The following is a 144179-nucleotide window of genomic DNA, read 5'->3' on the forward strand; positions in this document are numbered from 1 at the left end:
GTACACGGGTAAAGTGACAGTGAGAAAAATAGAAACGGGAGACGGGGTGTGGGATAGGTCCGGGGATGGACGGCTTAAAGGGGTTTGGTGTTACTAGATTCAGTATAGAGGCAATCATTGTGGTGCGTGTGTATGACATGGAGCTTAAGTGGTCTGTGTAAGGGATTGTCTGTAGTGCAACCAACAGGCCCACGTAGTAGTGAACTTGGAAGGGTTATCGTTGGATTGGCATATTAGACTTTCCGTATCGGCTATTTTATCAACCCTCTTGATCCAATCCTGCACCGTGGGGGGTGTCGTGTCCCTCCAGAGTGCAGGGATGCATAGATTGGCCGCGTTTATGAGGTGCATGGTAAGTGATTTTTTGTATGACCTAGGAGAGCCAGGAGTGTGGTGGAGTAAGTACCGTTCCGGGGTGAAGGCTGAAGAGTATGTGGATATTTGCGTAATAAGCCGGTGGATGTCCTCCCAAAAAGGTTGTATGAGTTTGCAATTCCACCAGATGTGCAAGAGAGTGCCTTTAGATGTGCCACACCTCCAACAGGTTGGGGGAATGGTCGGGTGAAAGTGGTGTACCTTATCTGGCATCCTGTACCATTTAGAGAACAATTTGTACCTATTTTCCTGTGTCGAGACGTTTATGGATCCTTTATGCATGAGGGTGAATATTGAGTCCCATTCCTGTGGGGAGAGGTCCAGTGCCAGTTCAGATTCCCATTGTTTTACTAATTTGTCACTTTTGACCATGTGTCGGGAGAACAGAAGTGCATAGGTGGTGGATATTAGATGTCCCTGGGGTTCCTCGTTGGAACATATAAGTTCCAGCGGGGAAAGGTCTCTGCTACAACTCGAGTTTGTTAGATGGGCCTGAAGGAAATGTTTCAGTTGCAAGTATTTAAAGAAGGGTATGTGATAGTTAGGTAGTTGTATGGCGAGGTCTGGGTGGGAGCGGATTATACCATTGTGGAAGCAACTATGTGCCCTGGCGTGTTTGGTAGTCGTGTCTGGTGAAGACTCTTTTAACTGTAGACCCGTAGGAAAGTCCGGGTTGCTATCTAATGGTGTCATGAGGCCCGGTGAGGGTAACATGTCAAGTGACTTGCTAGCCCTTTTAAAGATCGAGAGCGTGGTGCTGATGGATGGATGAGAGGTGAAGTCCTTTGGTACATGGCTAGTAGTAATCCAGGGAGAGTGGACGATAGGGACGTTAGCGAAGGAGTCCCCCAATTTTACCCAGTCTTTGTGAGGATGATGTATGTGCCAGTCAACCAATCTGGTTAAGTGACAAGCCCAGTGGTATTTCAGGAGATCTGGAAGCCCTACTCCCCCTAATCGTTTGGGTAGGGTCAGTCTGTCCCAACTAAGCCTTGGTTGTTTGGATGCCCATATGAAGGACCTGCAAATGCGTTTGTAGGATGCAAAGAATGATAACGGCAATTTAATGGGTATAGCTTGGAGGAGGTATAGGAGCCTGGGTAAAACATTCATCTTCAATATCGCGATCCTGCCTAACCAGGAGAAGGGTCCCAGGTGCCATTTTTGGAGGTCCCTCTGGATGGACAATATCAAGGGGGTAAAATTACTGGTGTAAAGATCTTTCAGGTCAGTGGTGAGCTTAATGCCAAGATATGATATGGCCGTTCTTTCCCAGCCGAAAGGAAAGTTGAGTTTACAGAGATCAACTGTGTCTGTCGGCAGGGTGATATTGAGGGCTTTTGACTTTTCAAAATTTATTTGTAGTTTAGAAAGGGTTTTAAAAAGTTTGAAGTCAGAGAGGAGGTTAGGGATGGATGTAATGGGATCTGTCAGGAAGAGTAGGATGTCGTCGGCGTAGGCCGCTAATTTGTACTGTTTGTTGCGGATAGTAATTCCTTTAATGGTGGGGTTGTCTCTCAGTCTGCGGAGTATGGGTTCCAGGGTCAGTATAAATATAAGCGGTGATAGAGGGCATCCCTGACGGGTTCCGTTAGACACAGAGAAGGCATCCGACAGCCCACCATTGATCCTCAATCTAGCCGTTGGTGATGAGTATAGAGCCATTATCATTTGGAGCATACGGGGTGGTAGGCCTATTGCTTGTAGAGTGGCCGTCATGTAATCCCATGCCACCCTGTCGAACGCCTTCTCTGCGTCCAGGGATAGAAAGAGACCTTGTGTGGACGTTCTAGTGAGCCAGTGGTGTATATTCAGGGCTTTCGTGGTGTTGTCCCTTGCCTCCCGACCTGGGACAAAACCAACTTGGTCGAGTGAGATTAAAGAGGGTAGAAAAGGAAGGAGTCGGTTAGCCAGAGCTTTTGCGTAGAGTTTGAGGCCTACATTTAGCAGGGATATGGGGCGGTAATTTGTCACTAATGTAGGATCTTTGTCGTGTTTAGGAATAAGTGTGATGTGTGCTGCGAGCATTTCATTATGGATATCTGAGGATGATGTCAGGTTATTGAGAGTTTTCACTAGGTGAGGAAGGAGGATGGTGGGGAAAGATTTATAATAGCTGGCCGAGAGGCCATCAGGGCCGGGGCTCTTACCAGTCTTCATTTGTTTTAAGGCTGTAAGGAGCTCGTCGACTGAAAGAGGGGTGTCTATCGATTGTGCATCTTCCTGAGAGATGGGGGTAGGCCCGTGTTGCGCTAAAAAATCTGTGATAGCTGTTTTCCGATCCAATGAGTTGTCAGTGTTGGGAGTTGGGGTCAAGTTGTATAGTTTGGTAAAGTATCGGACAAATTGTGCTGAGATCTCATCATTAGTAACGTGCGATTTCCCCGCTGGGTCGGAGATTTTGTGAATAGTATGTGATGCTTTTTTAGTTTGGAGAGCTCTAGCCAGCAATTTGCTCGACTTGTTACCAAATTCATAGTACAATTTTTGCGTCAGCATGAACTTGCGTTTTAGTGTTTTGTGGAGGAGTTCCAGGAGTTCCTCCCTAGCCTGTGTCAGTTCGGTCATTGATGCCGTTGCAACAGAAGCTTCGTGTATCTGTTCTAGCGCATGGATACGTGCGGTTAGTTCAGTGATGCGCGCATGTTTAAGTTTATTGCGATGAGCCGACATGGACATCAGTTCACCCCTGATGACGCACTTGTGAGCATTCCATGTGGTCACAGGAGAGACATCAGGAGCTGAGTTGTTGGCAAAGTAGTCAGTAAGGCATTTGGTCAGTCTGTTTGTGTTGATTTCGTCTGTCAGTAAGGAGCTGTCAAAGCGCCAGATGTGCGTCTTCGTGCGTGTCCTTGGTAGTCTTAAGATGATAGAAATGGGATTGTGGTCCAAGAGAAGGGATGGTTCTATGGTGGCCTTGGAGAGGTTTGATGGGTCGTTTTGAGAGAGAAAAAAGTGGTCCAGTCTGGAGTACTTATTGTGGGGCGGCGAGAAGCAAGTGAAGTCCCTTTCCTTTGGATGCATTGTACGCCAAGTGTCATGAAGGAGTAAATTACTTAATTGCAATTTGATGGCCTTCAAGGCCCTGTAGGTGAGGAAGGATGAACCATTTGAAGTGTCAATGGACGGGTTCAGGGGGACATTAAAGTCACCGCCGACAATAAGTGTCCCAGACTGGAAGCCAGAGAGTAATTGCAGAGTTGTGCGAAAAAACCAAATAGCGCCCAAACCCTTACTCTGATAAAACCTGGAGTAGTGCAGAGTGCAGAGTAGTGCGCATGATATAATTGCCTAAATGGTACTGAAATATGCGGTATATTATTTAAAGATAATCTGCTTTTAAACTGTGTGAAAAAGTGATTTCTACACTGAAATATCTTTAAAAGTCTGAGAAGTGAAAAATTCCCCGTTTTGGACAACTAAGTGTCAACACAACTGAGCATGCTCAGACCTGAAAATAACTCTCATTTTAACTCAAGTGTCTTTTTTACCCGGCGCTATAGTAAATACTAGGGTTGTCCCGATACCGATACTAGTATCGGTATCGGCACCGATACCGAGCATTTGCCCAAGTACTTGTACTCGGGCAAATGCTCCCAATTCTTCCCCCGATACCTGGACAGTCAGCAGTGATCGGCGCATGGGGGATTTACAAGCTTCTACCCCCCGGCTTTCAGCTGCTTTAGTGACATACAGCGGTGATCGATGCTTGTAACTCCCCCACACACGATCACCGCTGACTGTCACTGCATCCTCCTCCATGCCCCCTCCGTTCCTCTGTCCCCCTGTGCTGTCCCCCTCCATTGCACTGTCCCCCTCTGTTGCTCTGTCCCCCTCCATTGCTCTGTCCCCCTCTGCTGTCCCCCTCTGTTCTGCTGTCCCCCTCCATTCCTCTGTCCCCCTCCGCTGTCCCCCTCCATTGCTCTGTCCTCCTCCGCTGTCCCCCTCCGTTGCTCTGTCCTCCTCCGCTTTCCCCCTCTATTGCTCTGTCCTCCTCTGCTGTCCCCCTCCGTTGCTCTGTCCTCCTCCGCTGTCCCCCTCCGTTGCTCTGTCCTCCTCTGCTGTCCCCCTCCGTTGCTCTGTCCTCCTCCGCTGTCCCCCTCCGTTGCTCTGTCCTCCTCTGCTGTCCCCCTCCGTTGCTCTGTCCTCTGCTGTCCCCCTCCGTTGCTCTGTCCTCCTCCGCTGTCCCCCTCCTTTGCTCTGTCCTCCTCCGCTGTCCCCCTCCGTTGCTCTGTCCTCCTCCGCTGTCCCCCTCCTTTGCTCTGTCCCCCTCTGCTGTCCCCCTCTATTCCTCTGTCCCCCTCCATTGCTCTGTCCTCCTCTGCTGTCCCCCTCCGTTGCTCTGTCCTCCTCCGCTGTCCCCCTCCGTTGCTCTGTCCTCCTCCTCTGTCCCCCTCCGTTGCTCTGTCCTCCTCCACTGTCCCCCTCCGTTGCTCTGTCCTCCTCCGCTGTCCCCCTCCGTTGCTCTGTCCCCCTCTGCTGTCCCCATCTGTTCCAGCGTTCCGCTGTCCCCCTCTCCTTCTCTGTCCCTCTGCGTTCTGCTGTCCCTCTCCGCTGTGTGAATGGACAGAGTCAGCTGACTCTGTCCATTCACATAACTGAAACATTGTAATCTCCTGTGATTACGATGTCTCAATTTATGAATGGAGAGGAGCCGCTGTCTTCTCTCCATTTATTCTCAGTGCAGCTGAGGCTGCAGAGAAAGGAACTGGGGAATCTCTATCCTCTGTCTCTTTCTCTGTCTCAAAGGGGAGATATCAGAGGTCTGTTAAGACCCCTGATATCTCACCAAAGCCCCCCAACAGGGCTGATTAAAAAAAAAAAAACACACATATTGCAATAAAGAATTTAAAAAAAATATTATTGTAAAAAATAATAAATGTAAATAATAAAAAAAAACACACAGACTCCGTTCACCCCCCCCTAAAAAAAATAAATTAAAAAAAAAAACACTGTCACATGACATTAACCACTTCCCGCCTGACCTATAGCGGATTGACGTCCGGGAAGTGGTTCCATTATCCTGACTGGGCATCATATGACGTCCATCAGGATAACATGCCGCTGCGCGCCCCCAGGGGCACGCATCGCGGCGATCGGTGGAGCGGTGTGTCAGCCTGACACACCGCTCCACCGATCTTGGTAAAGAGCCTCTGGCAGAGGCTCTTTACCACATGATCAGCCGTGTCCAATCACGGCTGATCACGCTGTCAATGGGAAGAGCCGTGGATCGGCTTTTTCTCACTCGCATCTGACAGACGCGAGTAGAGGAGAGCCGATCGGTGGTTCTCCTGACAGGGGGGTCTGCGCTGGTTGTTTATCAGCACAGCCCCCCCCTCAGATCACCACACTGGACCACCAGGGATCGTCACTAGGACCACCAGGGAAGGGGCAACATGTGGATGGCCAGGTATGTACCCCATGGCCATCCACATGTGCCCAATGTGCCCAATTTGTGCCAATCAGTGCCCAAAAATGGGCACTGATTGGCACCATTATGTTATAGATCTGCCCAGCAATGCCCCCAATATGTTTTATCAGTGCCACCTGTCATTGCCCATCGGTGCCACCAGTCAGTGCCCATCTGTGCCCATCAGTGCCCACCTATCAGTGCCCATCAGTGCCACACATCAGCGCCACTCAATGCCACCTACGAGTGCCCATCAGTGCCGCCTATGAGTGCTCATCGGTGCCACCTATGAGTGCCCATCAGTGCCACATACCAGTGCCACCTATCAGTGCCCATCAGTGCCGCCTATCAGTGCCCATCATCAGTGCCCGTCAGTGCCACCTCATCAGTGCCACCTCATTGGTGCCACCTCATCGGTGCCCATCAGTACCGCCGTATCAGTGCCCGTCAGTGCGCCATATCAGTGCCCTTCATTGAAGGAGAAAACTTACTTATTTACAAACAATTTTAACAGAAACAAAGAAAAACTTGTTTTTTTTTTCAAAATTTTCTATCTTTTTTTATTTGTTGCGCAAAAAATAAAAACCGCAGAGGTGATCAAATACCACCAAAAGAAAGCTCTTTGTAGGAACAAAATGATAAAAAATTTGTTTGGGTACAGTGTAGCATGACCTCGCAAGTGTCATTCAAATTGCGACAGCGCTGAAAGCTGAAAATTGGCCTGGGCGGGAAGGTGTCTAAGTGCCTGGTATTGGAGTGGTTAAAAAAACGTATCAGTAATCGGTATCGGCGAGTACTTGAAAAAAAGTATCGGTACTTGTACTCGGTCCTAAAAAAGTGGTATCGGGACAACCCGAGTAAATACCAAAATGAGAGCTAACTAGAGAGCATTTTTTTGAAGTGAAAATCTGCTCTATTCTAGTCCAAATCAAGTTTCAGCCATTGATTCTAATGGAACAATTCTAACTTTCACAAAAAAAACCTTTTAATGTTGAGATGAAATGTATCTTTCTCCGAAATAAATTTTCCTTTGCAACATTGTTGCTTCTACTTAAAATATTTTGTTTTTAAGAATACTAGAATGTGGAATGTTTTGATTTTTGAATGTTTTGGTAAAATATATTTTTCTCTGTCACTTTTACTTGTTACTCTCCATCTCACAACAATCTTTACCCAAACTCACACAGGTGTCTTTATAATCCACAAACAATACCATTGCTGATACAAATTTAAAATGAATCACAATTATTTGTGCTTTTTATTATTTCCAAATATTCATAATTTGAGCCCAAAAAATGTGATATGTGTACCAACATCAGAAAGCAAAATGTAATTCCCAAAAATTTGAGGGTAATATTCTACTCTCACCCACAAAAAAACAACAAATATCACAGAATAAATCAAGAAGAATAACTCTTGAGTAATGTAATTCCATCACCTGTATGTCCAAATAAATGCAGTATTTATGTGGATGTGTAGTTATGTGTAGGAGGCTCTCACATGTGGCAGCTCTGTGGCTTAGAGGTTAGAACATCTGCCTAGTGTGTCTGGGTTCAAATCCCCACCATGTTGCTTCACGTAGAGAAATTGTCTCATTTCCCAGGTCCTATAACTATGTCTAAATGTAGTATTTATGTGTAGGAGGGTTCCACCACCATTGAGTCTTTTCCAGATACACTATTTAGCCAAAAGTATTGGGACGCCTGCCTTTACACACACATGAAGTTTAATGGCAGCCCAGTCTTAGTCCGTAGGGTTAATATTTGATTTGGTCCACCCTTTGCAACTAGAACAGCTTCTGGGAAGGTTGTCCACAAGGTTTAGTGTGTCTATGGGAATGTTTGATCATTCTTCCAGAAGTGCATTTGTGAGGCCAGGCACTGATGTTGGATGAGAAGGCCTGGCTCACAGTCTCTACTCTAATTCAGCCAAAGGGTGTTCTATCGGGTTGAGGCCAGGACTCTGTGCAGACCAGTCAAGTTTCTCCACCCTAAACTTGCTCATCCATGTCTTTATGGACCTTGCTTTGTGCACTAGTGTGCAGTCATGTTGGAACAGGAAGGGGCTTTCCCCAAACTGTTCCCACAAAGTTGGGAGCATGAAATTGTCCAAAATGTCTTGGTATGCTGACGACTTAAGAGTTCCCTTCACTGGAACTAAGAGGCCAAGCCCAACCCCTGAAAAACAACCCCATCATAATCCCCCCTCCACCAAATCATTTGGACCAGTGCACAAAGCAAGGTCCATAAAGACATGGATTAGTGATTTTGGGGTGGAGGAACTTGATTGGCCTGGACAGAGTCCTGACCTCAACACAACAGAACACCTTGGGGATGAATTAGAGAGGAGACTGTAGGTCAGGCCTTCTCGTCCAACATCAGTGCCTGACCTCACAAATGCACTTGGAAGAATGGTCAAATATTCCCATAGATACACTCCTAAACCTTGTGGACAGCCTTCCCAGAAGAGTTGAAGCTGTTATAGCTGCAAAGGGTGGGCCAAATGAGTTTTGAACCCAATACTAATACTGGGATGCCATTACAGTTCATGTGCGTTTAAATGCAGGTGTCCCAATACTTAGGCCAATATATTGTATATTGCTTGTGACACTGAGCATGGCTATGGACTTAAGGCTGGTTCACACACAGAGATGCAGAGAATGCATGTGGGGCTGCCTGGTGGCTAAGTGGGTAGCAGTTCTGTCTAGCAGCATCTGGGATGTTGGTTCAATTCCCCAACATGCTAATCCTTGTGTTGAAGTTTATATGTTCTCCCTGTGTCAGTTTCTCAACACAATCCAAAGACATGCTGGCACCTTCATTGTCTCCTGTCGAAATAGGTTTTAATGTAAGAAAGTTAATTTTGGACTTTATATTGGAAGCTCATTGCAGGCAGGGACTGATGTTAATGTTTATTAGCACTAATCATGCCCAGGGACTTGGACATTTCAAATTTTAGGGTTTACACTGCACAGGTACATATGCTTATAAAACTGTTGCTTTGTTTATGTGGATGCAAATGAACTTTGATCTTTGTCCTGTAGTTGAAGATTTGATGCACATAGCCAAGGCTAACACAGTTGCGAATAGTATTATGTGTTCCTGCTCATCAGGTGCAATCACTTTAGACATACATGAAGAGATAGATTGAAAGATACTGGTGGGTGTGTACTTCTATTGGGTGTGTCAGTGTGCTAACAATACAAACTCTCTTATATAAAGACCTGCAGTAGGGGGATTTGTTTGGCCTGAGAAGGTCTGCTTTTTGCTGTGATTTGTGGGGGAGAAGGAATGATAGTGTGCATATTGACAAATGCCCAACTAGTGATATTTGATGAAATTCTTGTGCATTTTTTCAATCAAAAGTGGGTTTATGTGGCCATGCTGTCAATGTTGCGCGTGTATTGTTCCTGTCTGATCATGCAAACATTGTTTGGAAGCATCTGCTGACTTTCTACCTTTTTTGATCTCATTTAATCGTGTACACCGTAATGCAGCTTCCAGCAGAACATGGTCACCAATGTATGTGTGGATTGTGGGCTGGTGGTGGGTGTTTTGAATAAGTCTTTTGTAATATTATGTTGGAACGCTTTGTAAGAATGACTTAGTATGTTCTATAATCTTGCAGATTAAAATGTGATGTGTTGCCTGTTATACACTGAAATTAAAGCGGTGTCCACTCTAAGGTTTTGACAAATTTTAGATTGTAAGCTCTTATGAGCAGGGCCCTTAAAATCCCATTGCTAAATGTAGCACCGTATATCCTGTCCAAATTTTTTTTAAAGCTAGTAAATTAATGTAATTTTTTTTCTGCTGGTAAACTAAAGGTACATTTTTGAGCTTTGTTGTGGTGTTTTTTTCTTCTACTTTTCTTTCTCTTTAGTTTTTGTGGGTGGTGGTGGTTTTGGGAAAGTGCAAAATCTCTTATTGCAATGCAATATATGTATTTGTGCACTAATCTCTTTGCTCTAGTTCACATTGATGCTACTTTGAAATCGCGCTACTTCACTTGAAGTAGCACGATTTCAAAGTAGCAAGGTCCGCGTGATTTCAGGTGCTACTTGATAGACATCCGTGTGGCTTTATTCACAAATGTCTATTAAAGTCGCACCTGAAATCGGCAAAAGTAGTGCAGGAACTACTTTAGCAAATTGGTGCGGTGCCACAAAATTGATGTTGCATTGATTGGAACAGTGCCATTGCTGCCAGTAGTCATGCGATTTGATCTCTCAAATTGCATGACAAATCGCTCCTATGTAAACCTAGGCTTCTACACACCTGCAAGTAAATGATAAAGGTGGAATATTTATATATAGCAGCTGTGGAGAATTGCAGGTAATTAATTCAGCTGATGGATAGGCAGTGTTGTATGTGTCAGCTTTAGTTCACATTGGTGCGATTTGACATGTCAAAGTGGTGGCAATTGCACTGTTTTAATTGGTGCGACTTTAGCGTGCAATTTGTATTGATATCACTGCAGAAACCTGCACAGATGTCTCTGAAATTCCCTCTGCAGTTGGGACTGACATGCAGGAACGAAATTGTGTGATTTCAGCTGAACGATTTCCTCCCTCTGTCAGTGTGAACCAGGGATCAAACTGGGCCTTTTATTTTTGTCATTCACCTGCTGCTAACCCAGGGACACCATTTCTTATTGACCGCCTTTAAATATCATAAGTAGAAATACAAATTTGCATAACTGCAAATAAACAAAAATAATAAAATTCTAATTGTGGTTGCGATCAAATATTCGCAGCAGGGATCAAAAGAGTGTGATTTTGCCTTCTGACCCAGAAATAAGTCATTGTAATCACCCGGAAGTTCCTGTGCTGGTCAGAATCTCCATCTAGGTGGACATGGCGAGGTCCCTTTTTAGCAAAGAGGAGGTGCTGCTCATTTTCCGGATAAGGGTATGATATGTACTTGTGCTTAATCAATGTGGGGTGGATGTGGTAGTTAGATTTGGTGTGGGCGGGGTTCATTGATTTGTTTGGCATCCCCACACATTTGCTTCTGGCCCATGTGCAGCAGGGATGAGCCGAACACCCCCCCAGTTTGGTTTGCACCAGAACATGTGAACAGGCAAAAAATTTGTTCGAACACGCGAACACCGTTAAAGTCTATGGGACTCCAACATGAATAATCAAAAGTGCTAATTTTAAAGGCTTATATGCAAGTTATTGTCATAAAGTCATTTAAAAGTACTCGCGGCTATATGAATTGTCGGTCCGACAATACACATAAAAGTTCATTGATAAAAACGGCATGGGATTTCCCCACAGGGGAACCCTGAAAATTAAGAAGATGGCATGGGGTCCCCCCAAAAATCCATACCAAACCCTTATCCGAGCACGCAACCTGGCAGGCTGCAGGAAAAGAGGGGGGATGAGAGAGCGCCCCCCTCCTGAACTGTACCAGGCCACATGCCCTCAACATTGGGAGGGTGCTTTGGGGGGTGCCCCCAAAGCACCTTGTCCCCATGTTGATGAGGACAAGGGCCTCATCCCCACAACCCTTGCCCGGTGGTTGTGGGGGTCTGTGGGCGGGGGGCTTATCAGAATCCTTTTAATGAGGTGACCCCCAGATCCCAGCCCACCTGTGTGAAATGGTAAGGGGGTACAAAAGTACCCCTACCATTTCACAAAAAAAGTGTGAAAATGGTAAAAATTACATGACATGGCTTGGGGACAAGTCCTTTATTAAAAAATAAAAATGTCCCACAAAGTCTTCTTCTTCTTCTTCTTCTCTTGCTCCGCCAATGGACTGAAAAAGAAAAAAAACGCACTCTGCCACGATCCACCTTCATGGGAGGCACCCACCGTAATGACCATCCTCTCAAGTGACAGTTCTTTTATAACTGAGTGTCAAAGTGTTAAAAATGAAAAGAGACAGTTTTTGACAATTCCTTTATTTAAATACTTCTTTCTTCTATCTTCCTTCGGTTTCTTCCTCCAACTTCTTCTTCTTCCTCTGATCCTCTGCTTCTTGCTCTGGTGTTCTCGTCCGGCATCTTCCTCCGCAGCGTCTCCTTCCCTTCTTCATGCTCGGGCCACTCCGCATCAATGATGGGAGGCTCCAGCTGTGTGATGCTTCTCGTCTTCTGACTAGGGATGAGCCGAACACCCCCCCGGTTCGGTTCGCACCAGAACCTGCGAACGGACCGAAAATTTGCACAAACGTTAGAACCCCATTGACGTCTATGGGACTCGAATGTTCGAAATCAAAAGTGCTCATTTTAAAGGCTAATTTGCATGGTATTGTCCTAAAAAGGGTTTGGGGACCCGGGTCCTACCCCAGGGGACTTGTATCGATGCAAAAAAAACTTTTAAAAACAGCCGTTTTTTCGGGAGCAGTGATTTTAATGATGCTTAAAGTAAAAAAAAAAAAAAAGTGAAATATTCCTTTAAATTTCGTACCTGGGGGGCGTCTATAGTATGCCTGTAAAGTGGCGCATGTTTCCCGTGCTTAGAACAGTTCCCTGCACAAAATGTCATTTTTAAAGGAAAAAATCTCATTTAAAACTGCTTGCGGGTTTAATGTAATGTCGGGTCCTGGCAATATGGATGAAAATCAGTGAGACAAACGGCATGGGTACCCCCCAGACCATTACCAGGCCCTTTGGGTCTTGTATGGATATTAAGGGGAACCCCGCACCCAAATTAAAATAAGGAAAGGTGTGGGGCCACCAGGCCCTATATACTCTGAACAGCAGTATACAGGCGGTGCAAACAAGACAGGGACTGTAAGTTTGTTGTTAAGTAGAATCTGTTTGTAATTTTTAATGGGTACATTTTTAACATGTTTAGCTCCAGCCAAAAAATCTTTTTTAAGCTTTTTGGAAAACATAGGGAAGGGTTATCACCCCTGTGACATTTGTTTTGCTGTCTTTCCTCCTCTTCAGAAGATTTCACCTCACTTTTTGTCCCAATGACAAATGTTTTTTGAAAATTTGGGTTTTTTTGTGGAACAAGGATTGGAAAGCATCAGTGGAAAGGAGAAATGTTTTCCCATATTAACTCTTACAGGAGAGAATTTCCCTTCCTAGGGGTAGATTTCATCTCACTTCCTGTTGTCTCCTTCCGTTTGCAAGTAGGAGTCGTTTGTAAGTTAGATGTTTGAAAGTAGGGGCCTGCCCTATATACTCAGCAGAAATTTGGGCCTTAGGTGTTGTTGTGGCCACAACACTGTAAGCCGTCACAGGGTCCTGCTGTGAAATATTAGATCAAGAATTGTAATTACATGCCCCTGTTGAACAAGGGCAGAAAAATTGGGCCTTTGGTGGTGGTGGTGCCACAACACTGTAAGTCCTCACTCGCTCTTGGTGGGTGCAGAAATGGGCCCTGCTGTGAAATATTAGATCAAGAATTGTAATTACATGCCCCTGTTGAACAGGGGCTGAAAAATTAGGCCTTAGGCACTGGTGCTGGTGCCACAACACTGCAACCCCTCACAGGTACTCTAGTTGGAACGCAGAAATGAGCCCTGCTGCAAAGTATTGCATCAAAAATTGTAATAACACGCCCCTGTTAAATAGGGGCTGAAAAATTGAGCCTTAGGCACTGGTGCTGGTGCCACAACACTGCAACCCCTCACAGATACTCTAGTTGGAACGCAGAAATGAGCCCTGCTGCAAAGTATTGCATCAAAAATTGTAATTACATGCCCCTGTTAAACAGGGGCTGAAAAATTGAGCCTTAGGCACTGGTGGTGGTGCCCAGAACCAAAAATGTTCTTACAAGCTATCAGCATGATGATTGAGGAGGAAGAGGATAATTACTCAGGGATAGTCACTCAGCATCAGCATAGGCAGTCTTTGAAGGGATCTGATATTTAAAAAAAAATTATTCGGTTACATCAGCATCAGGTGCTTGGTAGCTGGTGGTGATCCAAGACTGATTCATTTTTATGAAGGTCAGTCGATCGACCGAGTCGGTGGACAGATGCACCCTGTGATCGGTTACAAAGCCCCCAGCAGCACTGAATGTGCGTTCCGAAAGAACGCTGGATGCAGAACAGGCCAGTAGCTCAATTGCATACTGTGCAAGCTCTGGCCAGTGATCCATCCTCAAGACCCAGTAACCCAGAGGATTTTCGGTGGGAAAGGTGTCCAAGTCAGATCTTGCCCCTAGGTATTCCTGCACCATGTAAAACAGACGCTGGCGATGGTTGCTGGAACCGATCATACCTTGGGGCTGCGGACCAAAAAATTGTCTGAACGCATCGGTCAGACGGCCACCTTCTCCACCGCTCCTTCTTTGACTGACTGAAGCCTCAGCAACACATTGTCCAGAAACAGGAGTTTGTAACCTCCCAGTCTCTGGGAACGCGTTGCACAGACCTTTCTGCAAGGCCTCCCGAAGATGTTTCATCCTCTGCTCCCTCTGCGATGGCAAGATAAGGTCCGCAACCTTACCCTTGTAACGTGGATCAAGAAGGGTTGCCAGCCAGTATTGGTCCTTCTCCTTGATACCACGAATACGAGGATCCTTACGCAGGCTTTGCAGGATCAGGGAGGCCATGCAGCGTAGGTTTGCTGAGGCATTCGGTCCGGAGTCCTCTGGGTCACTAAGGACGACATGGTCCGCAGCCACCTCCTCCCAGCCACGTACAAGTCCATGTGTTTCTTGGGACTGATCCCATAAAGACTGCTGCTGATGCTGAGTGCCAGGCTCCACCTCCATACTGACACAATCTTCCTCCTCCTCCTCCTCCTCCTCCTCTTCCTGTGTGATCGGCGGGCACGCAGGAACACTGTCTGGATAAAGGGGGCCTTGAGAGCTAAGGAAGTCCTCCTCTTCCTGCCTCTGTTCTGCCTCAAGTGCCCTGTCCATTATTCCACGCAGCGTGTGCTCCAACAGGTGGACAAGGGGGACAGTGTCACTGATGCATGCACTGTCACTGCTCACCATCCTCGTGGCCTCCTCAAATGGTGACAGGACAGTGCATGCATCCCTGATCATGGCCCACTGGCGTGGGGAAAAAAACCAAGCTCCCCTGACCCTGTCCTGGTGCCATAGTCACACAGGTACTCATTTATGGCCCTCTGCTGCGTGTGCAGCCGCTGCAGCATGGCCAACGTTGAGTTCCACCTGGTGGGCATGTCACAGATTAAGCGGTTCTTTGGCATGTTAAACTCCTTTTGGAGGTCCGTCAGCCGAGCACTGGCATTATATGACTGGCGGAAATGCACGCAGACTTTCCTGGCCTGCCTCAGGACATCCTGTAAGCCCGGGTACCTGCCCAAGAACTGCTGCACCACCAAGTTAAGGATGTGAGCCAAACAGGGCACATGGGTCATTTGTCCCTGTCGGAGGGCAGAGAGGAGGTTGGTGCCATTGTCACAAACCACCATTCCTGCCTTAAGTTGGCGTGGCGTCAACCACCTCTGAACCTGCCCCTGCAGAGCTGACAGAACCTCTGCCCCAGTGTGGCTCCTGTCCCCCAAGCACACCAGCTCAAGCACCGCATGACATCTTTTGGCCTGCGTACTTGCGTAGCCCCTTGAACGGCTATGGAGCACCGCTGGTTCCGAGGACAAAGCACAGGAAGAGGCCATGGAGGAAGAAGAAGAGGAGGGGGTGGAGGAGAGAGGTGTGTCACAATCATTAGCATTTTGGAGGCGTGGTGGCGGAACAACCTCCAACACTACTGTACCTTGTCCTGCATCCTTCCCAGCTGCCAGCAGAGTCACCCAATGCGCCGTGAAACTTAGGTAACGTCCCTGTCCATGCCTGCTGGACCATGAGTCAGCGGTAATATGCACCTTACCGCTGACCGCCCTGTCCAGCGAGCCATGGACATTGCCTTCCACATGCCGGTAGAGAGCTGGAATCGCCTTCCGTGAGAAAAAGTGGCGTTTGGTTACCTGCCACTGAGGAACCGCACATTCCACAAACTCACGGAAGGGGGCAGAGTCTACCAACTGAAAAGGCAGCAGTTGAAGTGCTAGCAATTTTGCCAAGCTAGCATTCAACCGCTGGGCATGTGGATGGCTGGGAGCAAACTTCTTTCGGCGGTGCAGCAGCTGGGGCAGGGAAATTTGCCTGGTGCAATCTGACGTCGGTGTACCAAAAGCAGATTGCCCACAAGTACTTGGCTGTGACACACCTAATTCTACACCTTCATTCCTCTCAGTGCAGGTCTCAGAGAGGACTGAAGGTATAGTGGGGTTGGAGATCTCAGCTGATGAGGAGCAAGGAGAGGTCCTCTTTGTTCTTTGGTGTGGGTCTTTTAGATACAGAAAAATAAATAAACCGCGCTAAGTAAAAATTAGTATACAGTTGGTAAGGTGGGGGTTTTTACTGCCACACACAAATATTATATGAACAACAAAAAAATATATAAAAATTCAATATTTAGACACAAAGGAAAAAGAAAAAGTCCAGATATTTCTTGAAATGGGATCAATCTTCAAAATAGCAGAACGTTCCACTTAATATGGGTAACGGTCCCAAAAATATGAGCTATGATTGCCCTTACCAGAACATCAGTGACAATGAGCAGATGGCATTAAACCCAGCCAGGGCCTTTGGGGTGAAAACCAATCTGCACCGTCCGTTTTCAAAATGTAGTTCCCTCAATGGATACAGGAGAAAAACAACACAAAAAACTGGCCATAGTGTAGTATAATCAGATGTTTACCATGGACATGCAGACATACCAACACCCTGGTGAGCACACAAAAACAAAAAGAAAAAAAAAAGAAAAAAGGGGGGGGGTGAAAACCCACCACCGTGGCTGTAGATTGCGCTTACCGACTCACGGTGGTAACCAGGCTCTATATCAAACTAGGAACTGATCGATGGTTGACAGGGAACACTTGATTCATCCACATTAGCCAGGAATCCATACCATCAGTACATAACCCAGAATATAAATAATAAACTCTCCATGGTGAAATATGTTTAAAACCAGATTTAATGAATAAAGTAATGCACTTACAGAATAAAAGAACTTGTATCGCATAGAATACGAATCGCCGGCCGGCATAAAAACATGGGAGCGGAGCTCGTCCTACTTCCTGGTCACGTGGTGGCATCACTGCATGCGTACCCAGACGCTTTTCGTCATCAAATGGATGTTCTCAATGGGGACGAGCAGCACAGTGAGCCACCACCATTATATAGGCACCCAAGCCTCGTTCTGAGGTGCAAGCATGAGGACGCCATCTTAGATGTGGTCAAAATGCCCTAACTTCCACTGGAATGTGTGCATAATTGAAAATTGCATAGCTCCAGCGGAACAACTAACCCACCATGATGGATATGGGCAGTTGCCCAAACTTCAACGGGACATACAAACAGCGCGCCCCTACATTAAGACGCACAGAAAGCAATTGATGAAGCAAAAATGAATATTTCTGATTACAATATAATGTGTTATGTGTCAAAATAATTACTGTAAACCTCCACATTAAATAAATGAACTGTACCAGACAGACCAAAAATTGTGTAGTGATACAAAATTAAATTAATGTTGTATATGAAATATGTAGGCATAGTGTCCTCTAGCAAGCATCTCAGAACAAGTACACATCTCATATAAAAATACAATCAGACAATAAAAAAGTATAATCAAAGAGTAAAATTTTAAGAGTTGTCTATAAAAGCATTAACATCCATATCAATGTTCAACCCATGGGGGGCATATGTCCTCAACCCATGGATCCAGCTCATCTCTAGTTGGGATATGCCCCTGATTAATGCACTACCCCTCCAATGGGGCTTGAATCTATCTATCCCCATAAAGATAGTTTTGGAGGGATTCCTATCATGTACCAATAAATAGTGTTTAGACACCGAATTATTCCTAAAACCTGTTAAAATGTTTGTGATGTGTTCATTAAGTCGCACCTGGAGAGGTCGCTTTGTCCTGCCCACATATTGTAGGCCACATGGGCACTGCAACAAATAAATGACTCTCTCAGTGGTGCAAGTAATGAACGGTTTGATAATATGTGTTTCTTGTGTACTGGTGGAGGTAAAGGTAGTGGTCCGTCTATGAGAACATGCATTTAGAGTACAGACCCTACATTTCCTACATTGGTAGAAACCAGTTAATTGGTCAAAAAAGGTTGGTCTTATAATTGGAGGATTCAGAATATTGGGGGCCAACTGATTCCGTACAGAGGACGATCCCCTTTTAGATACGCTTGCCAACTAACTGCATGGCAGGTCAACATATGTCTGGTCAAGCATGTGGTACCCAAGCGGGAGATGTTTTGGCCACGCGAGATACGCTTGAGACATATGTTGCAAATAGCAGCGGTGCGATCTGATGCACTCGTCTCAAAAAAGGCCCACACCAAAGAACTTTTTGAATAACGCGCAGAGACTGCAGCGCCCTGCACATGTGGAGCTTTGGGGTGTGATGCAGTCAAGGTGCTGCCCTTAGGCTGACCCCTGGAGGGCATCCTGCCTCGTTGGTGATGTGCCGCCTCCTCCTCTCTCCTATCAGGCACCCACGTTGAATCAATGACCTCATCATCCCCTCCCTCCTCATCACTGGAGCAAACCTTGCAGTATGCTGCAGCAGGGGGAGCATGACTGCCAGATTGCTGTCCTTCTTGGACACCCCCTCTGTCCGTGCTCACGTTACTGCCTTCATCGAGCTCAGTATCATCATCAGAGCCTTCCAAACGCTGGGCATCCTCCTGGAGCATGTACCCAACACTGTGGTCAAACAGTTCGAGGGACTCCTCAGGAGGACATGGTGGGGCTAGGGAAGGAGTCACTGATGATATTGAGCCAAGGGAAGAGGCCGCTGCTTTGCCAGACAAAGTACCCTGGGCATAGGTGAGAGAGGATGAGGAGGATGAGGACGGCTTGGTCATCCACTCGACCAAGTCTTCCGCATGTTGCGGCTCAACACGGCCAGCTGCCAAAAAAAAGGCCAAGCGTGTCCCACGGCCACATGCTGATGAGGATGCGCCGTCTCCACGACCAGCACTAGACACAGAGCCTGCTTGCCCTCTCTTATTGGCTTGTGACTGTCTGCCTCTCCTTCTTGGCCTTCCAGACATACTAATGGCCTGTAGCTGCACTAAGCTGGGATATATATGTATATATATATATATATATATATATATATATATATATATATATATATATACTGATGCTGCAGCTAGCAAAATCAACTGCCTGCCTGTAGTATGAGAACACCACCAACCTTCTACAGGTAGCTTTAGCTGAACACTGTGCAGAGCTCGCAAAAAACTAACTTGTAGCTTTTTTAGCTGCCTGCGGTAGTGATAGGATCAGGAAAACACCACCAACCTTCTACAGGTAGCTTTAGCTGAACACTGTGCAGAGCTCGCAAAAAAATAACTTGTAGCTTTTTTAGCTGCCTGCGGTAGTGATAGGATCAGGAAAACACCACCAACCTTCTACAGGTAGCTTTAGCTGAACACTGTGCAGAGCTTGCAAAAAAATAACTTGTAGGTTTAGCTGAACACTGTAAGGTGGACGCACCACACTAACTTGTAGGTTTAGCTGAACACTGTGAGCAGGACACACCCCACTAACTTTTAGTTTTAGCTGAACACTGTGAGCAGGACGCACCCCACTAACTTGTAGTTTTAGCTGAACACTGTGAGCAGGACGTACTGCACTAACTGTAAATAGTCTAGCTGCCTGACTGTGGTACTAATAGGATCAAAAGAACACCAGCAATTTTCTTCAGGTAGCTGTAAATACTGTAACAAGACAAGCCTGCCTGTCAATAAGAAGATAACAGGAACGGATCTAGGTGAACACTGTGAGCAGGACGCACTGCACTAACTTGTAGCTTTAGATGAACACTGTGCAGAGGTCTCACTACACTAACTTGTAGGTTTAGCTGAACACTGTGAGCAGGACGCACAGCACTAACTTGTAGTTTTAGCTGAACACTGTGAGCAGAACGCACCCCACTAACTTCTAGGTTTAGCTGAACACTGTGAGGTGGACGTACCCCACTAACTTGTAGTTTTAGCTGAACACTGTGAGCAGGATGCACTGCACTAACTGTAATTAGTCTAGCTGCCTGACTGTGGTACTAATAGGATCAAAAGAACACCAGCAATTTTCTTCAGGTAGCTGTAAATACTGTAACAAGACAAGCCTGCCTGTCAGTAAGAAGATAACAGGAACGGATCTAGCTGAACACTGTGAGCAGGACGCACCGCACTAACTTGTAGGTTTAGCTGAACACTGTGAGGTGGACGCACCACACTAACTTGTAGTTTTAGCTGAACACTGTGAGCAGGACGCACTGCACTAACTGTAAATAGTCTAGCTGCCTGACTGTGGTACTAATAGGATCAAAAGAACACCAGCAATTTTCTTCAGGTAGCTGTAAATACTGTAACAAGACAAGCCTGCCTGTCAGTAAGAAGATAACAGGAACGGATCTAGCTGAACACTGTGAGCAGGACACACTGCACTAACTTGTAGCTTTAGATGAACACTGTGCAGAGGTCTCACTACACTAACTTGTAGGTTTAGCTGAACATTGTGAGGAGGACGCACAGCACTAACTTGTAGTTTTAGCTGAACACTGTGAGCAGGACGCACCACACTAACTTCTAGGTTTAGCTGAACACTGTGAGGTGGACGCACCGCACTAACTTGTAGTTTTAGCTGAACACTGTGAGCAGGACGCACCGCACTAACTTGTAGGTTTAGCTGAACACTGTGAGGTGGACGCACCACACTAACTTGTAGGTTTAGCTGAACACTGTGAGCAGGACGCACCCCACTAACTTGTAGGTTTAGCTGAACACTGTGAGCAGGACGCACCCCACTAACTTGTAGTTTTAGCTGAACACTGTGAGCAGGACGCACTGCACTAACTGTAAATAGTCTAGCTGCCTGACTGTGGTACTAATAGGATCAAAAGAACACCAGCAATTTTCTTCAGGTAGCTGTAAATACTGTAACAAGACAAGCCTGCCTGTCAGTAAGAAGATAACAGGAGCGGATCTAGCTAAACTGAATACAGTGTATATATATATATATATATATATATATGCAACACCTGGGATGTGTGTCCAGTGTGTATCTTGATAAATGTATCATTTGTATTTGTTAGTGCAATTAATTATGTAGTGATCATAATAGGTTATTTTATTTGAAGTCACCTTTTATATAATTACTATTTGATTTTTTACCATTGATTAGAATATGCTATCTTAGATGTATTATTATGCAGCCGTTCATTCGGATCAGATCACATTTTTTATAATTTTTAAGGATTTTTTATAATCATGTCATTTTCCTTTATTTTATTTAATATACTTTTTAGCTCATTGCCCGCTGTGCTATAGGTACACGTGTGCCATGCTATGACAGCTATACATGTTGGACATTTGGTTACAGCTAAAAAAGTTGGCCAGTATAGCCTTGTTGATTGGACGATTGGCCACACCCAGTCTCTGTACTGATTGGGTGTTTTTTGTTTTATTCTGTCCTCACGGTATACATTTTCCCCTCTAGAGGAGGGCGGGTTTGCAGGAAGGAGGCGACACCTCGGAAATTCATTGTGGCCCACCCCATCCTGATCTGTTCTCTTGCTAGCTCTGTGAGAGCAGGTGTGAGAGCTGGAGACACTGCTGGTTATACACCTCCATGTGCCAGGTCTGAGCTTCTCCCCACAGTGGTCTTCTCATCCCTTGTGAAGGCTGACTGCTTGATTGGTGATCCACATTGCAGCTTGCAAAATACTTGTATGTAAGTGTATCTGAATAAAGTGTTACTTGCTTTTACTATCACACTGACCCAGGTGCCCTCTTTCTGCTATTTTTGTCCTCCAACTACTCCAGTCAGTTTCTGCTTATCTGGAAGTTTTGCCACAGCTTTAAAATAATGCATGAGCCAGATGTATGCATATCATGCTAGTATAGTAAGGATCTGGCTAGGCTGTACCATATGGATGGACCGAAAGAGTGGTATAATAGATGTATCTTACACAATTATCATGAGAAAAGGGTAACGGATTCCTCAGCTGGTGACTTGAGGGAACTAGCATAATTAGAGAGCATTCCAATGGGGATCTAAAGTAGGCATGATGTTCCCCAAAATGCGTAGATTGTTCGATCAGAATGCTTTTAGGAGAATAGAAGACAGGGGTATATATAATTTAAGACTATTGGTAAACAGCAGGTCCCCAGGGGATCAGTTTTGGTCCATTGGTAACAATCATTATGGTGGAACATCTGCTAATATTGATAACTTATATTTGATCCCCAGTAGAACGTGTAACCTCAGAGAAGGTTGTATTGTTGCTTTAAGAGACAAACTTTTGACTTATGCTTTTCTAAGGTAGTTCAGGTGTAAGAGGGTTACAAATATAGTGAATGTGTTATGGTAATTTCTCAGATTTAGCCCAGAGGCTGGCCTGAGGGGGTAATGAAACAGTCATCCTGTACAAACAGCAGGAGCAGATGGAGGACTGTAAGTGCTGAATTGCGTGGGACGTAGCACAGGGAATTTGTTTTAGCATTAGAATGAGGAGGACTGACCTTATAGTCAAACTGTATGATGGATGGTGGATACCATTAAAGGGATACTTCATAGTGTATGTATAGGTATCCTCACAGTAGCCATGAGAGATATGGGAAGGAGAAAGGTGCCTCGTGGCACATCCTCTGAGCTTATCCCTTTTATGTAAACTGAAAAAAAAAAGGTAGAGGCCCCATTAGGGTTAAGAGGAGGACAGTCTTTGTTTGAGGAGTCTGTATAGCAATGTCCTGGGATCTCAAAGCCTTCTGGAGAGTGGGTCCAGGGCATTATAGGGAATGGTTTAAACAGCAGAATCATGAGGGGGTGGAGCTGGCAGCCAGAGCGGATGGTAGTGTGAGGAGAGCGCTCTGCCACAACGGCCTCTATATAGCGACTCACAGCTAACCTACACGGACCCAAATTACACCCACAGCAAGGGGAGATCAGGAGGAACACAGCAGTCACAATGAATAAAAGGAAATCGAGAGAGGGACCGAGAAAACTGACCGATTTCTACCCCCTCACGGCCGGCCGAGATTTCCAAGATGGCGCCCGCTCTGAAGATAGAAAACCAGCATCCCCTGCACACTCCTGCAGCCATCCGTCGCCATCCTTGGGTGAGTCTGATCCCAAATGTTATCCACTGCCATCCTCACCCTCTGACAGCCCTGTGAAACAGAAAAGGAGGATTGGGGTGGAGGAAGAGAATCAGGATGAGGCAGGGACGGAGGGAGACATAATGGAGGAATCCTCCCCTTATGGCCAGCAGCTAGATGTTTTCCCCACTTCAGGGCAGCTCATCCTGGACACCACAATGAAGGAAATGTTACTGACTCTCAGGGGGGCCCTTCAGCAGGACATGTTTGCATTTATGCATACTACCAAAACTGAACTGTCAGCGTTCAGCAGCAGAGTCACTTATGTGGAAAAAAAAATGGAGGAATTCACACTAGCACACAATGAGCTGGTGGATGCTCACTTTGATGTAGAAGATGAGATCAAATCCATGCGCCTAAAAATGCCGGACATCGAAGACAGAGCACGCAGGAACAATATTAAATTCAGAGGGATCTCTGAATCGATCAAACCAGCAGAACTCACAGCGTACCTCCAAAAGCTCATGACCACGGTTTTCCCGTCTCTGGGGCCTAACGACATAATCATAGACAGAGCCCATAGACTGCCAAAGCCCTCATTCCTGCCTGACCAAATCCCGAGGGATGTCATCGCTAGGATCCACTTTTACCACATAAAGGATCAGCTGATGCGTTTTGCCAGACAGCACCCCACGCTCCCTGATCCATTCACTGGAATCGCATTGTATGCAGATTTATCGCAAGCGACACTAACGGCAAGGCACAATTTAGTCCCCATTACAAAAATCTTACGCAACCATAAGATTCTCTATAAGTGGGGATTCCCTGCTAAACTGATGCTAGAAATGCATAACGAATCACACACAATCAATTCACTTGAAAAAGGGATGGAGCTCCTCAAAAGATGGCGTCTTCTACCTCCGGATGGAGAAGCTGCAGACCCTTATCCCTTACATGACAAACGAAACAATCACCGTCAAAACAGAAGAGGCAGATAGGCAAAGCTCTGATACACAATTACCTCGACTGATGGCTCTTATAATAGTACCAATCTCAGAACCATTAACCCCTGATATCTTCTAAACTTCTCCTGCATTCAAGTGTAGGTTCAAGAAGCAGCCGTTGTTCGGCTAAAGTGAACCCTAGTTATCCCCCTACTTCAATTACAGGATGACTCCTGTGACCTGTTCTACACAAACTTTATTGTTTGACTGTTCCATATTGCTGCATAACTCAGCTTGGTTTTTTGTTCATGTTTTTTCTTTTCTTCTTGATATTCTGAAAATTACCTCAGGATCTTTACCTCAAATACTACACATACCCTTCAACATCTCAGGAGCATATTGTTTATTGGTTCCTACCACTAGATGGCAGCAGCTTGCACTCATTGAATGTAATGAACATTAAAATCGTATCTCACAATGTGAGAGGTTTAAATAGCCCCTATAAACGCAGGGCCATGTGGAAGTCAGCTCTGGACTTGAAGTGTGATATCCCGTGTGCACAAGAAACATACTTCGCTAGCAGCAAACCTCCAAACTGCACGCACAAGAAATTCCCCAAAGTGTTCACCGCCAATGACATTTAAAAAAAAAATGGGGTATTGATCACTATCAAGGACACACTAACCTTTTCTTTATTACAGATTCATAATGACCCCCATGGATGCTTTATTATTTTGGTTGCAGAAATAGACCGGGTCATCTACACACTGGTAAACCTATACGCCCCGACTGTTAAGCCGCTGAAGTTTATACGTAAAGTTGTCACACTTGCCAAATCCTTACAAAAGGGCAATCTTATAACATGTGGGGATTTCAATATGGTTATGAATGAAGTGCTAGATTCTTCCTCGGTGGCTCTGAGGAAGAGGCCCTCTCTAGGATCCTGGAGTCATAAAGAAAGACTCTTTGATCCATGGCGCTGCCTTAGATCCACCGAGAGGGACTACTCATACTACTCCACAGTGCACAATAGCTACTCTAGGATTGATTTCTTTCTAACAGATATGTATACCCTGCAGAAGGTGAAAAAGGCTGATATACTCAATATTACTTGGTCTGACCATGCACCCGTAGCCATTGAGGTGGAGGCGGATGACAAAACATCCCATAAACCACTATGGCGCAACAATACCTATCTTCTGTCATGCCCCCACATCAAAGTTGAGATAGAGGAGAAACTTAAAGAATATTTTAGACTCAATGCCAATGGGGAATGCTCTCCAACAACGATATGGTGTGCTCACAAAGCTTTTGCTAGGGGAATTCTTATTCAGATTGCCTCTAGGGAAAGAAAAAAGAAGTCACAACATTTAGCGCAGCTTCACAAGTCCATTGCAGAACTAGAGGCCCAACACAAGGATCCCCGCACCACATCCCCCAGCATTTTGAAACGCCTTAATTCCTGTCGTGAAGAATTGCGACAGGAACTCAGGGCAGACTATGACCTTTATTTCAAAAGGCTGAAACTATCCTTTTATTCCCAAAATAATAGGGCTAGCAAACTTCTGGCCGCACAACTCAAAAAAAGACATGCTAAATCCAACATCACTCGCATTCAACAACATAACTCCTACACCACATTCTACAATCCTAAAGACATAGCTAATGCCTTTGGGGACTATTACAAATCCCTTTACAACCTCAACAAAGACCCATCCACCTACCAACCTACAGATAGAGAAATAGAAGATTTCCTTCAAGGAATTCAACTGCCCTTAGTAGATTCAACAACACTACAAGCCCTTAATGCACCAATCACTAGTGCAGAAATCAAAACCGTTATCAAATCTCTCCCCATGCACAAATCACCAGGAGCGGACGGTTTTTCCGCTGAGTACTATAAAGCTTTTAGCTCCCTCCTAGCACCAAACCTGGTAGATGTCTTCAACATAGCAGCCACTGCAGGATCCTTCCCGAGGGAAATGTTCCAAGCAATAAAAGTTACCTTACCCAAACCCGGCAAAGACGACTCACACCCCCAAAACTATAGGCCAATATCATTGCTTAACTCTGACCTAAAGATATATGCAAAGATATTGGCAAATAGATTACTGGAAATTACCCCTTCTCTTATAGGACTGGATCAGGTAGGATTTGTAAAAGGCAGGCAAGCACCAGACGGAACTAGAAGGATGCTAGACCTCCTGCGATTCGCAGAAGTTCATCAAGTACCGAGTATTTTTCTAGCCTTAGATGCCGAAAAGGCGTTTGATAGGGTGCACTGGGGTTACCTATCAAAAACCTTACTCAAATTTGGAATATCGGGAATGATACACTCAGCAATTATGTCCCTATACTCCAACCCCACAGCCCAAGTCTATACCTCTAGTCTCCTATCTGATCCTTTCCCATTATCTAATGGTACGCGACAAGGATGCCCTCTTTCCCCAATAATTTTCTCACTCATTATAGAACCTCTGGCACAAAGTATCAGGTCCAATGAAGCTATCAAAGGCATTAGAATAGGTAATGAAAACCATAAGATTGGACTCTTTGCTGACGATATAATACTGACTTTATCTAAACCAGCAGACTCTATACTAGAACTTAAAAAGCTAATGCACAATTTTAGTCAAGTCTCCTTTTATAAAATCAACACAAATAAATGCTTTTCTTTAACACTACACTTACCCACAGAAGAACAGAATACTATCAAACATATGTTTCCCTGTAATTGGGATCCCCCATCACTTACCTATCTTGGTGTGCAACTCACATCCTCTTCTGCTAAGCTATACTCTAGCAATTACCCTCCTCTACTTGCGAATAATAGAAGAAGAGATGGTCCAAATTAGCAAACTGCACATATCATGGATGGGGAGAATAGCTGCATATCAAATGCAAATATTACCCAAACTTCTATACCATTTTAGAACACTACCCATACCTATCCCCCAATCATTCTTCACACAATTGGCGAAAATTCTAAATAAGTTTATTTGGGCAGGTAAAAAACCCAGAATTGCACTGAATCATCTGTACAAACCCAAACACTTAGGTGGGGTAGGACTTCCCAACGCCTACACTTATTATCAAGCAGCTATATTAGAACAAACTCGATATTGGTTCTCATGTCAAACCGACAATAGATGGTCTGAAATAGAACAAGAAATGACCCCCGGCCATAACCTCCCAGAACTGGCATTAGCCGCCGGTATACATCATAGACCTACTACACCACAGTACCCCACTATACAAGCTTCTTTAACAGCGTGGTCTTCTATGCTACGACAACCCTTTACGGATACAACAATGCAAGAAATATATATCCCATTAGCAACGTATGAATACTTGATCCCAAACATCTCGACCCAAACTTTTAAAAGGAACGGGGAACATTTCCTTACACCTGACCTACAGGGACAGGAAGCACTGGAAAGATACCAATTGTTTCAAATTAAGCACTACATTAAATCTAATACTCATAGACCACTAAAATTTCCCCAAATACTTTGGCACTATCTATCAAGCAAAAACCCGGGGAAACACAAGGGAATATCTCTATTCTACAAATTCGCTACCCCCCCTATACATGCAGACTAAGGTACCCAATATGAGAAAGTGGGAACGGGAACTAAACAAAGAATTCCCATTGCACCAATGGCATCTAGCTGTAAAATGCAATGGTAAATCTTCAGCTTGCATAGATCACTGGGAAAACGCACAGAAGATACTGCATAGGTGGTATCTTACACCTCTACTCATCAATAAAATGAATCCGAACATTCCACCATTCTGCAGGCATAACTGTTCCAACACAGGTACATTGCTACACATTTTGTGGAGCTGTAAGATAATAAAACACTTCTGGCAGGAAGTAGCTTCCATTATTCATACAATCACAAATACTATGGTCACACTTAACCCTGAACTTGCCCTCCTCAGCCTGGGCATAGAAAACTTTCCTCACCTGACGAGAAAGGTTGTTATTAATATACTATTTGCAGCACGAATATCACTAGCAAGAGAATGGCGCTCTTAAACACCCCCAAAAATTAAGGAAGTAATTTCCAGAGTGAATGCCCACTACACTATGGAAAAAATGCTTGCGTATAAGGAAAGAAGAACCCAGGCCTTCCATAAAAACTGGGATGTCTGGAAATCTTCTCAGTTTGCTCCCTCTCACTTGTGAAATGTGAATTGTTTTTTTTTTCTTTTCATGATATGTAGTTCAAACAACCAGGCAGATAGTGGTTTAAGAATTTCAATAAGTAGAGAAATTGATAAGTAAACCAATAAACAATTAACAACCCAAGGAGTAGTCACATCAGAAGAACCTAGACAGATTTTAATAACTTGTGACTACACTAAAAAGTATGGGGGTCATTTACTATAGCGCCACGGCGCTAATTCACGCAAATTGCTAATAGCGCTAATTCGCGCTAAAACGGTATTCACTATAGCGCTGGTGAGAAAATTCTCCCAAAATCGAATTTACTATAACTCCCTGAAACTAAATAGTGCCCAAACCCTTACTCTGCTAAAACCTAGAGAATTGCACATGGAAATAATGTTTAGAGCATGATATAATTGCCTAAATGGTACTGAAATATGCGTTATATTATTTAAAGATAATCTGCTTTTAAACTGTGTGAAAAGGTGATTTCTACGCTGAAATATCTTTAAAAGTCTGAAAAGTGAAAAATTCCCCGTTTTGGACAACTAGGTGCCAGCACAACTGAGCATGCTCAGACCTGAATATAACTCTCATTTTAACTCAAGTGTCTTTTTTACCCGGATCTATAGTAAATACCAAAATGAGAGCTAATTAGAGAACACTTTTTGGGAGTTAAAATCTGCTCTATTTTAGTCCAAATGAAGTTTCAGTCATTGATTCTAATGGAACAATTCTAACTTTCACAAAAAAAACCTTTTAATGTTGAGATTAAATGTATCTTTCTGTGAAATACATTTTCCTTTGCAACATTGTCGCTTCTACTTAAAATATTTTGATTTTAAGAATGCTACAATGTGGAATGTTTTGATGTTTTGGTCAAATATATTTTTCTCTGTCACTTTCACTTGTTACTCTTCATCTCACAACAATCTTTACCCCAAATTTACACAGGTGTCTTTATAATCCACAAACAATACCATTGCTGATGCAAATTTAAAATGAATCACAATTTTTTGTGCTTTTTATTATTTCCAAATATTCATAATTTGAGGCCAAAAAATGTGATATGTGTACCAACATCAGAAATCAAAATGTAATTCCCAAAAATTTGAGGGTAATATTCTTCTCTCACCCACAAAAAAAACACCAAATATCACAGAATAAATCAAGAATAACTCTTGAGTAATGTAATTCCATCACCTGTATGTCCATAGAAATGCAGTATTTATGTGTTTTTATGTGTATTTATGTGTAGGAGGGTCTCACATGTGGCAGCTCTGTGGCTTAGAGGTTAGAACTTCTGCTTAGTATCATGTTACTTCATGTAGAGAAGTTGTCTCATCTCCCAGGTCCTATAACTATGTCTAAATGTAGTAGTTATGCGTAGGAGGGTTCCACCACCATTGTTAGTCTTTTCCAGATGCACAATTTAGCCAAAAGTATTGGGACGCCTGCCTTTACACACACATGAACTTTAATGGCAGCCCAGTTTTAGTCTGTAGGGTTAAAATTTGATTTGTCCCGAGGGGCAGGAGGCGGAGCCTAGCGGAGCAGACATGCATTGTTAGAGCTCCACACCGCTGAGGAGAGAAGAGAAGGACAAAGCGGAGCCTGCAGGCTCAAAAGGTATCCATTTGAACCTTTTTGCCCCAGGGAACAAACTGTGAAAGTTTGGGCAGGAAATATGGTACTGGGAGGAAACCGTGGCAGAAATAAAAATCACCTCACAAAGAGCTCACAGGCACTCACTGCAGCTGAAGCAGCTCCAGTCACCTCACAAGATACAGCATCAGGGCGCTCTCACAGACAGAAAATGTCACAGCAAGACTCTCCATTTGAGTCAGATACAGAACAAATCCTCTCACAAACTTCTCCACAAGCCTCCTCAGCATCCTCAGTAATATTATTACAATTTGAAAAGATGCTTCATAAGGCTTTAAAACAAACCTCAGACCAAATAACAAAAAGCCTAACCAAAGAAATAAGAGAGCTGGGAAACCGCACCGCAGCCTTAGAAATAAAAATGGATGAAATTGAAATTACAACCCAAGAAAATATAACAGAATTGGAACAATTAAAAAAAGAGAATTTAATACTTCAAACTAAGCTCGAAGATTACGAAAATAGAGCCAGACGTTCAAACTTGCGCATAAGGGGAATACCTGAAACTGTGACAGACCTGCAATCTACTATTACTGCTCTATTACAAGAACTAAAGCCAGATATCCCTATTGAACGTTTAGAACTGGACAGAGTACACAGAGCCCTCACAGCCAAAAAGAAAGATGGACCCCCACGTGATATAATCACAAAATTTCATTATTACAGAACGAAAGAACAAATACTAATTGCTGCAAGAGAAAAAAAGGAACTTAATTTTCAAGGACACAATTATCAAATTTTTGCTGACCTATCCCAACTTACTATTACTAAAAGACGATCCATGAAACCCCAACTAATGGAACTGCAACGCCACAACATTATGTATCAATGGGGCTTCCCCTTTTCAGTCAGATTTAACTACCAAGGTACAATTTACAGAAGCAGATCAGCAGATGAACTACAACAAACCCTTTTAAAATTAAATCTGACAGAACCCACAAGCAGCAACACTCCCACACGCAGAAGAATGGCATCATCTTCACCTTCAGGCAGCACCCAGAAAATTTCAGAACAAAATGGGAATCATCATTCTCACAAAAGAGGCCGTTATGCCACATCATCCATGGACCAAGAAGATTCAATGGACTGACATCCTAATTCCTGATATCTCTTCATTTATTATACTAAGAGATGGTTCTCTATAAAAAACCTATATTTATAACTGAATGTAACTGCATTCTGATAGTCACACACTGTGTGGGATCATGTTACATCCCAGTTATATTTCTTATTACTTCTGATTCATATAGCCTTAGAATATATAAGTGAAATAAGGAAATTCTTGTTCAGTTATATATTATCAGGTAATAACAATAGATTTATTACTTTTAGGACAAATATGTTCAATAACCCAGAAGTAATGGAAGCTTTTTCTTTCTTTTCTTAAAACAAATATATTATTACCTAACTAGTTCCTAGAATTATGTTTTTGATTATTCTAACCTGAAGCAATACAACCTCAATTTTATGAGTTAACATATCTAAACAGTTACATATGAATAAAATATGTAATTGTTTACTCTAAAAGGGTTAAAATCCCAAAATAATTTAAACTATCTTCATCAATACCAAAGTTATTAACAGTACCTTTCTAACTGAATTATTTAGCCTAGGGCAAGACTAACCATATACAACCACCCTGGAATAAATAATTTCAACTAAAACTATATTCTGCACTCCAATTAATGAAACATCATTTTGATGTCTTTTGACATAGCACTTCTCTCCTGTAAGCGGAAGATCATTGTACCCCCATTAGCCCTCCTCATTCTCCCAACCATATTATGTGGGAGTGTGACGAAGGCACTTATTCCCCTGAGAGAGATATTTATTCTCTTTCACGGGTAAATTGTGATTACTTGCAAAAAATAATTTATACAATGTATCATCTAATCTCATATGTTTTTTGTTTACTCTTTACTCCAGAATTCACTGGTTTCTTTTCTATCTATTCATCTCTTCAGTCCACACAGGTTGATCTGCGCAGTCAGCTCTGCATAACAAAAAGTAAGTCAAAACTATTTTATCTATTGCCATGGCACCACTGAATATACTTTCCCTGAATGTTCAGGGAATAAATGTCCCTCAAAAAAGGACCAAAGCCTTCCTTACTTTCCATAACAAGAAGGCTCACATAGTATGCCTCCAAGAAACACACTTCACCAAACATTCTACTCCAAAATATATTTCTCCTTTTTATCAACAAATTTACACGGCTTCTGCCTGTACCAAGCAAAGGGGAACTCTAATTGCATTTCACCGATCCACACCATTCACCTTATCATCAGAAATTAAAGACCCAGAAGGTAGATACCTGATACTCATGGGTTATATAATGGATACAGCAATCACGGTGATTTCCTACTACGCTCCTAACAAACAACCTACACCATTCCTCTCACATATATTACAAGTGATTAATACACACAAAATAGGAACAGTGATAATGTGTGGGGATTCGAACCAGGTCCTCCTCCCATTTCTAGATAAATCACCTTTTACACCATCCAAAATAACCTCTAGATTACCTTTTTCTCAACTTCTTTCCAAATACAATCTGGTAGATTCGTGGAGAGAAAGTAACCCAATGAAAAAGAAATTCACTTATTTCTCGCACCCTCATCAAACCTTCACCAGAATAGATCATATTTTTCTAACAATAGGAATGATACCAGAAATTATTGCATCAGATATAATTCCGATTCCGTGGTCTGACCATAATGCAGTATACACTACTATAGCCTCAGCCATACCAAAAGGGCATGACCCAACGTGGTACTTACCGGACATAATGCTCAAACACCCACTACATCAGATGGCCATTGAACAAGCTTTAAAGGAATACATATCAATTAATAATACATCAGACATCTCCCCAATAACACTGTGGGAAGCTCATAAGCCTGTCTTGCGTGGTACAATACAAAGACAAATGGCACTATTTAAACGGGAACGCAAAAATCTAGCAAAAAAACTAGAACTCAATTTTAATGCAGCCTACATATCATTTCAAGATAATCCATCTCAGAGTACAAAATCTCATCTGGAAAAATCTAGATTGGAATACGATCTATTTCTCACTGAGTCAGTTGATAAATCCCTCAAACGCTCCAAACACAATTTCTACATGAATACAAACAAACCAGGTACATATTTGGCTCGGGCATTAAATTCAACTAACAAATCTTTCAAACAAATACGTTTGAAATTATCAAAAAATGTTTACCCTTGTAATCCAGTTAAAATAGTCCATAAATTTCACTCACTTCGCAACTTTATACAAGACAAACAATGAATTTAATCCTACAGAGGCTGAATCCTTCTTCTCAAAAATAACCTTACCTGAGTTATCTCAGAATCAAAAAACCAGTTTGGATGAGCCTATAACTATAGATTAAGTTGCTAACGCCATAAAAGACCTAAAACTTAACAAAAGACCAGGCCCAGACGGCTACTCGGCTTTATACTATAAAACATTCTCAGAAATACTCTCTCCCATTCTCACTGAAACTTTTAACAAACTTCTAGATGGACATTCTTTTCGGCAAGAAACACTAATGGCAATTGTTTGTATGATCCCAAAACCCCTTTCTGATGATACTTCCTGTGTGAATTATCGGCCTATCTCTCTGTTAAACCTTGATATTAAATTATTAGCAAAAATAATAGCAAAACGCCTCAATAGCATTATAGGAAAATTAATACATAGAGATCAAGTAGGTTTCATGCCAAATAGACAGGCAGGCGATAATATACGCAGGGCAGTGTTATTGGCACATATTGCTAAAAAACGGAAAATCCCTTTATGTTTTCTATCTCTCGATATTAAGAGGGCATTTGACACAGTATCCTGGCAATATATGCAATATTCATTACAAAAATGGGGTTTTGGACCCCACTTTTTAACATGGATCAAAGCATTATATAATAAACCCAAAGCCTATATAAAATATGCTGGATACAAATCTGAAGCCTTTAATATCGAAAGAGGTACCCGACAGGGTTGCCCATTATCTCCCTTATTATTTGCCCTTATACTCGAACCCATGGCCCAATACATCAGAACAAACCAAACTATAACTGGCATTGAAGTAGGAGGTATTACACACAAATTATGTATATTTGCAGACGATATATTACTTTTTCTATCATCACCACAGGTCTCTGGTCCTAACTTAATACCAGCTCTTGATGGATTTGCAGCCCTATCCGGCCTTATGATTAATCCTAAGAAATGCCTAGTGCTTAATATTTCACTCACAAACATGGAATTGATCCCGGCTAGGGCTGCACTCCCATTCACATGGGCAGAAAAATCAATCCCATATCTTGGAATTCATTTAACAGCATCTCATTCTGACTTATTCTCAACCAATTATCCTCCTGTATTAAGACAGATCACAAATCTAATAAAACAATGGTCGCAACTTCCTTTATCCTGGATAGGGAAGATTAATGCAATCAAAATGACTATTCTACCCAAATTGCTTTATCTATTCAGAGTCCTCCCTATTCCAATTCCTTCCTATTTTTTGAGAATAGTACAAAAAAGAGCAACTTCGTTTATATGGGGCTCTTCTAAACCACGTATACCTATACACACACTACATCTTCCCAAAAATAAAGGAGGCCTGGGATACCCTAATTTTACTAACTACTACAGAGCAGCACATTTGGCCAGTCTGTCCAAATACCATGCAAAACAGGAAATCCCATTATGGGTATTTATAGAGGCTTCAGAAAATGACCCTCTATTAATATCAAATTTATTATGGCTTGATCCTAAAGACCGCTTTAAAATTCATAATCCCGTAACTAAACACTTCTTATCTCTCTGGGATAAACTAAAAACCAAATATCAGTTACAATCTCCACACAATCCTCTCCTTTCTTTTATCAGAAATCCGGCCTTTTATCCGGCATGGATCTACCCAAATTCTTTTAAAGCTTGGACAACATCAGGCATTCAGACACTAAATGACTTCATAGCATCTAAATCATTCCTTTCATTCCCATCGCTTAGAGAAAAATATGATCTACCAAACTCTGAGATATTTAGATATCTCCAAATCAAAAATTTCTATACACCATTCCTAAAGGGGGATACACCATTATCCCAATTATCCATTTTTGAATCAATCTGTACAAAAGATCCATTTGCTAAAGGTACAATTTCATCACTTTATAATCAATTATATGGAGTAGCAAATCTTAATAGACCCTCTTACGTTCAGAGGTGGGAGGAGGACCTGGGACGAACTTTAGAAGACACGGACTGGTCTAATATATGGCTAACATCTAAGTCATCTTCACCCAACATCTTAGCACTGGAGACAAATTATAAAGTCCTAACTCGCTGGTACCTTGTACCCACTAGAGTGGCAAAATATTCACCTAATACCTCAGCTCTTTGTTTTCGAGGATGCCCAGAAATAGGCACATATTTACACATATGGTGGACGTGCCCAGTAATCCAAACCTTCTGGAAGGAAGTCTTCGTGATTGCATCTAAAATATTTAAAAAAATAATACAACCAGATCCATATTTAACTTTACTTAATCTAAAACCGGAATGGTTAACACTCTCTCAATTCAAACTTATGATCCAACTAATAACGGCTGCAAAACAAACAGTGGCTAAGGCATGGAAATCTCCTACATTGGTACTAGCAGAAACAATTCACAGAATGAATAATACATTGTCCCATGCTAAGATGGTAGCCATCGATCAAAATCAAATTCCATAATTTGAAAAACTTTGGCATCCTTGGATAAAACAACAGTTCCTGTCAAACTTCAATAACTCTGTCCTGTTGCCATGGTAACAGATTAAATGACTTACAGAGACACTCATTCTAAGGCTTCAAAGAGAACTAAAAAGAATAATAAACTGACGAGCGGGACAACCTTGTGGACCATACCTCTACCTTTCAACCCTTTTTCTTCTTTCTCTTTCCTTTTCTCCACCTTACGATTAAAGCTCATTATCAGAATTTATTTGACCTATATACACTCTACTTGTAAACAATATGTATAGTAGGTATAAATCATTTAAATACCTACAAAAGTAACTAAGGAAATGATATATATCTTTAATTTAGGTTTACGTGAACCCAATGTTTAATATTTGAAATTTCATGATATTTACCTATATAAACCCTACTGTAAAACAATGAGCTTACTTTATAGATCCTTGTAAACTTACTTTATGTATCTTTATAACATTGTATACTCAATAAACTTCTTTTGACAAGGAAGATTTGATTTGTCCCACCCTTTCCAGCTAGAACAGCTTCTGGGAAGGCTGTCCACAAGGTTTAGTGTGTCTATGGGAATGTTTGTTCATTCTTCCAGAAGTGCATTTGTGAGGCCAGGCACTGATGTTGGATGAGAAGGCCTGGCTCGCAGTCTCTACTCTAATTCAGCCAAAGGGTGTTCTATCGGGTTGAGGCCAGGACTCTGTGCAGGCCAGTCAAGTTTCTCCACCCCAAACTTGCTCATCCATGTCTTTATGGACCTTGCTTTGTACACTGGTGTGCAGTCATGTTGGAACAGGAAGGGACCATCCCCAAACTGTTCCCACAAAGTTGGGAGCATGAAATTGTCCAAAATGTCTTGGTATGCTGACGCCTTAAGAGTTCCCTTAACTGGAACTAAGAGGCCAAGCCCAACCCCTGAAAAACAACCCCACACCATAATTCCCCCTCCACCAAATGATTTGGACCAGTATACAAAGCAAGGTCCATAAAGACATGGATGAGTGATTTTGGGGTGGAGGAACTTGACTGGCCTGCACAGAGTCCTGACCTCAACACAACAGAACACCTTGGGGATGAATTAGAGCGTAGACTGTAGGTCAGGCCTTCTCGTCCAACATCAGTGCCTGACCTCACAAATGCACTTGGAAGAATGGTCAAACATTCCCATAGACACACTCCTAAACCTTGTGGACAAGAAGAGTTGAAGCTGTTATAGCTGCAAAGGGTGGGCCAAATGAGTTTTGAACCCAATACTAATACTGGGATGCCATTACAGTTCATGTGCATTTAAAGGCAGGCATCCCAATACTTAGGCCAATATATTGTATATTGCTTGTGATACTGAGCCTCGGTTCACACTGGGACGACTTGTCAGGCGACCTAGGTCGCCTGACAAGTAGCGTCCCGTTCAGTACAATGGAACCGTTCTAATCGGAGCGACGCAAGTCGCTCCGACTTAGAAAAAGGTTCCTGTACGACTTTGGGGGCGACTTGGGGCGACTTGCATAGACTTCTATACAGAAGTCGTTTTGCAAGTCGCCCCGGCAGTCGTGTGCAGGTCGACTCGGTGAGGCGACCTGCAAGTCGTGCTGCCTCTGGTGTGAACCGAGGCTAAGCATGGCTATGGACTTAGGGCTGGTTCACACCACAGAGATGCAGAGAAGCATGGGGCTGCCTGGTGGCTAAGTGGGAAGCAGTTCTGTCTAGCAGCACCTGGGATGTTGGTTCAATTCCCCAACATGCTAATGCTTGTGTTGAAGTTTATATGTTCTCCCTGTGTGGGTTTCTCACCACAATCCAAAGACATGCTGGCATATTATGTGTCTCCTGTCAAAATAGGTTCTAATGTAAGAAAGTTAATTTTGGACTTTATATTGGAAGCTCATTGCAGCCAGGGACTGATGTTAATGTTTATTAGCACTAATCATGCCCAGGGACTTGGACGTTTCAAATTTTAGGGTTTACACTGCACGGGTACATATGCTTAGAAAACTGTTGCTTTGTTTATGTGGATGCAAATGGACTTTGATCTTTGTCCTGTAGTTGGAGATTTGATGCACATAGCCAAGGCTAACACAGTTGCAAATAGTATTATGTGTTCCTGCTCATCAGGTGCAATCACTTTAGACATACATGAAGAGACAGATTGAAAGATACTGGTGGGCGTGTACTTCTATTGGGCGTGTACTTCTAGTGGGCGTGTACTTCTAGTGGGTGTGTCAGTGTGCTAACAATACAACCTCTCTTATATAAAAGCCTGCAGTAGGGGGGTTCATTTGGCCTAAGAAGGTCAGGTTTTTTGTTGTGATTTGTGGTGGGAGCCGGAATGGAATTGGGAGATTTGATGAAATTCTTGTGCATTTTTTCAGTCAAAAGTGGGTTTATGTGGCCATGCTGTCAATGTTGTGCGTGTATTGTTCCTGTCTGATCATGCAAACATCATTTGGAAGCATCTGCTGACCTACTCTTTTTGATCTCGTTTAATCGTGTACACCGAAATGCAGCTTCCAGCAGAACATGGTCACCAATGTATGTATGTGTGGATTGTGGGCTGATGGTGGGTGTTTTGAATAAGTCTTTTGTAATATTATGTGGGAATGCTTTGTAAGAATGACTGTTAAGTATGTTTCTATAATCTTGCAGATAATGTGATGTGTTGCCCGCTATACACTGAAATTAAAGCTGTGTCCACTCTAAGGTTTTGTCTAATTTTAGATTGTAAGCTCCTATGAGCAGGGCCCTTAAAATTCCATTGCTAAATGTAGCACCATATATCCTGTCCAAATTTTTTTGAAGCTAGTAAATGAATGTAAATTTTTTTTTTTTCTGCTGGTAAAATAAAAATACATGATTGAGCTTTTTGTTGTGGTGTTTTTTTTCTTCTACTTTTCTTTCTCTTTAGTTTTTGTGGGTGGTGGTTTTGGGAAAGTGCAATATCTCTTATATTTTATTTCAATATGTATTTGTGCACCAAAAAACCAATCTCTTCGCCCTGGTTCACATTAATGCTACTTTGAAATCGTGCTACTTCACTTGAAGTAGCACGATTTCAAAGTAGCAAGGTCAGCGTGATTTCAGGTGGCTTCATACAGAAATGTCTATTGAAGTCGCACCTAAATCGGCAAAAGTAGTGCAGGAACTACTTTAGCAAATTGGTGCAGCGCCACAAAAAAAAATGTTGCATCAATTGGAACAGTGCCATTGCCAATAGTCATGCGATTTGATCTCACAAATCGCATGACCAATCACTCCAATGTAAACCTAGGCTTCTGCACAACTGCAAGTTATATATAAAGATTCCACCTTTATCATTAACAGCTGTGGAGAATTGCAGGTAATGAATTCAGCTGGTGGATAGGCAGTGTTTGAATGTGTCAGCTCTGGTTCACATTGCTGTGATTTGACATGTCAAATCTGTGGCAATTGCACTGTTTTAATTGGTGCGATTTGTATTGATATTGGTGCAGAAACCTGCGACGATGTCTCTGATGTTGCCCCCACAGTCGGGACTGACATGCAGGAATTAAATTGTGGGAGTTCAGCTGAACGATTTCCTCCCTCTGTCAGTGTGAACCAGGGCTCAAACTGGGCCTTTTGCCTTTTGTAATTCACCTGCTGCTAACCCAGGGACACCATTTCTTATCAAACTCCCTTAAGTTTACCTTCAAATATATGTAGAAATACAGATTTGCATATCTGAAAATAAAAAATACTAATTATGGTTGAGATCAAATATTTGTAGCTGTAATCAAAAGCGTGGTTTCACCTTCTGACCTGGAAATTAGTCATTGTATGCACCCGGAAGTTCCTGTGCTGGTCAGGATCTCCATCTAGGTGGACATGGCGAGGTCTCTTTAGCAAAGAGAAGGTGCTGCTCATTGGCCGGGTAAGTGTAGGATATGTACTTGTACTTAATCAATGCGTGGGTGGATGTCAGAGTTAGATTTGGTGTGGGTGGGGTTCATTGATTTGTTTGGCATCACCACACATTTGCTTCCGTCCCATGTACAAACATCACTTCCTGCATTTGTTCTGCTGATGTAATCAGTAAGGACTATGCAAGTATAAATGAGAGCTCCTTTTATTAAAATATATATGACTTGTTTCACAGCTGGGCGAATTTTCCAGCAAATTTGGACCTCTGAGTTGCATGACAAGTTGTACCCCATGATTCCCAATGATAACCATTCATATCTGTGCTACTTTAAGTCGCACCAACTTCAAAGTAGTCCCTGTACTACTTTGGTGTGACTTTCATGTGACTTGAGGTATATTGGGTACAATATTACACAGGCATTCCCAGAAATTGGGGCCAAGTTGCTGCTGCAAAGTGGCAGCAAAATAGTGTGACTTTCAGGTCGCAGCAGTGTGAATGAGATTCAAGGATAACACCTTTGAATTTGGCCCTATTGTCACTTGTGCATCCTGAAAGTGTGGCAAATTCGTCCCTGCAGTACCTGGGTTTGACTTTGATGCAATTTGATGTCCATACACCACAAGATTACACAGACATTGCTTCAAGTCATGACAAAGCTGTGCAATTTTGAGGTGCAAATGGGGCCTTATTCAAAGGTGTTATCAATTAATCGCATTAGGTTACTATTACACTTGGGTGACTTTTCATGGAGCTTTTGACCTCAGAGTCACATGAAAAGTTGTCCCCCTTGATTTCCATGCATATTTATTAGAGCTGCACGATTAATCGTCATCGTGATTTTTTCCCCTTTACGATCTTGAAAAAAGCGTTTCACAATTCTTGCTATGCAAAGAACTATTTCTGCTCTTCTGAAGCCACAGCCGAAAAACCAGGAAGTCTGCCAAGAATTAGAACATTCTTTATCAGTGAACTTAACTAGAAACCTTGTAACAATTTGTCAATGAAATAGACTTCTGTGTAAGGCCCCTTTCACACTGGGGCGGTGGGGGCGTCGGCGGGACAACAGCGCTATTTTTAGCGCTGCTGTACCGTCGTTTTTGCAGCGGTATTCGGCCGCTAGCGGGGTGGTTTTAACCCCCGCTGGCGGCCGAAAAAGGGTTAAAATCCCTCGTACAGCGCGGCTATAGCCGCGGTATTGCTGCGGTATAGCCGCGCTGTCCCATTGATTTCAATGGGCAGGAGCGGTGAAGGAGCGCTGAATACACCGCTCCTTCACCGCTCCAAAAAAGCGGTTTGCAGGACTTTTTTCACCGCCCTGCCTGCGCACCTCTTCAGTGTGAAAGCCCTCGGGCTTTCACACTGAACAAACAGCGGAGGCTGTTTAGGGGCGGTTTGCAGGCGGTATTTTTAGCGCAATACCGCCTGCAAACCGCCCCAGTGTGAAAGGGGTCTTAGTGAGGAAAGTTTAACCACTTAAACACTAAACATTTTTCTGACATTTGTTGGTTTCAGGTTAAAATCATTTTTTTTTTGCTAGAAAATTACTTAAAACCCCCCAACATTATATATATATTTTTTAGTAGAGACCCTAGAGAATAAAATGGTGGTTGTTACAATATTTTATGTCACACTGTATTTGCGCCTTTCAAATGCAATTTGTTTTGGAAAAAATTACTTTAATGAATTAAAAAAAAAAAAAGAAAAGTTAGCCCAATTTTTTGTGGGATAATGTGAAAGATTTTACGTCACGAGAATCGTGATCTTTTTATTCTAAGCAAAAAAATTGTGATTCTCATTTTGGCAAGAACCATGCAGCTCTAATATCTATGCAACTTCACCCATGTTCACATAGGTCTGAATTGACATGTCAAATTGTTGGCCAAATCGGCGCCTATTGATGGCAATGGAACTGTCCGAATTGGTGCGACGCCACAACGATTCCCAAAAGTAGTTCCTGCACTACTTTGGGCGACTTCAGGGGGCGATTTCTTACCTCCCAACTTTTTGAGAGGGGTATAAGGGACACCTATTAGCAAAAGTAGGTAGGCATAGGACACCTTCTTAAAGGAGAACAGTTGGGACCTATGTGATTTCACTAGACATCCGTGCGAGAAAGTGCACTGATGTCTCTGAAATCGCTGACAAAGTCGGGCTGAGTCACACTTGTGCAACTTTGGACATCAGAGTCGCATGACAAGTCATACCCCATGATTCTCAATGTGTACCATTCATATCTGTGCGACTTCAAGTAACACTGACTTCAACGTAGTCCCTGTACTACTTTGGTCTGACTTTAATGCCAGTTGAGGTCCATAGACCTCAAGTTTACACAGGCATTCCCTGGAATCGCGGCAAAATTGCTGATGCAAAATCGTGGGAAAGTTGCGTGTCTTTCCCTGCGACTCCTGCATCCATAGACCTCAAGATTACACAAGCGTTGCTTAAAGTCGCATTAAAATCTCGCAACTTTCAGGTCACACAAGTGTGAAAGGTGCCTAAGTCACTGTGCTGAGTACTATTTTATACCTAGAATATAAAGTAGTTCCACCATCAAACACTAGTAAACGTATGTTCTCAATATAATTGTGCTCAAATGGCTGAAAATCACACAGATGGTATCACCTACTGAAAGCTTGCCTTGTACTCAGCAGCATATGCTGGAAAGAGGCGAATGCCTATTAGCCAATGCCACATCGGCATGAGCATGGTTGTTACTATAATATTAATGCCTGAAATGCAAAACATTATTGTATAGAATCAAACATTAGTAAATGTATTTTCTCGGTAGGTAAGTGCTCAGCTCTGTAGCATAGTGGTATACCCTGCTGCCCCCAAAAGTTCAAGCCATGAATTCAAATCCCACTGACGGCATCACCTCCTGGAAGTGTGCATTGTACTCAGAAGCATAATTAGCCAAAGCACATCAGCTTGCTTTATTCCATATTTTAACTCTTCAAATGCATGCAATGGTATGTACTTATTCAATAATATTATGGTATGGAATTCCAAAATTCAAGGAAAAAAATGTCGTAGGGTCCCCCCAGTACATAGCAAGCCCTTCGGTATGGACTTTAAGGGGAACTCCACACCAAAATGTAAAATACATTTGATGTGGGGCCCCCCAAAATCCATACCAGACCCTTATCTGAGCTTGCAGCCTGGAGGTCAGGATAGGGGGGGACAAGTGAGCACCCTCCCCTCCTGAACCTTATCAGGCCACATGCCCCAAAGCACCTTTTCCCCATGTTGATGGGGACAAGGGCCTCTTCCCGACAACCCTGGTCGGTGGTTGTCGGTCTGCAGGCAGGGGGTTTATCAGAATCTGGAAGCCCCCTTTAACAAGGGGGCTCCCAGATCCTGCCCCCTATGTGAATAGGTATGGGGTACATTTTACCCCATTTTCTCCAGACGCTGTCTCTCCCTCCTCCATCTTCTCCCCGAGCTGTATTCTCCAAGAGCTGTCTCTCCTGCCGCCGCCATCTTCTCCATCTGCTGTGTTCTTCCGCACTGCTGGTTACCCACTAATAAAAAAAAAGCTGCTCTTCTTCCATGGTGGTCTTCCTCCACTGTGTTGTCACCTGCTGTGTGGCGTCTCTTACATAGCGATGGAGCGGACTCTCCGGGTGACATTATCGGATGGCCACAGAACACCGCCACAAGAAGAGCGGCTTTTTTTTTATTAGTGGGTAACCGGCTGCGCTGAAGAACACATCAGCGGGAGAAGATGGTGGCAGCAGGAGAGACAGCTCGGGGAGAAGAAACATCAAACACTAGTGAATGTATTTTCTATGTATTTTCTATGTATGACTGTGCTACACCCAATAGGCTAGCGGTCAGCACTTCTACCTTGAAGAACTCATGGGTTCAAATCCCCCAGAGAAATACTAAAAGATTGAATTGGTGAAAAAAAAGCAAATGACTATTAGCCAATTAGCCAAAGCAGCATATGCTGAAAATAGGTGAATGCCAATTAGTCAATGCACTTTAAATTTGGCTGATTCTGTTATATTAACTCTTCGAATGCATACAATGATATGTAAGTATTCAATACTATTATGGTGTGAAATTCCAAACACCACACACTAACTAATGGGCAGATTACATTTTTTTGTTTGTTTATTTTAATTCGCTTGTGCACTGAAAAAATAAACACAGCTGGGGGATGGTAGGTTGGCTGGTATTTGAACTTGTACCGTGAGTGCTGTGGATACATCTGAGCAGACTACTAAGCCATTGTGCTAAGTATGAGACCTGCATAATAGTGTAGTATGATTAAAGAATGAATATAAATAATTACCGCTTTATAGTCACCTCAATTAAAAAATAAAAAACAACATACAACAAATAGGTAACCTAAATGTTTAATACATGTAACTTTACAGAACAGCAGACATTACTATGTAATAATCATTCATAACTGCATTAGTTAGCAAAAGAAGGAAAAAACTAGGAATACTAATTGCAACATACATCAATATATGCACACGAGGTAGAGCACATCTCACATAAAAATGTTTCTTTCACATACATGGATCATGGTTACAGTGCAGTACTATATAACAACTTGGTAGTAATTGGCATTTGTATATACGCAGAAGCGCTAATTAGCGCCAGCTTAGAATTTACTAACACGTGTTTCTCACTAATAGCGCTAATTTTTCATTCGCACATTCGCCTGTTGAAATTTTATTTGGCTAAAATGGGAGCTATTATTTGCCATAGTGCCCAGTACTTCCTGGCACTATAGTAAATGACCCCCATAGACTTTAACGGTGTTCGCGTGCTCGAACAAACTTTTTTTCTGTTCACATGTTCTGGTGCGAACCGAACAGGGGGGTGTTCGGCTCATCCCTACCTAGCAGTAAAAAAGGGTCGCTGGTTCATATTCCCAACCACACCACAAGACTACCTGCCTGGTGTTTACATGTTCTCCCTGTGCCTGCGGTTTCCTCCCACACTCCGAAGACATGCTGGTAGGTTAATTGGCTTCTGTCTAAATTGGCCCTAGTATATGAATGTGAGTTAGGGACCTTAGATTGTAAGCTCCTTGAGGGTAGAGGCCCATGTGAGTGTATAATGTATATGTAAAGCACTGCGTAAATTGACGGCACTATAGAAGTACCTTAAATAAAAATAATATTATTCACACCATAATATTACTAATATTATGGTGTGAATCTCCAAAACACCATACACTAGCTAACAAGCAGTTTACATTTGATAAACTTTATTGTATGGTATATAAACCATCAAACACTAGTAAAAGTATTTTGTATATATGATTGTGCTCAGCCAAATAGGCTAGCAGTTAGCACCTCTACATTCAGGTATTGAAAGACTCATGGGTTCAAATCCCACAGAAGAATCCTAAAAGATTATTATTGGTGGAGAAAAGGAGAATTACTGTTAGCCAATTAGCCAAAGCAGCATACATCGAATGCCAAGTAGCCAATACACTTTAATGTGGTTGATATTATTGTATTAACTCTTCAAATGCTTGCAATGGTATGTAAGTATTCACTAATATTATGGTGTGAATCTCCAAACACCACACACTAGCTAACAAGCAGTTTACATTTGATAAACTTTATTGTATAGTATATAACACATCAAACACTAGTAAAAGTATTTTGTATGTATAATTGTGCTCAGCCCAATAGGCTAGCAGTTAGCACTAGGGTTGTCCCGATACCGATACTAGTATCGGTATCAGCACCGATACCGAGCATTTGCCCAAGTACTTGTACTCGGGCAAATGCTCCCGATGCTTCCCCCGATACCTAGAGGACAGCTGTGATCGGCGCGTGGGGGAATTACAAGATTCTCCCCCAGCGGCTTTCACCAGCTTTAGTGACAGACAGCGGTGATCGCTCACCGCTGACTGTCACTGCATCCTCCTCCATGCCCCCTCCTTTCCTCTGTGCCTCTCCGCTGTCCCCTGCATTCCTCTCTCCTTATCTGTCCCCCTTCGTACTCCCCCTTCGTTCCTCTCTCCTTATCCGTCCCCCTCCATTCTCCCCCTCCGTTCCTCTCTCCTTATCTGTCCCCTGCATTCCTCTCTCCTTATCTGTCCCCTCCGTTCTCCCCCTCAGTTCCTCCGTCCTCCCTCTCCTTCCTTTGTGTATGGATAGAGTCAGCTGACTCTGTCCATTCACATAACTGAAACATTGTAATCTCCTGTGATTACGATGTGTCAGTTTATGAATAGAGAGAAGCCGCTGTCTTCTCTCCATTCATTCTCAGTGCAGCTGACGCTGCAGAGAAAGGGACTGGGGAATCTCTATCCTCTGTCTCTTTCTCTGTCTCAAGGGGGAGATATCAGAGGTCTGTTAAGACCCCTGATATCTCACCAAAGCCCCCCAAAAGGGCTGATTAAAAAAAAAAAACAATAAAGAATAAAAAAATATTATTGTAAAAAATAAAAATTGTAAAAAAAAACAAAAAAATCACACACACATACAACGTTCACCCCCCCCCAAAAAAAAATAGCAAAAAAAAACCTGTCACGTGACATTAAAAAAAAAGTATCGGTAATCGGTATCGGCGAGTACTTGAAAAAAAGTATCGGTACTTGTACTCGGTCCTAAAAAAGTGGTATCGGGACAACCCTAGTTAGCACCTCTACCTTCAAACATTCAAGTATTGAAATCCCACAGAAAAATCCTAAAAGATTGCATTGGTGGGAAAAGCCAGTTAGCCAATTAGCCAAAGCAACACAAATATATATATATATATATATATATATATATATATATATATATATATATATATATATATATATATATATATATATATATATATACATACATACTCTGAAAATAGGTAATAGCCAATGCACTTTGTGAATGATTTTATTGTATTAACTCTTTAAATGCATGCAATGGTATGTAAGTATTCAATTATATTATGATGTGACATTCCAAACCCCACACACTAGCTAAAGGGCAGTTTACATTTCTTTGTTTGTTTATTTTAATTCACTTGTGCACTGAAAAAACAAACACAGCTGGTGGATGGTAGGTTGGCTGTTGTTTGAACTCATACCACGAGTGGTGTGGAGATAACCAAGCAGACCACTAAGCCATTGTGCTAAGTACAAGACATGCATAATAGTGCAGTATTATTAAAGAATGAACATAAATAATTACTGCTTTATAGTCAACTAAATTAATAAATAATAAATCAAAAACATGAAAAAAACAACATACAACAAATAGGTAACCTAAATGATTAATACATGTAACTTTACAGAATAGCAGACATTACTATGTAATAATCATTCAGAACTGCATTTCTTAGCAAAAGAAGGAAAAAAAAACTAGGAATACTAATTGCAATATAAATCAATAGATGCACGGGAACTAGAGCACATCTCTGATAAAAATGTTTCTTTCACATACATGGATCATGTCTACAGTACAGTGCTATATAACAACTTGATAAGAATTGGCATTTGTATATACGCGGAAGTGCTAATTAGTGACAATTTAGAATTTACAAACGGTTGTTCCCCGCTTATATCGCAAATTTTCATGCGCAAATTCGCCGGTTTTGTTTCCATTTGGCTAAAATGGGAGCTATTATTTGCCATAGTGCCCAGTACTTCCTGGAGTTATAGTAAATGACCCCCTATGTGTTTTATGTTATTACTATAATAAGACAGTATCACTGTTTAAAGTTGTTTCTTAGGATAGTTATCTACAAAGTAAGAATTAAGCATATCTTGTATACAGCCACTAGTGACCCTCACTAAGGTCACTAAGCTACCTTGCTCAAAACAATCAGAGGTTCCTGCTCACAGTATGTACCCAGTAGGGGTGACAGGTCCTACCTCCTGTTGAGGTCATAAGCTACGTAGATATGGGTGGCTCAGGTGGAAATATTTCTTTGTAGAATTACGCCTGACATTCATCATTCACCCTGTTATGTCATTTGTTGTAAACAAAGCTTCTTATTTTATCTATTTAATGCAACTTTACAATAAAAATCTATGGTTAAAAAAAAAATAAACAGCAGAATCATGTAAACCGGTGGCATGGGGCAGTACATATGACTATCGGTGTATATAATTCTGTTCAAGATACAAAACTAGGAAGGCGGTATTAACTGCGGGCAACGTCCTGATAGGATTTATGGGTCCATGGATAGATAGTTGACTATAGGGGATTGATATGATGGACAGTCCCTAGAGCGGGTGGTTCAGGCATACAGCTACATGTAGTAGTGTACTTATCTGGGTGCTGGGTCCAACATTGAGCCTGATCAGGCTCTTCAGGTTTGTGGTGATTGAGTAGGACTGGCGCCATGTTGCAGCCCTGGAGCAGGGTGGTGGAGCCAGACTTCAGAAGTGTTCTTGGGCTTCCATGGGTTAAATTCTGGGTTGTGCAGTTCTTTCAGAGGGTGGGCGGAATTCTGCGTACCATTCTGGCACTTCCATCAGTGGGACATCCAGGGTTTCACATAAGTGTTGCAGATCTTCTGGGACCTTGAGCAATGCAGTGCGGCCTTGAGAGGTAGCTGACAGGCAGAACAGGAATTTCCACTAGTAATGGATTCCCCTTGTGCAAAGAACCTCTAGTAGTGGTTGAAGTTCTTTGTGTCGCTGGAGTGTGATATGTAAGAGATCTTGAAATAATCGTATCTTACTGCCGTGGAACAGTGGCGTATCTAAGGTATGGCAGCCATGGCAAGTGCCATGGACGCCATGGCGGGAAGGGGCGGCAAAAAGCCGCCCTCTGCATGAATAAAAACCCCCCATCTGTCCTCCCAGACTAATATAGCCCACAACGCCGCAGCCAGCCTGCAGGATCGTGGCGCTGGTGTTCTATCAGATGGCTGTCGGGCTCGGTTTAGGCTGAGGGAGGCTCTGTCAGCAGGGAGGGGCGGGGAAGGGAGCTGCTCTGACCCTGCCCTGCCCCGCCCCATGTACTCTGTATGTGCTCGGAGCACTGACATCGCCTCTCCTGGACCACGAATATTCCCGCCCCCTACTGCCGTAAGCCCCGCCCCTACCACGGAAAGCTCCGCCCCCGGACCTCTGAGAGGTGAGCCCGGCTGGTCAGGTAGGTCTTTCTACCTATAGACTCAGTGTTACTAAACCCTCCCTGGCAATGTTCTTTATCCTCCTGTATAGCTGTGCATTGCTGAAAGCTTAAATTTTAAAACTGGCTACTTGGTCATCTCCTGTAGTATGTCACATTCGCAGTCTGGTCATCTCCTGTAATCGCATTCGCAGTCTGTTCATCTGCTGTAGTATGTCGCATTCGCAGTCTGGTCATCTGCTGTAGTCACATTCACAGTCTGGTCATCTGCTGTAGTCACATTCGCAGTCTGGTCATCTGCTGTAGTCACATTCGCAGTCTGGTCATCTCCTGTAGTCACATTTGCAGTCTGGTCATCTGCTGTAGTCGCATTCACAGTCTGGTCATCTCCTGTAGTCACATTCGCAGTCTGGTCATCTGCTGTAGTCGCATTCGCAGTCTGGTCATCTGCTGTAGTCGCATTCGCAGTCTGGTCATCTCCTGTAGTATGTCGCATTCGCGGTCTGGTCATCTGCTGTAGTCACATTCACAGTCTGGTCATCTGCTGTAGTCACATTCGCAGTCTGGTCATCTGCTGTAGTCACATTCGCAGTCTGGTCATCTCCTGTAGTCACATTTGCAGTCTGGTCATCTGCTGTAGTCGCATTCACAGTCTGGTCATCTCCTGTAGTCACATTTGCAGTCTGGTCATCTGCTGTAGTCACATTCGCAGTCTGGTCATCTCCTGTAGTCACATATGCAGTCTGGTCATCTGCTGTAGTCGCATTCGCAGTCTGGTCATCTGCTGTAGTCGCATTCGCAGTCTGGTCATCTCCTGTAGTCGCATTCGCAGTCTGGTCATCTGCTGAAGTCGCATTCGCAGTCTTGTCATCTCCTGTAGTCGCATTCGCAGTCTGGTCATCTCTTGTAGTCGCATTCGCAGTCTGGTCATCTCCTGTAGTATGTCGCATTCGCAATCTGGTCATCTTCTGTAGTATGTCGCATTCGCAGTCTGGTCATCTGCTGTAGTCGCATTCGCAGTCCAGTCATCTCCTGTAGTCACATTCGCAGTCTGGTCATCTCTTATAGTCGCATTCGCAGTCTGGTCATCTCCTGTAGTCACATTCGCAGTCTGGTCATCTCTTATAGTCACATTCGCAATCTGGTCATCTCCTGTAGTATGTCACATTCGCAATCTGGTCATCTCCTGTAGTATGTTGCATTCTCAATCTGGTCATTTCCTGTAGTATTTTGCATTCGCAGTCTGGTCATCTCCTGTAGTATGTCGCATTCGCAATCTGGTCATCTCCTGTAGTATTTTGCATTCGCAGTCTGGTCATCTCCTGTAGTATGTCGCATTCGCAGTCTGGTCATCTCCTGTAGTATGTCGCATTCGCAGTCTGGTCATCTCCTGTAGTATGTCGCATTCGCAGTCTGGTCATCTCCTGTATTCGCAGTCTAGTCCTCTCCTGTAGTCACATTCGCAGTCTGGTCATCTCTTATAGTCGCATTCGCAGTCTAGTCATCTCCTGTAGTCACATTCGCAGTCTGGTCATCTCTTATAGTCGCATTCACAGTCTGGTCATCTCCGGTATTCGCAGTCTGGTCATCAGCTGTAGTCACATTCGCAGTCTGGTCATCTCCTATAGTCACATTCACAGTCTGGTCATCTCTTATAGTCGTATTCGCAGTCTAGTCATCTCCTGTAGTCACATTCGCAGTCTGGTCATCTCTTATAGTCGCATTCGCAGTCTGGTCATCTCCGGTATTCGCAGTCTGGTCATCAGCTGTAGTCACATTCGCAGTCTGGTCATCTCCTGTAGTCACATTCGCAGTCTATTTAAAAGTAGTACCTGCTGTTGCAGAAATCATTTTATTACACTTTTATTTCTGATATTTATGGCTATGCATATTAATTTAATCCATATTGAGCACCATATTTGATTGTGTGTATATGCCAAGCAGAAGCAGCCAATCAAATAGTGCTCAATATGGATTAAATAAATAGATATCATAAAGTTTAATAAAGAGATTTGTGCAACAAGCTCCTTAAACAGTCCACATCCAGTGAAAGTTTATGCAGTGCAAACTTTGCAGTACATGAACTTTCACTGAATGTAGAATGTTTAATAACCAGGGGCGAACTGATCCATTGGGCAGTTTATGTAGTACTAATCCATAATTTGTTAATAGAAAGATTAAAGAGCTTGACTTGTAGTTTTGTTAGCTGTTTTTTTTTTTTTTTTGACAGGGGCGCAGTTTTAGTGCTTGCCATAGGCGCCATTTTCACTAGATACGCCTCTGCCGTGGAAGGATAGCTGGATCTTGTTGTGAGCCTTTCTGAGGACTTCTTCCTTCAGTTTGTAGTCAATTATGCAGCAGACTACATCTCTGGGTGGATCAGATTCCCTGCCTCGTGTTCTGAGGGCGCGATGGATGCGTTCCATTCCAATTGGGGTGGCGGGGGTCTGTCTAAGAGACCATTAAACAGGCCTACCACTGTAGATTGTGGTTGGTCTGCATCGATTGATTCCGGTAGACCCTACACTCACAGGTTGTTGCTCCTGCCATGATTGTCAAGATCTTCCATATAGCGCTTAAGGTATCGAAGTTGCAGGGTGTGTGTATCAATGGTATGATGCATACAGCATATCACTGTGGATTGGTGAGCCGTAACTTTCTCTACTTCTTGAACTCTGCCTGTGTTCACCTGTATGTCGATCCGGAGGTCAGAGATTGCTGCCGTCAGGGTCTCTTTTATGTCTGCTGCTACAGAGGGGGTGTTGATGCGGTGTCAGAATGATCGCCCCATCATTGGGAGGAGAGCATGTGGAGGGTGCTCCCATTGTGGACATGCCTTGAGAGAACGCTGCCATGTTGCCACCTGTCTGTGTCCGGAACATTTCCGGGATGCTTTGGCTTAATCCTCCGCTTGAATCTTGGAGAGCAGGATCATGAGGCGGAAGAGCTGCGGGATGATGTCCCCATCGTTCTGGAGTGTTTAGGTGGGTATTTGGCCTCTTATGTAGTCAGATTAGAACCTCTGCTGGCAGGAGCTCATGAGTCAAGCTGCCATCTTCCACCGAGGTCAAGCCATGCCCCATCGGCAACACATATTGTTGTCAGATGTGTACTCAGCAGAGCTTCCACCGCTGGAGATCGTATTCGGATCACCTGCAGAAAAGGTATGTATTAAAATGTTGGTGGCTAGAGATGCAGGGATTTTAGTTTTTGCATGATCTTCCACTTTAAGACCCCTATTGGCTGAAATACATTAGCAGAGTTCACTGATAGATGTTTTACGCTGTCTTCAATAAAGTCATTTGTACAGTTATGGGGTGGAGTTCCAGCTTTTATCTTACATTTTATGCAGTGGAAGATTCAACCAACCAGTCTTTAAAGTGTATGTTTTAACAAGACATTACTTTTCCATTATCTTGGAATCGTTATTGTTATTAGCTCACTAAGAGGGGGGATACAATTTACATTGATCTTGTAATAGAAGGCCACTCTTCCCTGCTGATTGGATGCATAAAATCTACCAATAATGAATCCCCACCTTAGAATAAGTAGAGAGGTGGAAGGGTTCTACGTTAGCCTCAGTCTTCTTTGAGGAGAATTTCCCACCCTTGATGTTAACCACTTTAGCCCCAGAAGTATATACCCACTTCCTGACCAGGCCAATTTTTGCGATATGGAGCTGCGTCGCTTTAACTGACAATTGCATGGTTGTGCGACACTGTACCCAAATAAAATGTAAGTCCTTTTTTTTTCACAATAGAGCTTTCTTTTGGTTGTATTTGATCATCTCTGGGGTTTTGTATTTTTTGCGCTATAAACAAAAAAGACCAACAATTTTGAAAAAAAGCAATATTTTGTACTTTTTGCTATAATAAATATCCCTAAAAAATATAAAAATAAAAATTCTTCCTCAGTTTAGGCCGATATGTATTCTTCTACATATTTTTGGTAAAAAAAATTGCAATAAGAGCATATTGATTGGTTTGCACAAAAGTTATAGTGTCTATAAAATATAGATTTATGGTATTTTTGTTATTAATTTTTTTTTACTGGTAATGGTGGTGATCTGAAATTTTTATTGGGGCTGCGACATTGCGGCAGACAGATCGGACACTTTTGACACTATTTTGGGACCATTGACATTTATACAGTGATCAGAGTTAAAAATAACCACTGACTACTTTGTAAATGTCACTGGCAGGGAAGGGGTTAAAACTAGGTGCGATCAAAGGGTTAAATGTGTATCCTAGGGAGTGTCTCTAACTGTGGGGGTATGTGGGTGTGGGACTGCCTTGGGGAGGAGAATGATTGTTGTTCCTAAGCAACAGATCAGTCTCCTCACCCCTGACAGAATGGGAGGAATCGTGGGTAGCCGGCGACCATCGATTCCTTTGATTCCTATGTCACGCAGCTTGCGACTGTTATGGAAATTTGTAAGTTCTGTATATAATTGTATTCTATTTTGTATGTACTGCACATTGCCCTCACTGTGCACACGACACTAATAATGTTTTCAGTACATGTTTACATTCTTTTGAGTCCTGATTAGAATTAGCCTGCCTATGTAACGCCCCTTGTTACCATAAATGTACAATTGTAATATTAATGTGATACCTACGTAATCATGTGCATAAAAACCTTCAATTGCGTCATAATAAAGCAGAACAGTTATTTGGAAAGATGGTGAGTGTATCTTTTGAGTCTGTTCCCTACTGCAGTAGTTATTATTAATTTGGAACCACTAATCAATATGAGGATAGGAGTTGCCTATCATCAGTTTAACCGAGTCAGCATGGCAAGCTTTGCCTTAGGAGGGGATTCCAGGTGACCCTGAGTATCCTAAACGAGGAGCTTGAGACAATCCAGGAATTTCTGATAATCAGCCGGCTGAGGTAAGCCTTTTGCTTACATTTGAGTTATCAGACTTCCTTGATCCGTAAGGCATTTTCGGGACAAAGGGTACCTATTTTACTCCCCTTAATTGAACTGTATTGATTGGTGGTTATATGTTATGTTGTCCCTGTCTATTGTCCAGTGGAGTGTTATAGATAAGAAAGGGAAGAATAGTGCTGATCACAGGTATATGTAGTAAATCTGCTAGATAAAGTAGTTTAGAGGCAAGAGGGTATAGGGAGAAGAGAGAAGACTGGCCAGTCATTATGGGCATTGAATTAAGTAAGGGAATGAAGGGTAAGAGACCCTCAAAAATGCCCAGCGCAAGAAGAGCGCTATATATGAACCAAAGGTGCGGTTCCGCCTATACTGAGCCCCTAGATTAATGGTTAGAGTGGACAGGGATCCACAATGGGTAACTGGGTTACCAAAGGCCATAGGGACCAAGAATCATGCAGAGTAAACAGCTAGAGAAACAGCTATCTATGTGAGCAGGATGGATCAAGGGTGACATTAACACTAGACAGAAAGGGACATTTTCATGTTAAGTTGTGGGATGAATTTGGGGTCAGGCACTACAACTATTAGAGTCAGAAACAGAGAAATGAGAGTTAAAACAGAATACTTTATATGTTGTCAGAGAGAGAAGATGGGATGAGCACTCTAGCTGCCCGTCTGATCATAGAAGCTAGATATAAAAGATATCTGAACAAAATAAGGAAAGCAGAATTTAGGCAGGAAAATATTAATGAGAGTTAAAAGAAAGTGAGAAAATGATATGCATGTGTTGTGTACAAATGGGAAAAAGTAAACGATTTTAGAGAGATATTGGTGTATGTGTGTGCGAATGCTGGGACCTTTAGTTCTATTGCTTGTGTGTGTCATGTTCGCAGATGTGACCCCCTCCTTTGTGCTCTCCTGAAAGAATGTCCCTGAGAGGTCAGTGATAAGCTGGAAGGACACCATGCCAATTCCAGTTTTTTAGACAAAACATGTGCCGGGTTAACGAATCTAATGGTAAACAATGTGATCACAATTATTTTGAATCTGTTTTCCAAACATGGTAAAATGAAGGTTACATTTAACCGTGTATTACACAAATTGAATATCCTTTGATAGTGGAAACAGTGCATTTAAAAAAGGGAAATTAAGTAAAATTAAGTAATAATGAGTATTAATTTCTAATATGAGTTTAACAATTTTATTAATAATATACTGTAGATATATTGAAACTGGTTTAGACAACCTTTGGTTGGAAATGAAATTCAGGTTAATGGGGAAATTTGTAATGAATTAGATTAGTTTAGATTAGGATAACAATTTTGTAATTTTACATTTATGCAATAAGCCCTTATTGAGAGAAAAAAGATTAAGATGAGGTTGTTATTTTGAATAAAGCTGCCATAATATTTAACAAAGCCAAGATGGATGGGATACATAAGAAGTTCTTCTACAAAAATGAAATTTTAAGGTTTTTGATAACAACTTGATGTGCGGTCCATGATGTAAGAGTAATAATAAATAACATTTAAATATAACAGACCCATCACATCAAGTCCACACACTCTGTTAGGATAGATTCCACCTGCAGCCAGTTGTTTTATAGTTTTTGATGCTTTCTGGTCCATCATACAGATTGGTCCTTTTGTTTTATTTATTTTTATTTTTGAAATCCAAAGCAGAATGTGTGGATTGTGAAATGATGTGCCCCTTTTTCTTTTTTTTTTTAAATTCTATTTATTGGTTTTTCGTTTAGCACAATGGACACCTTCAATGTATGGCCAACATGGCCTTCCTGTTCTAACTAACATAGTTCAGCTGTCTAACATATTTAAACCTCCCTCCCTCCTCCCTTCCCTCAACTAAAAAGGAAAAAAGAATTCCCAACTTTGAGTCACAGCTCATTATAGAGGATTTTGAAATTGTTATTATCACCAAATATGACATTATTTAACCCTTAAATAGTCACATATTGTATCTATGCAATCTTCACAGTATTATTATATCTATTGGTTTATTTTCTGCTGGTATCCAATGTAATTATACTGCAATAAACAGGATATTTATATGGTTATTATATAGTATCTACGAATCAAGAGGTGCAGCACTAGCTTCTCTCTTTCTATATGATCAAGGGTCTCCTGTGAAGCAAATATCAGACAATACCCTCCCACTCTATCCCACTGTATTACTGGAGTTGTACCAAGTGTGCCAGACTTTATCAAATTTTTTTAAGCAACCTCTTGCTTCATAGGTGTGTTTGTAATGTGGTAACATAGCATTGACCAAACCCTTCCAAAATTCCACTGTTGGGGCTCCGGGTTTTTTCCAGTGTAACAAGATGGCTTTTCTACCATAAAAAAATATGATGTTAAGCATGGTTCTCATAGCACGGGATGGCACCACTTCATCTACCAGTCCCAGCAGACAAACTTTTACAGTTGTCGGTATAGGTACTGACAGTAAGTCTGCAATGCAAGATTTAATATCTGTCCAGAATCTCTGAACCTGGGTGCAGCGCCAAAAGATATGATCAGCATCTGCCGGAGATTGAGAACATCGCCAACATTCTGCTGGAACATTCCAAAAAATCTTTGCCAGTCTAGCTGGAGTAAAATAACTCCTGTGCAGAAAATTAAACTGAATCAACCGATCCCTTGCTGATACGAGGTGTTTAAAGGGTTGTGCCACATATCATCCCATTCCTCCCCCTGTACATCCTGTATCTCTGCCTCCCATTTTTCCCGGCATCTAGTTATCCCCTGCGGAGTGGATTTGAAAAATTCTTTATATGATATCGATAATGTTTTTACTATCTCCTCACTTGACAGTATTGATTCGAGAGACGAGGGCATAGATTCCACCCTCATCTCTCGAAACTGCACCTGAAATGCATGCCTGAGCTGCAAAAATCTAAACAGATATGAGTTTGGAAGGTCATGTCTGGATTTTAATTGAGGAAATGTCAGCAATTCTCCAAAATATGTAATATCCTTTAATGTTTTTATACCCTTAACTGCCCATACCATGGGGTCTGAGAAATTATAAAGTGGGGCAAAGCTTGATTCATCCATAAAGGAGCAGATGGCGAGACCCCCCCATAACTGGGGCTTGCCAGCTTCACCGCCACCTCCCAGGCCTTGATCGTCACCTTCATTGTAGTCGTCAGTGGTAGGTCAGATCTAATTCCTCTAAACAGTGCAAATCTGAGGCTTTCATAGGATCCCAGTTGTGCTGCCTCTAACACTGTGGCTGCATCTCCATCCTCTGCTACTAACCATCTACGAGCAAAAACCATTTGTCCAGCTAAGTAATATTTTTGCCAGTCCGGTAATGCTAGTCCCCCTTGAACACTAGGCTCTTGTAGCGTTTTAAGGCCTATTCTCGGGGGCTTGGGAGCCCAAAGAAAGGAAGATACTATACTGTCAATCTTTTTAAAATAAGATTTTGGGACCCATATTGGTGCATTTCTCAGGAAGTAGAGAATTACTGGGAGGAATTTCATTTTGAGCAAGCATATTCTGCCTATTAGGGATAATGGCAGATTTGTCCAAGCCTGAACCCTTTGCTTCAGTAATGTTATCAGTGGCAATAAATTAAGGTGCATGTAGTCCTGTATGTTGGAAGTAATCTTGATTCCTAAATATTTAAGGGAGGTAACCCACTGAAGCGGCAGATCCGGGTCTACCATATCCCAGGCTGCCAGATCTAGAGGTAATATAGAGGATTTGTTCCAATTCACTTTCAGGCCAGAAAACCCCGCAAAACGGTCTATGATTCCCAGAGCTATCTTAAGAGAGTCTCACGGATCACTAAGGAAAAGCAGCATGTCATCAGCATACAGCGCTACAGTTTCCGTAATTGTGCCTACTTTGATCGCCTTAATCCTCTCTGATGACCTAAGAGCCACCACCAATGGCTCCAAGGCGAGTGAAAATAAGAATGGGGACAGGGGGCAGCCCTGCCTGGTCCCCCTCCCCACTGCGAAGTATTCTGAAATGAAAGTGCCCAACCGTATCGCTATTTTTGGGGATTTGTATAGTAAGGAAATCCATTTCCTGAATCGCGGTCCGAATCCCATGACCTCCAATACCTTGAGCATGTACCTCCAGTCCACAGAGTCAAATGCTTTCTCAAAGTCTATAGACTCTACAACTCTGGTTGTTGAGAAATCTGACTGTAACTGTAAATGGGTGAATAGTCTCCTCAGATTTGTGTCTGTTGACTTACCCGGCATAAAGCCTGTCTGGTCAATATTGACTATGGTTGGTATAATTGTGGCCAGTCTAGTTGCCAGTATTTTGGTTAAGATTTTTAGATCCATATTCAATAAGGCTATGGGTCGGTATGACGCACATTCCAGCGGATCTTTACCTGGTTTTAGAATGAAAACCATATAAGCTTCCAGCATGGATTCTGGTAAGGTTGCATGCTCATGGCAATACGCTAATAGTGTATTTAGTCTGGGGGCTAGGGTCTCTACATTTATTTTATAGAAGTCTGCGGGCAGACCATCTGGCCCAGGAGCCTTGTGCGGAGGAAAGGCGAAAATCGCCTGTTGTATTTCCTTAACTGTGATTGTAGCCTCTAATATACTGGAGTCATTTTCTGACAATCTCGGTATAGGCAGATCCATCAGGAGGGAGTCTAGAGCTGATTCATCGTATGATGGGATAGGAGCATAAAGGGAGGAAAAGAAATTAACAAATTCTTGCATGATCAGTTTGGGGTCTCTAATCATATCTCCCCCCTTATTTTTAATTACTGGAATATTAATGATAGGGTGATAATCAGCTACTAGCATCGCTAAGAGCTTCCCGTTCTTGTCCCCTTCTGCAAACGCTATATGGGCCCTTCTAGATACTTCAGATCGGGCCTGGCCTGTGATGTGTAAGGATAAGGAATGTCGTGCCTCTAACAGAGTTTTGTATACTTCCCCTGAAGGAGATTTAGCATATGCCTCCTCACTATCTTTTACTTGTTTCTGTAGGGTCTCATTTTCCTCATTGTCCTGTACTCTTGCAGTTTTAATAGCTGAGATACATTCCCCTCTAATTACTGCCTTGAAGGCATCCTACACTATCGGGGGATCTGCCGTTTCCGGATTTGACGACCAATATGTGGTCATAGCCTCCCCTATCTGTGCCGCGACCTGGTCATGCTGCAGCCAACTAGGAGAAAGTCTCCATCCTCCCCCCTTTAACCCAGATGCTAAAGACAAGGTAAGTGAAAGAGGGTTATGGTCAGTTAGGCCCCCTGCCAGATAGTCTATGTCTGTCACGAATGGTAAGATAAGGTCGTTCCCGAAGGCCAAGTCAATCCTAGCTGCAGATCCATGAGTCAGAGAAACATGAGAGTAGCATCTATCTAGGGGATGTTTCCATCTCCATAATTCCTTAAATCCTGTTACCGACACCCAGCCCACCAGACCAGTTGATCCTCCTCTATTTGGATTAGAGGAGTCCAATACCACCTTTAACACAGCATTGAAATCCCCCATTACTATTATAGGAAGGTGGGAGAATGGCGCCAACCTGGTTGTTAGGTCATATAGGATTTGACTCTGAAAAGGAGGGGGTACATAAACATTTACCACCACTATTGTCTTGAAACACATATCCATTACTACTGCCACATATCTGCCCCCCAGATCTGAGAGCACCTGATGGATCGTGCAAGGAATAGACTTGCTAATTAGGATTGTCACTCCCCTCGAAAACGTGGAGTAAGTTGAGTGCAAAGCTCTTTGAATCCATGGTCTGCGAAGGGAGAGAATCCTGGCTCCATCCAGGTGTGTCTCCTGCAGGAGAACAATATGCGGCTTGTGCTGCTTAATATATTGGAACACCGAGGCTCTTTTTATTTTGTGGTTAAGGCCTCGAACGTTCCAAGATACCATTTTAACCTCACCCGTCATACTTATTTGTCTTATCAATCATTTTTTCCCAGGGTAAGCAGTGCATTATGTTTTTCCCAGCAAATGTTCCCCAAATTTTAATCGGTGCATGTATTATGACTATCCTTAGTATTTTAAATTGAGCTGTGACTCTACCAAACAAAAAAACAGAACTCACCCCTGCTATTATGCTAATAACAAAACATTCCAGTCCAGCATATAGCTTTATCCTTAAACCAAAAAAGAACCAAACACTTAGATTGAAATCCCACCGCCGTAGTCGAAAGTCTGGCATTTCCGTTGACGATTCTGTATCCTCTCTAATTGCTCCAAAACATCATACACTGGAGCCTTGGTGGTAAATGCAGCTTTTCTCAATATAGAATAATAATATGGTAATAATATACCGGATTTTTCCCTGTATATAAGTGTCCGGATCCTCGTAGACCTGACCCTTTCCTCATTGTAACGGAGACAGACGAGTTTTACTCGTGTCCAACTGTTGTTATTTGGCAAACACTTGGTCATCTTTCGCACACATGTGCTTATCAATTGACTCTGTTCATGACACCATGTTGGGCCAGTTATTAAAGTAGTTGCAAGTAGTGTCAGATTGAAAAGGGCAAAGTGTAAACCATAAAAAGTATATACCTTCACAGGCATAAATCTTGAAATGACTGGCTGTTAGAACTCCTTGTCCATCCATTCACAGGCATCTTCTGGGTTTTCAAAAAATTTCACAGTTCCCTTGTATTGGATTCTGAGTTTGCTGGGGTATAGCATACTGTATCTTATTTCTTTTTCCCGCAGGCGTCGACGGACCTCATTAAAGGATCTGCGTTTATATTGCGTTGCAGCGGAAAAATCGGGGAAAAGCATAATTTTCGCATTTTCATATCGCAGGTCTTGATTTTTCCTGGCATGGGTCAAGATCATGTCACGGTCTCGATAATTCAGGAATCTTACCAGAAAAGGTCTTGGGAAGGCACCTGGGGGTCTGTTGCCAGTGGGTACTCTATGCGCTCTCTCTATCACATATGTAGGTGAGAGATCTTGCAACGACAACAGTTGTTTAAAGAAGAGCTCAGCAAATATTGTGGTTTTGTCCCCTTCAGCCCCCTCCGGCAAACCGACCACCCGGATATTGTTCCTTCTTTGTCGGTCTTCTGCGTCATCTGCCCTGCGTTGCAATGCCTGTACCTGCTCCCGGAGTTCCGTTATGCGGCCATCATGTATGTGGGAAACATCTTCCACATCTGACACTCTGGTTTCTACAGTGGTCAGCCTGCTCCGGATCTTGTCCAAATCGTGCCTTATAAGCGTGCATTCTGAGGAGAGATGGTCTATTCTCCCCATCAGCTCTGCTTTACTGGTGTTTATGGCTTCTAGGATAGGCCCTGTAATTGCCTCTGCGTCCACTGCCATAACCGGATCCCCCTCCAGATTGCATGCCGCTGACCCCTGTGCCATCTTACCTGCCGCTGCTTTGGCGCTCGGATCTTTCGGCGAGGAAGACAAGATGGCGTCGGTGGAGCCTCTTCCAGCATCTCCTGTAGAGCGGGTATTCTGGGAGTCCATGTGAGCCTTAGCAGCCTTTTTTGTAGTTGAGGAAGGCATCGCTGTGCTCAGGACACCTTCTCCTATACCGGGGTACAGCTTAGGAGTAGTAGGAGATACTCCAGTTAGTCGGATGAAGACAGGGCGATGGAGCTGTAGAGGAACGCGCTCTGCCTTGATCACATCCGGCCGGAAGTTCATGTGCCCCTTTTTCTTGTAAGTGCAGTGGTATAAGCAGAAGAATATTTTGGATTTATGGGCATCTCTGCATGACTGCAGGGTATTGTTACCATTTATTATAATATTGCCAGGAAGAAGTTGTCTTTTGAAACATGAAACTGGAGTTCTTACACAAATAGCATGATAGAAAACAAGCCATTGTAATATATTTATGCAAGCTAGACCCAGTAATAAATGGTTCACCCCAATATATCAGAGCTGTAGCTTTTATGCAAAGGTGCTATTAGACAAAGTTAGATATTGTTTTGGTCAATGGTCCGACATTCTGCGCAGCAAATATACAGATATCTAAATGTTTGTCTAATGAAAGGTTTAAAATATGAGTTTGTTTATGTACAAATCTAACAATGAAAAATGCGTACATTTGAATCCAGCCACCTTATTGCCTCTATTGGAGGAGGCTGGAGACAAAGGAAGACACGTGTGTTAAATTGATGTGGGAATCAGCTGCTGTGAGCCCAGTGCAGGACACACTCCCTGAAGACCCAGATATTAAATTTTTTGTAGATTTGAGTATGCAGTTTATCACCCAGAAGGATACTCTGTATTCAGAGTCATTGGATCCTTTTTCCCCAGCTCAAGAAGCAGAGCTCCATGTTTTAGCAAAGCCTGTGAGCTATAAAAAGAGTGTATATTTATATAGATAGTCGAGATATAGAGAGCTTTTGGTTCCATTTAAAGGGCCAGAAGTTTGTTTTTACTTCGGCAGGTAAACCAACCAAGCATGCCAAGTTAATTTGATCGGCTGTTTTCAGCCTTCCAGGTTCTTGCTGAGGTAGCCATACTAACATTAAAACTCACACATGGAAGCAGACCAGGTGACTAAGGATGCTGCATTACAGCCCCGGACACTTGATGGGTCTGTGCAACTCACAGATTCCATCCTAGTTCTGGCCCAGTATAGCTGGGATTAATAATTAAACTTTAAGGACCCCAGAACGAGAAGAACAAGTGGTCCACAGGGGGCAACTTCTTATGAAACAGGACTTTGGAAAAGGTGATCATTTATGTCTGCCAGCCACTTTTTTCCCTCCAGCTTGACACACGAACCGAGTCATCAGTCACAAGAAGTTATGGCTGCCTTAGTAAATGAGCGTGGGATAGAGCCAGGGTTCTCCACAGTTGTTTTTATAACATACCACTTCTTGTTTTACCTGTTACCAAAGGTGTTACCAAAAGCTGAACATCCCTTCCAGAGATCACAAAAACATATATCCAGATGCCCAAGTCAGGATCTTACAAGTATGCATTTTGTCTGTATGGACATGTTTTCTGGATGTCCAGTGGCAAATGCTACTGCAAAGGCCACAGTAAAAAGTGTTATCAGAAGTAGTTTGTAAGTACGGAGTGCAGAAAGTACAGAGAGTAACAGAGGAAATCATTTTTATAGGAGAGTCCTTAAGTGTGGAGGTTTTATTTTTACACCCACTACTGTCTACAATGTAGCGGACAAAGTAGATTAAGAAACTAGAAAACTTTTGCCTAAATGTTTTCTTATATTTTATGAAGCCCCTAAGGGGGATGTTGGACTCTCTCCCTATGGGATTTGGGTTGGGAGTGTGTTACTCACTTGCTTATATTTTGTCTCAGCAGCTGAAGTCCTCCATTCAGATCTCACAGAGAATGTTGCTGATCTTTTAAGGTTTTTTGACAAACTCATTTATGTGTTTTCTCCCCAATTCCAGATCCTAAAAGTTTGGAAGGATCTAAAACTAAAGCCAGGTGACTTGTGGATTGTTAAGAGACATTTATATAAAAGGATGTTTGGAGACTCAATACAGCATCTATTTCATGTACAGTTTTTGCAAAACTTGAAGGAAAAGTCACCTGGATCCACACCAGACACTGCAAAAATGACTACATTAAAGAAATCTCTGTGTTTGATTTGTTTCCCTCGATCACAGTCTAGGGTACTTTTTGATTCAATTACTTTAATTGTAAGGGATATATATATTTGAAAAGTAGTTTAGCCATGTTGAAGTCATATTTTGTCTTTTGTACGTCTTCCATTTTATGTAGAATTGTCTGTGTTTACATATGCTGATAAGTCAGCATGCCCACAATTCAGCTAGAAGGCCATCCTGGCCACAGGAGTGTACAGCCAGTACTCTGTAAATATGTCTTATCAATCATTTGTTTTTCACAATGAAAAGTCATTTGGTAATGAAAAAAGTTGCTCAGCTATTATTTTCTCCACAATGGAGTTTTTTTGCCTCTTTGGCCAGGACTACCTCCACCTAAGTGTGTGGAGGTTCCAGGTTAAAGGTTATAGCAGGTATGGTTAGTGATCAAAATATTGATCAAAAGAGGGGAGACTGTAATGGAAATTTGTAAGTTCTGTATATAATTGTATTCTATTTTGTATGTACTGCACATTGCCCTCACTGTGCACACAGCACTAATAATGTTTTCAGTAAATGTTTACATTCTTTCGAGTCCTGATTAGAATTAGCCTGCCTATGTAACGCCCCTTGTTACCATAAACGTACAATTGTAATATTAATGTTATACCTACATAATCATGTGCATAAAAACCTTCAATTGCGTCATAATAAAGCAGAACAGTTATTTGGAAAGATGCGGAGTGTATCTTTTGTGTCTGTTCCCTACTGCAGTAGTTATTATTAATTTGGAACCACTAATCAATATGAGGATAGGAGTTGCCTATCATCAATTTAAACGAGTCACCCCCTATACTCCTTAAAGCGCCCGCCGTACAGATACAGCAATTTGTGCAGGAGTGCCATTCTGCCACTATCAATCAACAGCGGGCGGTCGGCAAGTGGTTAAAGAGACCCTTTCCTTGCTCTCATGTTATTACAATCTGTACAGTCTGATGGCAAATAAATTGTTGTCATGGTTCCTCCAGGAACACTTGTAAGACAGAGGCTGTTCCCCAAGTCTTCCATTATCTGAGCCAATATTTTGTAAATCTGTTGCCCTCATGTGCTTTTCCAGTGAAGGAATTTCAATTTGGAACCTCTCAAACATGCAACAGGGTCTCCTGCAGAGGAAAGATAAAGATCGCAGCAAGGGTCACGGGTGTGGCAATAGTTGTCTTGCAAGCTCCTTTTGTACCTTATGAAGCTGCAAGTCCAGTGTGGGAAAGAGATCTGGACAGAGAGCAGAAGGATACCCTTCGTCACAGCAGTGAGTTGTATTCATTGTTGGTTCAAGGAGGTCAATTAAGTATCACTTTATTGACCCAAAGACAGCAGTGCCTATCCAAACTGTTGAGAGACTATGGGACAGTTTAAGATCGAAGAACAAATGAGAATGAGGGACCAAAATACATTATAGTGAGGCCCAGATAGCAGTAAAAATCAGAAGAGGTTCAAAACTAAAAAATATTGTATGACATACTGTACAGTATACTTGTAATAATTCTGATTGTTTATATTACATTTTTAAAGTATGACACAGTTGTCTTTGGTACTGAAAAATGTCTTAAATAGCAATTTATGACACTAAACATTTCATTTGCAATTTTGCTTATGCCTATGAAAAAAATAAAGACCTTTTATTCTAAGATGCTTCTGTCTGTGAATTATTTCCATTCGATCATGGATTACCCTACGGCAAAGTAACTAGTTCTTTCCCCAAAATATCTTCTATAAGTATTGCTTTTGCTTAAGAAAAATTGATTTATAATGCACCCTTTTAGGGTGATAAGCATAGAAGTATTCTCGTTTGACATTTACTGCTGATGTATTTGAATTCTTTTTTTTTACTTATTCATATTGCTGATAGACTCAAGAATATTCTTTTCAAGTAAATATTGCTGACGAAAAGGAAAAACTGTCTTTTGATTTAACATTTTTTTTTTTAAAACAGTATTTAAGATGGTGATAATGCTATTTATATTTTCAGTGGTGTATTAGTAAAATTTGAATCCACCCAAAACTGATTGTGTGTACCATGTACAGTCAGGTCCATAAATATTGGGACATCGACACAATTCTAAACTTTTTGGCTCTATACACCACCCCCAATGGATTTGAAATGAAACAATTAAGATGTTCTTTAACTGCAGACTTTCAGCTTTAATTTGAGGGTATTTACATCCAAATCCGGTGTACGGTGTAGGAATTACAAAAGTTTGTATATGTGCTTCCCACTTTTTAAGGGACCAAAAGTAATGGGACAGATGAACAATCATCCATCAAACTTTCACTTTTTAGTACTTGGTTGCAAATCCTTTGCAGTCAATTACAGCCTGAAGTCTGGAACGCATAGACATCACCAGACGCTGGGTTTCATCCCTGGTGATGCTCTGCCAGGCCTCTACTGCAACTGTCTTCAGTTCCTGCTTGTTCTTGGGGCATTTTCCCTTCAGTTTTGTCTTCAACAAGTGAAAAGCATGCTCAATCAGATTCAGGTCAGGTGATTGACTTGGCCATTGCATAACATTCCACTTCTTTCCCTTAAAAAACTCTTTAGTTGCTTTCGAAGTATGCTTCGGGTCATCGTCCATCTGCACTGTGAAGCGCCGTCCAATGAGTTCTGAAGCATTTTGCTGAATATGAACAGATAATATTGCCTGAAACACTTCAGAACTCATTCTGCTGCTTTTGTCAGCAGTCACATCATCAATAAATACAAGAGAACCAGTTCCACTGGCAGCCATACATGCCCACGCCATGACACTACCACCACCATGCTTCACTGATGAGGTAGTATACTTTGGATCATGAGCAGTTCCTTTCCTTCTCCATACTCTTTTCTTCCCATTACTCTGGTACAAGTTTATCTTGGTCTTATCTGTCCATAGGATGTTGTTCCAGAACTGAGAAGGCTTTTTTAGATGTTGTTTAGCAAACTCTAATCTGGCCTTCCTGTTTTTGAGGCTCACCAATGGTTTACATCTTGTGGTGAACCCTCTGTATTCACTCTGGTAAAGTCTTCTCTTGATTGTTGACTTTGACACACATACACCTACCTCCTGGGGAGTGTTCTTGATCTGGCCAACTGTTGTGAAGGGTGTTTTCTTCACCAGGGAAAGAATTCTTCGGTCATCCACCACAGTTGTTTTCCGTGGTCTTCTGGGTCTTTTGGTGTTGCTGAGCTCACCGGTGCGTTCTTTCTTTTTAGGGATGTTCCAAACAGTTGATTTGGCCACACCTAATGTTTTTACTATCTCTCTGATGGGTTTGTTTTGTTTTCTCAGCCTAATAATGGCTTGCTCACTGATAGTGACAGCTCTTTGGATCTCATATTGAGAGTTGACAGCAACAGATTCAAAATGCAAATAGCACACTTGAAATGAACTCTAGACCTTTTATCTGCTCCTTGTAAATGGGATAATGAGGGAATAACACACACCTGACCATGGAACAGCTGAGCAGCCAATTGTCCCATTACTTTTGGTCCCTTAAAAAGTGGGAGGCACATATACAAACTGTTGTAATTCCTTCACCGTTCACCTGATTTGGATGTAAATACCCTCAAATTAAAGCTGAAAGTCTGCAGTTAAAGCACATATTGTTTGTTTTATTTCAAATCCATTGTGGTGGTGTATAGAGCCAAAAAGATTAGAATTGTGTTGTCCCAATATTTATGAACCTGACTGTATCTCTAGGGATACATTGGTAAGGACTTATAGATAGATAGATAGATAGATAGATAGATAGATAGATAGATAGATAGATAGATAGATAGATAGATAGATAGATAGATAGATAGATAGACAGATAGATAGATACTGATAGAAATTTAAAGTAAAACTAAATGATATCCCTGTTCTCCAAATATAATCCATATACAGTACTCTATATCCACCACTTAATGGTCCTGTACCTTTCATGTTTCCCTTTTTTGTTTCAATTTATTTGGCACAAGCAGTGCATGTTAGTGTTGGTCATGTGCACTGCTCTATGCACATTACACATAACTAGGGATGAGCTTCGAGTTCGAGTCGAACTCATGTTCGACTCGAACATTGGCTGTTCGCAAGTTCACCGAACAGCGAACAATTTGGGGTGTTCGCGGCAAATTCGAATGCCGCGGAACACCCTTTAAAAGTCTATGGGAGAAATCAAAAGTGCTAATTTTAAAGGCTAATATGCAAGTTATTGTCATAAAAAGTGTTTGGGGACCTGGGTCCTGCCCCAGGGGACATAGATCAATGCAAAAAAAAGTTTTAAAAACGGCCGTTTTTTCAGGAGCAGTGATTTTAATAATGCTTAAAGTCAATCAATAAAAGTGTAATATCCCTTTAAATTTCGTACCTGGGGGGTGTCTATAGTGTGCCTGTAAAGGGGCGCATGTTTCCTGTGTTTAGAACAGTCTGACAGCAAAATGACATTTTGAAGGAAAAAACTCATTTAAAACTACCCGCGGCTATTGCATTGCCGACAATACACATAGAAGTTCATTGATAAAAACGTCATGGGAATTCCCCAAAGGGGAACCCCGAACCAAAATTAAAAAAAAAAAAATGACGTGGGAGTCCCCCTAAATTCCATACCAGGCCCTTCAGGTCTGGTATGGATATTAAGGGGAACCCCGGCCAAAATTTAAAAAAAAAAATGACGTGGGGTTCCCCCTAAATTCCATACCAGACCCTTCAGGTCTGGTATGGATTTTAAGGGGAACCCCGCGCCAAAAAAAAAAAAAAAACGGCGTGGGGTCCCCCCAAAAATCCATACCAGACCCTTATCCGAGCACGCAACCTGGCAGGCCGCAGGAAAAGAGGGGGGGACGAGAGTGCGGCCCCCCCTCCCTCCTGAACCGTACCAGGCCACATGCCCTCAACATTGGGAGGGTGCTTTGGGGTAGCCCCCCAAAACACCTTGTCCCCATGTTGATGAGGACAAGGGCCTCATCCCCACAACCCTGGCCGGTGGTTGTGGGGGTCTGCGGGCGGGGGGCTTGTCGGAATCTGGAAGCCCCCTTTAACAAGGTGACCCCCAGATCCCGCCCCCCCCTGTGTGAAATGGTAAGGGGGTACTTACACCTACCATTTCACGAAAAAAGTGTCAAAAATGTTAAAAATGACAAGAGACAGTTTTTTGACAATTCCTTTATTTAAATGCTTCTTCTTTCTTCTATCTTCCTTCATCTTCTGGTTCTTCTGGTTCTTCTGGCTCTTCTGGTTCTTCCTCCGGCGTTCTCGTCCAGCATCTCCTCCGCGGCGTCTTCTATCTTCTTCTCCTCGGGCCGCTCCGCACCCATGGCATGGGGGGGAGGCTCCCGCTCTTCTCTTCTTCTTTTCTTCTCTTCTTCTCTTCTTCATTTTCTTCTCCGGGCCGCTCCGCAATCCATGCTGGCATGGAGGGAGGCTCCCGCTGTGTGACGGCGCTCCTCGTCTGACAGTTCTTAAATAACGGGGGGCGGGGCCACCCCTTGACGGGACTTCCCTGTGATGTCACGGGGAATGCCACAGGGAAGTCCCGTCAAGTCACCGTGCGTCAGAGGGGGGCGGGGTCACCGGGTGGCCCCGCCCCCCGTTATTTAAGAACTGTCAGACGAGGAGCGCCGTCACACAGCGGGAGCCTCCCTCCATGCCAGCATGGATTGCGGAGCGGCCCGGAGAAGAAAATGAAGAAGAGAAGAAGAGAAGAAAAGAAGAAGAGAAGAGCGGGAGCCTCCCCCCCATGCCATGGGTGCGGAGCGGCCCGAGGAGAAGAAGACAGAAGACGCCGCGGAGGAGATGCTGGACGAGAACGCCGGAGGAAGAACCAGAAGAGCCAGAAGAACCAGAAGATGAAGGAAGATAGAAGAAAGAAGAAGCATTTAAATAAAGGAATTGTCAAAAACTGTCTCTTGTCATTTTAAACATTTTTGACATTTTTTTCGTGAAATGGTAGGGGTACTTATGTACCCCCTTACCATTTCACACAGGGGGGGGCTGGGATCTGGGGGTCACCTTGTTAAAGGGGGCTTCCAGATTCCGATAAGCCCCCCGCCCGCAGACCCCCACAACCACCAGCCAGGGTTGTGGGGATGAGGCCCTTGTCCTCATCAACATGGGGACAAGGTGTTTTGGGGGGCTACCCCAAAGCACCCTCCCAATGTTGAGGGCATGTGGCCTGGTACGGTTCAGGAGGGAGGGGGGGCGGCACTCTCATCCCCCCCTCTTTTCCTGCGGCCTGCCAGGTTGCGTGCTCGGATAAGGGTCTGGTATGGATTTTTGGGGGGACCCCACGCCGTTTTTTTTTTTTTTTTTTTTGGTGCGGGGTTCCCCTTAAAATCCATACCAGACCTGAAGGGTCTGGTATGGAATTTAGGGGGAACCCCACGTCATTTTTTTTTTTTAATTTTGGCCGGGGTTCCCCTTAATATCCATACCAGACCTGAAGGGCCTGGTATGGAATTTAGGAGGACTCCCACGTCATTTTTTTTTTTTTAATTTTGGTTCGGGGTTCCCCTTTGGGGAATTCCCATGCCGTTTTTATCAATGAACTTCTATGTGTATTGTCGGCAATGCAATAGCCGCGAGTAGTTTTAAATGAGTTTTTTCCTTCAAAATGTCATTTTGCTGTCAGACTGTTCTAAACACAGGAAACATGCGCCCCTTTACAGGCATACTATAGACACCCCCCAGGTACGAAATTTAAAGGGATATTACACTTTTATTGTTTGACTTTAAGCATTATTAAAATCACTGCTCCTGAAAAAACGGCCGTTTTTAAAACTTTTTTTTGCATTGATCCATGTCCCCTGGGGCAGGACCCAGGTCCCCAAACACTTTTTATGACAATAACTTGCATATAAGCCTTTAAAATTAGCACTTTTGATTATTCATGTTCGTGTCCCATAGACTTTAACGGTGTTCGCGTGTTCGAACGAACATTTTTCCTGTTCGCATGTTCTGGTGCGAACCGAACAGGGGGGTGTTCGGCTCATCCCTACACATAACATAGTCTATGGTCCCTAGTTCATCTCAGGTACAGGCAAGAGAGGGTGGTTACATTCCTACATACAATGGGACTATGGGGAATGAATATACCCCCCTCTACTGGAAGTCGGATCACAACAGCTAAAATAGTAATTTGGAGATTTGGAGGAGGCTGAGAGCAATAGAAGGTACCTTTTTTGAGTTAAGTACAAACTTTTTTTTTTTGACACTTTGTTTTGTGAATTGGTAGGGGTACAATGTACCCGTTACCAATTAACATAGGGGGTGTGCCGGGATCTGGGGGTCCCCTTGTTAAAGGGGGCTTCCAGATTCTGATAAGCCCCCCCGCCCGCAGACCACCACAAGCACCGGGCAAGGGTTGTGGGGATGAGGCCCTTGTCCCCATGTTGATGGGGACAAGGGCCTCATCCCCACAACCCTTGCCTGGTGCTTGTGGTGGGTGGTCTGCACCTCCTCATGTTTAGGGCGTGTGGCCTGGTATGGTTCAGGAGGGGGAGTGCTTTCTTGTCCACCCCTCTTTTGCTGTGGCCTGCCAGGTTGCATGCTCAGATAAGGGTCTGGTATGGATTTTTGGGGGACCCCTACACCATTTTTTTAAATTTGGCACACAGTTCCCCTTAATATCCATACCAGACCTGAACGGCCTGGTATGGATTTTGTGGGGACGCCCCACACATTTTTTTTTTTTTTTTTACAACTTTGGTTCGGGGTTCCCCTTAATATTCATACCAGACCCAAAGGGCCTGGTAATGGACTGGGGGGGACCCATGCCATTTTTTTCAATGGGTTTTATCTATATTGCCAAGACCCGACAATTCATTACAGCCGCAATAAGGTTTAAATTAATTTTTTTCCTTTAGAAATGTCATTTTGCTGTGGTATTGTTCTAAACACGGGAAAACTGCCCACTTCACAGGCATATTATAGACACCCCCCAGACAGGATATTTAAATGAATATTTCATTTTTATTGTTTCACTTTAAGCATTATTAAAATCACTGCTCCCAAAAAAAGGCCGTTTTTAAAACTTTTTTTTGCATTGATACATGTCCCCTGGGGCAGGACCCAGATCCCCAAACAATTTTTATGGCAATAACTTGCATATAAGCCTTTAAAATTAGCACTTTTGTGTTTTCTTGTTCATGTCCTATAGACTTTAACAGTGTTCTGACGCATTTTTTGCCTGTTTGCAAGTTCTGGTGTGAACCAAACCGGGGGGTGTTGTGGTTAAAGAGGATGGGTTACAGATTAGTGCTCTGCTCCAAGGTACAAAACATGGTGCTGCACCATTAGCTCCAGTGGTGTTCACCATCCTGCATTCTACCTAGGCATTAGCAAATTGACAAGTGTGGCATGAAGGATTTGTAGAGTCCCAACCCACCATGCTTGCTTGAACACGTCTTTAGTAATGTGGACCCTGCTGATGATGGATTTTGTTCAGCTACATGGACACATTACCTTCCACATGCTGGTGGAAGGCAGTAATAGCTGGGAAAGTAATAGCGGCTGAGTATCTGCCACTGTAGTGTAGCACAGGCCATAATCTAGCAGAATGGAGGCAACTCCATCTGGAATTGGAAAAGTTGCAAAGCCAGAAGTTTTTCCAAGATGTTTTTGAAATGATGGGCATTGGGTTGAATTTTAAATATTTATTCTTTTGCTCTGGCAGCTCCTGAAGTGACACATGTGTGGTCAAGGATGCTGCTGGAAACGACAAGTTGGATGTTTGAGACTTATAAAAAGGTTCAAGCCTGTGCTTGATCCATCTCAATGTAGCTTAATGCTGACCCTCTTTTCTACTTGATGTAGCATAACATAAACCTTGGAAAAGCCTAGTGAAACTTTGCTTCCTATTACTAGAAGACACAGATGAAGGTTTCCACAGATGTTGATGGATAATCTTGTGAAAGAGGGAATGATTGACATTTAGACCTGGCCTGTTAATTGACCACATTTCTGCCTGTTACATGGACCTATCCTTTGCCTGTTTCCTTACCATGTCTCTGCCTGCACCTGAACTGACCCAATAATCTGCACATCCCACTGACTACGTTCCTGAGAGACACCAGTCCTAGTTATCTCCTGCAGACAACTGCACTCCTACCAGACTAGAATAAATTCAGTTCCTCTAATCCTTCCTCATGGCTGTTCCCCGATAATATTTTGTGAACTGGTGCCCAAACTGAACTGATTCATGTACCAAAAAACTGTGACAAAAAATAACAACTCATTATGCCTCTTACTAAATACCTTTAGCTATCTGCTTTCCAAAAAAGGAGTCATTTGGGGAGTATTTGTACTATCCTGGCATTTCTCACAAGAAATGAGATGAGTACACCAGGACTGATAATTTTTCAAACTGATATATCATAGATTGTAGACTGTGTAGACTAACACAGACTAAATAATATGCACTGATTTGGCTTATTTTACCAAAAAAAAAGTAGCAGGATCCCTTTTGGCCTAAATTTATGATACATTTATTTATTTGCAAAATTGTATAACAGTAACTAAGAAAAATGTTTCTTTTCAAAAATGTCAGTCTTTTTAAATTTATATAGCAAAAAAGAAAAAAAAAAACAGTGATGATTAAATATCAACAAAAGAATGCTCTATCTGTCGCCAAAAATTATAAAGTTCAATTTGGGTACAGTGTTGCATAAGTCATTGTTGAGTAATTGTCATTCAAAGTGTGACAATGCTGAAAACTTGAAAATAGCCTTGGCAGAAAGGGGTGAAAGTGTCTGGTATTGAGGTGTTCAATTATTTGTCTGTGTAAATTGATTCCTTTTTTGTAATTACTTTTCTGTTTTGCCAACGTAAGATCCTTTGTTGCCATTTTTTTTATTAGATGAGGTGCACAACATTACTGGGATGTACAGCTGTATGATCCTGTAATATTGACGGTCCCTTTTGTGTTTGTGTGCCTGAAAGTCAGCATGGGGTGTAGTTGGAATATTTATTTTAGCATTTCATCCTCTGTTATTATAGGGTGCAAATCTTTGATTCTATTTCTTATCCCTTCTAGTGCTGGATCATATGTGGCTACTAGAGGTACACGTTTATTTATTTATTTTTGTCTTTGTATTGGAGGAGATTTTCTCTTCAGGTTTTCAGGACTGTGTTTATGCTTGTATCGATGGTTTTGTATTTGTAATCTTCTTGTGGAAGGCGTCTGCTAGCACTCTGAGATTTTCATTTCTGTCTTCTTGGTCTGAGCATATTTGGTGGTATCTGATGGCTTGGCCATCATAACAACTGCTCCCCTTTATCTGCTGGTTCGATAGTGATGGGCTGATTGTGTGTAGCCTTTCACTCTAGTGGGGAAACCAAACCACACTATGGAACACATGAATGTTTTGTTTCTTAAAGGGAACTTCAGATCTATTAAAGAAAGGAAAACTTTTCAACTAAGAAGAATAATTCCACCCATGGAAGACCATGTGCTGAACAAAAAAAAGAACCTAACCTATTCCATTCCATTCTATTCACATTGATTGAAAAGTGACAAAAATATATGCCGAACCATAGGGGCGATCCACCACTGACCACCCTTAGGCCCTCATGCTTCGGCATATTCACTCTTTTTTTTTAACGGCAGAGGAGAAATCTCCTCATACAGTGCTGCAATCACTGATGTATTCTGAAAGCACACCCTGCTGCTGTCAGAATAAACAGATCAGTGCTGCAGCTGAATGGCATTCCTGCAAAGCAAACAATAATTAACAATAAAACACAGTAAGAACAAAACATTAACTCAATAAAATGACAACTATTTTTGTGATTTTTTTTTTTTTTTAAATGTGATAGCCAGTTTCTTGACTATCTAACATCTTTCGAGTCCCTGTGTGGATGTGTTCCCTAGAATGTGCCATGCTGTACCCTATACTAATACTCCACTAGTGTGTTGTTGTAGCAACAGTAGCAGTCCTTGAGGCAGAGACCAGGTTAGAGAGGACAGGAGAGACAAAAAAAGCAGGTTTCCTCTGTGTCTGCTACAGACACAACATCTTTTTTGAGGTGACTTTTGGATCAGGGTACCAGGAATGGCATCCAGAAAAGGCCTCTCATGCAGCTGACTCACTGCATCTGGATTGGGAGTTTGGGCCACAGCATCTTCTGGATACAAAAAGGACGTGATGATCTCTTCCTGAAATTTTAGGAAGGATACACTTTACTGACGCTTTCTATAGTACAAAAGCGTTGAACAAATAAAGCCAATTTTAAAAAATATACAGACGTTTTCTTGTACCAGCGCCTGGCTTTTTTTAGGGAAACTAAGTACGGGTTCATCATCTGATCGTTAAAGACCACCCTTCCCATTTTAAGGTTGTAGTCATAGACACAGAAGGGCTTCATAACAACAACAACAGGGAGACACCAAGTCCCAAACAATCTTGCCACTTCTTCCCATGTAGTCTGGGCATCTGGGGGCTCCATGTGACTATCTTTTCCCTCCTAAATCCAGAAATTACATGTATACAAAATAATGGACCCTAACAAGCTAAATATAAGGACTATAATGGTACCCAATTTATGTAAAAAGTATCAAAGAGTATTTATGATAAAAATTGCACATGTATACATATCGAAAAACATAAAACACACAAAAGCTGCACATAAAACATAACCAAAACCCTCTAGTACTCCTTGAATACAGATATAGTAGAGCACAGTGAGTTGCTGTAATTTCAGAAAGACCCACCACACGGATTAGATTGAAATGCAGCTTACTGAAAAATGTATATCTAAGAAATAATGATAACGGTGAAAATGTGTATGTATATATTCCAAAGTGTTTTTGTTTCTTTCTCCTCAGCCACCCTTAGGTGTGTACAATCTGTGACTGAGTTTAACATCCTAAAAAGCATAAAAGTGGTTATGTATGTTATTTAAATGCTGGTAATACATATTATATATATATAGTGAGTCTGTAAGATTTTTTTAAAGAGTTGATTTGATTGTTGAATCTAGTGATAGATCTAATTTTGTTTATGTTGTTGTTGTGGGTCCCCCCACTCTCTCCTTGAAATAACAGAGGGTCTTTTGGGTTGTTTTTAGCTTGATTGTACACTCTTTTGAGCAACTTATGACTGTATCCTCTATCAAGAAAACATTTTTGCAGAAAAACTGTCACTACAGTTATGTTTGGCTCTGTAGTATTGCCTTTTAAGTATTGAATTGATAAGATGGGAGGGGCGGGTGTAACGAGCCCCTGCTCCCTCGGTTCCACTCTCCCGACACTCCTCTGCTGCTATAGAATCAGATTGCAGATAGCACGTCTGATGGTTCAGTCATCCGATGCTCCGGGATTAGAACTACAGGTATGTGTCATTCTAATCCAGTTGTGTAGCTCAGAACAAACACCAGGCAGGCTGTATGTAAGTTCAACCAGGAATCTCTTTTATTGACAGGAATACAGGCTCTTTTATACAGTAAAAGAGGAGGTGTATACCTCCTGCTCATATTACTCTGAACATACACCTGTGACCAGAAACCTAATTAACATGGGCTACTTAACTAATCCCTTTAGACAGCTTAGATGACTCAGACATGATCTTTAGGCCAGACTGGCCGTCTTGTAGCTCAGAAAACCCAATCAACATTATCACAAATCAACACCGAACTCTTGTTCACACAATAGCAGAGTTAATTAACAAAAACAACAATGGGGATCTAATGACTCTTAGATCCAATACTAGACTTATTTACAATACACATTCTAGCAGGCAACAGACAGGCAGGTGGCTGGAATTGACATCAGCATCTCCTAACAGTATTATGAATCAGCCAGTATTTCTAATATGGCAAATCCAGGGTCCCCAGAGTCTGTGTGTCCTGGGGTACCAGGACCCGAATCCACAGTAATACCACCTCAAGGGTCCCCAGGCATACAGCTCACAAAGTGCACCATTCCCCCAAATGCCAGGGCCCACGATCGATCGGCAAGAGGCTAGCATTCAGTCCCCTCCAAAAGTCTCTCTCCCGGCTAGGTCTGTCACAGTGGGCACTTTTAAAGTGAAGCAGGAAATTTCCTGCTGCAGATTTGTAATAGAGATCTGTTTGGATATACCTATTTGCATCTTTTTTGATGTAAAGATCTAAAAAGGGAAGATTATCATTGTGCCGTGAAACATAGGCTAAAATCATTCCTGTTAAGTGCTTTAACAAGTTAAATCAATAAGTCACTTGGTCCTGTCCAAAAAATTAGCACATCCCCCCATACATAGTGTGGACTTCGATAAAAAAGATATTTCAAGTGGAGGCTAAATGGATTATTAGGTTAAAGGCTAACAAACCCCCAAGTCTAAATGACACCATGAGTTTTGCAGCTTTTCTCTAAGGTATCAATATACTTGATGTGATATAAGGCATTCCAGTCATAATAACTGGGGTGCAATACATCTTACCAGCATTTAAATAACATATATAACTACTTTTTTATAAGGAAGGGATTGGCAGTGTGTGTATAAAAACCTGGTCCGTCTGATCCAATGAAGACAACCAAAAAAAGGAGAACCCAGTGCTCAAAGCACGGTAATACCCCTCCGGATTTTATAGGCAGACCAGGTAGTCATGAGTATTCTATAATATATGTATAATAATACATTAGTAAAATAATAAACTAGTATATCAATTTGTCAGTAAATAATAAAAAAAAAAAATCAAAAAATGACATAAGCCTCCGAAGAAGGATTACAAGGTCCGAAACATGTTAGGCGTCATTTGCAGTATGCGTTCTTGCTAGCTCAATATTCCAATATTATCTACAGGGCAGCTGAGCTTCATACCAATGTAACTGGCACCAATGTACCAATGTAACCTGCCTAATCTTATGATGACATGACCCGGCACCCCGTGCCAGGAGGCGGGCAAGGCCACTCTGATTCAGAAGGAGTGCCCGGAAAACTTGTTAGGGTTAAGGCCTAGATTAGCCTTAGGATGCGGACATGTCTGATGAAGTGGCTAGCTGTTAGTGGGCTAGAAGGAAAAGGTATCAATGGGCTGGAGCTAGACCAGCATGGTAGGTGTGATAACAACTGGTCCAGAACCGCTACTGGACACCATTCGTTGTGGGTCTGGAAGAATTTGATGTCAACCCCTGTGCCAGACTGTTGAGTTTTGGACACTGCCAGATGTAGGACAAAATGGTCTTGAAGGCGGGCTAAATGGCACTTGCATAGCACCTGGCACTCCGGGGCCACTGTAAGTGAACTGGGCCGTAGAAAGCCATAGAAGGCCAGGTAGATAGTTGCTTGGATGACCAGGCTGGGCAGCAAACCAAAAGGGGACCGTAACAGGATGGCTGACATGTCCCAGAACGTGGAACTTGATATGGGCAAGCGTTTGCTACTAGCTATGGGCTTATGTTTCTGGATGCCACGCAGGAAGGCTTTGGGTCACAAACTATGAGGGTTTCCCAGGGGCTTGTAGGGAGAGGAAATGCTGGATGCTAGCTAGGTACAGTCTGACAGTGTTGTAGGACAGGCTCAGATGAGTGTGGCAGTAAGACACAAAGGCCAGGACGTGCTTGATGTGACCTGTGCCCGTGCCGGGGCATGTGGCTAGGAATTTGCCGTAAGCATTCCAGGTGGTGCTGTAGGCCTTCAGCGTGTTGGGTGACAGTGACCAGTTTATGTGTAGATAGCTTTGTGAAGGTGGTCTCTTAGCCCATCGTTAGCTGCAAGAAAGGTGGGATAGGAAAGGAGGTTGGGTCGGCTCCAGGTCTCTGTAAGAAATACAAGGAAAATTGAGGCGGGACAGTGTGTCTGATGCAAAATTGCACTTGCCAGGTATGTAAGTACAGTGCACATTGAAATTGTAGTGAAGGGATATCTGCACCAGCCTGCGTAGGAAGAACATGATGGCCAAGGTCTTGGACCTGTCTTTGTTGATAATCGCAGCCGTGGCTAAGTTGTAAGTGGAGAAGACTGGTCTGCTCCGCCCAGGTGTGTCCCTAGACCTGAGCTGCCGTGACAATAGGGTAAAGCTCAAACAATGAGAATGTCTGCCTGAACCCGGGGACCAGCAGGATTTCCTGCGGCCATGGACCTGCAAACCAATGGGTGCCAAAAATGGTAGCGAAGCCTGTGGAGGCGGCTGCATCTGTTACTATATGAGGTGAGGAGGCTGAAGCTGCTGGGATGAACATGGATACATCATTCCAGTTCTCAAGGAATTTGCCCCACATTGCTAGATCTGCAGCAGCTGCCTGGTTCAGCCTGATGGTTTGATCGGGGTCCTGTGCGCGTGAAATGAAAACCAGGAGGTGAGAAATAAAGGAACGTCCCTGAGGGAGAATCCGCATAGCAAAGTTCAGCATGCCTAACAGGGACTGCATTCTTTTGGTGCAACTTAGTGGGGTGATGAAGGTGTGAATGACCTCCCTAATCCGGGACAGGTTGTCAGGGGGTAGGCTGGCCTGCATAGAGTAGGTGTCAAGGGTGATTCCTATTAAGGTGATGGACTGTGCGGGGCCTTCCACTTTATGCTCCGCTATGGGCACATTGAGGTTGCCGAACACTACCCTCAATTTGTCTAAATTTGAGGGGGGCCATTCGATCAGCAGGAAGTCATTCAGGTAATGGATGACTTTCCTGGTGAGTTAGGATCCAGGTGAGGTACTGAGCGAACTTATTGAAGAGAGACGGACTGCTCTTTGTGCCGTAGGTCAGCAAAGTAATATTAATCTCTCCATATGATACCGTCCAACTGCCACAAGGCAGGTTCAATGGGTAAGAGCTTAAAATAATCTGAAATGTCCGCCTTTGACAGCCATGCGCCCATGCCTATGCTAATGATGGACTGTATAGCTAAGTCAATAGAGGCATATTTAAGACTGGGGTTGTGGGAGCGCTAATAAAACAAAATTAAAATAAATAATATATTTTCAGGAGCAAGATACGGAAATATCAAAAATGCTAAAAATCAATATGCTAAAAAACATAAAGTCCTTCAGTAGCATACAAAACTAGATGCATGCACTAGTAATGTCCAATCATTATATCACACGTGACAGCAAATGATGTCCGAGTATTCAGTGAATATCCACCACACGTGACTGCATGCCATTAAGGTAGTAGATGAGTGTGCCCAACACCGATAAAATGAGTGGCCTCTCACCTGATGACCAGGACCCTTTTGTTATAGAGGGTCAATAAAGCATTCCCATATGGGTCAATTGACAGGGGATCCTGTTTGGATGAAGGTAATCCGTCAGGAGACACTGGGCTGAAGGTGAGGATGGCTCTAACCAGAGCTATGGATAAGGATGGCTCTCACATGGTATATGTAATATAAAAGGACAAAACATAGTGCTCTCTGTACATACCAATTTATTTAAATGAGTAAAAAATGTCACTTACAAAAATGGCACTTCACAAGTGCCAGAACGAACACAACAAGATTGATAGAGAACCGCCGTGCAGAGACACGGAGTGGAGCATGCGCGGTAGCAGCGGGTGACGTCACGCCGTTACGTTCTGGACGCGTTGCGTCCCAGTGGGCGGGGACTTCTTCAGCAGAGGTCTGCTGAAGAAGTCCCCACCCACTGGGACGCAACGCGTCCAGAACGTAACGGCGTGACGTCACCCGCTGCTACCGCGCATGCTCCACTCCGTGTCTCTGCACGGCGGTTCTCTATCAATCTTGTTGTGTTCGTTCTGGCACTTGTGAAGTGCCATTTTTGTAAGTGACATTTTTTACTCATTTAAATAAATTGGTATGTACAGAGAGCACTATGTTTTGTCCTTTTATATTACATATACCATGTGAGAGCCATCCTTATCCATAGCTCTGGTTAGAGCCATCCTCACCTTCAGCCCAGTGTCTCCTGACGGATTACCTTCATCCAAACAGGATCCCCTGTCAATTGACCCATATGGGAATGCTTTATTGACCCTCTATAACAAAAGGGTCCTGGTCATCAGGTGAGAGGCCACTCATTTTATCGGTGTTGGGCACACTCATCTACTACCTTAATGGCATGCAGTCACGTGTGGTGGATATTCACTGAATACTCGGACATCATTTGCTGTCACGTGTGATATAATGATTGGACATTACTAGTACATGCATCTAGTTTTGTATGCTACTGAAGGACTTTATGTTTTTTAGCATATTGATTTTTAGCATTTTTGATATTTCCATATCTTGCTCCTGAAAATGTATTATTTATTTTAATTTTGTTTTATTAGCGCTGCACCTTTCTTTACATATTTCATTGAGGGATTTGATTGTTTGACCCTGGTGTACAGCTGCTTAGTTTGTGTTTTTTTGCATACACGCGCTGATTTACTTATCCCATTTGGGGTTGTGGGAGGAATGAGGCGTGGACAAGTCGTACACCAAACGTACTTTATTTGAGAATTTGCCCTTGACAAGTCCAATAGGGCTAACTCTCCATGTCTCAAATGGCGACTCATCGAAGAGGCCGATAATGAAACCCTGGTCCAGCTTGGTCTGAAATAGATTGTCAATAGCCTGCTCATCAGTGGAGGCTGAGCGGAAGTTCCTGCACTCATGGGTGGTGTGGGATAGGGTGATGAGCCCTATGTGGAATCCAAAGATAAACCTGTGCACCAAGAAAAGTGCGTATGCTGGTGACGGGTGAGAGGAAAAGTAGAACTCCAGCCATCGTACGTTCACCTGGCTCAGTCAGGATGAGTTGGGAAGCTTGAGGGTGCATGTGCTCTTGGGATGAGCTCTATGAAAGTTGACACAAATGTGGAGCAGTCAGCATTGGTTGAAGCTGCAGGTGCCATAGTTGAAGTTGTTGCAGAAGGTGTCTTGCCTAGTAACTGGATGGGCCATCCCAACTTGTTCACCTGAGGATGTTGCATAGGGGCAGGCATGCCTTGAGTGGTATTAGAGGTAGAGGGGAAGGTAAAGGAACATCTGGCATCCATGTTAGAGCACCAGTTTGCCGTGTGCATGGAGAACTGGCAAACAGCGCAAAGCAGGGAATGCAGGTCCTCAAAGAGGTGGCAGAACAATTTGTTGTCCATGATGCTCCAATTCGTGCTGGTTTGAAACTGGGTGAGTTTGGCTGCAGCTCTGGCTGTGAACGAGCGTGGTAGTCGTAAAACGCAAAGCCTCCGTATTTGTACCCTAAGTCAACCACTGCATGGAGGTACAAATCTACCTCTTGCCTCCTGCCGGGGCTGGCCGAGCACAACACATCCCTAAACATGCTGAATGCCAGCACTGTTGTGGAAATTTTTTGAAGATGTATTTTAATATGTATTGTCATAGTGTCTCCAAGTTTTAGTTCTCCCACAGCCCTCTCTAAAGAGCTGACTGGGGCAGACTGGCACTGGTTGAGATCTGTTTGGTAGTGAAAAGCTCCTTGGGGATGTAGAGAAGTGTTTGCAGAGTGGAGATATGTCCGCCAGCGAGGGACCCCTGTGCGATGCACAGAACGATCATCTGGGGGGATGTGTTCGCTCTGCAAAGACATTATCAGTTTAGCGGATGTGCGCTTGTGTCACCCCTGTATGCCTGATCAACATATTTGGGGTGCCATGGCGTACACCTGCAGATAATCTCCCATCCACAGAGACAGTAGTATAGTCCGGGTATGCTTTGTTCTCTGAACAAAGCAGAATAAGGATTCATGAACAAACGGTAAAAACGGGGAATCTTTGAGTCGTTGTGGTGGGGAACAGCGTTCATGATCTCAAGCTTCCTGTTTCTATCTGAAGATAGCTTGCAGAGACAGGGGGCGTGAGATCGCACATGCTGCCCCCGCCCAGACATAGGACTCCCCTAGTCATTGATCATTGGTTGTTGTATAACCCCTCCTGTTTGAGGGAATGCCTGTGCTTGATTGGTCGATTGTGAAACCATTAGGCTCTATTGTTTAGATGAATAAAGTTGGCTCCCAGGAAGGGATCAGGGAGATGAAGGAGCGATGGAGCTAAGATGGTGATTATCTCTGTTTACTGGGGAAATGCGGGAGACATGGATTAAGATCCCAGATGCATTATACTGAAAGGGCGCGTATTAGCGTAGGTGAGATTGTTTACGTATAGCGTATAGCGAATTCTCCACGTCAGCCAGCACAAACTCGGTGACCAACAGTTTGCGATTGAGCCTGGGGTCTTTGGCCTTCAGAATCATGTGCAATATATCATCAAGTGCATGTGGGTCAAACAACAGTGCTGAATAATAAAGTGCTAAGTGCAAATGTGCAAATTCACTGGACGGAACCAGTTGAAATGGGTAGTGAAAAAAGTTCAAATGAAAGTGAATTGATGACAAAATATGCTGAAACAGTCCACACTGGGAGAAGAACTCTGAGATGCAATCCACTTCAAAAGCAAAGGTAAATGGGATAACCACAACTGCAAACAGGTCACCAGGAATGGTGCGTCCTCCACCCGGGGTTGGAGGTAAATACTCTTACCAGATAATGTGGACTCACATGCCAGCGGCAGTGGGTCAGTCAAGCTGAAGGAACCAGGAAATGGAACTCCGATGTTGGACACTGGAACACCCACAGAAGAAGATGGAACTGGAACTCAGGCAGAAATCACTCAAAATGCAGGCAGTGTGTGCCAACACTCTCATCCGGTAAAAATATTGGGATCATGGAAAGAAAAAATGCCTCCATATAGCGTAGATCAAATGGATGGATTTATTCAAATAAGTACAAACATCAAGGGACTATGTGTACATGGATTTGTGATCACAATTTAAAAGCAATGTGAGGAGCTGAGCAAGCAAATCCGAAGCGTTTTGTCCCACTGCACTTCAACTGGGGCATTAGCCAGCTCCCACAACATTGCCTGTATTTATAGAAAAGATAAAAATAGATAAGCCTATAGGAGTGACGTAGCTCCGCTCACGGCATCGAAATCCAGATATATATATATATATATATATATATATATATATATATATATATAATTTTTTATGTTTTTTTTTTTCACAGTTATCATTTATTTCTTAGATATACTTTTTTCAGTAAGCTGCATTTCCATCTATTTCCGTGTGGTGGGTCTTTTTTGAGACAGCCCATGTTCCTTCACCCTTGCAGGGCTGGTATTTTTTTATCTTATACCACTCATTCATCCATATTTGAGTTTTGAGGAGAGATTCTATTTTAGATACCCTGTGGATTTTAGCTTTCGTGACTTTATTGTTAATGCCAGTGTTTTGTTGCTCCACCCACCTTCTCCACTTCTATAAAATCTGCTTAACCAGGTTAGAGGCACAGTGATGTGGGCGCTTTCATACCTGATGTCCTTGATGGAGAACTTTGCTGTCACTTTTGGGTTGCGTTCCATGGTGAAACACATTCTGGTGAAACACATTCCATGGTGAAACACATTTACCGGGAGTGACTTTTTTCATTTGCCACTTCTGGTATTACAGGAGATGGCGTGGCCATACCCCTTGTCATTTCCGGGTTCGTATACATCCTCGCCCCTTGCACAAGGGTGCGCTTTATCCCCATTAGCGCAGATAATCGGCTCAACTGGCCCTCTTTCCACCCTGGGCGGACTTTATTGGGGTGGATGAAAGAGTCCTCCCACCACAATCTGGTTTAGGAGGATCAGTGGATTGGTCCCCACCTGGTGACTGTGGGCAGCCTCTGGAGATGATCACTTTCCTGGACGGGGTATTAAAGTGATTGTAAACTCTGTTACACCATGTGCACCTACAGGCAAGCCTATAATAAGGCTTATTTGTTGTTACTGTGAATATCTCCTAAACTTGCACAGTTTAAGAGATATGGACCTTCAGAGCCTGTGCCAGAAATGTGTGCGGGGGTGACGGAATTGCGCCCTGGCCACTCATGAAACTGGAGGCCACGAAGCAGAAGACTAGGTGAAGATGTCAGCCATCTCAGCGCATTGTGGTGCTGGAATGCTTTGTTCTAAGATAAGCCTCTCATAATGTGCTGGTATGTGATGCATAATAGCACATTATGACATTGCCTTGCAGGATTTTTTTTTTTACCACCAGCGGTTTACAACCAATTTAATACAGGAGTGCATGATGGCTCAGATTGGGCTTGTCTACCATACCATCACACTGTGTGGACGTTCATTTGTCTCTATGTAGGCAAGCAATTTATGCTGCATTTTGCACTAGATTTTATTACCTGTTTGATAGGGGTCACCCCTAAGTGAACTGGTTTGACGGAATTAATTTGTTTTTTCACTGTTTGGTACCGGTGCGTTCCCACCAGTCCGGGTTCTGTGTGGGTTTTTTTGGGGTTTTTTTGCTTCTTGGATTTAGTTTTATAGCCAAGCCAATGTCACATTATGGGTTTCTGCCTTTCAAACCACATATATTCACATATATATATATTAGTGTGGAATATCCATCTTCCACCCCAACTATCATTCTTGGCCCCTACCCTAGATGTAACAGGTTGGAATATCTATTGCCTAGGTAGTGATTTTTTTCACTTATCAGGTAAACCTCACAGGTTTATTTTATTTTATGCTTTTATGCTTTAATGTAGTTGATAGCTAAGGCTTACAAATTGGTGCTTGTAAGCTCTTTATGTCACCATTCTCTATCTATCTATCTATCTATCTATCTATCTATCTATCTATCTATCTATCTATCTATCTATCTATCTATCTATCTATCTATCTATCTATCTATCTATCTATCTATCTATCTATCTATCTATCTATCTATCTATCTATCTATCTATCTATCTATCTAGATATATAGAGATTTGTATTTCAGTTTACTAGTCGGCCATTATCACTTTTCTTTTCCTTTTTTGCTTTCCTATGCTCACTATAGAAGCTCTATCCCAGGGCTGGTTATTCTCCCACGGGTCGGCAAGTCTATGTCACATGGCTTTCTATCATCACATCATTATGTATTATTTGGCATAGCTGAAGTACACAGTGTATGGATGAAACTGTTTTCTGAAAAGGTATATTTTATATAATTCTTTTTTTTTTTCTTACTTCTCTCCCACCCTTTTCACTGTTTGGGGATAACTGTTATATATATTTTTTTCAGAACTCAGTGATCATTGTGAAGAAATGTAGTTACAGTATCTCAAAAAAGTGAGTACACCCCTCACATTTTTGTAAAAATTTTATTATATCTGTTCATGTGACAACACTGAAGAAATGGCACTTTGCTACAATGTAAAGTAGTGAGTGTACAGCTTGTATGACAGTGTAAATTTGCTGTCCCCTGAAAATAACTCAACACACAGCCATTAATGTCTAAACCGCTGGCAACAAAAGTGAGTACACCCCAAAGTGAAAATGTCCAAATTAGGCCCAATTAGCCATTTTCCCTCCCGGTATCATGTGATTTGTTAGTGTTACAAAGTCTCAGGTGTAAATGGGGGCAGGTGTATTCAGTTTGGTGTTATCGCTCTCACTCTCTCATATTGGTCACTGGAAGTTCAACATTGCACCTCGTGGCAAGGAAACTCTCTGAGGATCTGAAAAAAAGAATCGTTGCTCTACATAAAGATGGCCTAGGCTATAAGAAGATTTCCAAGACCCTGAAACTGAGCTTCAGCACGGTGATCAAGACCACACAGTGGTTTAACAGGACAGGTTCCAATCAGATCAGGCCTCCCCATGGTGGACAAAGAAGATGAGTGCACATGCTCAGTGTCATATCCAGAGGTTGTCTTTGAGAAAAAGACATATGAGTGCTGCCAACATTGCTGCAGAGGTTGAAGGGGTGGGGGGTCAGCCTGTCAGTGCTCAGACCATACGCCACACACTGCATCAAATTGGTCTGCATGGCTGTCGTCCCAGAAGGAAGCCTCTTCTAAAGATAATGCACAAGAAAGCCCGTAAACAGTTTGCTGAAGACCAGCAGACTAAGGACATGGATTACTGGAACCACGTCCTGTGGTCTGATGAGACCAAGATAAACTTATTTGGTTTAGATGGTGTCAAGCGTGTGTGGCGGCAACCAGGTGAGGAATACAAAGACAAGTGTGTCTTGCCTACAGTCAAGCATGGTAGTGGGAGTGTCCTAGTCTGGGGCTGCATGAGTGTTGCCGACACTTGGGAGTTACAGTTCACTGAGGGAACCATCAATGTCAACATGTACTGTGACATACTGAAGCAGAGCATGATCCCCTCCCTTCAGAGACAGGGCCACAAGGCAGTATTCCAACATGACCCCAAACACACCTCCAAGATGACCACTGCCTTGCTAAAGAAGCTGAGGGTAAAGGTGATGGACTGGCCAAGCGTTTCTCCAGACCTAAACCCTCTGTGGGGCATCCTCAAACAGAAGGTGGAGGCGCGCAAGGTCTCTAACATCCACCAGCTCCGTAATGTCATCATGGAGGAGTGGAGGAGTGGAAGAGGACTCCAGTGGCAATCTGTGATGCTCTGCTAAACTCCATGCCCAAGAGGGTTAAGGCAATGCTGGAAAATAAATGGTGGCCACACAAAATATTGACACTTTGGGCCCAATTTGGACATTTTCACTTTGGGGTGTACACACTTTTGTTGCCAGTTGTTTAGACATTAATGGCTGTGTGTTGAGTTATTTTGAGGGCACAGCAAATTTACACTGTTATACAAGCTGTACAGTCACTACTTTACATTGTAGCAAAGTGTTATTTCTTCAGTGTTGTCACATGAAAAGATATAATAAAATATTTACAAAAATGTGAGGGGTGTACTCACTTTTGTGAGAAACTGTATGTTGTTTTTCTGTTTTGTTTTTCTTTTTAAATTACATATATGTTTTCTCTATATTTAGAAGTTATTCATCTGATCATTTGCACATATATGAGAGATAGACAGTCCTGAATAAACTGTGATCCCCTGCGAAAGGCATTGACCTCATCTCTATAGCTCAACCAAAAATAATGCCGCGTACACACAGTCGGACTTTTCGACAATAAAGGTCCGACGGTCTTTCCAACAGACTTTCGATGGAGTTATGACGGACTTTCAATGGACTTTCTAACGACCGAACTTGCCTACACACGATCACACCAAAGTCCGACGGATTCGTACGTGATGACATACGACTGGACTTAAATAAGGAAGTTGATAGTCAGTAGCCAATAGCTGCCCTAGCGTCGTTTTTTGTCCATCGGACTAGCATACAGACGAGTGGATTTTTCGACCAGACTCAAGTCCGTCGGAAAGATTTGAAACATGTTCCAAATCTAAAGTCCGTCAGATTTTCGACCGAAAAAGTCCACTGCAGGTCTGATGAAGCCCACACACGGTTGAATTGTCCGCCGGACTCTGTCTGTCAGACCAGTCTGGTCAAAAAGTCCGCCCGTGTGTACGCGGCATTATGCATGTTCGTAGCAGATGATGAATGTTGGTGTCAATATGAAAGCAAATATACACAATATGTGTTTTTACATATTTTACTGGTAGAAATATATATATTTTTTTTATTACTGTATCTTTGTGATCACTGGAGGAGTATTTAAAGTCCTATTACTCACTTTACTGCTACATATTTGAAATAAGGATGATACCCTCCGCTGACACTTGTTTCTAGCTGAAACCTCCCCCACACACATTCATCAAATCCTTGATAATACTTTACAGGGTGTTATCCACTAATTTTTTTTATGGTTGGTGGGGAAGGTATATTTTTGATACTGTCAGCACTTTAAACACTGAGTAGAGTAAATACTAAGTGAAGTGTCTTTGTATTATTATAAGTGGTTATTCTAGTGTCAAGAATATGACAGATTACAGCAGTGCCGCATGGCAGGACCACATGCAAAAAGTCAAATCTAAAACCCTTGGAAACAAATGAAATATCAGCCCTCTTTTTTCAATTATGCAAATTATTGGAACATAAGTCGCAATTTTTCTGGCATAGCAACTACTTTCAATTTTATATTGATGACAAAGTAGTTCCTATTGGATTGAGAGTCCAAATATTTCCTACTCTAATGCCACATACACACGAGCGGTTTTGCTGCTGGAATAAACTCTGAAGGTTTCTCCGACGGAATTCCAATGGAATTCCGCTCAAGCTGTCTTGCATACACACGGTCGCACCAAAGTCCGACCGTCAAGAATGTAGTGACATACAACACGTACGACGGGACAACGCGTATGACGTCTCATACTTGCTTCAGAGCATGCGTCATTTTTGGTGCGTCGGAACAGCATGCAGACAAGTGGTTTTTCCGATAGTAATTAGTTCTGTCGAAGAAATATAGAACATGTTCTTCTCTATCTAAGTTCGTCTGAATTTTCAACCGAAAAAGTCTGATGGGGCATACACACGGTCGGAATATATGATGAAAAGCTCCCATCGGACTTTTTCTGACGGACATTCTGCTCGTGTGTATGCGGCATTAGAGATCCAACTGTATCTCTTCACATAAAATGGGAGGACAACCTAACTACATGCTCATTGAACATGATGGAGATCCTCAAACAATATTATGGTTGTGAAAGTGTAAAACTCTATGAGGAAATTAAGGTTATACAGAATAAGTTAAACAAATATCAACAAACTGCGGCATACACAAAATCTGATGCAAAGCTCAAAACTTTTATTGATATCCACAAAAGACAACTGGTACAAAACAAAGATGAAACATTTTCTAGGGACTCTGTGGCATTTAAATCTGGCTGCACACATAAATGGTACTCGTCTCTAGGGATGAGCTGAACTCCCCCTGGTTCGGTTCGCACCAGAACCTGCAAACGGACCGAAACTTCGCACGAACGTTAGAACCCCATTGAAGTCTATAGGACTCGAACGTTTGAAATCAAAATTGCTAATGCTAATTGTAAAGGCTAATTTGCATGGTATTATCTTAAAAAGGATTTGGGGACCAGGGTCCTGCCCCAGCGGACATGTATCAATGCAAAAAAAAATTTAAAATGGACATTTTTTCGGGAGCAGTGATTTTAATGATGCTTAAAGTGAAAAAAAAAGTGAATTATTCCTTTAAATATCGTACCTGGGGGGGTGTCTATAGTATCCCTGTAAAGTGGCGGTGTTTCCCGTGCTTAGAACAGTCCCTGCACAAAATGACATTTTTAAAGGATCCTGGCAATATGGATGAAAATCAGTGAGGCAAATGGCATGGGTACCCCCCACCCCCCAGTCCATTACTAGGCCCTTTGGGTCTTGTATGGATATTAAGGGGAACCCCACACCCAAATTAAAAAGAGGAAAGGCGTGGGACCCCAGGCCCTCTGAACAGCAGTATACAGGCAGTGCAAACAAGACAGGGACTGTAGGTTTGTTGTTAAGTAGAATCTGTTTGTAATTTTGAACTGGTACATTTTTAAACTGTTTAGCTCCAGCCAAAAAATCTATTTTAAGCTTTTTTTGACATTTGTTGCTGTCTGTGCTCCTCTTCAGAAGATTTCACCTCACTTTCTGTCCCAATGACAAATGTTTTTTGAAAATTTGGAGTTTTTAGTGAAACAAGGATTGGTGATAAAGCATCAGTGGAAAGGAACAACGTTTTTCCCATATTAACTCTTACAGGAGATAATTTCCCTTCCTAGGGGTAGATTTCATCTCACTTCCTGTTGTCTCCTTCCGTTTGCAAGTAGGAGTCGTTTGTAAATTGGATGTTTGAAAGTAGGGGCCTGCCCTATATACTCTGCAGAAATTGGGGTCTTAGGTGCTGGTGTTGCCACAACACTGTAAGTCCTCACAGGGCCCTACTGTGAAATATTAGATCAAGAATTGTAATTACATGCCCCTGTTGAACAGGGTCAGAAAAATTGGGCCTTTGGTGATGGTGGTTGTGGTGTTGGTGCCACAACACTGTAAGTCCTTACAGTTACTCTTGGCGGGTGCGGAAACGGGCCCTGCTGTGAAATATTAGATCAAGAATTGTAATTACATGTCCCTTTTGAACAGGGGCAGAAAAATTGGGCCTTAGGCACTGGTGCCACAACACTGCAACCCCTCACAGATACTCTAGTTGGAGCACAGGTATGAGCCCTCCTGCAAAGTATTGCATCACAAATTGTAATTACACACCCCTGTTAAACAGGGGCTGAAAAATTGGGCCTTAGGAACTGGTGCTGGTGCCACAACACTGCAACCCCTCACAGACACTCTAGTTGGAACGCAGGAACGAGCCCTGCTGCAAAGTATTGCATCAAAAATTGTAATTACATGCCCCTGTTAAACAGGGGCTGAAAAATTGGGCCTTAGCCACTGGTGGCGGCGCCCAGAACCAAAAATATTCTTACAAGCTATCAGCATGATCATTGAAGAGGAAGAGGATAGTCACTCAGCATAACAGGATAGTCACATGCATCAGCATAGGGAGTCTTGAAGGATGTGTGACATTTAAAAAAAAAATATTCGGTTACATCAGCATCAGGTGCTTGGTATCTGGTGGTGATCCAAGACTGATTCATTTTTATGAAGGTCAGTCGATCGACTGAGTCGGTGGACAGGCGCACCCTGTGATCGGTTACAAAGCCTCCAGCAGCACTGAATGTGCATTCCAAAAGAACGCTGGATGCAGGACAGGCCAGTAGCTCAATTGCATACTGTGCAAACTCTGGCCAGTGATCCATCCTCAAGACCCAGTAACCCAGAGGATTTTCGGTGGGAAAGGTGTCCAAGTCAGATCCTGCCCCTAGGTATTCCTGCACCATGTAAAACAGACGCTGGCGATGGTTGCTGGAACCGATCATACCTTGGGGCTGTGGACTAAAAAATTGTCTGAACGCATCGGTCAGACGGCCACCTTCTCCACCGCTCCTTCTTTGACTGAATGAAGCCTCAGCAACACGTTGTCCAGGAACAGGAGTTTGTAACCTCCCAGTCTCTGGGAACGCATTGCACAGACCTTTCTGCAAGGCCTCCCAAAGATGTTTCATCCTCTGCTCCCTCTGCGATGGCAAGATAAGGTCCGTAACCTTACCCTTGTAACGTGGATCAGGGAGGGTTGCCAGCCAGTAACGATCCCTCTCCTTGATACCACGATTACGAGGATCCTTCCGCAGGCTTTGCAGGATCAGGGAGGCCATGCAGCATAGGTTTTCGGTCCGGAGTCCTCTAGGTCACTAAGAACTACATGATCAGCAGCCATCTCCTCCCAGCCACGTACAAGTCCATGGGTTTCTTGGGACTGTAAATGATCCCTTAAAGACTGCTGCTGATGCTGAGTGCCAGGCTCCACCTCCATGCTGACACAATCCTCCTCCTCCTCCCGCTCCTCCTCCTCGTCCTCTCGCTGTGTGATCGGCAGGCACGCAGGAACACAGGGGGCCTTGAGAGCTAAGGAAGTCCTCCTCTTCCTGCCTCTGTTCTACCTCAAGTGCCCTGTCCATTATTCCATGCAGCGTGTGCTCCAACAGGTGGACAAGGGGGACAGTGTCACTGATGCATGCACTGTCACTTCTCACCATCCTCGTGGCCTCCTCAAATGGTGACAGGACAGTGCATGCATCCCTGATCATGGCCCACTGGTGTGGGGAAAAAAAACAAGCTTCCCTGACCCTGTCCTGGTGCCATAGTCGCACAGGTACTCATTGATGGCCCTCTGCTGCTTGTGTAGCCGCTGCAGCATGGCCAACATTGAGTTCCACCTGGTGGGCATGTCACAGATTAGGCAGTTCTTGGGCAGGTTAAATTCCTTTTGGAGGTCAGCCAGCCGAGCACTGGCATTATACAACCGGCGGAAATGCACACAAACTTTCATGGCCTGCCTCAGGACATCCTGTTATCCCGGGTACCTGCCCAAAAAAATGCAGCACCACCAAGTTAAGGACGTGAGCCAAACAGGGCACATGGGTCAGTTGTCCCTGTCAGAGGGTGGAGAGGAGGTTGGTGCCATTGTCACAAACCACCATTCCTGGCTTAAGCTGGCGTGGCATCAACCACCTCTGAACCTGCCCTTGCAGAGCTAACAGAACCTCTGCCCCAGTGTGGCTCCTGTCCCCCAATCACACCAGCTCAAGCACCGCATGGCATCTTTTGGCCTGCATGCTTGCATAGCCCCTTGAATGCCTACAGGGCACCGCTGGTTCCAAGGACAAAGCAGGGGAAGAGGCCATGGAGGAAGAAGAAGAGGAGGGGGTGGAGGAGAGAGGTGTGTCAGAATCACCAGTAGTAGCATTTTGGATGCGTGGTGGCGGAACAACCTCCAACACTACTGCACCTTGTCCTGCATCCTTCCCAGCTGCGAGCAGAGTCACCCAATGCGCCGTGAATTTAGGTCCATGCCTGCTGGACCATGAGTCAGCAGTAATATGCACCTTACCGCTGACCTCCCTGTCCAGTGAGGCCAAGACATTGCCTTCCACAGGCCGGTAGAGAGCCGGAATCGCCTTCCGTGAGAAAAAGTGGCGTTTGGGAACCTGCCACTGAGGAACCGCACATTCCACAAACTCACGGAAGGGGGCAGAGTCTACCAACTGTAAATGTAGCAGTTGAAGTGCTAGCAATTTTGCCAAGCTAGCATTCAACCTCTGGGCATGTAGATGGCTGGGAGCGAATTTCTTTCTGCAGTGCAGCAGCTGGGGCAGGGAAATTTGCCTGGTACAATCTGACGTCAGTGTACCGATAGCAGATTGCCCGCAAGTACTTGACTGTGAAACAACTAATTCTACACCTTCATTCCTCTCAGTGCAGGTCTCAGAGAGGACTGAAGGTATAGTGGGGTTGGAGATCCCAGCTGATGAGGAGAAAGGAGAGGTCCTCTTTGTTCATTGGTGTGGGTCTTTTAGGTACGCTTGCCAATAAACTTCATGGCAGGTCAACGTATGTCTGGTCAAGCATGCGGTCCCCAAGCGGGAGATGTTTTGGCCACGAGAGATACGCTTGTGACATATGTTGCAAATAGCAGCGGTGCGATCTGATGCACTTGTCTCAAAAAAGGCCCACACCAAAGAACTTTTGGAATAACGCGCAGAGACAGCAGCGCCCTGCACATGCGGAGCTCTGTGGTGTGATGCAGTCAGTTTGCAGCTTAAGCTGGCACCTGGAGGGCATCCTGCCTCATTGGTGATGTGCCTCCTCCTCCTCCCCTCTCCTATCAGGCACCCACGTGGAGTCAGTGACCCCTCCTCATCACTGGAGCAAAGCTGGCAGTATGCTGCAGCAAGGGGAACATGACTGCCAGATTGCTGTCCTTCTTGGGCACCCCCTCTGTATGGGCTCACGTTACTGCCTTCCTCTAGCTGAGTACCATCATCGGAGCCTTCAAAACACTGGGCATCCTCCTGGAGCATGTACCCAACACTGTGGTCAAACAGTTTGGGGGACTCCTCAGGAGGACATGGTGGGGCTAGGGAAGGAGTGACTGATGCCATTGAGCCGAGGGAAGTGGCCGCGTTGGCAGCTGCTTTGCCAGACAAAGTACCCTGAGCCTGGGTGAGAGAGGATGAGGAGGATAAGGACTGCTTGGTCATCCACTCGACCAAGTCTCCTGCATGTTGCGGCTCAACACGGCCAGCTGCCGAAAAAAAGGACAAGCGTGTCCCACGGCCACGTGCTGATGAGGATCCCCCCTTTCCATGACCAGCACTGTTGCCTCTAGACACAGAGCCTGCTTGCCCTCTTTTATTGGCTTGTGACTTCCTGCCTCTCCTTGTTGGCCTTCCAGACATACTAATGGCCTGCAGTGAGATGTAACTGCACAAAACTGGGATGTATGTATATACCGAATATACTACAGCTAGCAGAATCAACTGCCTGTCTGTAGTATTATTAGTATGAGAACAGCTGCACTTGTCTTCAGGTAGCTATACTGTAGGTGCAACTGTGCAGGGTACAGAGTACACTAACTGGAAATACTTCAAGAGCCTGCCTGTGCTATTAATAGGATCACAAAAAAGAGTATCCAGCGCTAACTCAGGAGGACCCAGGCAATAATAAACTGCTAGCAGACGCTAAAGGCTAATTCAATAAAAACCTCATATAAACATCAGTAAATAAAGTGCTGCGCAATTCATAAGAGTCCATAAATTGATAAAAACACAAGTGGTGTTGGAGTAGATAAACAAGCAAATTGAAGTGCAAGTTACACGCAGGAAACAAATCTCAAAGACGGTGTCAGTGATCCCTCCACTGCACACAGATTGCCTCTCACCTCCTAAATTCGACCTGAAACAGGTCACACAGCGAGAGTCAGTGTAGCTGACACAGCAATCCAGGCAAACACTCTGGACATAGCCGCTCCAGGATGCGTCTCAGTCAACACAATATGGCATATAACGGCACTCAGGTCCGAGTGCCGGCAGACAAATGAAACTGATAGTGAATGAGATGGCCGCGGGTGATGTCATGCGAACACCTGACCCCCGTACGCGTTACGTCTGTAGGCGCTGATGAAGTCCCGCCTACGGACGAAACGCGTACGGGGGTCAGGTGTTCGCATGACATCACCCGCGGCCATCTCGTTCACTATCAGTTTCGTTTGTCCGCCGGCACTCGGACCTGAGTGCCGTTATATGCCATATTATGTTGACTGAGACGCATCCTGGAGCTGCTATGTCCGGAGTGTTTGCCTGGATTGCTGTATCAGCTACACTGACTCTCGCTGTGTGACCTGTTTCAGGTCGAATTTGGGAGGTGAGAGGCCATCTGTGTGCAGTGGAGGGATCACTGACACCCGTCTTTGAGATTTGTTTCCTGCGTGTCACTTGCAATTCAATTTGCTCATTTATCTACACCAACACCACTTGTGTTTTTATCAATTTATGGACTCTTATGAATTGCGCAGCACTTTATTTACTGCTATTAATAGGATCAGAAGAAACACAAAAGCACTTGGCTTCAGGTAGCTATACTGTAGGTGCAACTGTGCAGGGTTACACAGTACACTAACTGTAAATACTTCAAGAGCCTGCCTGTGTTATTAATAGGATCAGAAGAAGCACACAAGCACCTGGCTTCAGGTAGATATACTGTAGGTGCAACTGTGCAGGGTACACAGTACACTAACTGTAAATACTTCAAGAGCCTTCCTGTGCTATTAATAGGATCAGAAGAAGCACACAAGCACTTGGCTTCAGGTAGCTATACTGTAGGTGCAACTGTGCAGGGTTACATGGTACACTAACTCTAAATACTTCAAAAGCCTGCCTGTGCTATTAATAGGATCAGAAGAAGCACGCAAGCACTTGGCTTCAGGTAGCTTAACTATAGGTGCAACTGTGCAGGGTACACAGTACACTAACTGGAAATACTTTAAGAGCCTGCCTGTGCTATTAATAGGATCAGAAAAAGCACACAAGCACTTGGCTTCAGGTAGCTATACTGTAGGTGCAACTGTGCAGGGTTACGCAGTACACTAACTGTAAATACTTCAAGAGCCTGCCTTTGCTATTAATAGGATCAGAAGAAGCACACAAGCACCCGGCTTCAGGTAGCTATACTGTAGGTGCAACTGTGCAGGGTATACAGTACACTAACTGTAAATACTTCAAGAGCCTGTCTGTGCTATTAATTGGATCAGAAGAAGCACACAAGCACCTGGCTTCAGGTAGCTATACTGTAGGTGCAACTGTGCAGGGTACACAGTACACTAACTGGAAATACTGCAAGAGCCTGCCTGTGCTATTAATAGGATCAGAAGAAGCACACAAGCACCTGGCTCCAGGTAAATATACTGTAGTTGCAACTGTGCAGGGTACATAGTACACTAACTGTAAATACTTCAAGAGCCTGCCTGTGCTATTAATAGGATCAGAAGAAGCACACAAGCACTTGGCTTCAGGTAGCTATACTGTAGGTGCAACTGTGCAGGGTTACACAGTACACTAACTGTAAATACTTCAAGAGCCTTCCTGTGCTATTAATAGGATCAGAAGACGCACACAAGCACTTGGCTTTAGGTAGCTATACTGTAGGTGCAACTGTGCAGGGTACACAGTACACTTACTGGAAATACTTCAAGAGCCTGCCTGTGCTATTAATAGGATCAGAAGAAGCACACAAGCACCTGGCTTCAGGTAGCTATACTGTGGGTGCAACTGTGCAGGGTACACAGTACACTAACTGGAAATACTGTAAAAACACCTGCCTGCCTGTCAGTATATTAGGAAGAGAATAACAGGAACGGATCTAGCTAAACTGAATACAGTGTGTATATATATATATATATATATATATACAACACCTGGGATGTGTATATATATATATATATATATATATATATATATATATATACACAATACACTGTAAGTGCAGCTAACTGACTCGACCTGCCTACTCTAACTTAAATCAAATGACACTGTCTCTCTGTCTATCTATCTCTCTCCGCCGCAACACACTACACAAGGCTGCCATGCAGACGGCCTTATATAGTGTGGGGCATGTACTGAACCCCCTGAGCCATAATTGGCCCTGCCGGAGCCTCAGATAAACGTAGTTGCTCCTCTATTGTTTGGGGGTGGAGGAGACAGGAAAAGCCGTTGCGCCGAAAGCTGAGGAGGATCTATCGAGGAATTGATGAATAATACCATTAATAGACCATATCTGCAATGCTGTGGGCTGATGTCTGAGTACCTGTCAGTGTGAACATCTTTAGCCTGACCCTGCAGTCTTTGATGTCCCATCTCGGTATAAGGTCTCTGATTCATTGGTCGTGGTTCGAAGCAGTATTAACAAACAGCTTTCTCTGATCCTCTGTAACTGGGGATCATGAGTTTCTGGTAAGCGGCCAGTCTGATTTCATGGTGGTGGAGCAAGCACGCTTTTTTCTTCTCACAGCAGGAATTTATGTTTTTTGGAACTTTTTTAAAATACTTTCATATCACTTGGGTGATTCATTTTTTATACATGGACTTTTTATTATCACTTTGAACATTTTATTTTTGGATTGATTATTCATTTGACATGTTTTTTGTATATTATGTATACACTAAAGGGGAACTCTTCACTTAGTTCTAAATATTTGGTTTGGTGATGATGTGTATGATCACCAATTTGTTTTAGCGCGATTCAACCCCCCTTTTTTCTGATTTGCAACAAATAATTGCAAAATTGACCGCAGGTCCTTATTTGATAGATTACCAGTGCAACAAATCCTTATTTACTTACTTATCAGTATTAATAGTAATAATAATACTGTAACATGGCACAATCAGTTCAGCCTGGAAACAGTGAGACAATAAATCTGGCTCTCTACCCTAGTAATTGAGTATGAGTTTTGACAAACAAAAGGGACAAAACTGTTTTGTCAATGTATATAAATAAGTAGATGCAAATTTATGACTGCTTTAATATTTTCATGCTAAAAACAGTTTAATTAATTTGCCATGTAGAAAAAAAATGTGCTGAACCATGACTGTTAGAATTTTGATTCAGTTATATTACAACAACTTATAACATCCTGTCTCAGAATTTAATAACGAGGAAAAAAAAGGCACACATCAACTACAGTTGTGACAGGCTGAGTCTCTGACCTGCAATTAGTTGGTCAAGAGCAGCATGTAATACAATGTTAGGTTAAAACTTGTTAGAGTGTAAAGTAGGAACTCTCATTAATGACTGCATTCTGCAATAACTGTTAAGCATTCCTGCACAGTGGGTCTGCAACGGGTTCAATATATTCCATAACTCACAAAAGAATAGAGAATCCAAAGTTCTATATTACAAACTTCAAAGGTTTTTATGTCTTCATTTTTGGAATGTTTTCAGCATTTTTGGATATCAAAGAAAAATGATCATCTAGGTTCACATTTTACACAAGCTTGTAATATTAAATGTAGTGGCATTTATACAAGTATAAAGTATGTAGGTATAAAAAAGACTGTTCTAATTCAAAGGTATAACAAAATAACAGCCACATCTGGGGGCATGGCGACCGAGCTCCAATATGGAAGCTTAAGCAGTGAGCTCCGCTCGGCCGCCGGAGAGAATCTTACCCCATCCGCGTTCACCGGCACCATCCACGCCGCACAGAGCCTCCACAGACTCACAGGGACCCGCTGTACCCGACCCGATGGCCCGTCACAGGAAGAATCCGCACAATCCCCAGAAGATGAAGGACTTCTTCAAAGCACGCAAGCTCCAACAAAATAGCGCTGGCACTTCAGGGAGACAGACAGAGCAGCAGGCCACGATCGCAGACAACGGCCGCTCCGGTTATAAAAAACAATACCAGGGCACCCATCTCCATAGCGGATCCTCCTCTGGGACCTCAAGCCCTTCTACAAGGAGCACAGCCAAACAAAAAAAGAGGATTGCCTCCCCGGAAAGGCCGCTGAGACACCCTGAGATGGAGGTAAGCAGGCCTCAGAATGCTGTGGAACCAGCGGTGCAAAACACACAGGACCCTATTGCAGCATTCCCCACTTCTGACAGGCCAGTATCAGATACAGTTCTCAAGGAAATGTTGTTATCCCTAAAAGCATAACTACATGCTGACATGACTGCAGGGATTAATAACTGTCAGAGGGAAGTGCAGGCCTTAGGCAGAAGGGTGGATCATATTGAACAGCGCATGAGTGACTTTACCTCATCATTTAACACAATGGTGGATGCCCACAGCAACCATAATGAGGAAATTGCATGGTTAAAAAATAAAGTCGCAGATTTGGAAGACCGTTCCAGAAGGTACAATATTAAAATTAGGGGGATCCCAGAAACCATACCTGCCATGCAACTACTGTCATATACGCAAGCGCTATTCTCAACGCTGCTACCATCTCTGTCGCAACAAGATCTCATTGTGGATCACATCCATCGCATACTCAAACCTGCCTTTCTTCCTGAAAACACTCCTAGAGATGTGTTACTCAGGGTGCCTTACTACCATGTCAAGGAACAAATCCTAACAACATCCCGCAGAACCAACAATAGGCATCCACAGTACGCAGAACTACAACTGCTCCCGGACCTGTCCAGACATACGCTACAACAACGTCGCAACCTAGCGACAATAACTAAGGCCCTGAGGAACCACAATATTCTCCACAAATGGAAATACCCCGCCAAGCTTTCAGTTACTCACAATGACGTATCAGTACTGATATCCACACTGGAAGAAGGTATCGCAGCATTGCGCAAATGGGGCATACTACCTCATCACGCTATGCCAACTGCTCACACTCCTACACCTAGTCCACTACAGGAGGACTGGCATGTGGTCTCCTGCAAACGTTCCTCAAAGAAAATTAACGGTGGAAGCGTTTAAGTATGACACGTAATTACCATTAGGGATGAGCTTCGTGTTCAAGTCGAACCCATGTTCGACTCGAACATCGGCTGTTCGATCGTTCGCCGAATTGCGAACGATATGGGCCGTTCGCGCCAAATTCGTGTGGCGCGTCACGGCCCATAATTCACTGCGGCATTGCAGTGCATTGCTTGCTGATGATTGGCCAAGCATGCACTATGACCCGCATGCTTGGCCAATCACAGCGCCGCCTTAACAGAGAGCCATAATTGGCCAAAGCCAAGGAGGCTTTGGCCAATTATGGCTCAGGGGATTTAGTACACGCCCCACACTATATAAGGCCGCCTGCACGGCGGCCCTGTGCAGTGTGTTCCGGTGTGCTTAGAGAGAGAGAGAGACAGTGTCATTTCATTTGAGTTAGCTAGATTAGGCAGGACAGTCAGTCAGTTAGCTGCACTTAAAGTGTATTGTGTATATATATGCATCCCAGGTGTTGCATATATATATATATATATATATATATACACTGTATTCAGTTTAGCTAGATCCGTTCCTGTTATCTTCTAGACTATTTACATTTAGTGCAGTGCGTCCTGCTCACAGTGTTCAGCTAGATCCGTTCCTGTTATATTCCTACTGACAGGCAGGCTTGTCTTGTTACAGTATTTTGAAGAAAATTACTGGTGTTCTTTTGATCCTATTAGTACCACAGTCAGGCAGCTAGACTATTTACATTTAGTGCAGTGCGTCCTGCTCACAGTGTTCAGCTAGATCCGTTCCTGTTATCTTCTTACTGACAGGCAGGCTTGTCTTGTTACAGTATTTTAAAGAAAATTACTGGTGTTCTTTTGATCCTATTAGTACCACAGTCAGGCAGCTAGACTATATACAGTTAGTGCAGTGCGTCCTGCCCATAGTGTTCTGCTAAACCTACAAGTAAGTGGGGTGCGTCCTGCTCACAGTGTTCAGCTAAACCTACAAGTTAGTGGGGTGCGTCCACCTCACAGTGTTCAGCTAAACCTACAAGCTAGTGGGGTGCGTCCTGCTCACAGTGTTCAGCTAGATCCGTTTCTGTTATCTTCTTACTAACAGGCAGGCTTGTCTTGTTACAGTAAATACAGCTACCTGAAGAAAATTGCTGGTGTTCTTTTGATCCTATTAGTACCACAGTCAGGCAGCTAGACTATTTACAGTTAGTGCAGTGCGTCCTGCTCACAGTGTTCTGCTAAACCTACAAGTTAGTGGGGTGCGTCCTGCTCACAGTGTTCAGCTAAACCTACAAGTTAGTGGGGTGCGTCCACCTCACAGTGTTCAGCTAAACCTACAAGCTAGTGGGGTGCGTCCTGCTCACAGTGTTCAGCTAGATCCGTTTCTGTTATCTTCTTACTGACAGGCAGGCTTATCTTGTTACAGTAAATACAGCTACCTGAAGAAAATTGCTGGTGTTCTTTTGATCCTATTAGTACCACAGTCAGGCAGCTAGACTATTTACAGTTAGTGCAGTGCGTCCTGCTCACAGTGTTCTGCTAAACCTACAAGTTAGTGGGGTGCGTCCTGCTCACAGTGTTCAGCTAAACCTACAAGTTAGTGGGGTGCATCCACCTCACAGTGTTCAGCTAAACCTACAAGCTAGTGGGGTGCGTCCTGCTCACAGTGTTCAGCTAGATCCATTCCTGTTATCTTCTTACTGACAGGCAGGCTTGTCTTGTTACAGTAAATACAGCTACCTGAAGAAAATTGCTGGTGTTCTTTTGATCCTATTAGTACCACAGTCAGGCAGCTAGACTATTTACACCTAGTGCCGTGCGTCCTGCTCACAGTGTTCTGCTAAACCTACAAGTTAGTGGGGTGCGTCCTGCTCACAGTGTTCAGCTAAACCTACAAGTTAGTGGGGTGCGTCCACCTCACAGTGTTCAGCTAAACCTACAAGCTAGTGGGGTGCGTCCTGCTCACAGTGTTCAGCTAGATCCGTTCCTGTTATCTTCTTACTGACAGGCAGGCTTGTCTTGTTACAGTAAATACAGCTACCTGAAGAAAATTGCTGGTGTTCTTTTGATCCTATTAGTACCACAGTCAGGCAGCTAGACTATTTACAGTTAGTGCAGTGCGTCCTGCTCACAGTGTTCTGCTAAACCTACAAGTTAGTGGGGTGCGTCCTGCTGACAGTGTTCAGCTAAACCTACAAGTTAGTGGGGTGCGTCCACCTCACAGTGTTCAGCTAAACCTACAAGCTAGTGGGGTGCGTCCTGCTCACAGTGTTCAGCTAGATCCGTTTCTGTTATCTTCTTACTAACAGGCAGGCTTGTCTTGTTACAGTAAATACAGCTACCTGAAGAAAATTGCTGGTGTTCTTTTGATCCTATTAGTACCACAGTCAGGCAGCTAGACTATTTACAGTTAGTGCAGTGCGTCCTGCTCACAGTGTTCTGCTAAACCTACAAGTTAGTGGGGTGCGTCCTGCTCACAGTGTTCAGCTAAACCTACAAGTTAGTGGGGTGCGTCCACCTCACAGTGTTCAGCTAAACCTACAAGCTAGTGGGGTGCGTCCTGCTCACAGTGTTCAGCTAGATCCGTTTCTGTTATCTTCTTACTGACAGGCAGGCTTATCTTGTTACAGTAAATACAGCTACCTGAAGAAAATTGCTGGTGTTCTTTTGATCCTATTAGTACCACAGTCAGGCAGCTAGACTATTTACAGTTAGTGCAGTGCGTCCTGCTCACAGTGTTCTGCTAAACCTACAAGTTAGTGGGGTGCGTCCTGCTCACAGTGTTCAGCTAAACCTACAAGTTAGTGGGGTGCATCCACCTCACAGTGTTCAGCTAAACCTACAAGCTAGTGGGGTGCGTCCTGCTCACAGTGTTCAGCTAGATCCATTCCTGTTATCTTCTTACTGACAGGCAGGCTTGTCTTGTTACAGTAAATACAGCTACCTGAAGAAAATTGCTGGTGTTCTTTTGATCCTATTAGTACCACAGTCAGGCAGCTAGACTATTTACAGCTAGTGCCGTGCGTCCTGCTCACAGTGTTCTGCTAAACCTACAAGTTAGTGGGGTGCGTCCTGCTCACAGTGTTCAGCTAAACCTACAAGTTAGTGGGGTGCGTCCACCTCACAGTGTTCAGCTAAACCTACAAGCTAGTGGGGTGCGTCCTGCTCACAGTGTTCAGCTAGATCCGTTCCTGTTATCTTCTTACTGACAGGCAGGCTTGTCTTGTTACAGTAAATACAGCTACCTGAAGAAAATTGCTGGTGTTCTTTTGATCCTATTAGTACCACAGTCAGGCAGCTAGACTATTTACAGTTAGTGCAGTGCGTCCTGCTCACAGTGTTCTGCTAAACCTAAAAGTTAGTGGGGTGCGTCCTGCTCACAGTGTTCAGCTAAACCTACAAGTTAGTGGGGTGCGTCCACCTCACAGTGTTCAGCTAAACCTACAAGCTAGTGGGGTGCGTCCTGCTCACAGTGTTCAGCTAGATCCGTTTCTGTTATCTTCTTACTGACAGGCAGGCTTGTCTTGTTACAGTAAATACAGCTACCTGAAGAAAATTGCTGGTGTTCTTTTGATCCTATTAGTACCACAGTCAGGCAGCTAGACTATTTACAGTTAGTGCAGTGCATCCTGCTCACAGTGTTCTGCTAAACCTACAAGTTAGTGGGGTGCGTCCTGCTCACAGTGTTCAGCTAAACCTACAAGTTAGTGGGGTGTGTCCACCTCACAGTGTTCAGCTAAACTTACAAGCTAGTGGGGTGCGTCCTGCTCACAGTGTTCAGCTAGATCCGTTCCTGTTATCTTCTTACTGACAGGCAGGCTTGTCTTGTTACAGTAAATACAGCTACCTGAAGAAAATTGCTGGTGTTCTTTTGATCCTATTAGTACCACAGTCAGGCAGCTAGACTATTTACAGTTAGTGCAGTGCGTCCTGCTCACAGTGTTCTGCTAAACCTACAAGTTAGTGGGGTGCGTCCTGCTCACAGTGTTCAGCTAAACCTACAAGTTAGTGGGGTGCGTCCACCTCACAGTGTTCAGCTAAACCTACAAGCTAGTGGGGTGCGTCCTGCTCACAGTGTTCAGCTAGATCCGTTCCTGTAATCTTCTTACTGACAGGCAGGCTTGTCTTGTTACAGTAAATACAGCTACCTGAAGAAAATTGCTGGTGTTCTTTTGATCCTATTAGTACCACAGTCAGGCAGCTAGACTATTTACAGTTAGTGCAGTGCGTCCTGCTCACAGTGTTCTGCTAAACCTACAAGTTAGTGGGGTGCGTCCTGCTCACAGTGTTCAGCTAAACCTACAAGTTAGTGGGGTGCGTCCACCTCACAGTGTTCAGCTAAACCTACAAGCTAGTGGGGTGCGTCCTGCTCACAGTGTTCAGCTAGATCCGTTCCTGTTATCTTCTTACTGACAGGCAGGCTTGTCTTGTTACAGTATTTTAAAGAAAATTGCTGGTGTTCTTTTGATCCTATTAGTACCACAGTCAGGCAGCTAGACTATTTACAGTTAGTGCAGTGCGTCCTGCTCACAGTGTTCTGCTAAACCTACAAGTTAGTGGGGTGCACCCTGCTCACAGTGTTCAGCTAAACCTACAAGTTAGTGGGGTGCGTCCACCTCACAGTGTTCAGCTAAAGCTACCTATAGAAGGTTGGTGGTGTTCTCATACTACAGGCAGGCAGTTGATTTTGCTAGCTGCAGTATCAGTACATATATATATATATATATATATATATATATATATATATATATATCCCAGCTTAGTGCAGCTACAGGCCATTAGTATGTCTGGAAGGCCAAGAAGGAGAGGCAGACAGTCACAAGCCAATAAGAGAGGGCAAGCAGGTTCTGTGTCTAGTGCTGGTCGTGGAGACGGTGCATCCTCATCAGCACGTGGCCATGGGACACGCTTGGCCTTTTTTTCGGCAGCTGGCCATGTTGAGCCGCAACATGCGGAAGACTTGGTCGAGTGGATGACCAAGCCGTCCTCATCCTCCTCATCCTCTCTCACCCATGCCCAGGGTACTTTGTCTGGCAAAGCAGCGGCCTCTTCCCTTGGCTCAATGTCATCAGTGACTCCTTCCCTAGCCCCACCATGTCCTCCTGAGGAGTCCCTCGAACTGTTTGACCACAGTGTTGGGTACATGCTCCAGGAGGATGCCCAGCGTTTGGAAGGCTCTGATGATGATACTGAGCTCGATGAAGGCAGTAACACGAGCACGGACAGAGGGGGTGCCCAAGAAGGACAGCAATCTGGCAGTCATGCTCCCCCTGCTGCAGCATACTGCAAGGTTTGCTCCAGTGATGAGGAGGGAGGGGATGATGAGGTCACTGACTCAACGTGGGTGCCTGATAGGAGAGAGGAGGAGGAGGAGGAGGAGGAGGAGGCGGCACATAACCAACGAGGCAGGATGCCCTCCAGGGGCCAGCCTAAGGGCAGCACATTGACTGCATCACACCCCAAAGCTCCACATGTGCAGGGCGCTGCAGTCTCTGCGCGTTATTCAAAAAGTTCTTTGGTGTGGGCCTTTTTTGAGACGAGTGCATCAGATCGCACCGCTGCTATTTGCAACATATGTCTCAAGCGTATCTCGCGTGGCCAAAACATCTCCCACTTGGGTACCACATGCTTGACCAGACATATGTTGACCTGCCATGCAGTTCGTTGGCAAGCGTATCTAAAAGACCCACACCAAAGAACAAAGAGGACCTCTGCTTGCTCCTCATCAGCTGAGATTTCCAACCCCACTAGACCTTCAGTCCTCTCTGAGACCTGCACTGAGAGGAATGAAGGTGTAGAATTAGGTGTGTCACAGCCACGTACTTGTGGGCAATCTGATTTTGGTACACCGACGTCAGATTGTACCAGGCAAATTTCCCTGCCCCAGCTGCTGCACCGCCGAAAGAAGTTTGCTCCCAGCCATCCACATGCCCAACGGTTGAATGCTAGCTTGGCAAAATTGCTAGCACTTCAACTGCTGCCTTTTCAGTTGGTAGACTCTGCCCCCTTCCGTGAGTTTGTGGAATGTGCGGTTCCTCAGTGGCAGGTACCCAAACGCCACTTTTTCTCACGGAAGGCAATTCCGGCTCTCTACCAGCATGTGGAAGGCAATGTCCATGCCTCGCTGGACAGGGCGGTCAGCGGTAAGGTGCATATTACCGCTGACTCATGGTCCAGCAGGCATGGACAGGGACGTTACCTAAGTTTCACGGCGCATTGGGTGACTCTGCTGGCAGCTGGGAAGGATGCAGGACAAGGTGCAGTAGTGTTGGAGGTTGTTCCGCCACCACGCCTCCAAAATGCTAATGATTGTGACACACCTCTCTCCTCCACCCCCTCCTCTTCTTCTTCCTCCATGGCCTCTTCCTCGGAACCAGCGGTGCTCCGTAGTCGTTCAAGGGGCTACGCAAGTACGCAGGCCAAAAGATGCCATGCGGTGCTTGAGCTGGTGTGCTTGGGGGACAGGAGCCACACTGGGGCAGAGGTTCTGTCAGCTCTGCAGGGGCAGGTTCAGAGGTGGTTGACGCCACGCCAACTTAAGGCAGGAATGGTGGTTTGCGACAATGGCACCAACCTCCTCTCTGCCCTCCGACAGGGACAAATGACCCATGTGCCCTGTTTGGCTCACGTCCTTAACTTGGTGGTGCAGCGGTTCTTGGGCAGGTACCCGGGCTTACAGGATGTCCTGAGGCAGGCCAGGAAAGTCTGTGTGCATTTCTGCCGGTCATATAATGCCAGTGCTCGGCTGACGGACCTCCAAAAGGGGTTTAACCTGCCCAAGAACCGCCTAATCTGTGACATGCCCACCAGGTGGAACTCAACGTTGGCCATGCTGCAGCGGCTGCACACGCAGCAGAGGGCCATCAATGAGTACCTGTGCGACTATGGCACCAGGACAGGGTCAGGGGAGCTTGGTTTTTTTTCCCCACGCCAGTGGGCCATGATCAGGGATGCATGCACTGTCCTGTCACCATTTGAGGAGGCCACGAGGATGGTGAGCAGTGACAGTGCATGCATCAGTGACACTGTCCCCCTTGTCCACCTGTTGGAGCACACGCTGCGTGGAATAATGGACAGGGCACTTGAGGCAGAACAGAGGCAGGAAGAGGAGGACTTCCTTAGCTCTCAAGGCCCCCTTTATCCAGACAGTGTTCCTGCGGGCCCGCCGATCACACAGGAAGAGGACGAGGAGGAAGAGGAGGAGGAGGAGGAGGAAGATTGTGTCAGTATGGAGGTGGAGCCTGGCACTCATCATCAGCAGCAGTCTTTAAGGGATCAGTCCCAAGAAACAAATGGACTTGTACGTGGCTGGGAGGAGGTGGCTGCGGACCATGTCGTCCTTAGTGACCCAGAGGACTCCGGACCGAATGCCTCAGCAAACCTACGCTGCATGGCCTCCCTGATCCTGCAAAGCCTGCGTAAGGATCCTCGTATTCGTGGTATCAAGGAGAAGGACCAATACTGGCTGGCAACCCTCCTTGATCCACGTTACAAGGGTAAGGTTGCGGACCTTATCTTGCCATTGCAGAGGGAGCAGAGGATGAAACATCTTCGGGAGGCCTTGCAGAAAGGTCTGTGCAACGCGTTCCCAGAGACTGGGAGGTTACAAACTCCTGTTTCTGGACAACGTGTTGCTGAGGCTTCGGTCAGTCAAAGAAGGAGCGGTGGAGAAGGTGGACGTCTGACCGATGCGTTCAGACAATTTTTTGGTCCGCAGCCCCAAGGTATGATCGGTTCCAGCAACCATCGCCAGCGTCTGTTTTACATGGTGCAGGAATACCTAGGGGCAAGATCAGACTTGGACACCTTTCCCACCGAAAATCCTCTGGGTTACTGGGTCTTGAGGATGGATCACTGGCCAGAGCTTGCACAGTATGCAATTGAGCTACTGGCCTGTCCTGCATCCAGCGTTCTTTCGGAACGCACATTCAGTGCTGCTGGAGGCGTGGTAACCGATCACAGGGTGCGTCTGTCCACTGACTCAGTCGATCGACTGACCTTCATAAAAATGAATGAGTCTTGGATCACCACCAGCTACCAAGCACCTGATGCTGATGTAACCGAATAATTTTTTTTGAAATCTCAGATCCCTTCAAAGACTGCCTATGCTGATGCTGTGTGACTATCCCTGAGTAATTATCCTCTTCCTCCTCAATCATTACGCTGATAGCTTGTAAGAACATTTTTGGTTCTGGGTGCCACCACCAGTGCCTAAGGCCCAATTTTTCAGCCCTTGTTTAACAGGGGCGTGTAATTACAATTTTTGATGCAATACTTTGCAGCAGGGCTCGTTCCTGCATTCCAACTAGAGTGTCTGTGAGGGGTTGCAGTGTTGTGGCACCAGCACCAGTGCTTAAGGCCTAATTTTTCAGCTCCTGTTCAACAGGGGCATGTAATTACAATTCTTGATCTAATATTTCACAGCAGAGCCCTGTGAGGGCTTACAGTGTTGTGGCCACAGCAACACCTAAGGCCCAAATTTCTGCTGAGTATATAGGGCAGGACCCTACTTTCAAACAACTAACTTACAAACGACTCCTACTTGCAAACGGAAGGAGACAACAGGAAGTGAAATCTACCCCTAGGAAGGGAAATTCTCTCCTGTAAGAGTTAATATGGGAAAAACATTTCTCCTTTCCACTGATGCTTTCCAATCCATTGGGACAAAAAGTGAGGTGAAATCTTCTGAAGAGGAGGAAAGACAGCAAAACAAATGTCACAGGGGTGATAACCCTTCCCTATGTTTTCCAAAAAGCTTAAAAAAGATTTTTTGGCTGGAGCTAAACACGTTAAAAATGTACTCGTTCAAAATTACAAAGAGATTCTACTTAACAACAAACCTACAGCCTGTATACTGCTGTTCAGAGTATATAGGGCCTGGTGGCCCCACACCTTTCCTTATTTTATTTTGGGTGCGGGGTTCCCCTTAATATCCATACAAGACCCAAAGGGCCTGGTAATGGACTGGGGGGTACCCATGCCGTTTGTCTCACTGATTTTCATCCATATTGCAAGGACCCGACATTACATTAAACCCGCAAGCAGTTTTAAATGAGATTTTTTCCTTTAAAAATGACATTTGGTGCAGGGACTGTTCTAAACACGGGAAACACGCGTCACTTTACAGGCATACTATAGACACCCCTCAGGTACGATATTTAAAGGAATATTTCACTTTTTTTTTTTACTTTAAGCATCATTAAAATCACTGCTCCCGAAAAAACGGCCGATTTTAAAAGTTTTTTTTGCATTGATACATGTCCCCTGGGGTAGGACCCGGGTCCCCAAACCCTTTTTAGGACAATACCATGCAAATTAGCCTTTAAAATGAGCACTTTTGATTTCGAACGTTCGAGTCCTATAGACGTCAATGGGGTTCTAACGTTCGTGCGAACTTTCGGTCCGTTCGCAGGTTCTGGTGCGAACCGAACCGGGGGGTGTTCGGCTCATCCCTAATTACCATTCAATTCTCTCCGGACAACAGGGGTTACACATTACAATCCCTGTTTTTCACCTCCAGTTTTCTTATAGCAGTTACGCCTGCACTTGGATCAGTTCATGGATGCTTTTCTTATTGAGTTTTTTTAAACTGTTTTGCTAACCCTGTTCTTTTTTCACCACTTTTGTTTTACCTGCTATATATTTGAAGCACACCTCCCAGCAGTGAACTTCCCTTCTACCCTGGATAAAGCCAGATTCAACACCTACTACCTGTCCATCTACTACAGCCACAGTGAGTATATGCACCACATAACGCTGCAGACTCCACAGAATCTTCCTTATGCCCATTAACTGCCTGTCCATAAATGCTAGGGGACTGAACCACCCCGACTCTCCATGTGGAATGAGGCCAAGACGCACAGGGCAGATATCCTGTGTGTACAGGAGACCCACTTTCAGGAAGACAAAGTCCCTAAATGTTCACATAAGGACTATCCACATATAATCATGGCATGTACGCCAGGCCATAAAAAAGGAGGAGTATTGATAGCGCTGAGGAACACTGTGTCCTTTCAACATAAAGACACTATCCTTAATAGGGATGAGCTTCGAGTTCGAGTCGAACTCATGTTCGACTCGAACATTGGCTGTTCGCAAGTTCACCGAACAGCGAACAATTTGGGGTGTTCGCGGCAAATTCGAATGCCGCGGAACACCCTTTAAAAGTCTATGGGAGAAATCAAAAGTGCTAATTTTAAAGGCTAATATGCAAGTTATTGTCATAAAAAGTGTTTGGGGACCTGGGTCCTGCCCCAGGGGACATGGATCAATGCAAAAAAAAGTTTTAAAAACGGCCGTTTTTTCAGGAGCAGTGATTTTAATAATGCTTAAAGTCAATCAATAAAAGTGTAATATCCCTTTAAATTTCGTACCTGGGGGGTGTCTATAGTGTGCCTGTAAAGGGGCGCATGTTTCCTGTGTTTAGAACAGTCTGACAGCAAAATGACATTTTGAAGGAAAAAACTCATTTAAAACTACTCGCGGCTATTGCATTGCCGACAATACACATAGAAGTTCATTGATAAAAACGGCATGGGAATTCCCCAAAGGGGAACCCCGAACCAAAATTAAAAAAAAAAAATGACGTGGGAGTCCTCCTAAATTCCATACCAGGCCCTTCAGGTCTGGTATGGATATTAAGGGGAACCCCGGCCAAAATGTAAAAAAAAAAATGACGTGGGGTTCCCCCTAAATTCCATACCAGACCCTTCAGGTCTGGTATGGATTTTAAGGGGAACCCCGCGCCAAAAAAAAAAAAAAAAAACGGCGTGGGGTCCCCCCAAAAATCCATACCAGACCCTTATCCGAGCACGCAACCTGGCAGGCCGCAGGAAAAGAGGGGGGGGCGAGAGTGCGGCCCCCCCTCCCTCCTGAACCGTACCAGGCCACATGCCCTCAACATTGGGAGGGTGCTTTGGGGTAGCCCCCCAAAACACCTTGTCCCCATGTTGATGAGGACAAGGGCCTCATCCCCACAACCCTGGCCAGTGGTTGTGGGGGTCTGCGGGCGGAGGGCTTATCGGAATCTGGAAGCCCCCTTTAACAAGGTGACCCCCAGATCCCGGCCCCCCCCCTGTGTGAAATGGTAAGGGGGTACATAAGTACCCCTACCATTTCACGAAAAAAGTGTCAAAAATGTTAAAAATGACAACAGACAGTTATTGACAATTCCTTTATTTAAATGCTTCTTCTTTCTTCTATCTTCCTTCATCTTCTGGTTCTTCTGGTTCTTCTGGCTCTTCTGGTTCTTCCTCCGGCGTTCTCGTCCAGCATCTCCTCCGCGGCGTCTTCTATCTTCTTCTCCTCGGGCCGCTCCGCACCCATGGCATGGGGGGGAGGCTCCCGCTCTTCTCTTCTTCTTTTCTTCTCTTCTTCTCTTCTTCTTTTCTTCTTTTCTTCTCCGGGCCGCTCCGCAATCCATGCTGGCATGGAGGGAGGCTCCCGCTGTGTGACGGCGCTCCTCGTCTGACAGTTCTTAAATAACGGGGGTAGGCGGGGCCACCCGGTGACCCCGCCCCCCTCTGACGCACGGTGACTTGACGGGACTTCCCTGTGACGTCACGGGGAATGCCACAGGGAAGTCCCGTCAAGTCACCGTGCGTCAGAGGGGGGCGGGGTCACTGGGTGGCCCCCCCCCCCGTTATTTAAGAACTGTCAGACGAGGAGCGCCGTCACACAGCGGGAGCCTCCCTCCATGCCAACATGGATTGCGGAGCGGCCCGGAGAAGAAAAGAAGAAAAGAAGAAGAGAAGAAGAGAAGAAAAGAAGAAGAGAAGAGCGGGAGCCTCCCCCCCATGCCATGGGTGCGGAGCGGCCCGAGGAGAAGAAGACAGAAGACGCCGCGGAGGAGATGCTGGACGAGAACGCCGGAGGAAGAACCAGAAGAGCCAGAAGAACCAGAAGAACCAGAAGATGAAGGAAGATAGAAGAAAGAAGAAGCATTTAAATAAAGGAATTGTCAAAAACTGTCTCTTGTCATTTTTAACATTTTTGACACTTTCTTCGTGAAATGGTAGGGGTAATTATGTACCCCCTTACCATTTCACACAGGGGGGGGGCCGGGATCTGGGGGTCACCTTGTTAAAGGGGGCTTCCAGATTCCGATAAGCCCCCCGCCCGCAGACCCCCACAACCACCGGCCAGGGTTGTGGGGATGAGGCCCTTGTCCTCATCAACATGGGGACAAGGTGTTTTGGGGGGCTACCCCAAAGCACCCTCCCAATGTTGAGGGCATGTGGCCTGGTACGGTTCAGGAGGGAGGGGGGGCCGCACTCTCGTCCCCCCCTCTTTTCCTGCGGCCTGCCAGGTTGCGTGCTCGGATAAGGGTCTGGTATGGATTTTTGGGGGGACCCCACGCCGTTTTTTTTTTTTTTTTTTGGCGCGGGGTTCCCCTTAAAATCCATACCAGACCTGAAGGGTCTGGTATGGAATTTAGGGGGAACCCCACGTCATTTTTTTTTTTAAATTTTGGCCGGGGTTCCCCTTAATATCCATACCAGACCTGAAGGGCCTGGTATGGAATTTAGGAGGACTCCCACGTCATTTTTTTTTTTTAATTTTGGTTCGGGGTTCCCCTTTGGGGAATTCCCATGCCGTTTTTATCAATGAACTTCTATGTGTATTGTCGGCAATGCAATAGCCGCGAGTAGTTTTAAATGAGTTTTTTCCTTCAAAATGTCATTTTGCTGTCAGACTGTTCTAAACACAGGAAACATGCGCCCCTTTACAGGCATACTATAGACACCCCCCAGCTATGAAATTTAAAGGGATATTACACTTTTATTGTTTGACTTTAAGCATTATTAAAATCACTGCTCCTGAAAAAACGGCCGTTTTTAAAACTTTTTTTTGCATTGATCCATGTCCCCTGGGGCAGGACCCAGGTCCCCAAACACTTTTTATGACAATAACTTTCATATAAGCCTTTAAAATTAGCACTTTTGATTATTCATGTTCGTGTCCCATAGACTTTAACGGTGTTCGCATGTTCGAACGAACTTTTTTCCTGTTCGCATGTTCTGGTGCGAACCGAACAGGGGGGTGTTCGGCTCATCCCTAATCCTTAATACCAATGGCAGATACATCATCCTGACAGGAGACATCAACTCAAAACCGTATACATTAGTAGCCTTATATGCCCTGAACTCACATCAGATCCATTTTCTCAGCAGGCTACTCAGGAAAATTAAGAATCACTTATACGGCAATCTCATTGTTTATGGTGACTTTAATCTTATCGTGGATCCAAAAATAGATACGTCTGCTCCAAGGGCGAACGGCTCCTCATATTTGAACAAAACAATACACCAGGCGGAGCTGTTTGATATTTGGAGATGCCTAAACACAAATGCAAGGGACTATACTTTCTTTTCACACAGGCATTGCTCCTATTCGCGCATCGACCTATTTCTAACCGATAAGTGGCTACTGCAGAAAATCTCGTTTGTGCGGATAAATGACATAACATGGTCTGACCATGCTGCTATTACTATTACCATTAATGACCAGGTTGTCTCCTCCTCCTCACCCATCTGGCGTAGCAATGTAAGATTAATACAGGAACCCCAAACATCCACAAAGATTTCCCAACATATTCGCAAATTCTTTCTAAGTAACGCGGATTCCATTGAGAACCCTTTCACCCTGTGGAATGCCCATAAGGCGTACATGAGGGGCATACTAATACAACTAGGAGCCAGAGAAAAGAAACGGCATACAGCCCGTATTAATTCCATTCTTACCAATATCCACACCATAGAAACACAAAATAAAGAACGCTAACGCTACCCTTACCCAAAAGCTCTCAAATCTGAGAGAGGAACTTAGAAATCTCCTATCTCAACAATACAATTACCATCTCAGACATTTGAAATTGCAAATATATGCCAATGCCAATAGAGCAGGCAAATATTTAGCCAACAGAATAAAAGCAGCGAAAATTAAAACGAGAATTGCCCACCTGCTACATCCCACTCTCAAACAAAAAAATCACAAACCCACAAGATATCGCTAACCAGTTCGCTGATTACTACAGTAATCTATACAACATTAAAGATGACCCCTCCACATACCAACCCACACACGAAAACATCCAAAACTTCCTTCAAAATGTAAAATTGCCAGCGTTATCACAACCCCAACTTCTCTCGTTAAACTCCCCGTTCACTATACCTGAAATAGAAGCTGCCATAGAAACATTACTGAATGGCAAATCACCCGGTCCTGACGGGTTTGCAAATTAATATTTCAAAACATTCAGATCTCACCTTTCTCCACACTTACAAACTGTCTTTACAAAAGCCGCAAACACAGCAACATTTCCCCCAGAGATGATACAAGCATATATAGTCACTCTACCAAAACCAGGTAAAGAACCTAATACACCACCCAACTTTCGTCCAATCTCTCTCATAAATACCGACATCAAAATCTATGCTAAACTAATCGCCAAACAGGTAGCAGACTATATTCCATTTCTGATTCAAGGAGACCACATGGGCTTCGTGAGGGGGAGACAAACCTCAGATGCTACAAGAAGAATAATCAACATTATTCATTATGTTGAAAAAAAAAAAGCCTTCTCTGCTGCTATCCATAGACGCAGAGAAGGAGTTTCAAACTGGAATTACATGTCAATGACTTTGTCTAAATTTGGACTATGTGGCCATATATTGAATGCAGTTCTAGCATTATACTCTTGTCCTTCGGCACAGGTGAATACGTCCAGCATGCTCTCCATTCCATTTCAAATAACCAATGGAACTCGTCAGGGTTGCCCTTTATCTCCAACGATTTTTAATCTCATGATCGAACCCCTGGCGGAGGCCATTAGATCGCATACTAAAATAACTGGTTTCCATTTCGGAGCTACTTCGTATGTTAAAAATGTATTCGCAGATGACGTGATATTGTTATTGACTAACCCACTTACCTCACTCCCTATGGTACATGAAACATTGACATCCTTTGGTAATGTCTCATATTATAAGATGAACTGCTCTAAATCCCTCATCCTTGATTTAGGTATACCTGCAAATGACCGTATTAAATTACAACAATCGCTCCCGTACACTTGGAGCTCAAAAGGAATACCATACCTAGGCATTACCCTGACTAACAACACCAGCTCCCTAACAGACACTAACTTGAAACCCCTTCTAGCCAAAATAGTGAACCCAAACATGAGTTATCCTGGATGGGCAGATTAGCAGCATTTAAAATGTTAATTCTCCCGCAAATTCTATATATTTTTAGAGTACTCCTGATCACCATTCCGGCACACTATCTTAAATCCCTCTCTATTCTTCAATGGAAACTACTGTGGGGCAAAAAGAAAGCAAGATGCTCACAATCCACTTTAATACCTCATAAACAAGCAGGGGGGGGCGAGACTAATAGATGTCCATGATTACATGTGGGCAACTAGACTGGACCACCTCAAATACTGGTTTTCCTCCAATGAGGTACCGCTGTGGGTGGAGATTGAACAATCCTTAGCTCCTTTACCAGACCTACCATCGGTCCTAATGGGCAATAGTTGGATACCCTGGAATGTCAAGAATCTACCCCCCACCATCATCATATCAATTAAAGCTTGGAGATTTCTCCTATCTCGCCAAATTAAAAATAGCAGAGCAATAGACTTCACCCTTCCATTAAGCGTAGTTGAAGCCAATATACCAATGATATCCTTGCAAGCTTTCCCCTCTAAAGGGATTAATAGTGTACAAGACTTACTCCACAATGACAGACCAAAATCTGCAGAATGTTTAATGAAAGAACACAGTATGCCACAAAACATGCTTTTTACCTGCATACAAGTGGCTCACTTTATGCACTCACACCCGTGGAACAATACCCATCTTCCACTCCCAGTATGGCAACACCTTACCCGAGGTTCATTGCAAAACAAAAGGCATATCCATATATTATAATCTACTACAGAACAAAAAAGAGTTTAAAAAATCAAGAACACATTTGAAATGGGATATAGATATAGGAACAATGATCACAGACAAACAATGGCAGTTCGCTTTTAAAACCATACAAACTGTATCACACTGTACTAACCACTGGGAAACATCACTCAAGATAATACACCGCTGGCAGTATACCCCATGTAGAATTTCAAAATTGTTTCCTGACACCTCACCTATATGTTGAAGAGCATGCGGACATAAAGGCCATCTTCTCCACAAGTTCTGGGAATGCCCCAGCGTCACTAGCTTCTGGAACCAAACCTTTAAACTCATTTCATCCCTCACGGGAATAATTACACCCCCAAACCCAAAGCTGGCTATACTATTAATTGGACTGGAACACTTCCCATATCCTATGAGGCATGTAGTGTCTCACATCCTATTGATTGCTAGGTCCTTGATACTCCACAACTGGAAAAACTTCACAACAACTAACATAACTGATGTAATTAGGAAGGTCCAGCAAAACTACACATTTGAACGCCTTATAGCAATTAACTCGCTTAAATGTGATAAATTTGACAAATTGTGGAAAATATGGACTGATAAATACCATTCTGCATAATTAACTGTATGTATAAACTGAAGAGTTCATCATAAATCTGGATATATGCATACAATCGCTCTGGCTATGTAAGCTTTTTGACTAACCATCGGGGACCACTCTGATTAGTTTCAGATAATGTGATCAGTCTGACAGGCATTCAACATAATCATATTGGTTTATTTACAAAACAAACATGCTGGCTCAACTGTCATTCTACCCTGTACAGAGGGAGGCACAGTGATAGTCAATTGGGGCTGTTAATGTTAAAGTCAGACCAAAAAGTTATAAACGGTTAAGTGTAATGCCGCGTACACACGAGCGGACTTTCCGGCATACTTGGTCCAGCGGACCAGAGTCCACCGGACAATCCACTTCGGCTGACTTTTTTTCCCCAAAAGTCCACCGGACCTAGATTTGAAACATGTTTTAAATCTTTCCATCGGACTCAGTTCCTGACGGAAAGTCCGTTCGTCTGTATGCTGGTCCGACGGAAAGCCCGCTCGTCTGTATGCTGGTCCGACGGACCAGATACAACGCAAGGGCAGGGTATTGCATCTTGCGCTCGCTACAATAGGAAAAACAAATTTTCCTATTGCGGCGAGCGTGGGGCATACCAGGCCCTTATGTCTGGTATGGATTTTTAAGGGAACCCCCTACGCCGAAAAACCGGCGTGGGGTCCCCCCTAAAATCCATACCAGACCCCAATCCGAGCATGCAGCCCGGCCGGTCAGGAAAGGGGATGGGGACAAGCGAGCGCCCCCCCTCCTGAACCGCACCAGGCCGCATGCCCTCAACATGGGGGGTGGGTGCTTTGGGGGAGGGGGTGCCCTGCGGGGCCCCCCCACCCCAAAGCACCTTGTCCCCATGTTGATGAGGACAAGGGCCTCTTCCCGACAACCCTGGCCCTTGGTTGTCGAGGTCTGCGGGAGGGGGGCTTATCGGAATCCGGGAGCCCCCTATAATAAGAGGGCCCCCAGATCCCGGCCCCCCACCCTATGTGAATGAGTATGGGGTACATGGTACCCCTACCCATTCACCTAGGGGAAAAGTGTCAATAATAAAACACACTACACAGGTTTTTAAAATAATTTATTAGACAGCTCCAGGGGGGGTCTTCCTCCGGCTTCGGGGGTCTTCCTCCGGCTTCGGGGTCTTCTTCCAGCTTCGGGGGTCCCTTCGGTTCCTCTTCTCCCGGCATCCGGTTGGTTCTTCTCCGCTCTCTCTGGCCTCTTCTCCCGGTGTTCCAGTTCTTCTGCCGGCTCCCCGCTGTCTTCATGCCACTCTTTTGCCAGTAGAGGCCTGGAATTCTGGCTTCTTGTCTTCTTGGCTTCTTCCCTCTTCTCTTCTCCAGATGTTGACAGGACGGTCTCTCTGGCTGGACTAATCTCTGAGCGCTAAGGAAAGCTAACTAACCATTTATAGACCTGAACCATTTGTGTGAATATATTTCTTTCTTTTTTTTTTTTCAATTATTTATTTTATTTTATCAAACTACATTTCAGTATACAAAAAATATGAAACAAACTGCACAACACAGTTTTCCTCTAAACAATACATTTTAACCCCTCCCCCCACCCCCTAAACCCCTCCTCTCGCTTGATAAATTCTATTTATTTTCATCCTTATCTGTCCCACTTGTGTGAATTTATTTCAAATGAAATGTAGAATACTTTTTGAAAAGGATCACAACTCCAGCCTTTTTTTTTGTGGCAGAGGCAAGGTAGGCCTGGGGGGGATTATTTATGGGAACATGTCAGTGTCAGTTTTGTTGAAATGCATTTCTTGAACAAAGGTAATATCTGCTCCTAATTGCCTAAATCCACATAAACCCTAGTGTCTCTTGTAGTTAGAATTAAGTCCCTTAACATTAAGAGATAGAATTATGATCATGGCGGATGCAGATCAGAAAGAATTTCTATACTTACCTTAGGTGGTTAGCAGGTTCAGTGGAGCTTTGGTATACAAAGTTGCACCATGGTCAGTCATTAGGGAAAGGGCAGGCATCAAACATGAGTCATGAGAGGACACCAGGTGAAAGTGATTCTGGAAGGGGATGAAGATAGGAACAAAAGCAAAAATTAATGGATGACAAGAATTGAAAAAAGAAAACAACATCAAACTGAGCACCTTATAGGCCAAAGATCCTACCGAAATAACACAAACAGGAAGGGACTTCTTAGTTAACCAAGTTAGGCAGGGTACACAATCAATGTACTTGTCAATGTTAAGGTAACAAAGGGGTAGAGGATAAATAGGTGAGGGGTAGAGGATAAATAGGTGACTGGGGGTTTCCAAGAGGGAAGGTGGAACCAAACCAATGAATCAATGGTATCACAATGGAATTAGATTTAACTACAACCAGCTAAAACATGTAAAGGAAGTGTAAGTCATTGTATAATTCAGTTAAGATTCAGTTAAAATTCAATTTTCTAGTAAGCACATCATTTGGGGTTGAAGGAATCATCTCTCTAATGTCTGCTCGCAAGAGCTTGGCAATATAATTTAAATAAAAAAGGGCACAAGGGGGACTAAGGTTTGGCCATCGGGATGGAGGCAAGTGAGATGAAATCACCCAATTCCCAATAACATGGGATGTAAATTAAGGCGGAGTATGAAAGTGGGCTAAAGCTGAGAGGTGAGCCATTGACTTAGTGTAAGAAAGACCTAAGAAGCAAGAAAGGACAAGGGCACTCTAAGTCATTAGGTCTGCAAGGTCATTGAGGATGTCAGAGGGCTATTGGTCTTAGATGTTTCTTCCTGGTGACCATGGTCCTGGGCTCTGGACAAGGAATAAGAGTTGGCAAGGGATCTTAATCAGATAGAAAAGGAACTAGAATACTCAGAACACTGCAGAAGGAGCCCAGATCCTCTGGATGTTTAATCTTAGCTGATCTGCTAAGTGTTGTCAGAAGAGGTTGCAGTCTTCATTGTTGGAGCGTTATCCAAGAAAGGTCTGGGTACAGTTGTATGCTTGCTCCATTAAAGTCAATAGTGCGCATATCGTGTGTTGTCTGCACAATTTCTTCTTTGAGGGCAAAGTCATGTATTCTACAGATCAAGCAGCAAGAATTCCTAAAGCGCTTGGATCCACAATGTTGTCTCAAAAAAGCATGTCGTCAATGGTGAAACCAATACTTATGTGAAACCAATACTTATGTGAACCACACATAGTCATTGTGTAAGCTTAATGTTTAATAACCACTTGCCGACCAGCCGCCATCATTATACTGCGGCAGGTTGGCTCTATTGCGCAACTCTTCATAGCTGTACATCGGTCCGTGCAATAGAAACAGTGGGTGCGTGCACGGCGCCGACGGCGCGTGTTCCCGCGGTACGGCGCCGGAGCTGATGCACGTGACCGGTGACTGCAATGTCTGCCGGCTACCTGCAATCGCTCAGAGAGCCAGAATGGGGATCTGTAAACAAACAGATCCCTGTTCTGACAGGGAAGTAGAGAGAGATTGTCTGTTTCTAGTGACCAGGAACAGCAATCTCTCTACTCCTCCAGTTAGTACACTCCCCCCACAGTTAGGAACACCTCCCAGGGAACACATTTACCCCTTGATCACCACTAGTGTTAACCCCTTCCCTGCCAGTGTCATTTATACAGTAATCAGTGCATTTTTTCAGCACTGATCGCTGTATAAATGTCACTGGTCTCAAAAAATTGTCAAAAGTATCCGTCTGTCTGCCTCAGTCCCGCTAAAAATCGATGATCACTGCCATTACTAGTAAAAAAAATAATAATAGAAAAAATACCATAAATCTATCCCCAATTTTGTAGACGCTATAACTTTTGTGAAAACCAATCAATATACGCTTATTGCATTTTTTTTTTACTGAAAATATGTAGAAGAATACATATGGGCCTAAACTGAGGAAGCAATTTGTTTATTTTACATTTTTTTGGTGATATTAATTATATAAAAAAATATTGCTTTTTTTTCAAAATTGTCGCTATTTTTTTGTTTATAGTGCAAAAAATAAAAACTGCAGAGATGATCAAATACCAGCAAAAGAAAGCTCTATTGTGGGAAAAAAAAGGACATACATTTTGTTTGAGTACAACGTTGCACAATCACACAATTGTCAGTTAAAGCGACGCAGTGCCGTATCTTAAAAATGGCCTGGTCATTAGGGGGGAAATCTTCCAGTCCTTAAGTGGTTAAATGTGATGACTGCATTAGTATTATTTTATTTATTTTTTTACCTGGTGATCCTGTCAGTAACACACTTCATGTCTTAGGCTGTATTCACTCTGTACTGAGGAGGAAATGAATAAGACCTGACCATTGCAGGTAGCCCTGTCAGTGTTAAATAGTTTGTCTCAAATCTCTAACTGCCACTTTTGCTGGACAGCTTGGTCTGTTAAAAGACATTGCAAAATAACAGACTTACTGGTTTGATTACCAGAGAAAAATAAAGAAAATTAAAGCAGCCAGAACAGCTAAGAATTGGTAACCCACAATAATACATTTTTGTTTTTGAGTTTGATGCCACTCTAAAATCAGCTTCCTATAATCAGTTTTCTCAGTACTCTCTTACGTTCCTCTTTAATGCTAGCTCTGTGAACACAGTTACCAGTGCAGAGAGCATGGGGATCAGTGGGTTGCAATTGCATTAGCTACAATATAGTCTGATAGGTGATGGGAGGATATGGATATAGGATATAGGATATAGGATATAGGATATGATCTGACTATACTGTCTGGCAATGATGTCTGGATTACATGACTGGCTGAACAGAACTGCAGAACCATTGACAGGTAAAACATAATACACTATATATATATATATATATATATATATATACTATATTACAATACTATATTACCAAAAGTATTGGGGCGCCTACTTTTACACGCACATGTACTTTAATGCATCCCAGTCTTAGTCTGTAGGGTTCAATATTGAGTTGGCCCACACATTGCTGCTATAACAGCTTCAATTTTTCTGGGAAAGCTGTCCACAAGGTTTAGGAGTGTGTCTATAGGAATGTTTGACCATTCTTCCAGAAGCACATTTGTGAGGTCAGACACTGATGTGAAAAAGAAGGCCTGGCTCACAGTCTCTGCTTTAATTCATCCCAAAGGTGTTCTATTGGGTTGAGGTCCGGACTCTGTGCAGGCCAGTCAAGTTCCTTCACCCCAAACTCACTCATCTAGGTCTTTATGGACCTTGCTTTGTGCACTGGTCCAAATCATTTGGTGGAGGGGGAATTATGGTGTGGGGTTGTTTTCAGGGGTTGGGCTTGGTCCCTTAGTTCCAGTGAAGGGAACTCTTAAGGCGTCAGCATACCAAGACATTTTGGACAATTTCGTACTCCCAACTTTGTGGGAACAGTTTGGGGATGGCTCCTTCCTGTTCCAACATGACTGTGTACCAATGCATAAAGCAAGGTCCATAAAGACATGGATGAGCGAGTTTGGGGTGGAGGAACTTGAGTGGCCTGCACAGAGTCCTGACCTCAAACCGATAGAACACCTTTGGGATGAATTAGAGCTGAGACTGCGAAATAGGCCTTCTCGTCCACATCAGTGCCTGACCTCACAAATGTGCTTTTGGAAGAATGTTCAAATTCCCATAGACACACTGCTAAACCTTGTGGACAGCCTTCCCAGAACAGCTGAATCTGTTATAGCTGCAAAGAGTGGGCTAACTCACTAACACACAGCCTATTAGAGCCTATGGCTCTAATCAGGTGCTTAAAAAAACACCCCCGCCACTGTAATTGAACAGGGGTGGCTGCTGCGGCTGTGGATAGAATGCATAATTCTATCCATTAACCCTATAGGGGGTAGTGTGGATAGAGGGGGCTGAGGATTGTGGATATTGTCAAATACATCCAAATTCAAGCTATTATACATGTACGTATGTACATACATACATAATACATAAATTCACAAAAGCGAATAGCAGTCTTTAAAGAAGAATCTAATTTGTGAGCAATTTTAATTTCGAAACATTGATTGCAACTGTCATGTGAAATATTCCCTCTTTTCAAGATGTTTAATGATTGTAATTTTTTCCTGACATTGATCTGTGCTCAGCAGTCAAAATGCTTTTAGCAATTGTCTAAATATTTTCCCCTTTTTGTTTCAGTTTAAGGGTAGAATTTGATAACTATTTTATACAAAATACATTTCCATTTTTACAAAATATTTCTTAGATCAAATGAACATGCTAACTGTGAAATCTACTTTAAGCAGGTTGCCTGAACTGTGTTCTATGTGTTTGGGTTGATTTATTAAAGGGGTAATGACTATTCACTTTGCAAAGTATTCCATGACTAATAAGTTAAAGCTGTCTTTGCTTTAAATACCCAATCACACAAAGTTTTTTTTCAAGGTTTCCTCATACATAACTGAGTAGTTAAAGTAAATGCTCCTTATTCAATATCAATCAAAATTAATGTACACTTGGCAAAGACAAATGGCAGAGTACCTGTTGCTACAGGTGCTGAATAAAGGGGCGAGAGGTGAAATTACAAATTACACCAGTCTTACTGAATCACAACCTGCAACTACAAATCTTTAGTTTAAAGGTACATTCTGTTTACTAAAAGTTCATTTTTTGGTTTATGGACATTTAAATGTTTCCCTGATATAAAGCACTTTGTTGAAGATTTGCATCTGACACTAGTTTGATGTTTTTTTTTTTTTTTTACTTGGTATATATTTTTATTAATAGATTTAAAAAAAAACACTAAACTGTATTTGTGTTTTTTATTTACAATAACATAAAAACACACACAATCAGCTTCTAACATCACCTTGTTTAAGTAAGCTTTGACAATACAATCTAGAAGCTGATTGGTTTCTATGCAGATCTGCAGCAAATTTTGCACTCTCCATGTTTAGTAAATCAATAGCTAGATAGATTAAACCTAGAGGGGGCAAAATTTGCTGTAGATCTGCATAGAAACCAATCATTTTCTAGATTCTATTGTCAAAGCTTTTGTCTCTGTTCATCAGAAATGTTACGCAGTTTACTGGCTGTAAGGATGCCAAAGGCATACAATTCATCTGTTCTCCTCTGCTGGGCTGCTGATGCTTGGGTTAGAAAGGATGTAGTAGCATCCTCCAGATTTTTTCTCTTCCTGGAACTGGTCACAGGTATTCTTGGTGGTTGCATGATGGTCCCATCAGAAACATCCTAAGGAAGGGAAGGAAATAGGTACATTGAAACACAAAAAATAAAAAAATGCTGAAGTCCTTTTCATGTGGCATTAAACTAGAACTATAGGGGGGAGGGCGTGGCATGACCTCAGCTAAGATGGCCACGTAGACCGGGAACTCTGCTGAAGGACGGGACAAAACAGCATCTCACAGCAAACTCAGGCACCTACACAATCTCCTGCTACAGCAGTCCAGTGCCCTGACACTACAGCATTCCAGCGCCATGTCAAAAAAGAAGATAAACGTGCGCAAGCCAAAGAAACTAAGGGCATTCTTCACACAGCCGCCGCAGCAGTGTGGGCAAGATGGCGCTGGCTCCTTCTTCTCTCCTAACACAGCACGACCTGACCATAATAGCTCTGCCTGCCAAAACAGCCATCACTCTCTGGGGAACTCACAGGCCTCCTCCCCAGACTGCAGAAGCTCAGCGAAACTAAACCCAGGATGGAAGAGTTGGGACTACAAAAATAGGAGGTGAAATCTAACACTGACTCACAGGAGGATACCAGGGAACTCCCTGAATCCATTACTGCTTTCCCTAACCTGAATCAGCCCATTCTAGACACCACACTTAAGGATATGCTAGTTTCCCTAAGAAGTATTATCCAAACAGACATGATGGCATGTATGAGAAAATTTAACTCAGATCTCACTGCTCTGGGAGACAGAATTGATCACTTGGAAGGCAAAATGGGGGAATATGCAAACACAATCAATGATCTAATTGATGCTCACAATACAGTATAAGATGAGCAAAATTTGATCAAAGCAAAGCTGGCAGATTAAGAGGACCACTCGAGGAGAAATAATGTAAAGATAAGGGACATCTCAGAGTCTGTAAAACCAGCTGAGCTGCAACCCTTCATTACTACACTACTCTCCACTCTTATGCCAGACCTCTCCCTTATAGAAACATCTATAGACAGAATCCATCGTATTCCAAAGGCTTCATTTATTCTAGAACATGTCCCTAGAGACCTTCTGCTTTGTATACACTTTTATCAAACCAAGGAGCGCTTCATGCAACTTACCCGTAGAGGGGAACACTGCACTACTAATTACTCTGACCTGCAATTCTATGAGGATCTATCACAATACAACTCAGCAGAAACCTGAACACCATCACCAAAGCCTTAAGGAACCACAACATAGATTACAAGTGGGGTTTTCCAACCAAAATTATAGTAACCAGAGAAAGATCTAGCCATGTGATCACCTCCCCTAGAAAAGGCTTCCAACTCCTTCAGACCTGGAAGATTCTTCCTGAGGAACCAAATTCCTCCTCTTCAGCAAGGAGTTCTAACAGTATCAACAACAGGAAGAGGAGACAAGGGAGTCCCCAGAAAGCAAAAAAAGGGGGAATGGTCAACTACGGCTTATGGTACAAAAATGCAAAAAGGCTTTATTAAGGGTGGGGGGTGGGGGTATTTACATATACAAAAAATTCCAAATATATGTAAGATAAACAATGTATCTAAATAACACAATCCGTCTCACTACACTAAACCAAAATTAAAAACCATGCTGCAACATTGATGAATAAAACTACAGAGCGTGCCTGCAGGCCAAAAACGCATGCAGTATCCATTTGAATCCAAAGAAAAAAGTATAGCACCAAACATTACTTGGGGTAAGCTACTGATGGGATATCGAGTCTTATGTGGTCTAGTATTGACTGTGCATCAGATTGAGCAGTACTGAAAAGAAACGACATATATCCACATAGACAAGACCTTACATAGCTGAATTAGGTGGGTTTTTTTTTTTTTCTCTGTTAGAAAGAAATCCTCCACAAGCAGTTTCCAACCTCAGTGCACTAAATGTGTGTATACACCAGTTGTTTTGGAAATAGAAAGACCAGCGTTCCTGTTACTAGGTATGTCCAGTGCACAAACACTATTTCCTCAATGCAGCATATGAGGAGCAAAGGACAGACCACTCCAAAGAAAGGGCTTAGTCTCTTTTCCAATCTAGACCAGAATGATATTTTCACAGTTCATCAGTTTCAAGTGTGTCAATCCATGCAGGAGGGTGAATGGCAAACAGATGCAAAGACTATTAATAAGCAGATAAGGAGGGAAAGAGAAACTGCCCTTTAGGGCTCTCACCACTTTCAATTACTGGGGATGTCCTCAGACTCTGCTGTCTTGCTGTTTGGCATGGAGCGGCTCACAGTCAGTTCAGAGCAACATTCAGTGTGTAGTCACAGCACACCATTCTCCTCAATAGTAGACACTGCAGACTGTGTGATCACATGACCGGTCACATGGTTAGGAAAAGACCAGGAACCAGGAACTTTGAATTCAATTGCTGATGCAGAAATAGCTTGTGAAGTATGGTGCTGTATGCAAATCGCAGGGAAACCCTTTTACATTGCTGGAAAGGGAAGCATGTTGAAGGCCTGCTGACAAGCCCTGCAGGGGCTGCGTTAACGTTTGGTACGCCTCTGCATACTTCTTCAGAACAATTTGGCATTGAATTAAGGTTGATTTAAATAGGGAACACTGTCCAATCAGATCAAACCATGCCAAATAGCTATTTACTGCCATCTTGTGGTCACATCAGGTAATGCAGTCAAAAAGAAAAAAAAAAGGAAAAAAGGTGCCAATCAGTTGCTCAAACGAAAAAGTACTTATTTGCAAGGGGGGAGAAAGAAATACAATCTCACATATCACCAGGCATCAAGTAAAGAGCACAATAGACATTTTAATAAATTTCCTCATAAAGTGGAATGGCCCTCATGGTCAGAATTAAATTATATCAAAAACAACCAAAGCAGATACAAGAAAACCAAGAGATCAATCGGGGAGCCTTTATAAAACACTTCAAACCTAATGTTTATGGTTCAAGAAAGACACTCAGGCTTAGTTCGTGGTTCAAGCCATTAGGTTGAAGAGTACCAAGCCTGAATATCCATTTTTTCTCTTTGCGTAGGAGTACCCTGTCAAAGTCACCCCTACGGTCTGTCAGAGAAAGGGCATAAAAGCCCTTTACCCTCAGACCTGTGGTTTTGCCCTGATGAAAATCCAAAAAGTGTTGAGCCACTGAAGTTTCTTCCTTTAGCCTGATACTCTTCAGGTGTTCCCCGAATCTAACACGCAGCTGTCTCTTAGTTTTGCCTACATACAATTTATGACATGGGCATTCGAGAACATAGAGTATTCTAGTTGTGGCACAGTTAATGAAAGACCGGATCTCAAATTGTTGACTACCATCCGAATTTCTAAAGGTTTTTGAGCGGTCCACATACTTGCATGTGCCACAATGGACACACGGAAACATGCTGTTGACCCGAGGCATATCAATGAGCCAACTTCTATTTGAGGGCCGTACAAACTCAGATTGCACCAGCATGTCATTGAGGTTTTGGGCTCGTTTAGCAACCATTGACGGTCTCTCACCGATAGTTTGCCTCGACCCAACAGCCTGCAATAGTATGTGCCAATGTTTTGAGAGGATCGTATTCACCTGGTGCCACTGGGCCCCATAGGGGGTGATAAATCTCACCAGTCCCTCAGTCTCCTGTTGTGTCTTTTTCTGGGGTAAGAGGAGGTCAGCTCTCCTCTTATGTCCTGCGATGCTCATTGCTCGCTTGAGGGTACGGTGGGGATATCCCCTTTCCCTGAATCTCTGGTAGAGTTGTTTAGATTCGGAAAAGTAGTCCTCCTCAGTAGAGCAGTTTCTGCGGATTCTCATGAACTGTCCAACTGGGATCCCACGTATCAGAGACTTGGGGTGGTGGCTATCAGCCTGTAGTAATGTATTTGCGGCTGTTTCCTTTCGGAAAGTACTAGTAATCAACCTACCACCCTCAAGTCGGATAGATAGGTCCAGGAAGGAGAGTTGATGGGGATCCGCAGTATAAGTTAGATGTATATTCCTAGTGTTATTTTCTAGCTCTGCCATAAACACCTCCAGTTCATCTGAAGTCCCTGCCCATACCATCAGGACATCGTCGATGTACCTCAGCCAGCAGCATGCATGGCCGAGGTACACCGGCGAGGCATAAACTTTCTCCTCCTCCCACCAGCCCAGGTGCAGACACGCATAGGCCGGGGCCCATGGGGCTCCTATAGAGGTGCCACACAGCTGCTGATAGTTAGATCCAGAGAACTGGAAAAAGTTGTGCTTGAGTGCAAGCTCTAGGAGATCAATGACATCGATCCCCATGAGTAGGGCACCCTCCGGGAATTCTAATGCACTAATCTTATTCAACACGTCCCCTGTATCACGTACGTACGAAGTCAAAGACAAGACCATGTCCTTGATTAAGGAATCTATATATTTCCCCAGTCTCTCCTGGGGACCACGAATGGCGGAGACAATAGGTCTTCCTGGAGGGGCCTTTCTGTTCTTATGGACCTTAGGGATTATATAAAATGTTGGTTTATTGAAGTCAGCCACTCTCAAGAATTCCAATTCCTTTTTAGAAATTAAATTGGCCTCAAATGCCCATCGTAATTTCTCATTAATAAGTTCCACCAGGTCCTGGAATGGATCATGGTGTAGTCTTTTATAGGTAGATTCATCATTTAGGAGTCGTCGTACCTCCCCCTCATAAAAATCCACCGAGAGGAGGACGACATTACCTCCTTTATCACTCTTTTTGATAATCACTTGGTCCGCTTCCCTAAGCTCTTTTAATGCCTTCCTTTCCTCAGATGTGAGGTTATCACCCATGATGGTTTCCCAATTTAATTTGTTGAGGTCCTCCTCGACAAGGTCGAGGAACACCCCAAGCCATTTGTTCTTCCGAAATAAAGGCATTTTGGTTGAACGGATCTTTAATTTTGGATCTCTTTTCCACCCCGACATCCCTGGAGCTTCCTCCTCACCAGAGGACTGGCCTCCTTCTTCCATTAATATCATTAATGATTCTAGGGCCTCAGTTTCCCTGGTATCTAGCTGTAGATCATTGAGGGGAGTTTTGTTGGAATAGATCTCCTTGAGGTATACTTTCCTCAAAAAAAGGCAGAGGTCCTTATATACCCCAAAGTGGTCCATACTCGTAGTAGGGGAAAAGGATAGACCCTTGCTTAATAAATCAATATGTCCTTTCTCCAATTGAAAATCAGAGAGATTAATGATTTTAAAATCTTCTACTGGGTCATTCAAATGGAGTGCACTTAGCTGGGACGTTTTTGGCTCCGAGTCGTTGTCCACTCTGTTCCTATTGGGTCCCCCCTTCCTTCCTTCCTTCCTTGTCTTCCTTTTCCTCGATTCCCTCCTCCTCCTGTTGTCCCTTGTTTGCCTCCCTTTAGTATACCCCTGGACAGGGGAGATTCCTGCTGGTCCAGTAGGTCTTTGTCTAAAAAAGACACGGTATGGCATGTTTCGTCCTCACTACCGGAAGACTGGGCACCTGTCTCTGTATCAGAGCGAGAGGGGAATCTGCGATTCCGCGATCTACTTCTGCTTCCCCTTACTGACAGGTCAAAAAATTTCCCCTTTTGCCCAGTCGTCTAAATACCTCTTAAATTTGTTGTGTTTGGTAATTTTAAGATTTTTTTGAGTTCTATCGACTTCCTTCTTGAGGAAATCGTTGAGTCTCTCAAAATCAGGATTATCCTTCAATGGCTCAAGCTTTTCACTAGTCTCTTGAATCTGGATCTGTAACGAGGTCAATTGATCTTTCTCTTCCTCTACAATTAACCGCATTACTTCCAGGCCATGTTTAATACATTGTTCTTTCCACTTAGTTAGGAATTTCTCAGTATGAAGGTGGGTAGCCGGCACTACCCTCTCCCTTAGTCCCCGTGGGACAATACCCCTTTCTATATAAGACTCAAGTGACAAAATGTCCCATTTTCTATTCAGGGATTTAATAATTCATTTTTTGAGTTTTAACAGTATCCCGAGAGAATGGCAACAACTACATGATCTCTGACTTTCTTCAATATATCTCATAGGTGCCTTAACGCAGAAACCAGTTAACTTGATATGAGGCCCCATTGTTTGGAGCCCCACACTGGAAACCAGCTTCTATAAACTTGATCAGACATGATCTGCATATGGGTTACCAATACCCTCCTTTTAAATCTTTTACATTTATTTTGTTTGTATCTCTTGTTTTTCCAGAAACTGTTTTTTTTTTTTCACCCTACACAGGACCATTCTACTCAGGAACTTTACACCATGAATCACTTTCAAAACTTTGAATTCAAGCTATCTCCACGGACATCATCACTTCAGGACCTTACGAACTCGCTCCTCACTGCATAATTTCTATCCTGACCATATGTACATTCATTATTTGAACATTAGCATACCAGTAAATATCCACAATGCCGGTTAAAATACTTTCAGTAAACGCACGTGGATTAAACCATCCTGTCAAAAGATCCTCCCTCTGGCGAGAGGTAGAATCTCTTCATTGTGACATCTTATGCGTCCAGGAGACACACTTCCATAAAAATGCACCCCCAAATGCTCATACAAAGCTTTCCAACACTATTTCACTTCCATCATGAAAGCAAAAAAATGAGGAGTCATGATCGCCATTAAGGACTCAATACCATTCTAACTACATCTAGAACTGTCAGACCCCGCTGGTCGATTCCTCATTTTAGTGTGTGATATCAATACCACTCGATATACACTAGTTAATGTGTATGTCCCCAATAGGGATGAGCTTCGCGTTCGAGTCGAACCCATGTTCAACTCGAACATCGCATGTTCGACTGTTCGTTGAATTGTGAACGTTATGGGCCGCTCGCGCCAAATTCGAGTGGCGCGTCATGGCCCATTATTCACTGTGGCATCGCAGTGCATTGCTGGCTGATGATTGGCCAAGCATGCACTATGACCCACATGCTTGGCCAATCACAGCGTCGTCAGCACAGAGAGCCATATTTGGCCAAAAGCCATAAAGCTACCTGAAGAAAATTGGTGGTGTTCTTCTGATCCTATTTGTACAACAGGCAGGCAGCTGCAGTATTTACAATTAGTGTAGTGTGTCCTCTGCAAAGTGTGCACCTAAAGCTACCTGAAGACAATTGCTGTTGTTCTAAACTTATTAATACCACAGGCAGGCAGCTGCAGTATTTACAGTTAGTGTAGTGCGTCCTCTGCACAGTGTGCACCTAAAGCTACCTGAAGAAAATTGATGGTGTTCCTCTGATCCTATTAGTACCACAGGCAGGCAGCTGTAGTATTTACAGTTAGTGTACTGTGTCCTCTGCACAGTATGCACCTAAAGCTACCTGAAGAAAATTGGTGGTGTTCTTCTGATCCTATTAGTACCACAGGCAGGCAGCTGCAGTATTTACAGTTAGTGTAGTGCATCCCCTGCACAGTGTGCATCTAAAGCTATGTGAAGAAAATTGGTGGTGTTATTCTGATCCTATTAGTACCACAGGCAGGCAGCTGCAGTATTTACAGTTAGTGTAGTGTGTCCTCTGCACAGTGTGCACCTAAAGCTACCTGAAAAAAAAATGGTGGTGTTCTTCTAATCCTATTAGTACCACAGGTAGGCAGCTGCAGTATTTACAGTTAGTGTAGTGCGTCCTCTGCACAGTGTGCACCTAAAGCTACCTGAAGACAATTGCTGTTGTTCTGATCCTATTAATACCACAGGCAGGCAGCTGCAGTATTTACAGTTAGTGTAGTGCGTCTTCTGCACAGTGTGCACCTAAACCTACCTGAAGAAAATTGATGGTGTTCTTCTGATCCTATTAGTACCACAGGCAGGCAGCTGCAGTATTTACAGTTAGTGTAGTGCGTCCCCTGCACAGTGTGCACCTAAAGCTACCTAAAGAAAATTGGTGGTGTTCTTCTGATCCTATTAGTACCACAGGCAGGCAGCTGCAGTATTTACAGTTAGTGTAGTGCGTCCTCTGCACAGTGTGCACCTAAAGCTACCTGAAGAAAATTGGTGGTGTTCTTCTGATCCTATTAGTACCACAGGCAGGCAGCTGCAGTATTTACAGTAATGCCCCGTACACATGGTCAGATTTTCCGACGGAAAATGTGTGATAGGACCTTGTTGTCGGAAATTCCTACCGTGTGTAGGCTCCATCACACATTTTCCATTGGATTTTCCGACACACAAAGTTTGAGAGCAGGATATAACATTTTCCGACAACAAAATCCGTTGTCGGAAATTCCGATCGTGTGTACACAAATCCGACAGACAAAGTGCCACGCATGCTCAGAATAAATAAAGAGATGAAAGCTATTGGCCACTGCCCAGTTTATAGTCCCAACGTACATGTTTTACGTCACCGCGTTCAGAATGATCAGATTTTCCGACAACTTTGTGTGACCATGTGTATGGAAGACAAGTTTGAGCCAACATCCATCGGAAAAAATCCTAGGATTTTGTTATCGGAATGTCCGAATAAAGTCCGACTGTGTGTACTAGGCATTAGTGTGCTGTGTCCTCTGCACAGTGTGCACCTAAAGCTACCTGAAGACAATTGCTGTTGTTCTGATCCTATTAATACCACAAGCAGGCAGCTACAGTATTTACAGTTAGTGTACTGTGTCCTATGCACAGAGTGCACCTAAAGCTACCTGAAGAAAATTGGTGGTGTTCTTCTGATCCTATTAGTAGCACAGGCAGGCAGCTGCAGTATTTACAGTTAGTGTACTGCGTCCTCTGCACAGTGTGCACCTAAAGCTACCTGAAGACAATTGCTGTTGTTCTGATCCTATTAATACCACAGGCAGGCAGCTGCAATATTTACAGTTAGTGTACTGTATCCTCTGCACAGTGTGCACCTAAAGCTACCTGAAGACAATTGCTGTTGCTCTGATCCTAGTAATACCACAGGCAGGCAGCAGCAGTATTTATAGTTAGTGTACTGCGTCCTCTGCACACTGTGCACCTAAAGCTACCTGAAGAAAATTGCTGTTGTTCTGATCCTATTAATACCACAGGCAGGCAGCTACAGTATTTACAGTTAGTGTACTGTGTCCTCAGCACAGAGTGCACCTAAAGCTACCTGAAGAAAATTGGTGGTGTTCTTCTGATCCTATTAGTACCACAGGTAGGCAGCTGCAGTATTTACAGTTAGTGTAGTGCGTCCTCTGCACAGTGTGCACCTAAAGCTACCTGAAGACTAGGGATGAGCTTCGTGTTCGACTCGAACATCGTCTGTTCGCCCGTTCGCCGAATTGCGAACGATATGGGCCGTTCGCGCCAAATTCGTGTGGCGCGTCACGGCCCATAATTCACTGCGGCATCGCAATGCATTGCTGGCTGATGATTGGCCAAGCATGCACTATGACCCGCATGCTTGGCCAATCACAGTGCCGCCTGAACAGAGAGCCGTAATTGGCCAAAGCCAAGGAGGCTTTGGCCAATTATGGCTCAGGGAATTTAGTACACGCCCCACACTATATAAGGCCGCCTGCACGGCGGCCCTGTGTAGTGTGTGTTCCGGCGTTCATTGAGAGAGTGAGAGAGACAGACAGTGACATTTGATTTGAGTTAGATAGATTAGGCAGAACAGTCAGTCAGTTAGCTGCACTTACAGTGTATTGTGTATATATATGCATCCCAGGTGTTGCATATATATATATACACACTGTATTCAGTTTAGCTAGATTCGTTCTTGTTATCTTCCTACTGACAGGCAGGCTTGTCTTGTTACAGTATTTACAGCTACCTGAAGAAAATTACTGGTGTTCTTTTGATCCTATTAGTACCACAGTCAGGCAGCTTGACTATTTACAGTTAGTGCAGTGCGTCCTGCTCACAGTGTTCAGCTAGATCCGTTCCTGCTATCTTCTTACTGACAGGCAGGCTTGTCTTGTTATAGTATATACAGCTACCTGAGGAAAATTGCTTGTGTTCTTTTGATCCTATTAGTACCACAGTCAGGCAGCTAGACTATTTAGAGTTAGTGGGGTGCGTCCTGCTCACAGTGTTCAGCTAGATCCGTTCCTGTTATCTTCTTACTGACAGGCAGGCTTGTCTTGTTACAGTATATACAGCTACCTGAAGAAAATTGCTGGTGTTCTTTTGATCCTATTAGTACCACAGTCAGGCAGCTAGACTATTTACAGTTAGTGCAGTGCGTCCTGCTCACAGTGTTCAGCTAAAACTACAAGTTAGTGGGGTGCGTCCTGCTCACAGTGTTCAGCTAAACCTACAAGTTAGTGGGGTGCGTCCTGCTCACAGTGTTCAGCTAAACCTACAAGTTAGTTGGGTGCATCCTGCTCACAGTGTTCAGCTAAACCTACAAGTTAGTGGGGTGCGTCCTGCTCACAGTGTTCAGCCAAACCTACAAGTTAGTGGGGTGCGTCCAGATCACAGTGTTCAGCTAAACCTACAAGTTAGTGGGGTGCATCCTGCTCACAGTGTTCAGCTAAACCTACAAGTTAGTGGGGTGCGTCCTGCTCACAGTGTTCAGCTAAACCTACAAGTTAGTGGGGTGCGTCCTGATCACAGTGTTCAGTTAAACCTACAAGTTAGTGGGGTGCGTCCTGATCACAGTGTTCAGCTAAACCTACAAGTTAGTGGGGTGCGTCCTGCTCACAGTGTTCAGCTAAACCTACAAGTTAGTGTGGTGCGTCCACCTCACAGTGTTCAGCTAAACCTACAAGTTAGTGGGGTGCATCCTGCTCACAGTGTTCAGCTAAACCTACAAGTTAGTGGGGTGCGTCCTGCTCACAGTGTTCAGCTAGATCCGTTCCTGTTATCTTCTTACTGACAGGCAGGCTTGTCTTGTTACAGTATATACAGCTACCTGAAGAAAGTTACTGGTGTTTTTTTGATCCTATTAGTACCACAGTCAGGCAGCTAGACTATTTACAGTTAGTGCAGTGCGTCTTGCTCACAGTGTTCAGCTAAACCTACAAGTTAGTGGGGTGCGTCCACCTCATAGTGTTCAGCTAAACCTACAAGTTAGTGGAGTGCGTCCTGCTCACAGTGTTCAGCTAGATCCGTTCCTGTTATCTTCTTACTGACAGGCAGGCTTGTCTTGTTACAGTATATACAGCTACCTGAAGAAAATTGCTGGTGTTCTTTTGATCCTATTAGTACCACAGTCAGGCAGCTAGACTATTTACAGTTAGTGCAGTGCGTCCTGCTCACAGTGTTCAGCTAAAACTACAAGTTAGTGGGGTGCGTCCTGATCACAGTGTTCAGCTAAACCTACAAGTTAGTGGGGTGCATCCTGCTCACAGTGTTCAGCTAAACCTACAAGTTAGTGCAGTGCGTCCTGCTCACAGTGTTCAACTAAACCTACAAGTTAGTGGGGTGGGTCCTGCTCACAGTGTTCAGCTAAACCTACAAGTTAGTGGGGTGCGTCCTGCTCACAGTGTTCAGCTAAACCTACAAGTTAGTGTGGTGCGTCCACCTCACAGTGTTCAGCTAAACCAGGGGTCTCAAACTGGCGGCCCTCCAGCTGTTGCAAAACTACAAGTCCCATCATGCCTCTGCCTGTGGGAGTCATGCTTGTAACTGTCAGCCTTGCAAGGCCTCATGGGACTTGTAGTTTTAAAACAGCTGGAGGGCCGCCAGTTTGAGACCCCTGAGCTAAACCTACAAGTTAGTGGGGTGCGTCCTGCTCACAGTGTTCAGCTAGATCCGTTCCTGTTATCTTCTTACTGAAAGGCAGGCTTGTCTTGTTACAGTATATACAGCTACCTGAAGAAAATTACTGGTGTTTTTTTGATCCTATTAGTACCAGTCAGGCAGCTAGACTATTTACAGTTAGTGCAGTGCGTCCTGCTCACAGTGTTCAGCTAAAACTACAAGTTAGTGGGGTGCGTCCTGCTCACAGTGTTCAGCTAAACCTACAAGTTAGTGGGGTGCGTCCTGCTCACAGTGTTCAGCTAAACCTACAAGTTAGTGGGGTGCGTCCTGCTCACAGTGTTCAGCTAAACCTACAAGTTAGTGGGGTGCGTCCTGCTCACAGTGTTCAGCCAAACCTACAAGTTAGTGGGGTGCGTCCTGATCACAGTGTTCAGCTAAACCTACAAGTTAGTGGGGTGCATCCTGCTCACAGTGTTCAGCTAAACCTACAAGTTAGTGGGGTGTGTCCTGCTCACAGTGTTCAGCTAAACCTACAAGTTAGTGGGGTGCGTCCTGATCACAGTGTTCAGTTAAACCTACAAGTTAGTGGGGTGCGTCCTGATCACAGTGTTCAGCTAAACCTACAAGTTAGTGGGGTGCGTCCTGCTCACAGTGTTCAGCTAAACCTACAAGTTAGTGTGGTGTGTCCACCTCACAGTGTTCAGCTAAACCTACAAGTTAGTGGGGTGCATCCTGCTCACAGTGTTCAGCTAAACCTACAAGTTAGTGGGGTGCGTCCTGCTCACAGTGTTCAGCTAGATCCGTTCCTGTTATCTTCTTACTGACAGGCAAACTTGTCTTGTTACAGTATATACAGCTACCTGAAGAAAGTTACTGGTGTTTTTTTGATCCTATTAGTACCACAGTCAGGCAGCTAGACTATTTACAGTTAGTGCAGTGCGTCCTGCTCACAGTGTTCAGCTAAACCTACAAGTTAGTAGGGTGCGTCCACCTCATAGTGTTCAGCTAAACCTACAAGTTAGTGCAGTGCGTCCTGCTCACAGTGTTCAGCTAGATCCGTTCCTGTTATCTTCTTACTGACAGGCAGGCTTGTCTTGTTACAGTATATACAGCTACCTGAAGAAAATTGCTGGTGTTCTTTTGATCCTATTAGTACCACAGTCAGGCAGCTAGACTATTTACAGTTAGTGCAGTGCGTCCTGCTCACAGTGTTCAGCTAAAACTACAAGTTAGTGGGGTGCGTCCTGATCACAGTGTTCAGCTAAACCTACAAGTTAGTGGGGTGCATCCTGCTCACAGTGTTCAGCTAAACCTACAAGTTAGTGCGGTGCGTCCTGCTCACAGTGTTCAACTAAACCTACAAGTTAGTGGGGTGGGTCCTGCTCACAGTGTTCAGCTAAACCTACAAGTTAGTGGGGTGCGTCCTGCTCACAGTGTTCAGCTAAACCTACAAGTTAGTGTGGTGCGTCCACCTCACAGTGTTCAGCTAAACCTACAAGTTAGTGGGGTGCGTCCTGCTCACAGTGTTCAGCTAGATCCGTTCCTGTTATCTTCTTACTGAAAGGCAGGCTTGTCTTGTTACAGTATATACAGCTACCTGAAGAAAATTACTGGTGTTTTTTTGATCCTATTAGTACCACAGTCAGGCAGCTAGACTATTTACAGTTAGTGCAGTGCGTCCTGCTCACAGTGTTCAGCTAAACCTTCAAGTTAGTGGGGTGCGTCCACCTCACAGTGTTCTGCTAAACCTACAAGTTAGTGCAGTGCGTCCTGCTCACAGTGTTCAGCTAGATCCATTCCTGTTATCTTCTTACTGACAGGCAGGCTTGTCTTGTTACAGTATATACAGCTACCTGAAGAAAATTACTGGTGTTCTTTTGATCCTATTAGTACCACAGTCAGGCAGCTAGACTATTTACAGTTAGTGCAGTGTGTCCTGCTCACAGTGTTCAGCTAAACCTACAAGTTAGTGGGGTGCATCCTGCTCACAGTGTTCAGCTAAACCTACAAGTTAGTGTGGTGCGTCCACCTCACAGTGTTCAGCTAAACCTACAAGTTAGTGGGGTGCGTCCTGCTCAGAGTGTTCAGCTAAACCTACAAGTTAGTGGGGTGCGTCCTGCTCACAGTGTTCAGCTAAACCTACAAGTTTAGTGCAGTGCGTCCTGCTCACAGGGTTCAGCTAGATCCATTCCTGTTATCTTCTTACTGACAGGCAGGCTTGTCTTGTTATAGTATATTCAGCTACCTGAAGAAAATTACTGGTGTTCTTTTGATCCTATTAGTACCACAGTCAGGCAGCTAGACTATTTACAGTTAGTGCAGTGTGTCCTGCTCACAGTGTTCAGCTAAACCTACAAGTTAGTGGGGTGCGTCCTGCTCACAGCGTTCAGCTAAACCTACAAGTTAGTGGGGTGCGTCCTGTTCACAGTGTTCAGCTAAACCTACAAGTTAGTGGGGTGCGTCCTGCTCACAGTGTTCAGCTAAACCTACAAGTTAGTGGGGTGCGTCCTGCTCACAGTGTTCAGCCAAACCTACAAGTTAGTGGGGTGCGTCCTGATCACAGTGTTCAGCTAAACCTACAAGTTAGTGGGGTGCATCCTGCTCACAGTGTTCAGCTAAACCTACAAGTTAGTGGGGTGTGTCCTGCTCACAGTGTTCAGCTAAACCTACAAGTTAGTGGGGTGCGTCCTGATCACAGTGTTCAGTTAAACCTACAAGTAGGGATGAGCTTCGTGTTCGAGTCGAACCCATGTTCGACTCGAACATCGGCTGTTCGATCGTTCGCCGAATTGCGAACGTTATGGGCCGTTCGCGCTAAATTCGTGTGGCGCGTCACGGCCCATAATTCACTGCGGCATCGCAGTGCATTGCTGGCTGATGATTGGCCAAGCATGCACTATGACCCGCATGCTTGGCCAATCACAGCGCTGTCAGTAGAGAGAGCTGTAATTGGCCAAAGCCAGGGTGGCTTTGGCCAATTACGGCTCAGGGCATTTAGTACACACCCCACACTATATAAGGCCGCCTGCACGGCGGCCCTGTGTAGTGTGTGTTCCGGTGTGCTGAGAGATAGAGAGAGAGAGAGACAGTGTCATTTGATTTGAGTTAGATAGATTAGGCAGAACAGTCAGTCAGTTAGCTGCACTTACAGTGTATTGTGTATATATATGCATCCCAGGTGTTGCATATATATATATACACTGTATTCAGTTTAGCTAGATCCGTTCCTGTTATCTTCTATCTAGACTATTTACATTTAATGCAGTGCGTCCTGCTCACAGTGTTCAGCTAGATCCGTTCCTGTTATCTTCTAGACTATTTACATTTAGTGCAGTGCGTCCTGCTCACAGTGTTCAGCTAGATCCGTTCCTGCTATTTACATTTAGTGCAGTGCGTCCTGCTCACAGTGTTCAGCTAGATCCGTTCCTGTTAAATTCCTACTGACCGGCAGGCTTGTCTGGTTACAGTATATAAAGCTACCTGAAGAAAATTACAGGTGTTCTATTTGATCCTATTAGTACCACGGTCAGGCAGCTAGACTATTTACATTTAGTACAGTGCGTCCTGCTCACAGTGTTCAGCTAGATCCGTTCCTGTTATCTTCCTACTGACAGGCAGGCTTGTCTGGTTACAGTATATAAAGCTACCTGAAGAAAATTACAGGTGTTCTATTTGATCCTATTAGTACCACGGTCAGGCAGCTAGACTATTTACATTTAGTACAGTGCGTCCTGCTCACAGTGTACAGCTAGATCCGTTCCTGTTATCTTCCTACTGACAGGCAGGCTTGTCTGGTTACAGTATATAAAGCTACCTGAAGAAAATTACAGGTGTTCTATTTGATCCTATTAGTACCACGGTCAGGCAGCTAGACTATTTACATTTAGTACAGTGCGTCCTGCTCACAGTGTACAGCTAGATCCGTTCCTGTTATCTTCCTACTGACAGGCAGGCTTGTCTGGTTACAGTATATAAAGCTACCTGAAGAAAATTACAGGTGTTCTATTTGATCCTATTAGTACCACGGTCAGGCAGCTAGACTATTTACATTTAGTACAGTGCGTCCTGCTCACAGTGTTCAGCTAGATCCGTTCCTGTTATCTTCCTACTGACAGGCAGGCTTGTCTGGTTACAGTATATAAAGCTACTTGAAGAAAATTACAGGTGTTCTATCCCAGCTTAGTGCAGCTACAGGCCATTAGTATGTCTGGAAGGCCAAGAAGGAGAGGCAGACAGTCACAAGCCAATAAGAGAGGGCAAGCAGGCTCTGTGTCTAGTGCTGGTCGTGGAGACGGTGCATCCTCATCAGCACGTGGCCATGGGACACGCTTGGCCTTTTTTTCGGCAGCTGGCCATGTTGAGCCGCAACATGCGGAAGACTTGGTCGAGTGGATGACCAAGCCGTCCTCATCCTCCTCATCCTCTCTCACCCATGCCCAGGGTGCTTTGTCTGGCAAAGCAGCGGCCTCTTCCCTCAGCTCAATGTCATCAGTGACTCCTTCCCTAGCTCCACCATGTCCTCATGAGGATTCCCTCGAACTGTTTGACCACAGTGTTGGGTACATGCTCCAGGAGGATGCCCAGCGTTTGGAAGGCTCTGATGACGATACTGAGCTCGATGAAGGCAGTAACATGAGCGCGGACAGAGGGGGTGCCCAAGAAGGACAGCAATCTGGCAGTCATGCTCCCCCTGCTGCAGCATACTGCCAGGTTTGCTCCAGTGATGAGGAGGGAGGGGATGATGAGGTCACTGACTCAACGTGGGTGCCTGATAGGAGAGAGGAGGAGGAGGAGGAGGAGGAGGAGGAGGAGGAGGAGGAGGCGGCAGCACATCACCAACGAGGCAGGATGCCCTCCAGGGGCCAGCCTAAGGGCAACACATTGACTGCATCACACCCCAAAGCTCCACATGTGCAGGGCGCTGCAGTCTCTGCGCGTTATTCAAAAAGTTCTTTGGTGTGGGCCTTTTTTGAGACGAGTGCATCAGATCGCACCGCTGCTATTTGCAACATATGTCTCAAGCGTATCTCGCGTGGCCAAAATATCTCCCGCTTGGGTACCACATGCTTGACCAGACATATGTTGACCTGCCATGCAGTTCGTTGGCAAGCGTATCTAAAAGACCCACACCAAAGAACAAAGAGGATCTCTCCTTGCTCCTCATCAGCTGAGATTTCCAACCCCACTAGACCTTCAGTCCTCTCTGAGACCTGCAGTGAGAGGAATGAAGGTGTAGAATTAGGTGTGTCACAGCCAAGTACTTGTGGGCAATCTGCTTTTGGTACACCGACGTCAGATTGTACCAGGCAAATTTCCCTGCCCCAGCTGCTGCACCGCCGAAAGAAGTTTGCTCCCAGCCATCCACATGCCCAGCGGTTGAATGCTAGCTTGGCAAAATTGCTAGCACTTCAACTGCTGCCTTTTCAGTTGGTAGACTCTGCCCCCTTCCGTGAGTTTGTGGAATGTGCGGTTCCTCAGTGGCAGGTACCCAAACGCCACTTTTTCTCACGGAAGGCGATTCCGGCTCTCTACCGGCATGTGGAAGGCAATGTCCATGCCTCGCTGGACAGGGCGGTCAGCGGTAAGGTGCATATTACCGCTGACTCATGGTCCAGCAGGCATGGACAGGGACGTTACCTAAGTTTCACGGCGCATTGGGTGACTCTGCTGGCAGCTGGGAAGGATGCAGGACAAGGTGCAGTAGTGTTGGAGGTTGTTCTGCCACCACGCCTCCAAAATGCTGATTGTGACACACCTCTCTCCTCCACCCCCTCCTCTTCTTCTTCCTCCATGGCCTCTTCCTCGGAACCAGCGGTGCTCCGTAGGCGTTCAAGGGGCTACGCAAGTACGCAGGCCAAAAGATGCCATGCGGTGCTTGAGCTGGTGTGCTTGGGGGACAGGAGCCACACTGGGGCAGAGGTTCTGTCAGCTCTGCAGGGGCAGGTTCAGAGGTGGTTGACGCCACGCCAACTTAAGGCAGGAATGGTGGTTTGCGACAATGGCACCAACCTCCTCTCTGCCCTCCGACAGGGACAAATGACCCATGTGCCCTGTTTGGCTCACGTCCTTAACTTGGTGGTGCAGCGGTTCTTGGGCAGGTACCCGGGCTTACAGGATGTCCTGAGGCAGGCCAGGAAAGTCTGTGTGCATTTCCGCCGGTCATATAATGCCAGTGCTCGGCTGACGGACCTCCAAAAGGAGTTTAACCTGCCCAAGAACCGCCTAATCTGTGACATGCCCACCAGGTGGAACTCAACGTTGGCCATGCTGCAGCGGCTGCACACGCAGCAGAGGGCCATCAATGAGTACCTGTGCGACTATGGCACCAGGACAGGGTCAGGGGAGCTTGGTTTTTTTTCCCCACGCCAGTGGGCCATGATCAGGGATGCATGCACTGTCCTGTCACCATTCGAGGAGGCCACGAGGATGGTGAGCAGTGACAGTGCATGCATCAGTGACACTGTCCCCCTTGTCCACCTGTTGGAGCACACGCTGCGTGGAATAATGGACAGGGCACTTGAGGCAGAACAGAGGCAGGAAGAGGAGGACTTCCTTAGCTCTCAAGGCCCCCTTTATCCAGACAGTGTTCCTGCGTGCCCGCCGATCACACAGGAAGAGGACGAGGAGGAAGAGGAGGAGGAGGAAGATTGTGTCAGTATGGAGGTGGAGCCTGGCACTCAGCATCAGCAGCAGTCTTTAAGGGATCAGTCCCAAGAAACACATGGACTTGTACGTGGCTGGGAGGAGGTGGCTGCGGACCATGTCGTTCTTAGTGACCCAGAGGACTCCGGACCGAATGCCTCAGCAAACCTACGCTGCATGGCCTCCCTGATCCTGCAAAGCCTGCGTAAGGATCCTCGTATTCGTGGTATCAAGGAGAAGGACCAATACTGGCTGGCAACCCTCCTTGATCCACGTTACAAGGGTAAGGTTGCGGACCTTATCTTGCCATCGCAGAGGGAGCAGAGGATGAAACATCTTCGGGAGGCCTTGCAGAAAGGTCTGTGCAACGCGTTCCCAGAGACTGGGAGGTTACAAACTCCTGTTTCTGGACAACGTGTTGCTGAGGCTTCGGTCAGTCAAAGAAGGAGCGGTGGAGAAGGTGGCCGTCTGACCGATGCGTTCAGACAATTTTTTGGTCCGCAGCCCCAAGGTATGATCGGTTCCAGCAACCATCGCCAGCGTCTGTTTTACATGGTGCAGGAATACCTAGGGGCAAGATCAGACTTGGACACCTTTCCCACCGAAAATCCTCTGGGTTACTGGGTCTTGAGGATGGATCACTGGCCAGAGCTTGCACAGTATGCAATTGAGCTACTGGCCTGTCCTGCATCCAGCGTTCTTTCGGAACGCACATTCAGTGCTGCTGGAGGCGTGGTAACCGATCACAGGGTGCGTCTGTCCACCGACTCGGTCGATCGGCTGACCTTCATAAAAATGAATGAGTCTTGGATCACCACCAGCTACCAAGCACCTGATGCTGATGTAACCGAATAATTTTTTTTGAAATCTCAGATCCCTTCAAAGACTGCCTATGCTGATGCTGAGTGACTATCCCTGAGTAATTATCCTCTTCCTCCTCAATCATCACGCTGATAGCTTGTAAGAACATTTTTGGTTCTGGGCGCCACCACCAGTGCCTAAGGCACAATTTTTCAGCCCCTGTTTAACAGGGGCGTGTAATTACAATTTTTGATGTAATACTTTGCAGCAGGGCTCGTTCCTGCATTCCAACTAGAGTGTCTGTGAGGGGTTGCAGTGTTGTGGCACCAGCACCAGTGCCTAGGGCCCAATTTTTCTGCCCCTGTCTAACAGGGGCGTGTAATTACAATTTTTGATGCAATACTTTGCAGCAGGGCTCGTTCCTGCGTTCCAACTAGAGTGTCTGTGAGGGGTTGCAGTGTTGTGGCACCAGCACCAGTGCCTAAGGCCCAATTTTTCTGCCCCTGTCTAACAGGGGCGTGTAATTACAATTTTTGATGCAATACTTTGCAGCAGGGCTCGTTCCTGCGTTCCAACTAGAGTGTCTGTGAGGGGTTGCAGTGTTGTGGCACCAGCACCAGTGCCTAAGGCCCAATTTTTCTGCCCCTGTCTAACAGGGGCGTGTAATTACAATTTTTGAAGCAATAATTTGCAGCAGGGCTCGTTCCTGCGTTCCAACTAGAGTGTCTGTGAGGGGTTGCAGTGTTGTGGCACCAGCACCAGTGCCTAAGGCCTAATTTTTCAGCTCCTGTTCAACAGGGGCATGTAATTACAATTCTTGATCTAATATTTCACAGCAGGGCCCTGTGAGGGCTTACAGTGTTGTGGCCACAGCAACACCTAAGGCCCAAATTTCTGCTGAGTATATAGGGCAGGACCCTACTTTCAAACATCTAACTTACAAACGACTCCTACTTGCAAACGGAAGGAGACAACAGGAAGTGAGATGAAATCTACCCCTAGGAAGGGAAATTCTCTCCTGTAAGAGTTAATATGGGAAAACAATTTCTCCTTTCCACTGATGCTTTCCAATCCTTGTTCCACAAAAAAACCCAAATTTTCAAAAAACATTTTTCATTGGGACAAAAAAGTGAGGTGAAATCTTCTGAAGAGGAGGAAAGACAGCAAAACAAATGTCACAGGGGTGATAACCCTTCCCTATGTTTTCCAAAAAGCTTAGAAAAGATTTTTTGGCTGGAGCTAAACACGTTAAAAATGTTCAAAATTACAAACAGATTCTACTTAACAACAAACCTACAGTCCCTGTCTTGTTTGCACCGCCTGTATACTGCTGTTCAGAGTATATAGGGCCTGGTGGCCCCACACCTTTCCTTATTTTAATTTGGGTGCGGGGTTCCCCTTAATATCCATACAAGACCCAAAGGGCCTGGTAATGGACTGGGGGGTACCCATGCCGTTTGTCTCACTGATTTTCATCCATATTGCCATGACCCGACATGACATTAAACCCGCAAGCAGTTTTAAATGAGATTTTTTCCTTTAAAAATGACATTTGGTGCAGGGACTGTTCTAAACATGGGAAACACGCGTCACTTTACAGGCATACTATAGACACCCCCCAGGTACGATATTTAAAGGAATATTTCACTTTTTTTTTTTTACTTTAAGCATCATTAAAATCACTGCTCCCGAAAAAACGGCCGTTTTTAAAAGTTTTTTTTGCATTGATACATGTCCCCTGGGGTAGGACCCGGGTCCCCAAACCCTTTTTAGGACAATACCATGCAAATTAGCCTTTAAAATGAGCACTTTTGATTTCGAACGTTCGAGTCCCATAGACGTCAATGGGGTTCTAACGTTCGTGCGAACTTTCGGTCCGTTCGCGGGTTCTGGTGCGAACCGAACCGGGGGGTGTTCGGCTCATCCCTACCTACAAGTTAGTGGGGTGCGTCCTGATCACAGTGTTCAGCTAAACCTACAAGTTAGTGGGGTGCGTCCTGCTCACAGTGTTCAGCTAAACCTACAAGTTAGTGTGGTGTGTCCACCTCACAGTGTTCAGCTAAACCTACAAGTTAGTGGGGTGCATCCTGCTCACAGTGTTCAGCTAAACCTACAAGTTAGTGGGGTGCGTCCTGCTCACAGTGTTCAGCTAGATCCGTTCCTGTTATCTTCTTACTGACAGGCAAACTTGTCTTGTTACAGTATATACAGCTACCTGAAGAAAGTTACTGGTGTTTTTTTGATCCTATTAGTACCACAGTCAGGCAGCTAGACTATTTACAGTTAGTGCAGTGCGTCCTGCTCACAGTGTTCAGCTAAACCTACAAGTTAGTAGGGTGCGTCCACCTCATAGTGTTCAGCTAAACCTACAAGTTAGTGCAGTGCGTCCTGCTCACAGTGTTCAGCTAGATCCGTTCCTGTTATCTTCTTACTGACAGGCAGGCTTGTCTTGTTACAGTATATACAGCTACCTGAAGAAAATTGCTGGTGTTCTTTTGATCCTATTAGTACCACAGTCAGGCAGCTAGACTATTTACAGTTAGTGCAGTGCGTCCTGCTCACAGTGTTCAGCTAAAACTACAAGTTAGTGGGGTGCGTCCTGATCACAGTGTTCAGCTAAACCTACAAGTTAGTGGGGTGCATCCTGCTCACAGTGTTCAGCTAAACCTACAAGTTAGTGCGGTGCGTCCTGCTCACAGTGTTCAACTAAACCTACAAGTTAGTGGGGTGGGTCCTGCTCA

The sequence above is a fragment of the Aquarana catesbeiana genome, linkage group LG11, assembly GCF_042186555.1.
Source record: "Aquarana catesbeiana isolate 2022-GZ linkage group LG11, ASM4218655v1, whole genome shotgun sequence".
Taxonomy (NCBI): Eukaryota; Metazoa; Chordata; class Amphibia; order Anura; family Ranidae; genus Aquarana; species Aquarana catesbeiana.